Raw genomic sequence first — 144,179 nt, 5'->3', positions numbered from 1 at the left:
ATGTCTCAAATCTAGCCACAAATAGTACGATACAATCAATACGGGCTAAAGGAATCAATTCCACAAGAAAATACGAAGTTATTAATCAAAAGCCAAAAATCTGTCAAAAGACAGTCCCCAGGCCCACGTCTCAAATTTTGACAAAAGTCACTAAACTTGAAATCCCAATCAACCTCGAGTCCAACCATAATCCGACCCCAAAACTACACTCAAATCCCCAAATCAAATTCTCCAAATCCCTAGCATCAAACCCCCAAATTTTACCTTAAAACCAAACAATCTAGGTGAGAAAATTAATGGGGAAACAAGATTATTGATAAAATACGAGCACAACGGACTTAGCTCAAGAATCCCCTCAAAAATCTTCTCAAGGATCACCAAAACCCGAGCTCAAAATGTTAAAATGAAGCCAAAATTGTGAACCCTTGTATTTATCTTTCTTTCAAGCCTTTCCGCTTTTGCGGTGCACCACTGGAGCAGGGCCTCCACTACTGCGGTCCTGGAATTGCATCTGCGCAATTGCAAGTGCAGAATTCACCATCGCACATGCGAGCCTTCCACTTCTACGCCCATAATGCCGCATCTGCGACCATGCAGGTGCGGAAATAACCTCGCACCTGCGACCTCTGCTCACTTCCTCCTTGGCCGCTCTGCGGCTCCCTTCTCGCTTCTGCAAGAACACACATGCGATCCCCACTCCGCAGATGCGCTTGCACCAGAAGCTGGTGAGCTTCAACACTCCCTAAAACTTCAAATCGATCTGATAACCACCGAAATCAACCCGAGGCCCCCGGGACATCAACAAAACATACCATAAAGTCCCAAAACATCATACGAACTTAGTTGAGCCCTCAAATTACCTTAAACAACATAAAAAACACGAATCACACATAGATTCAAGCCTAATGAACTTTGAACTTCCAATATCCACAAACGACGCCGAAACCTATCAAATGACATCCGATTAACCCCAATTTTTGCACATAAGTCGCAAATGGCACCACGGACCTACTCCAACTCCCGAAATCCCAATCCAACCCTGATATAAAAAGTCCACTCCCGGTCAAACTTTCTAATTTCCAACTTTCGCCATTTTAAGCCTAATTCAACTACGGACCTCCAAATCACAATTCAGACACACTCCTAAATCCCTAATAGAACTATCAAAACTCCATTCCAGAATCGATAAGTAAACATCCGATCAACCCATTCAACTTAAGCTTTCAACCTTGAGACTAAGTGTCTCAATTCATTCTGAAATCCATCCGGACCCAAACCGACTAACCCAGCAAGTCATATAACAACTGTAAAGCACAAAATAAGCAGTAAATGGGGGAACGAGGCTACAACTATCAAAACAACCAGTCGGGTTATTACATCCCATCTCCCGCTTAAACCTACGAGACCAACCTCCAATCCCCTAACCCTAATAATTCACTCCAAAGACCCGACCGCCACCTTTCCCTTTCTTCTCTCATCTCTCTCAAACTCACCAGACCCGACAATCACAAAACCTTGCACTAATTAGTGCAAGGTCATGAATCATGACCAGAAATCATTCCTCCTGCCTTTATTACCCACAATTTTCGTTGAGTCTTTGCCCATTTCTCCTCTGAGATTCAAAATCCCTAAATCCGAAAACCCTTAACTAGAGATGAAACTTCAAATCGACTTTGTTTTTCCAAATCCATGGCATGCATGGTCATCCGTCTTGTCTCTGTACTATGAATCCCGCCATTTTTCTTTTTGTTTCCACCGTCTAATTTCAAAAGCCCTGATGTTGAAGTCATAGACCATAGGGTGAAATCTCAGATCGTCTGAGATTTTCTTGTGTTCTTTCAAATCAAAGCGCTTGAGAAGCCTCCTCAGAACCTTATTATGATTATTCGAGGTCCAGAGGTCAAATGTAATGACCTCTGGACATTAGGGATTTACCCAATGGATTTTCCCATCAACGGTCAACCTTCTTCCTTCGCAGGTAAAAATCCTCACTATTTTCCCTTGTTATTTCTGATTTCACCCACTTATGCTCACATCACTACCTCACCATCATCTTCCACTACTGAGTTTGATTTTTGCTGAAACCCTAAGCCATTAATGGTACTATAAATAGAGCTTTGATTGCTTCCACCTAACACACCTAACATCATCGAACAACTTAAAATCACACCAAAAAAAGTCTAAAATTTCATACGAGTCAAGAAATTATTTACTCTCTATTCCTTTTTGTTTATGAGTTTTTCACTACTCAAGAGCTTGTTTGGCTTTCATACGGCTAAGTTAGAAACCCTGTTTGGTCTGTTGCCCTAGAAAAGTTCAGTGCACTTCCACCCTCCCTTTGATTGCTTCATTCGAAAATCATGAACGTACTACTACTTTCCTGTTAATTATTTCTTTTATAATGTTTGCTATTAGTCTATAATTGTCTATTTTAGTTCACTATAACTTTGTTGTTGATATGTGGTTAGCAATTATATTTTATTAGTGTTGATTGAGTTGCCATGTAATCTTAATGACTTTGCCTTCTATTTTGTATCAAGCATGCCTATATACTTAAGCCCTATGTGATTAAGTTACTTAGCATGTCTTAATGACTTTTTACGTCTGCCTAGACTTCAGACTTTCCTCTAAAGTTCTATTATAGTATTCATGGCTATCACACTATATTCATCTACGTTCTATTATTTTGTGCTTGGGATTGTTGTTTGATGATTTTAATTAGAAAGCATATAATGTAACCCTGCATCACTTGGTTGAGGCTTGTGAATTCAAATGTTCAAAGTGCTTCCTTTCTTTACATAAGTGTTTGTTAGCCTTTAAGCAATCTTGAGTCATCACTATGAAAACTTTACGTCTATATCTAAATGATAGTTGTATCCCTAAGTTCTTTTGTATGAAACAGTCTTATCAGAGTGAACTTTTGTGAACAACAGCGATTATTCTGTACATGTTTTGCTATGATCAAGCCAGCTCACATGAATTAGATTGTATTTGCGTCTGTTGTAGTTGAATGCTAACTATTTTTGTAACTTGAATACAACTCCATCATGTATGGATATTAACCTTAGTCTGTATAGCAGAGTTGAGTCTGCTTAATATGAGGTTTCCCCTGTTCTTAAACCCTTAATGATATTGACAATCTGATTTTGTGATGGTTGAGACTCATCATATCTTGTGAGAACATAACTTTGGTTGAAGTCTCCATATGTGTTATTGAATGAAAGTTTGGCATAAATATTTTGTTTATCCCTCATGACTTTATACTTTTGTAAAATGTTTTGAAATTGCACTCAGCGCTGTCCTTCCTGTTAATCTGTATTGAATCCGAACTTGGAAAACCTGTTGTTGTTACTGATTGAATACAATAACTTGCTTATGTCATTGTATCCCTGTAAAGAAGTAATCCTAACTTTAGTTCCAAAATGAAGCGAGACTGATAGTCTGCGATCCTATTAAGCATTCTTAGGAATTTCATTTTTGAATCTACAAACTTGTACTCTGGTGTCCCTAATAATATTTGTGGAAGTTCCTGATTATGACTGTTTTGTCTGAATCTTTGTTGATATATTCTGAAGGTTCCAAGTAGCATTGTTAACCTATGTGTGTACTAATGACAAGATCCGATGTTAAATCAATCTATTATTAGATTATTAGGGCAGAAGCTTCTGTATCCCTAAGTTGAGCTGCTCTAAACTATGTGCTATTTATATATCCTTGAAATGTTTGATTCCAGTTGTTTGGTTCTTTAGCAAAAATAATATGATGTTCCTACCTCTGTGTGTGTTTGGAAACGTGAGCTTCAGGTCTATATAGTATGTTAAGCAATCACTTAGAATTAGAAGTATAGTTATAAGAAATGAAACTGTTTCTGTGATATTGTGTCAAGAAAGGGTATGCTTCTGTGGTAGGGAATATTAAATTTGTTGGCTTGAAATGAAAGAGCCACATTGGCACTCAAGACTATAGGGAAGAATGAGTCATTAGTTGTTAGGGGTGTTTGGTAGTAGTGTTTAACTCTAGGTCGGGCTACTGTCCCCGGAACAAACATTGCCCTGGGCCTCGATGTCACGACCCAAACTGGAGGGCCATGACTAGCACCCGGCCATACTTACCGAGTACCAACATACATTTTATCTAACCTTCTTTATTATCTTTTAGGGCTGACGAGATCAATATAAATGGTAGACATGGGTCATGGACAACTAACAATAAAATATGATGGCATGAACATACATAACATGGGATGACTAGACAATCAAGAAACTATATATAAGGTACGAGCTACCACACTACCATGAAAGACTATACAACAAAAACCAGCCGACAAGGCCTACCAAACTATACATGAGTCGACACCTGTCTATGAGCCTCTAAAGGAACATAAGTGTTGCAACATAGCCGGAACAGGGCCCCGACATACCCATAATATCTATAACAAAAATGCATACCAAGACCAAGGCAAGTCCGAAGAAGGGATCTCGCCAATCACCGCTGAACTGGACAGCCTACTATGGTGGGGGAGCTGCGCCTGCCTGTCTATCAGGACCTGCAGCACGACATGCAGCGTCCACAAATAAAAGGACGTCAGTACGAATAAAGTACTGAGTATGTAAGGCAGGGAACCATAAGTACGAACAGTAATGTAAGCAGGGATAGAGAATAAATAACCTGTAACATCTGGGTACCTCTAAGGCTACTGACATGAAATGCGTAATACATATGTATATATACATAAACTTTTAAAACATACGCCTCTGTGGGCATCATCATCATCATATCATACCCGACCGTAATAGGCTCGGTAAAAACGTATCCGGCCACGTGGAGCTCGGTAAAACCCAACTGATCAGTGGTTGCACAATAGGTGCCATACCCGGCCGACTATAGCGCGGCTCGGTAGAGTAAAATAGATACATATATATAATGCATGCTCGACTCATGAACTCACGTTCTAAACCTTTCGGAGTAACGTAAGGTCGGTATCCTCTGTACACGTTATTAGGACTAACTCTTCACCATGAACCTTATAAGAATCAGGAAGTACCAATAACATTGACAACATAAGAATAAGAGAAGCAACATCAACATCAATCGTTCCATAAGAGGGGAAACAATGTAAGTACTGCTAGCTTCTAAGAGTAGAGTATCTTTGGAAGCTCGTTCATTACATTATGTACAATCGGAGTCGTGCAAAAGAAGGAAAGGGATAGCCTCACATACCTTGTATATACTGCCCCAATCTTAAGCTATGCAATTTTCACGACTCCTTAGTCTACAATAAGAGAAACGGTACTATAGTTACCATTCAAGCGTCATAACTATTATGTATCGACCACAACCTATTTTACGATGAAACGGACAGCACCTCCCCTATATATATGACATCACACAATTCCAAACAATCACCAAACAGCCCAAACAACATCAATCATAATCATATTGAGCATCCCAAAACAGTCCACCAACCGATAACATTACTACCAAGCCTTTCGATATATATTTCACAAGTTCTAGCTTCAATGACTTAGCCGTAACTTGGATAATCTTAAATACATATAGATTAAGAGGTTCCTTACCTTTATACAGAAAGAACAACTCCAATTTGACCTTAATTCTCCACGAAATATCCCTCCAATTCTGCCACAACAACAAGGAAGCGAAACTAGCAATCAATTAGTGTTTCTTTTTGGCACTAGAATCACTTTAGAAGGCTTGAAATCACCTAGGGTTGATATTAAGAACTTGAGGGAGTATTTACAGAACATAAACCCTTTAAAACAACCTCCCACACGAGCTGGAACAACACAAAAATGAGCAACAACAAGAAGAACAAGAGACTTACTAGCGCCACGGGATTCCCGACACTTGATTTGTGTTGTTTGCCCTTTGTTTGGGTATTGAATCTTGAGAGAACCTTGAGAGGGTGTTCCTAGGGTTCTAAGGTCTGAAAATAGTGAAAATAAATGACTTAAAACGGGTTGGAGGCGTCCTATATAGATCCAAATGTCTTAAACCGCCTAAGTGGGTCCCATAGAGAGGTGCTTGGCGCAGTCTCGCAAAAACGCAAATATCTCTCTACTCCAATGTCATATTGATAAAAGGTTTAATGCGTTGGAAACTAGACTCATAGATCTTCAATTTGGTGGGTAGATCACCCCGTAATTCCAAGTATATTGGGAGAAAAGCTTAATAACATTTGACCTAAAGTTTAAGTAAAACTATGAACTTAAGTTGCAACAACTCTTGTCGACTTTTGTTTCATAACTCGTTTGACTTCAAGACTATGATATGAATATTTTATGATTCATATACCTTAAAATACGACCTCTTGAGAGTATTAAGCACCCCTAGGTTTACCCAAAAATACGGCTGACAACATCCTTGATTCGTTTAACTTCTAATACTTGTTAACCACCCTTATACACCTTTGTATCATTTAAGACCAATAGGATTAATCTCTTATCATCTCAAAGATAATCTCTTCATGGATTTACATCGACAACCTTATGGAATGAACTAACGTATGTGAATATGGGTTGTAACACTCGAGACCCTTGGGAACTTTGATGTGTTGGGAAATTCAAAGGGGGCATCAACCTTGGGTGGAATTCTCTCCTTAGCCCCTAATTCACTGACACCTGTTATTATCTTTGTGTTTAGTGTTTAATGACAACGAAAGGTGCTCAATGTGGATCGTTTACTATACATAACCACCGCATTAGCATAAATTTCTTAGTGTTTAAATACTGTTAGGCATCTTTCCTTTATTCTTTGCTTGTAAATTTCATATATGGGCATGTATATAGTATTGTCTCTCTAATGACCTTCTATTTCTTTTTTTGATCATGTACAATAGCTTGGGCCTGTTGAGTTCTTAAGGAACTTAGGACCAAATCCAGCCTTGCTACGTCTCAGAAGGTCCAGAGTTAGTTGTTGCTCGTCCCTGTTATTGCTGGGCCTACATCTTTGAGGCCCAAAAACTAGAGTCCTTTCTTTTCTTTCACTCATTCATTTACTGCCTTCGCTATTTTATAGTTCTACTATGTTGTTGTCCTTTATTGTGTTCTTGTTGTTTCATCTTACATGTATACAACAATTATATATTAGACTGAATGCTTTACTTTATGACTTAAACCATGTGAAACGACTTAGGAAAGCTTTTAAGAACCTATGATTAAAAGAAGCATTAGTTAGTAAGTAACCCTTCACCCGCTAATCATGAGTTGTTATTATTAATTCATCATGCTTTGCTAACCCTTCTAAAAGATTTTGACGCCCAAATACCTAACAAAAGGCAGCAGTCCCTCTTTTAAAAAAAGAAAACCAGAACTGAGTCACGAGCTTAATTTTCTAAAAGGAAATCAACTCCTTTCTAAGATCAAGGTGTTGCCGCCCAAAATAAGGATTTTTAAAACAATTCCTCCAAGCCCAATATTTAAAACCAAGGTATATCTTAGGCTTATTTTCATAATACTTTCACCTCATTAGAGTAATATGAACTTCCATAAGTTAGGAAACAAAGTGCTTTAGCTTAGCTTCTCTTTTACACATTTTCACACAAACATCATACATCTTTTAATGTTCTTTTCAAGCATATATATACTAACATTATTTCCCTAAGATTCATTTATAAACCCATACCTCTTTAAAATATACTCTTCCTTTAATGTATTATGCCCTAATATGTGGTAAGTTACACTCTTTAAGCACTAGTTAAGCATAGTACAAACAATTAGTCCTTAATCTAGTCTATGTCCTATCGAGCTACCTCAGGTAGATTTTAAGGAGTGCCTTACGCCTTCCCCTTAGAAGAACAAGAACCCTTACCCATTATCCCACCCGGTTAACAGACTAATGAGGAATATGACCTTTAGTAATTAAATAGGTACATATACCTTTAAATAGTAGGTGGCGACTCTCTTTTGATCAACAACAGAGCAACCACAAGTTGAATCTTCTTTTGACTAGTGCAAAATAGGGTACAACAACATGGCAACTCTATTGGGAATTTCCACTTAGGTTCTGATCTTAGTAGACTTAGACTAAATTTGGCACTTAGATTTGTTTGTACATTGCTTTAACTGTATTTAATTTGCAATTACATGCTTACCTACTTTATTTTCTCTTTGTGTTTGCTTATTATTGTTACACCCTTTATCAATTACCTCTTTACAAATACTGTCATCACACCTTTCCTATCGAGTCTTGGCCGTTGATAACTAGGGATTCTAGTTCATTTTATACTCCTTTTAACGTGAGTTTTGATTAAAAATGAATACAAATAGTCCCAAAAGGCTTACATGTTGTACTTGTTTGCAGGGTTTGGTCAAGAAAGTGACAAGAGTCAAAAATCAGCTCAAAAAGGAGTGAAACATGCACAAGTACCAAGAACAAGTCAAAGCACAACTGCAATAGACCCACCGCGGCCGCAATCCATTTAGTGTAGTCCGCGTTGAGGAGATTCAGAGAAGTGCAATTTTGGAAGCTTATGCACTGCGACCGCAAGCCACTTTGTGCGGACCGCAGTGGCCTCACCGCGACCGCAATCGATTTATTGCGTTCCGCGGAGCAGAGATTCAGAGAGCTCGAATTTCAACTATTGGAATCCACTGCGGCCGCAAACCATTTCATGCGGACCGTAGAGAAGCCACTGCGGCCGCGGTACATTTTGTGCGGACCGTGGTGGACAGACTCAGAGACCGAAAAAGTTAAGCCAAAAGCCTCACCGCGGCCGCGGTGCATTTCCCGTGGTCCGCGGTACCTCCACAAGGGTATTTTTGTCCAGAAAATTTGGCCTAGTATAAATACTTTTTTTCACTTTTTTAGGGCATCTTTTGTAATCTGACTTTTAGTTGAGCACGTGAATGGCTGTTTTGTTCCATTTTGAGTAATTTGGACCTACTTTAACACTGAATCTTCATTATCTTAGTTTGTAATCAAATTATATGGGTTATTCATCATCTAGTTTCATGTTTTCTTCCATTATTATGAGTAGCTAGACCCATTAGCTAGGGTTGTGGCTGAACCCTAGTGTGGGTATTTGATGGGTCTTGTGTTTTAATGCTTAGATGTTTAAGGGTGGTTGATATTTGGACTGATTTGTGTTGTTTATGTTGGATTAGTAGTTGCAAATACTAATTTGTGCCTATTTGACTTGGGCTCCTCTTGAGAAAGAGAGTTTATGTCTAGGAAATTAGTCCAACAAGGAATTGGGGCGTACTCAAGAGATTGATAGTCCCAATTAAAGGGTTAAATCTAGAGATAGTAATACCCGACTTGAGCCTACATTGCTTGCATAATTTCGATACCCAATTGGTCTTGAGAATGTCAATTTGGGCAAAGTCACTCGAGCTACCGAGAGGTATAGAGTGAGTAGTGTCATGCATTGGCTATATCGCGATCCCAAACATAACAGCTTTGCCTTAGACTTAGAACCCGTCAAGTATTCAGGGGGAAGTCACTTCCCTAGTGCCTCGTTACCTATTAGACAACCTTTTAGCAATTATTCTTTGTTTAATTTAGCATCTCAGTAGTATAAAGGTAGAAGTAATCAAAAGAACAATTATGATTGAAAGCGTAATTAAGAACATTACGCATTGCTAGTTTAGATAGGAATCCAATTCCCAATTCTAGCTCCCTGTGGATTCGATCCCGACCTTTTCGGGTAAAAGCTGCATCAACTGCTCTCGTCATTCCATAGTGGTGCAGGGCTGGCTTCGATCAGCCGTACACTATCACACAATGGCATGCGAGGGTTGTATTTTACACCCCTCCAAACCTTCTTTCCAAAACACTTTAGTTTCAGAGAATGGCTTTGTCAGGTCAACTGACATATCTTCTCGCAGTCTTCAGTCCAATTCAAAAATAGAAAACACTCTACTCTAGCAAAAAAAGGTCATATCGCATAAATCTTAGGTGAGTCGGTCCTTGGTATCACAATTAGGAAAACCACCCTAATGTCAACAGGTCATGTACCCAACGACATGACTTTTGTGGAAAGACGAACAAACCTGACAAGACACCTATAGATCTGAAGCAAACACTTACCAAAACCTTTCTTTACCCACTTCAGAAATGAAAATCAACCAAAACATCCCCGATATCAATATGGTGATGGGAGCGCCACACAAGTTGAAGAATGGTGCAAGAACATCCGCCGAGAACACAGAGATGAGATTCGGATACACCTAGGGTCACTAACCGCTTTGCTAAACATCCGAGCAAATAGGGTGCTCACTCACCTGCTGATAGAGTTCTGGGATCAGTCTAAGGTCGTGTTCAAGTTTGGTGATTGTGAGCTAGTACCAACATTGGGAGAAGTTACTAGTTTCATGGAGCTGCCATTTACAGGGAGGAAACCAATACTACCAGTCACTATGCCCGGTTATAGGTTCCTAGATGCTCTGGGTCTGGCTAACAGCCGAGGTCTGATAAATATTGAGGACGGATGGGTGAGCCTAGATCAGTTGTTCGATAGGTTTAGACGTCGTGAAAACTATGAGAGGTACTCAGGGGAATTTCAATGTGATCAAGCAATGTAAGAGAGTCTCATGCCGATCAATTTCTCATTGGCACTGTTAGGATTATTGGTTTTTCTGCAGAGAAGATGTCGGATTAACATCAACTTGTTAACCGTTAATTTGGCGACCTTCTGTGGCAATCTCCAAGCTACTCTGGTGCCGATGATGCTAGCTAAGATTCTAAAGGCTTTGTCTGCATCTGCGTGAGGGTATGGTTTGTCTAAGGGTTGTAATTTGCTACTTCAGATCTGAGCCACATAACATTTCTTCCAGTGAGAGGTCACCATTGACTACTTTGTGGGCGTCAGCAACGTGACCCGCAACCACAACAATAGGATGAGACATTGGGTCTCCCAATATGGACAAGAAGAGTGGAGAGAAATTTTGACCAATCTAAGTGGAGAATGGGTCAATTGGAAGCTATCATGATTAGGCAGGAGAGCAATCTTAAGGATTCCTCAGAAATACTTCATTGAGCATATAGGACTTGAGGGCATCCTACCATACTCACCCTTGCGGGTTCTCAGACAGCTCAGAATGATCCAAGATGTGCCTCTATGGATGAGGACAACACTATATGAGGATGAGTACAATAGACAAATTCTAAAACCAAGGATAAGAAGGCTCCAAAAAGAGTGGAATGATCATGTCACAATGCCGATGGGTCAAAACTCGTAGTGCACTCCGGAGTATTATGTATGTATCAACTAGGAAGATGAGCTATCCTAATCAAGCAGAGAGGGTATAGCTTGGCTAGAGGACGCAATGGCTTCTTTGCAAATCTACCACGAGATTCTGTAACATTACCTTGTGACTTCCTCGATGCACCGTCAAGTGGTCCCAAGATCCATCGATTACTTGCTGCCACCTGCTGAAGACAACGACCGGGTAGTGGAATGCATCCAGATAGAACTGAGATAGAGCCAGAGATCTAGGAGAACAGTCTGAGTTCAATGATGATGAAGAGGAGTTTGAAGAAGATCCGAAGGAAGAGACAGAAGAAGAAGAAGAAGAAGAGATGGGGAATGATTTCGGGGATGGTTACTAGATGTTGGTTGATTTACCCTTCTTTCCTACTTTGTATATCTATCCCCAGTTTTCTTAATATTCCCTAAGGGCAAATTGTTTAAGCCCATGCAGTTCTATGAGTGCCAGAAGCACTGATGTAGCATCTGTTCCTACTTATCCCAATCCAAACATTTTCAATAAAAACAAAACTTGCTTCGGATATAAATATGTCAAGTCTAATTATTTGTAGCGATTTAGGCCCACCTTTTGCAATGAGAGGTCCCACAAATTCTAGGAAACGCGTTTGCTTGAATACACGAATTAACTGCTCTGTGTGATCTTCTGTTTGTATAAATGAAGAACTGACTTCTGTTTGTTTTTCTTTTTGTTTCTTTTTCATTTCTTACTTTATTATTACTCTCCAAAAGAAAGTTGGTTTGTGTCAACCCGAAACTAGCAGAACCACCGTACAACTTAAGATCAAAGGGGAAGATTTCTGCTACAGAAAACCTGACCGAACATGCTCTGGTCATAGCCGATAGCCCGGGGTGATCAGGAGAGAAGGACGATACAAGGAATGATGAACACGTGGCCAAGATGACCCATTTGATGGAGTCTTTAAGCGAGGAAGTACAACATATCAGGGAACTAGCACATCTGGCTGTGACAACACTCTCTCAACCTCTTTGCTTTCCTTCTTTGGATTCAATCCCTGACCACTTTCCTTCCACATCACGCCAAAATAATAACACCCCGACTTCAGTCCCTATAACTCAAGTCATACCTCCAGTAACCCCCACAAACCCACCAAATCCGCTTATCCACACTCCCTACGTACCACAGTACGTTCAAGCGCCAAAAAACCCGCATATTACCATTTAAACAACCCATACCCTCCTCGTGACGGAATCACTATTACCACTCACCCAAATCAGCATATACTCGTGGAACATACCACCGCCTATGAGCGATATGTTCTTCCTATATATGTCATTTCTGAACCCATCTTTACAGCACATGTCACGGTCAGGGTGCCTTATGAGATTGAGCAATACGATGAGATGGAAAGGGAAGCTAGGCGAAAGGAAGATGAGTCAGTGTCTGAGCAGCTATAAATCTGAGAAAACAAATGAATAACCTCCAAGTCACCCGGGGACGTGAATGTTTGGACTACGTGGATCTACGTATCCATCCGGATATTGATATGCCAGTAGGGTATAAGCTTCCAAAGTTCAATATCTTCGACGGTACGGGTGATCCCCAAACATATTTGAGGGCATATTGTGACAAGTTAGTTGGAGTGGGAAGAAACGCGAAGCTGTGAATGAAGTTGTTCATAAGGAGCCTGACGGGAGAAGCACTTACTTGGTATACTCGACAAGCTCCGCGAAACTGGAGAACATGGCAAGATGTGGTGGAAGATTTCATGGATCGCTTTCGATTTAACATAGAACTCACTATCGATAGGTTTGTACTGGTAAACCTGCAGAAAAATCCATCCAAGTCATTCCAAGAATATGCACATCGATGGAGGTTAGAAGCCACCAGGGCACAACCACTGTTGAACGATAGTGAATTAACCAACTATTTCATCAGGGCCCAAGAAGGGATATACTTTGACAAAATGATGGGAATGATGGGACATAAATTCCCCGAACTGGTCAAGATGGTATATTTCTTAGAAGAAGGTATAAATCTTGCAAAGTACAAGGTATAAATCTTGCAAAGTACAATCCATCGCTGCACTACAAGCGGCCAACAAGGCAATCCAATCTGGGTCAATCAGTAGCAGAAAGAAGAAAAAAGAAGAAGTCTCAGTAGTCGTCCCTTACTATCAACCCAACCCACATCATGGAAACACTTCCTTTTCCTCCAAAGAACTATTCACCAACACCCGCTTACGCTCCGGCCTACAACAGCCAGCTATACTACCACCCCCAACCTCAATATAACCCTCCTCGAGCCCACAACAACCCGAAATCCACAACGACCATATGCTTTGGTACAAACCACTACTCACCATAACCGACCCATTTATGCACCATACCCTCGTCCTAAATTTGAAAAGAGGGGTCCCAGAAATTACATCCAAATTGCTGAGCCTCTGGCCAATTATTCGAAAGATTGAGAAGAGCAGGATTGATACATCTGGTGGAAGGAAGGGTTCCTGCGTTTTCCTAGAAATATTTTTATGCAACTAAATGGTGCGTGCACCATTCAAACGTGCCTGGACATGATACTGAAGATTGTTTCATACTAAAAAATGTAATTGAAACACTGATCAAGAGCAGAGCCATTCAGTGTAGTCCAGCTCCGCCCAATGTGAATCACAATCCACTGCCAAATCACCGGAATCAGGGGGTCAAGATGATCACCTTGGATGAAGAATATGATTTGAAAGGAACTATTGTCACATTAAGAAATGCAGAGGCTGCAAGGATCCCACCTCAAAGGACTCCGATGATCACAGTGCAAGTGAGACCCACAGTGACGGTTCAAACTTATCAACGACAGCCTACCATTGCTACAGGGGACGAAGAGAGTCGAGAATAAAAAACTATCCCATGGATATATCAACAATAGGGGAAGGCCAAGATGACAGACTCTGCAGTAGCCCACGGTATGACAAGGTCAGGGAGATGTTGTGCTCCTGAAGATGCAAATCGAGGGAATTTGGAAAGAGAGCAGATTCAAAGAAAGAACATAACAGACCCAGAAGATGCAGAATTCTGGAAGAGAATGTCGACCAAAGAATACTCCGTGGAGGAGCAACTGAAGAAAACTCTGGTGCAAATATCAATCACGGACTTGCTGATGAGATCCGATAGTCATAAGGATGCCCTGATGAAAGTACTAAGCGGGATAAGTGTGCCAAGCACACCACTAGTGAGGCACTGGCTACAACAATTGGGAAAATGGCCGAAGCAAATGTGGGGACAAAGTTGTATCCTGAGTACTGGTTGATGGAGGGTCAGGAGTCAACATCTGTCCGCTTTCTACTTTGCAGGTGTTAGGAATCCAACTGGGGGAAGTCAAGGAAAGCCATGTGAGGGTAAGGGCTTTTGATTGTTTGCAGAAGGATGTTATTGGAGAAATTTATTTCGCTTTGTAGATCGGACCGGTTGAATTTCCTATATTGTTTCAAGTAATGGATATTTCCTCTGTATACAACTTGCTGTTAGGAAGGCCCTGGATACACATGGAAGGGGTCATCCCATCCACCTTATACCAGTGCATGAAATTTGAACTGGGATGTCAAGAGATCGTGGTCCATGGCGAATGGGGACAATCAGCTTATTTGGAGCATGCAGTCCCATTCATTGATGGGCGGGGTTGCTTTCCATGCATTAGAAATCATGTAGTCTATCGAAATAGAAGGGACTGAGCAAAACTTGGGAATGCAGTCACCATATAGATCCAAGATGGTCATAAGGAAGATGATGAAATATGGATACAGACCAGGAACTGGGCTAGGAGCCAGGTCAGACGGGATTACAGAGCTAATTGAGACGAATGGGAAGAAAGGAAGTGCCGGCATAGGATATCAGCCTCCAATGGGGAAAAGTCATACCGGTAGCTCCGGGAAAATAGCTTTTGTGCTAGAGCGTGTTTTGGGTACGGGCCAGAGTTCAGCACCAGAAGATGATATCATCGATTGAATAGGAAGGTTGTTCGTATGATTGAAGAATGTTGTAAGGGAACTAACATCAAGACACCAACCATTAGGAATGCCGAACTACGAGAAAAACTACGGAATTGGACCGCCAGTCCATTGTTGGTTCAACGGGAGTCTTGGTAGTGTGGAACTGTAAAAGTTTTCTTTTGAAAAGCACACAGTCAATTGAGGCCTGCACCGTGTCTGTACCCGTTTTGTCATTTGCCTCTTTTGAACGCTTAGATGTTCCTCTTTTGGTTAAATAAAAAAGAAATGTTTTATTATAATATTGCAACTTTATTTACTACTTTATTTATACTTAGTTTTTCTTTTCAGTAATCGAAACGATAAAACCCGCTTTCTTGGAAAATGAGTTTAGTTTAGAAATCAAATAAGGTAAAGTAAAATAACATTTTTAAATAAAGTAAAATATCAGATAAGTGTTAATGTAGGATCATTTAAAGTAAAGCGTGATAACAATTTCAATATAGTGAAGCACCTAGTGAGATAACGAGTTTTATCTTAAGAGTCACATAATGTAAAGCATATTAACAATTTCTTTATTAAAAACCGTTATGTTACCAACAGCTCAGCAGAGTATGAGATAATGACTCCATGCAAGTAAATTCATCTCGATAATCAATCCACCAAGTAACAACGTAGGCACAAATTGGCATATTAAAGCAACACAGCAAATCACATAGAATGCATGGCTCACACAAGAAGTCACAGTCGTTCCAACACGAAAATAGTAACAAATAACCAGATACAATCAATATGCAAGTGAAATAATTTAAGGAAAAACAATAACCGTTCAAATCAACAAGCCGTTCTAACATAGAATGTACAATAAGGATCATAACCGAGGTACCACACCTTATTTTCACATTTCAAAAGTCACAGTCACAATCTTCCTTATATCACCGGAGCCTTGCATTTATTTTAAAAATATTTTCCCCGAAATAGATAAATGCGTTTTAGCCCCCTTATCTTACCGCGAGGCTTCAAGTAACCCCCTTACTAGCAACACGCATATATATCCCACCTTATCTCAATGCATGCATTTCAATACCCACCCTTAAACCACTGCACGCTTATCAACACCACAACACAGTAATCAACTTGCACTACACGTGCCCATATCCATAACATTGACAAAATCAATATACCAATGTCATCACAACACATAGCTCACGAATCAACCACAATGTGTACAAGAATCTCAATAACAACAAAATGAACAAGAAATAACTCAACAAGGAAAGTATTCCAATAATCAACAATTTCAACCACAAACGTATCAATAGCTCTCAACAACTACAACTTTCATAACTCAACAATGAAGGTATTTCCATGAAATGACAACTCAAATTCAAACGCATAACATAATCTCAACAATAAGAGTGGTAGCATTAAATAGCAACTACGACTAAATGAATGAGAATAACTCAATAATGGAAAGAATATCATGTAAAAACAACTACTAATAAATGCATATAAGAGTAATTAACCTCAACAATAGAAACTAGAACATGTAATAACAAGTTCAAGTAAAGCATGTAAGAATAAACTTAACAACGAAAGATAGAACAATTAATAATAACTTCAATTGAATACTTATGAGTAACTTAAGATTCTAAACTCATTAATTTTCATATATAAGCCCGTGTATACACTCGTCACCTCATGTACACATCTTCCACATAATTCAAATAGTACAATCAAACCCAATTCTAAGGGGCATTTTTCCCACACAAAGTTAGGCAAGATACTTAACTCAAACAAGCTAAACTAATAAGCCCTTCCAGCGCAAATATTTTCGATAATAAAGATTTGATCTTTAATTAAAATAAAAAAGTCAACCCCGGGCCGTACCTCAGAACCGAACATACTTAAAAATTCTGAATACCTATTCCGATACGAGTAAAACCATACCAAAATCATTCAATTACAACCTCAAATCAGCTTTCAAACCATCAATTCATATTTTAGAAAGGTTTTACTAAAATCCTCAATTTCTCCAATTTAAATCATTAATCAAACACTAAAATCGAGGTCGGGATCATAAAATAATACTAAATCAGAGTAAAAAATACTTATCCCAATACAAATAGTAAAAATCCCCTACAAAATCACCCAAAATCGAGGATCAAAACCTTGTGAGAAAAAGTAACTAAATTCCGAAACAAGAAAAAAATGTAGTTGTTGTCTCAGCTCGAATCAGGTCCTAGATAATCCTGAAACTTACGTTTGATAAGTCCAATATGATCCTTACAAGATTACACCCAAGATAGCCTTTTGAATCACCCTTTGGCCTTTAAATGAGGGAGGTATGATGTTTTGATGTTTTAAAAGAAATCTGAAAAATTCAGGGACATAAATGGCATTTTCGTAATTATTTGCACCAGAAAAAAAACGAGCAATAAAAAAATCTTTGTTTTAATACCCAAAACTCATTTCGTACCTCCTGGACACAAACCATATATGCATTTCAATCACAAATCACGCTACAAACCTGCTTGCGCACTCAAAACACCGAAAAGAGGTCATCTTTACCTGATATTGACCATGGTCAAACTTAACTTAACTAGTTTCTCAATCAATGATTCAAAACACACTCGAGCCCCTCGGGACCCCTTCCAATCATACCAACACGTACAGATACATCATCCAAACTTATCCAAAGCCTCAAAACACCCACGGGAATATCATAACAAAGAATCCAGGCTCAAACCGAATAAAATTTCTCTTAAGTTAATAAACATTCATCCTTTCAAAAGAGTGTCTAAATCACACTTAAACACTTCGGATTACTTTCAAACTTTGAAGACAAGTTCAATTCAACTATATAGACCTATCCAAAGTCTTGGAACACCAATTGGAGTCCAATAACATCAAGGTCAATTCTTGGTCAAACTTATGAACTCTTAAGTTCTTCAAATTGCCAACTTTCAACAAATAGTGTCGAATTCTTCTAGGAACCTCCGAAATCAAATCCGAACATACATATAAGTCCAAAATCATCATATGAACCTATCAAAACAATCAAAACCAGATTCTGAGTTCCTTTACCCAAAAGTCAAACCTTGGTCAACTCTTCCAACTGAAAGCTTCTAAAACGAGAATCATTCTTCCAAATCAATCCGAACCGCTCGAAAATCGAAACCAGCCATACACGTAAGTAATAATACATAAGATGAAGCTACTCGAACTCTCAAACCATCGAATGAAATGCTAAAGCTCAAAACGACCGGTCGGGTCGTTACATAGACTTGGTAGGAGGTGATTTTAAGGAGGGGTTGTAACGACCCGGCCGGTCATTTCGAGAGTTGTAGCCCCATTCTCCCATTTTCTGCTCCTTTTGTGCTCTACAACTGTTATATGACTTACCGGGCTGGTTGGTTTAGGTCCGAAGAGATTTCAAAGTGAATTGAAACACTTAGTCTCTTAATTGAAAGCTTAAGTTGGAAATGTTGATCGGATGCTGACTTATGTGTAAACGACCTCAGATTTGAATTTGGATGGTTCTGTTAGCTCCGTTAGGTGATTTCGGACTTAGGAGCGTGTTCGAATTATGATTTGGAGGTCCGTAGTAGAATAAGGCTTGAAAGGGCGGAAGTTGGAATTTTAGAAAGTTTGATCGGGGTGGACTTTTTGATATCGGGGTTGGATTGGATTTACAGAAGTTGGAGTAGGTTCGTGGTGTCATTTATTACTTGTGTGCAAAATTTGAGGTCAATCAGACGTGATTTGATGGGTTTCAACGTCGTTTGTAGAATTTGGAAATTTCAAAGTACATTTGGCTTGAATCCAAGTGTAATTCGTATTTTTAATGTTGTTTGAGGTGATTTGAAGATTCGAATAAGTTTGTATGATATTTTTAGACATGTTGATATGTTTGGTTGAGGTCCCAGGGTCCTCGGGTTGATTTCGGGTGATTAACGAATCATGTTTTGAAGTTGTAAGCTTGTTGAAGCTTTTCCACTACTGGTGTGATCACACCTGCGGAGTGGGAACCGCAGGTGCGAGCTCGCAGAAGCGGGAAGTAAGCCACATAAGTGGCCAAGGAAGTGAGTCAGCATATGGTCGCAGGTGCGATGTTTTTCCCATAACTGCGTGACCGCAGATGCGGCAGAAGGACCGCAGAAGCGGATCTGGCCTTGTAGCCTGACTCCGCAGAAGCGGAGATTTGTCTCGCAGAAGCGAGTCCGCAGGAGCGGAACTTTGAACGCAAGTGCGGAGTTAGCCACAGAAGCAGGCTCTGAGGCGCACCTGTGAGACCGCAGAAGCAGCTAAGTTGTCGCAGGTGCGGAAAGCCTGGGCAGAAACTATAAATACGAGGGTTGTGAGATTTTTCACCATTTCTATCATTTTGAGCTCAGATTTTGAAGGTTTTGAGAGGAGTTTCAAGGGAGATTCTTGAGGTAGGCTTCTTGTGTTCATTTTTCTTCAATAATTATGTTTCCCCACTGATTTTCCACCTAGTTAGTGTGTTTTTTAAGTGAAATTTGGGGGTTTGAGGCTAGGGATTTGGAGAGTAAATTTTGGGGATTTGAATGACCATTTGGTGTCTTATTTTAGTAAATTAGGTATGGTTAGACTTGTGAGTGAATGGGTATTCGGATTTTGTGACTCTTGTCGTATTTCGAGATGTGGGATCGGGGGCCGGGTTTGAGCCGATCTCGGCTTTTGGTTATAATGTCGTATTTTTCTTGTGGAATTGATTCATTTATCCCGTATTGATTGTAATGAACCGCTTGTGGCTAGATTTAGGACTTTTGGAGGCCAACTTCCGAGGCAAAGGCGTATTGGAGTAGAGTCTTGGCTCGGATTAAGGTAGGTAATAGTTTTAAATCTGGTTCTGAGGATATGGAACCCCAGATTTATGCGTATGTGATTGTTTCGGAGGTGACGCATATGCTAGGTGACGGACGTGTGTGCTTGTACCGTAGGAATTGTGACTTGGTCCATTCCGTGGAACTGTAAAGTTGAATAACTTGTTGCTAGCTATATGCTCTCCATGTGTTATAGAAATTTGACCGTAAATCATGTTAGAAATCATGTTTAGGCTATGTGCTGGTACTGTAGGGACCCACAGAGGTCGTGATACCTGTTGAATTATTTTCTAATTTCTATTTGTACTCAGTCGTAGTCTTACATGCAGATTTTACCTCAGTCTCTATTATTCCCTGTCGATACGTTATATCATTTCTCTTTTGGGCTGATTTTCCATGATTACTGAGAGCCCGTGAGACTAGAGAGGTTGATGACTGAGTGAGGTCGAGGACTTTATGGTTAAATATTGATAGCATAGCACGTGAGTTGTCCGTGCGATCCAGATATTTATACTGTAGGACATGAGTTGTCCGTGCGGATCCTGATATGATATTATAGCACGTGAGTTGTCCGTGCATCACATGAGTTGTCCATGCGGATTATAGCGATTGGGCTGTAGGAGCCCCTCCAGAGTTTGTACATCCCTAGTGAGCGCAGGTACCTTTTTAGTGTGAGTGTTGAGGGCTGAGAGCCGAGTGATGAGCTATTGAGAAAGACTGAGTGATTGTTGCACTGAGAGGCTATATCTGCTTTCCTTGTTGTTGCACATAGCTGCTATATGTCACTGTTTTGAAAACTTCTAAGAGATTTTATATCAGTTTTTTACTTGAACTTGGCATGTATAAACTGATTTGACTTAAATTGCCGGATTCGAAAGCATGCCTACTTTCTTGTTGAGATTACTGAAAAATGAACTATAACTGTGTAGCTCGTCACTATCTTTCAGTTCCTTATTTTTTATTTTTACTTACTGAGTTGGTTCTACTCACGCTACACCCTGCACTTTGTGTGCAGATCCAGGTGTTTCCGAACACGGTGGGTGTTGATATCGTGCACGGTTGATCTTCGGAGATTTACGAGGTAGAAGCCCGGCGTTCGCAGTCCTTGTTTCTCCTTCCTTATCTTTCTTTATTTGTACTTTGATACGGACTCTCGTAGACATTTCTTTCTAGACTGGTTGTATAGATGCTCATGAGCTCAATGACACCCTGATTTGGGAGTTATTTTCCACACCTGTGTTTGGGTTTTAGCTCGTATTTATAGAAATTCCGGTTATTTAAAAAACTTCTTAATTTATTTCTGTTTAATGTTTGAAGTATTTTGTAAATGTCGGCTTGCCTAATACCACGATAGGCGCCATCACAACGGGTTAGGATTTGGGTCGTGATTGGGTTTTCACCTACAACTATTGGCTAAGTGATTTTGATTAATTTTCAATTGTATTACATGATTATCTATGAGATTTAACCTCTAATCTATGAAATTTTGTCTATGCTTTGAAAAATGAAAATTTGAGAGTTGACAGTCGAATTGGAATCGGATTTGAAAACAAAACACATATATGAACTCGTGGGGTTATGGATACTCGAGATCTACCCTTGAACTCAGGATTTGACCAGTCGATCTTGGGGTTGATTTTTATTGACTTTTAAGGAATTTCATAAAGATCTTAGCTTTATTAATCAAAATTGATTTCTTTTGCATTATTTGATGATATTAAGTTGTTTTTGTTAGATTTGAGCCTCAGAGGTGAATTTTAAGGGAAAAGCCATTTTTGAGTGTTGATTTGGCCTAGTTGAGGTAAGTATCTTACCTAACTTTATTTTTGGGGAACCTACCCCATAAGATTTGGTTAAATTGCACTATTTAAATTACGTGAATGACGTGTACACGAGGTGACGAGTGTGTGCACGACTTTATCTGTGGAAATTGGCCAGTTTTAACTCTTAGGTTACTTATATGCATTTAATTAAAGTTGTTATTACTTGTTACATCTTTCGTTGTTGAGTTCATTCTTATATGTCGTAATTGAAGTTGTTAACACATGTTCTACCTTTCACTGTCAAGTTTACTCTTATATGTCTTAATTAAAGTTGTTAACACATGTTCTACCTTTCATTGTCGAGTTTGTTGTTATGTGCATTTAATTTAGGTTGTTGTTACATGTCATATCTTTAATTGTTGAGTTCTTACACATTGAATTAAACTTGTAGTTATTGAGAGCTATTAACATGTTCTAATTGAAGTTGTTGTTTTATGGGATATTTTTCATTGCTGAATTATTTTCCGATTCATTTTGTTGTTATTGTGATTCTTGAGCACATTGTGGTTAAGCCGTGGGCTATGTGTTGGGATGACATTGGTATTGTTAATTTTGGAAATATTGTGGCTTATGGGCACGTGTGGTGCGAGTTGATTATTGTGTTATGATATTGATGCACATGTGGCGGTATTATGGTGGTGTATTGATGTGCATGCGTTGAGATAAGGTGAGATTTATGCGTGTGTTGATAGTAAGGCAAATTACCTGAAGCCACGCAGCGAGATAAGGGGGCTAAAGCGCGTGAAGCTATTTCAGAAAATATATTTTTAAAATAAATACAAGGCTCACCCGGCGATATAAGAAAAATTGTGACTATGACTTGTGAAATGTGATTATGAGGTGTGGTACCTCGGTGTGATTCTTGTTATACATTCTATATTGGAACGGCTTGTTGATTTGAATGGTTATTGTTTCTCCTTAATTCATTTCACTTGCATTTGACTGTATTTGAGCATTTGTTGTTTCTATCTTACGTTCACTCTTTGTTGCCACTTATTGCTTCTATTTTTCGTTGTTAGATTATACTAATATTATGTTTATGTTTCTATGTCTAGTAGATGTCTTGACCTGACTTCGTCACTACTCTACCAATGTAAGGATTGATACTTACTGGGTACCATTGTGGTACACTCATGCTATGCTTCTGCAAATTTCTGTACAGATCCAGGTACTTCTGTCTGTGTCGGACATCAGTGATTTGATTCAGACGTTGCAGAGACTTCAAGGTATACCTGATTGACACTCGCAAGCTTCGGAATCACCTTTTGATATTGTCTTTACTACTGTTTATCTTTATTTCAGATTCATTTCAAAACAGTATTATATTTAGAGATTGCTAGTGTACTTCATTGGAGCTTATGAGTCTGTACCACAGGTTTTTGAGGTATGTTACTGTTGGATTATTTGACGATGCTATGTCACTTATCCGTTTCTGCTGTATAATTATTTGGATTTAATCTGTTATTCTCATCTTGATTCTTGTGTTAGGCTTACTATTAATCTAATTAATTAGTTTCTTCATTTTATCTCACGTAGTCACGTTCTGATCAGATAACAAAATTGTTAGTTCTATTGTTGTGTTTATGTCTATAATTTAAGTGGTTTACAAAATAAATAATAATAGCTAAGAGCTTGTTTGGATGGTTGTTACCAGTTGTATTGTATTGTATTGTTACTTTAAATGTAATACTTGTATTGATTGTTACATAAATTTTATTGTATCGTATCGTTAAATCCGCCGTCACGTAATAGCGAGAAATATCACTTTATGGAACGACCAATTTGGTGTGGCCGCGTTGTTATCTTATTTTTTCTCTCATCTTTCCCTTCCTTATTATTAAATAATCTGATTTTATCCTTTACCCTATCTTTTTATATAATAATTTTACCTTGTACCTTACTTCTTCTTTAGAATATTGCAAGTTTATCCTTCATATTATTGGTGTATGACATCATGAAACGATGACAAATGATACAATATATCCATACATTGTATACATCAAAACGATATAGTACGATACAATACAATACAATACAATACATAATGAAACGATACTTAACAACTATCCAAACAAGCAGTAAGGGGAAAGAATTTCGGTGAAGGGTAAAATGGTCATTAAGATTTTGATGGATATTTCAGTAATTCAAATTTATATATATATATATATATATATATATATATATATATATATATATATATATATATATATATATATATATATATATATAAAATATTTTAAATCTCAGATTAGTAAAAATTGTGTGGGGTAGCCACTTTTTAAAGTGGTATTTACTTTTTATCCAGCATTTTCAATGCTTAGCAATAGTAGCCACTAGTCTATTAAAATTAATATGAAAAGACTGTGTTACCCTTTCTTCTATCTCTTTCATGTTAGGGAAAAGAACTGTGCCGCCGTCTGTGAAAAAATACTATGAAGATCAAGAAAGTACACAGACAAAGACGATGAACTAATTCCTGATGCATTTTTCTGGTCTTGGTGTTTTAGAAAGGAATCAAAGATGTTTTGAAAGGAAAGCAACACCATCACTTTTGTAAAGTTCAGATGTATCAACTGAAACTTTTGCTTACTGACAGTAACTTCTTGGTGCTCCGTCTATTCAGCAAACTATTTCGCTTACATATCAAAACGTCAATATCTAAGATAAAGATGCCATGATCCTTTTTTTTTTGTGAAAAGATACAAATAACGTTTGGTTTTCTGCTACGTTATGAATCCTGAACTTACAGTTGTAAGTTCAAAAGTTAAGAACACTTGGTCCTGAACTTAGACTAACAAGCTCAAAAGTTAAGGACAATAGGTCCTGAACTTACAGTTACAAGTTCAAAAGTTAAGGACAATAGGTCATGAAGTCCTGAACATAGACTAAGAAGCTCAAAAGTTAAGGACAATAGGTCCTGAACTTACAGTTACAAGTTCAAAAGTTAAGGACAATAGGTCATGAACTCCTGAACTTAGACTAACAAGCTCAAAAGTTAAGGACAATAGGTCCTCAACTTAGGCTAAGAAGCCCAAAAGTTAAGGACAATAGATCCTGAACTTAGACTAACAAGCTCAAAAGTTAAGGACAATAGGTCCTGAACTTAGACTAACAAGCTCAAAAGTTAAGGACACTTTGTCCTGAACTTACAGTTACAAGTTCAAAAGTTAAGGACACTTGGTCCTGAACTTAGAATAACAAGCTCAAAAGTTCAGGACAATAGGTCCTGAACTTAGACTTACAAGTTCAAAAGTTAAGGACAAGTAGTCTTTAACTTAGATTTACAAGCACAGAACTTAAGGACAGGTGGTCCTGAACTTCGAGTTCCAAGTTCAAAAGTTAAGGACATGTTGTCCTGAAGTCCTGAACATAGAGTTTCAAGTTCAAAAGTTAAGGACATGTAGTCCTGAAGTCCTGAACTTAGAGTTGCAAGTTCAAAAGTGAAGGATACTTGGTCCTGAACTTTTATGAGCAGAAGGGTGTTTTCGTCCGGGCAGGTAAAGTTTATTAAAGCAGTGGCTAAAGACTAAAGATATTTTAAACAGTGGCTTAAAAGTAAATACATGTGTTATTAGTGGCTAACCGTGCATTTCCCCCTCAGATTACTCTGATAAACAATGATTTTGTAGTATCACTTGCGATTGAAATTCCTGTTGCAGAATATTTTTGAGTTCGTAAAGCTGGTCTTAACATCAAATGGGATCCAATTATGATGGGTTTCTGAGATGGTGCATAGGCATTTTTTCGCTGATGGACCTTTGGGCAGCCTGGGGAGGTAGGAAACTTGGGCTTGATAGTTGGGTCTTTACAAATGTACAGCAACCTAATAATTTCGGTTGATTTACGCAAATGTCCGTTTTTAAGCTAGTATTGTGATTGCACCTTGTGCTTGTATAGGTCCAAATTTGGACGACCACGACCACTACTGAGTACGACGAGGAACGAGGTCCTTACGATGTAGCGTTCTCTGGTCGTTATAAAGGGTGACGACCAATAGTGGTTAGCGAACGCACGACGTCTGGAGTAGTATAAGCGTAGTAGGAGACAGTAGGAATATGCTCTTCGAATATTCTTTACGTTATACCTTTTTAGGGTTTAAAGGGGGATTTTCCCCTATAAATAGGGAGAGAACACTTTGCAAAGGGGAATGAAAAAGTGAATACAAAAAAGACAACTTTGCTTACTGAATACAGATCTGAAATCCATACATCATCTTTTATCTTGGCCAATCGCATTCATTACAATATTTTTCTACATTTGAAGTTATCACATTTATGAATAGTCATTTGGTTCCGACATACTAGGAAGCATCATTCACCTTGTTCTTCTCTTGCATCATTTAATATAGATTTTATTATACTTGGATGAGATTTACCTCTTCATCTTCATTAACTGATTTAATCAAAAAGGTTCCAATATCTTTTGGTCAAACAATTTGGCACCGCCTGTGGAGATTTCTTTAGCCAAGATCTTAGTTTCATCTAGATCATAAAGAGGGATAGTCAGCTCTTCCTAGCTTTGCATAAACCAACAATGGCAGGAAAGGGAGATGCAAGGTTAAAAGCAATAGCAGGTGTCTCAACCAACATCCTGGACTCCATCAATGAAGACCGTAGGGAGGATAACGAAAATGTGACACCGAGCGCTACACCTAGGGGAGACACCTCACCTCCTCCGCATGGAAGCGTGACTGCTTCACGCGAGAAGGAAGCCTCCACATCTACAACAGGAGAAGCACCAGCGGCGTGAAAAGACTATTGGAAGAGTGGCTGACAAACACTCTGAACAACATACTTGATAAACCCGTTCAAAGGGATATTAGAGGCACTACACACTTAGATGCTGCAGTAATCGCCAGCTAACTAGATACCTCACGCACAGGTAATACTCATACTGTTGTTGATGCAGGTAATGACGCACTCGCAGCCATCCTAAGAAAAAAGGAGGAAATGGGTAATGAGAACAAGGCGCTCCGTGATCAGATGAAGGAGCATCAGGAAAGGGTTGATAAAATACCAGGCGCTTTGAAGCTGTTACCAAAACAGGACGTTGGTCGATTCATCGAGCAACCATACAATGAAGAGGCAGCCCCCACGCCATTCCAAAAACCTTCAAAATGCCATCGTACCTGAAGATATACGATGGTACTACAGACCTAGAAGATCACATCATCCACTACGTCACAGCCGTAAAAGGCAAAGATCTGTCAAAAGAACAAGTACCATCGGTGCTACTGAAAAAGTTCGGCGAAACCCTGATAGGGGGCTCTGACTTGGTACTCGTAATTACCAGCAAGGTCAATATCAACATTCGAAGAAATGGCAGACAAGTTTGTCACCGCCCATGCAGGAGCCAAAAAGGTAGAAGCCAGAGTAAACGACATATTTGCCGTTAGGCAGATGCACGGCGAGGGACTCATGGACTTCTTATCTCAGTTCAACAGGGTGAGAATGAACTTGCCAAATATGTCAGAGGGAATGGCGGTAGCAGCCTTCCAGAACGGTCTAAACAGGAACAGGTCGAGAGCGACCAGAAAATTATTAAGCAGGCTCATGAAATACCCTCCAACCACTTGGAAAGAAATCCACAACGCCTACTGCGCCGAAGTAAGAGCCGACGAGGACGACCTCAACGGTACGATCCAATGGTTGACGTCAGTTCAAACTGAAGCAAGGAGAGATCATCGCAACGACGATCGAAGAGATCAGTCGGGACCCCATCTCGGCCGAAAAAGGCATCAGCCCTACATCAGGACATCTATCCCACCTCTTCCGCGGCACACAGATGCACCTTCTCGACATGCAGCGCCATATCGACATGAAAAAGGTATGCCTCCACTCCTATCTGCTCACAATTTTTGTGTCTCTCCTTCAGAAAAAGTGTACGCACTGGAGAAACTCGGTACCAAGATACAATGGCCGCAAAAGATGAAGTCCGACCCAAGCACTCGGAAATCGAACGCTCTCTGCGAATTCCACCGGGAAAGGGGTCACAAAACCGAAGATTGCATAGGACTGCGGCAGGAGGTAGTGAGAATGCTAAATCAGGGACACCTGAAAGAATTGCTAAGTGATCGAGGACGGGCTAACTTTGCCCGCAGACGTGAACAACCCCAGGGACCTCCAAAACCGCCTTCTGCCGCTCGCACTATACAGATGATCATCAGCGAGGGCGACGACACAACAATCAATCATGTAAAGTTCACTACCACACATAAACTCAAACGGTCGATCACTCATGAAAGGTATGATGACCTCGAAGATAGTACCGTCTTTGATAAGTCGGATACCGACGGTTTGTCTTTCCCTCACTGCGATGCTCTTGTTATCACTTTACGTATTGCAGATACTGATGTAAAAAGAATAATGGTAGATAACGGAAGCGGCGCGTGTATTATCCATCCTCGAGTCCTCGTACAGATGAGACTTGAAGATAAAATAATACTGTGTTGTATAACACTAACAGGTTTTAATAATGCAGGCGAGCGGACTTCTGGAGAGATAGTGCTACCCGTCCTAGCCGGAGGAGTCACCCTGGGAACGACGTTTCACGTCATGGACCAAGATACAACCTACAACGCTATCATAGGGCGCCCGTGGATACACGCCATGCGAGTAGTCCCGTCCAGTCTCTATCAAGTAATTAAGTTTCCTACTCCATGGGGGGTATTCAGCATCCGGAGCGAACAACGCACTGCATAGGAATGCTATCGTATTGCCCAGGATTGCGCCCACACCCAACAACTAAAAGGGGCTAGTGCGGAAGCGTAGCAATCAGCGATGTCGGGAACCCAACTTGACGTACAAACTGATGTTATCAAGGATCCCGACATCGTGGAAGCATCCGAGTTGACAACATAAGATCTCGATCCCATCCTACTAGCCGGCAATGACAGCACAAAAAAGGCTTATATTGGGCACAACCTCTTGGAACTAGGTAAGTTTCGTAAGTTCTTAACTGACAATGCCGATCTATTTGCCTTCTCCCATGCAGATATGCCAGGTATCCCGAAAGACATCGCGACGCACAAACTGAATGTTGACCCCCTCTACCCGCCAGTGCGGAAAATAAGAAGGAAGTTCAGCGCCGCAATCAACGAAGCCGTTAGCGAAGAAGTCGATAAGTTGCTCGCAAATGGCTCCATCCGAGAGTCAAAATATCCCTAGTGGGTCGCCAATGTGGTCATGGTAAAGAAGAAAAACGGAAAGTGGCGAATGTGTGTAGATTTCACACACCTAAACAAGGCCTGCCCAAAAGACTCCTTTTCATTGCCATACATCAACCAACTCATCGACGCAACAGCAGGACACGAGTTGCTAAGCTTCTTAGATGCCTACTCGGGTTACAACCAGATCCTCATGGAGGAAGAAGACCAGGAGAAAACTACTTTCATTACTCACCAAGGAACGTACTGCTATAAGGTCATGCCGTTCGGACTAAAGAATGCAGGAGCGACGTATCAGAGATTGGTCACCAAGATGTTCAAAGAACAACTCGGCAAAACAATGGAAGTCTACATCGACGACATGCTGGTTAAGTCTAAAAGGAAAGAAGATCATATCGATCATCTCAAGGAAGCCTTCGACATATTACGGCAGTACGACATGAAACTAAACCCCAAAAAATGTGCCTTCGGCGTAACCTCGGGCAAGTTCCTCGGTTTCCTGGTATCGCAAAGAAGCATCAAGGTTAACCCAGATCAGATTAAGGCCATCAAAGGAATACCAGAAATGTTAACCAGCAAAAAACAGGTACAAAAACTGACAGGTCAGATAGCTGCCCTGTCAAGGTTCATCTCACGGTCATCAGACAGGTGGCATAAATTTTTCAGTGTGCTAAAGAAAGACAACGGGCTCCAGTGGAATTCGGAGTGTGTCGATGCCCTGAGAAAACTGAACCTACTTGTCCTCACCACCGTTACTCGCCAAGGCAGAACCAGGCAAATGCCTCCTTGTCTACCTAGTCGTCTCCGAAGTCGCGGTAAGCGCGGTTTTGGTCCGTGAGAGAAAAGGTACGCAATCTCCGATTTACTATATCACCAAAACTTTAGTTGACGCCGAAACGAGGTATCCCCACCTCGAAAAATTGGCTCTGGCGTTGGTCGTAGCTTCTTGAAAGCTTAGGCCATATATTTAGTGTCACCCCATAAAGGTGGTGATGACTTTTACCCTCAGGAGCATCCTGCATAAACCCGAGCTGTCGGGTAGATTGGCTAAATGGGCCATAGAATTGATCAAACACGATATAACCTATCAACTGCGAACTGCGATAAAAGCACAAGTACTCACCGACTTCATTGCTGACTTCAGTGTAGAAATATTATCGGAGGTCGAACAAGAAGCGCTTCGCGCCTCTCCTGGGCAACCCGACCTTTGGGTCCTCTACATCGACAGCGCATCCAATGCGTCAGGATCTGGATTGGGACTCGTACTCAAAGTCCCAACGGGCGAAGTGATTCGCCAATCCATACGGTGCCCTGAAATGACTAACAATGAGGCCGAGTATGAGGTCGTAATTGCAGGACTGAAATTGGCCCTCAAATATGGTGCACAACGAGTCGTCCTCCACTGTGACTCTCAACTTGTCGTAAACCAAGTTAATGGGAATTTCCAGATCAAGGAGCAGAGGATACAGAAATACCAGACCGAAATCCACAAGCTACTACCAGAATTCGATGAATGCCGACTCGACCAAATACCACAAGCGCAAAATATCGAAGCGGACGGTCTCGCCAACCTGGTAGCAGCAACTAAAAATATCACCAAGGAGAACGTGGTAACCCTCCTCCACTCATCAATAGACCAAGTCGAGGTACATTCTATAAATTTAACTTGGGACTAGCGCAACCGCATCATACCATATTTGCAGGAGGGAACACTCCGACAAGATAAAAAGGAAGCCAAAAAGCTTTGAATACAAGCGGCCGGGTACAGCCTCATAAACCACGACCTTTACAAAAGGACGTTCGGCGGTCCCTTGGCCAAACACCTTGGACCAAATCAAACAAGGCGTGTGCTCGAAGAGGTACACGAGAGCCACTGCGGCGCCCATACATGAAACCGGGCCCTCGTCAGATGTCTTATTTGTACAGGATACTACTGGACCACTATGAAACAAGAGGTCGCAGATTACGTCAAGAAATGTGAGCAATGCCAGAAATTCGCCCCTATGATACACCAGGCAGGCGAACTCCTGCTCTTCGTCACTTCTCCATGGCCATTCATAAAATGGGGGATGGATATTGTCGGACCCCTCCCAGCAGGGCAAGGTAAGATACGCTTCCTTTTGGTTTTAACTGATTACTTTTCCAAATGGGTGGAAGCAGGTGCGTTCGCTCAAATACGTGAACAAGAAGTCATCGCGTTCATCTAGAAAAACATCATAGGCCGATTCGGCATCCCCAAACAAATCAGTTGCGACAATGGACCTCAGTTCATCGAGAAAAAGACGACTGAATTCTTCGAAAAATGACATATCAAGCGGATACTCTCCACGCCATATCACCCCGCCGGAAACAGTTAAACGGAATCCTCCAACAAAACAATATTGAATATATTAAAGAAAAAGCTAGAGGACGCCAAAAGGCTATGGCCAAAAATGCTACCAGAGGTGTTATGGGCCTACCGCACAATGCCAAAAACCAGCACAGGTGAGACGCTGTATTCACTGGTCTACGGTACCGATGCAGTTATACCCGTTGAGGTCGGAGAACCCAACGTGAGGTACTCCAATGAGAGCGGACCAAGCAACGAGGAAAACAGAATACAGGACCTAGACGAGGTAGAAGAACGAAGGGACATGGCTCACATAAGAATGATAGCCCAAAAACAACAAGCAGAAAGGTACTACAACAAGAAGGCCAAAGTACGACCACTCAGAGTTGGGGACTACGTCCTCAAAGCCAAAACACAAGCAGCGAAAGACCCCAATGAAGGGAAATTGGGAACAAATTGGGACGGACCATATAAAATCACAGCAGCAGTAAGCAAAGGAGCGTTCCAATTAGAGACAATGGAAGGAAAACTACTACAAAATAACTGGAATGTCCCCCACCTAAAGTACTTCCACTTCTGAAAAGAGACGCCGCCTAAGTCGTACTCTTTTTCCCTCACCTGGGTTTTGTCCCAATGGGGTTTTCTCAGGGAGGTTTTTAATGAGGCGACGAGGGGGACGTCTCGAGGTTCAAAGTATTGTTCACTGCCCCGCCTACTGATGATATCTCCAGGCCGAGCAATGAAGGGACTAGATATAAAGAATCTCCATTGTATGTACAAAATCGACATGTACCGCCATTGTATGGACGATATCGACATGTACCGCCATTGTACGTACGAAGTCGACATGTATCTCCGACATATGAGTAAAATCACTCCATTATGTATACGAAATCAACACGCGTATCCAATGTATGAATAAAACCGGTATATACGACACTCCAGCAAATAAAATAGAATGCCACCCTCACGATGGGAAACTACTTCGGCACGAGCTCGAAAGTAACATCCCAATGGCTAAGGCCATCGTGAAAGAAAAGAGTTCAACTTCACTCAAACCACGACAGGTTAACATTTTTGACATTAAGTCGAAATGACACCCCATGGCTAAGGACATCGCCACGAAAGAGCAATACTATCCGAGCTACGACGGGTTAACATTTCGACACAGTCAAAATAACACCCCACGACCAAGGCTAATATTAAAGAAAAGAGCTCGACGTCGCCCGAACCACGACGGGTTAAATTTCGACACAGTCGAAATAACATCCATATGGCTAAGGTCAATATTAAAGAGAAGAGTTCGACATCATTCGAACCACGACGGGTTAACATTTCGACATTAAGTCGAAATAACACCCCAGGGCTAAGGCCATCGCCACGAAAGAGTTCGATACCATTCGAACCATGATGGGTTAACATTTCAACATTAAGTCGAAATAACATCCCATGTCTAAGGCCATCGTCACGAAAGAGTTCGATACCATTCGAACCACGACAGGTTAACATTTCGACATTAAAGTAGAAATGACACCCCACAGCTAAGGCCGTAACCAAAGAAAAAGGCTCGACATAAGTGCAATATCGCTCGAAACGCCGCCAAATAAACAAACACGGCAAGAAAACAATTCAGAGGTACACAATAAAAAGTAATTGCTCTATTACAACTATTATATAACAAAAGTTTTTTTTACAAAGGGCTTAAGAACTCCCTCACAAAAATGGCGAAGCAAAAGTAAATACAACCGAATACTACGCCACATCATTCCCTGTGGCATATACCTCCTCATACCAAGAATTAGAGGAAATTTTGTCTGCATCATTAGAATTAATATCATCCCCGCCAGGCGTGATGGGCTCATACCCGCATGCCTCACAAGCTGCACGGGCCTTGGCACGCACATCTCGAAGCTCTGCCTCGGACGCCCTCCCGTCAGCATAAAGAGCCTTATACACATCGAGTCGGGCTTCAGCATGAACCCACAACTCATACAAATGGCGAGGAACGACAGGATCAGCTGAAGCATGGGATGCAGAGGGATGTGACTGACGTCTCACGTCCTCCGTTTTCATAGAAGCCACCTGTTCAATTAACGCGGACAATTTCGCCTCCAAATCTTGAATACGCCCCTCAAGTCCTGCTACCTTAAGCGCAGACGCCTCCACCTCCTTGTCCCGCTCCAATCTACAAACACGGAGGGCGTCTTCTAAAGCCGCTACCTTAGAGACGGCAGTTGCCCTATCCCTTTCGACGTGGGCCAATCCATCAGCATTTGCGCTCAATTCACTCTTAAGGTCAACGACCTCCGCCGCCTTCGTGTCCAGTTCGGCAGTTAAATTGGCCACCTTTGCTTGGAGGTCGGCATTTTCGGCCATCACTCCCTTATTTAGCTCAAGCTCATCTTCCCTGACCTTAAGGGTCGCCTCAAGCTCACTACAACGGTCAATGGCCTTCATAAGGTCCTCGTCTCGCTCTTTCAATTCTTCGACCTTACGTGCCAATTGATCCTCCCTCTGTTTAAGCCCATCACAGAACAACTGAAAGTCGAGATCCTGAGTGAAGATGCCGGCCATCGCACGATGCTTGGTGCAGTATTCTTGATACTTAGAGGACATCTTCCCATAGACGATCGTCCTCCTCCTTTCCCAACGCTCACGCTCGATCTCTATAATGAGGGTCTAATATGAAAAACAAAGTTGAAACAAAAGGATGGGCCAAGAATAGTAAAACAGATCCAACGACGAAAAGAAAAGAGAGCCATTTACCCGTACAGCCATGTTGGAAATGCTGTGTGACAACTCTGCATCACTCATCGCTCTAAGTGCCTCGCTCTCAGGAGCAACACATAAAGGGGAAAAAACGGACGCCACCTGATCACAGTTCGACAGCAAGTCGTAGTCCCCAAGGACGACTATGTGTCGATCAGAACCCTCCGTTCTAACCTCTACGCGAGTGTGACGCTCCAAAAATTCTCGAACATCCCCTGGGTCGATATCTGAACCCGACCGTCTCCCTCGGCACGTAAGCCCCCTCCGACAGCAGATGATGCGCCACCCTCAGTGGAGCGCACAGACCCCCCTCCTTGGTATACTCTTTCTGTCCGGGGAGACCTCCCCGCCAAGATGGCGTCCGCCATAAACATGGGCACAGGTACTGTCTCCGACCGCACCCTTGCTACTCTTACCAGTATCAACGGCCACATCTTTCCTGAGCTCTACCCTCCTCTTTTATCTCAATGGAGCATTTGTCCCCATTATAGACTCATCCACGAGGTGATTGACCGGTAAAGAGGAGATCTCTTCCCTCACAACCATATCCCGAGAGGAGTCTCTTACTTCTACCGGCTGAGCACGACCCTCTCGGACGGACTCCTCCAAAGTAAATTGCATTCCCGCCGAGGCGATGGCCTGGCGAAATGCAGGGACTAAGGCCCTTCGCCTAGAAGCTCCACGACCTGTCATCACAACGAGTCATCTCAATAGATAATGAAAAATAGCTGAAGAGCTGTACAGAAGAAAACACTTACCGGATGAGACTTTCGGCCCAAAACATTTCATAAAAGTGGGCCAGTCTCGAGTCTCCGTTGCGTGAAGCAGTAAACGGGCTACCCAGTCCCTTATACCGACTATGGGACGGGGTGTACGCCCCACAACTGCAAAAGAAAGCCGTAGATAAATGTTGAGTTGAACAAAAAAAAAGAGTAAACAAGTTACGACACCTATGATTATCATTCCACCGCTCCGAAAATCCAGCAGGGTCCGACACAATGTGTTCAATTCTGACAAAGAAATACTTATGCCAAAATTTATGGTTCGCCCGATCGTTAGTTCCGACCACCAGCCCTTAGTCCCACGGTGCCTTAAATGTACCATATTACCCCTGTGAAAACTAGGAGAAAACAAGTGCAAGAGGTGGTGAATGTCAACTTCGCACCCCGCCAACTCCGCGTATTTTGTCAACACCAAAAATATTTTGTACGTGTACGGAGAAAGCTGTGCCAGGCAGACCTGATAAAACCGACAGAATTCTTCTGCTAACGGGAGAAGGGGGAAGGAATGACCAATCATAAAGGGGTATTCATAAAAAGCACAATACCCCGGTCCATAGACCTCCACGAAGTCCCTCCCCGCCAGAACCATCTCGACATGAGGGGGAATGTTGTACTTAGTACGGAGGGTATCTATATGGGCCTGCTCAGTTTCAGATACTACTGGAGCGGGAGTAGGAGCAGGTTCTTTAAGGAAGTCACTTCGAGACATGGGGTGTCTCGGTAGTAACTCATCCACGGTGGGAAAACCATCCCCTTCCTCCACCGTCATGTCCTCACCACCAGAAGGAAGCGCCATGGATAACGGGGTGGCGTCAAAAATCCCCTCACATGACCAATGTGTTCTAGGCATATCTATGGCAGAGGATGTGTTAATAAAATAAAAAAAAACCAAGAACGGCGAACGAAAGAGAGGAAGCAAAGAAATCACAAGAGCAAAGATGAAGATATGAGAAGCAATAACCAAGAAGAAATGGCCAAGAATTTTTTAAATAACAAACCCTTCACCTATTTATAGGGTTGGGTAGCGCCAGAATCGAAGAGGAAGGCTGCCAATGGCATCAAAACCGAAGCGACAAGCCATCAGTCTTTGTCTCGGGAAGACGCGTAATGATGACGCATGTCGAAGTGACGTCATTTCCCAATAGGACACACCACCCAGGATATCGTGAAGCGCACTACTCTTCCGTTGTTGGCCAAACCGTCACGATTTGCAAGCCAAATTTCTCCGCAGGTATAGGCAATGTCCGCTTATCAAGGACGCACCGGGCCGCAACCTCGACAAGCGGAGGGACTAAATGTATAGGTACAAATTTGGATGAACCCGACCACTACTGAGTATGGTGAGGAACGAGGTCCTTACGATGTAGCGTCCTTTGGTCATTATAAAGGGTGACGACCGACAATGGTTAGCGAATGCACGGCGTCTGCAGTAGTGTAAGCATAGTAGGAGACAATAGGAATATACTTCTCGAATATTCTTTATGTTATACCTTTTTAGGGTTTAAAAGGGGATTGTCCCTTATAAATAGGGAGAGAACACTTTGTAAAGGGGGATGAAAAAGTGAATACAAAAAAAAAAGATAACTTTGCTTGCTGAATACAGATCTGAAATCCATACATCATCTTTTATCTTGGCCAATCGCATTCATTACAATATTTTTCTACATTTGAAGTTATCACTTTTATGAATAATCGTTTGGTTCTGACATACTAGGAAGCATCATTCACCTTGTTCTTCTCTTGCATCATTTAATCTAGATTTTATTATATTTGGCTGAGATTTACCTCTTCATCTTCATTAATTTATTTAATAAAAAAGGTTCAAATATCTTTTGGTCAAACAGTGCTTGTGAATGAGTGTGATATATACCTTTTTGCTTAGCACATGACTATGTACCCCGAAAATGGAAGCTCCATGTCTTCGCCCGCTCTCGATTTATGGTGGAATTCATTGAATGTGTTGGTAAAGCACATGATCCCTATTTTAAAAAGTTGTACTGATATAAGACTCTGTTTTAATGGAAAAGTTATTTATTTCATAATATTTAAACTAGGAAGTACAGAGGGAAGTCTGATCATGAGGATCATTAGATGATAATCCATGCATAGCATGCAAATTACCAAACATAGCAAGATTTCTACAACATTTTTCAGAGATTGTTTTAACAAAAGTAAAACCACCCTGCCAGTAACCTGGCCAGAATAAAGGGTGGGGGAAACAACCAAACTTCAATTTTGTTGAAAACTGGCAAGACTCCTGCATGGTTTGCTAGGTTGTGGGCGACTTCATTCCCCTGCTTGAAGTTGTAATGTAGCACCACCTTGTCCATTTGAGCCAGAAGCAACCTGCATGAATGAATAACAGATTCATAAGCTTTGTTTCCTTCGTTGATAAATGAAATTACCTGAGTAGCATCAGTCTCTATCTCCAAAGGAAAAAGCTTCCTCTTATTTGCAATACAAAGTCCCTGGTAGATTGCCATTAGCTCTGCGTGTATTGGAGTTTTAGAAGTAAAATTTGAAGCAAACCCTATCATCGAGTTCCCATTATGGTTCCTAATAACTCCTCCTATACCACCAGCAACTTTTGCCTTATCAAAAGCTCCGTCAATATTCAATTTATACCAGCCAATTGGAGGTTTAGACCAACTAATTGTTATGTCAATTTTTTTGTCGCAGTTGTACTCACGATAAGTTAATAAATTAAATTCAATGGACTGATTGGAAATCCTTTTTAAGGAGATAGGGATAGTTGTGTTATTAATGTTGTTGTTGTTCCTTGTTAGCCAGATGTTCCAAATTAAGAAAGGAAACAAAAAACTCCAGGATAGGCGTTTGTTTGGAAGATGTGGGTTTTTCCCCTTGAGGTACATTAGCCAATTTCGGTTACTCGTGTGGAAATTACTAGTATCAATGCCTAATTCATTCCATAGAGATTGGACCAGCGGGCATGCGATGAAAATGTGAGGGATGGTTTTTGGTTCCTTACTACAAATTATGCATTGCTCGTCTATGTTCATACCTATATGAGATAGATAACTATGGCAGCGTAATTTATTGTGGTTACAAAGCCACAGGAAGAATTTGATTTTTGTGGGGCAGTGCAAAGTCCATATCCAATTGAAATCAAACATCAATGGGGTGGTGCCCTCAACTATTTCATAACACGATTTGGTAGTAAATATCCCATTTTCATTTAGGTCCCAGATTAGAGAGTTTTTATTACAATACAATCACTTGGGATGTTAGTTGATATGATGTTGCTTTTAATCTCCAGTGGAATATCCAAGGATATTTTATTAAAAAGGCAAAATACATACTTTACCCATCGACCTTGTACTCAAATCCCTCTTACACATTGATTAAACACGGGATTAGTATTACACACCAAAACTTTTAAAAGTGGATCAATTACACACCTCTTTTGTCATGTGTCACACGCGTGTATTACACATAAAAAAGGCGCGTGAAAACTAAAAATTCACCTGAAATTAATTTTTTTATTTTATTTTCCCTTTTTTTAACTATTTCCTTTTCAAATTAAAGAAAAAAAAATATAACCCATGTCTTCTTCCCCAACCACAAACCCCAACTTTTCCTCTCCCCCCCCCCCTCCCCCCTCCCCTCCTGTTTCGTCTTCTTCCCCAACCCTCATCCTAGTTTTATCTACTCCACATGTTTCGTCTCTCCAAGCCCCATGACTAAGAGAAAAAAAAAAGAACGTAGGAGCTATTGGGTCTTATAAAAATTACCATTATTGACTTTTTGAAAAAGCTTGAAAATTTAGTCGGGTCTTGTTTATTTCGATGTTCCATGACCTAAAAAATTAGTTTGAATTCGTGTGTAGAGTAAAAATTTACTTATGTAATTAATATTGATAAAATTTAAAAAAACACCATTAACAAGTTTGAAGGTTTGGTTTGAGCTTGAATTTAAAATTTGTATAAGGATTTGTGATGAATGCTGTTAAACTTATTAAAAATCGGCAAAGAATTGAATCTATTGTTAGGGAAGAAGGTTTTTGTGGTGGAAGGGTTGGTGGTAGTATGGTGGTGGTGGAGAAGATGATGGGGTTGGGAAGATGAGGAGGGGGAGGGGGGTCCTCTTTTGTATTTTTTTTCTTTGGGAAGATGAGAATAGGGGGTTTGGGGGGGGGCAGACATTTTTTTTTTTAGTTTTTTCTCTCGATTTGACATGTGTCAGATGTTAATTGGCGCGTGTAAGAGCAATCTTTAAGCAGATGTGGTCAAACACCGAAGTGGTGTGTAATTGACACACCTTTAAAAGTTTTGGTGTGTAATATTATTCCCATATTTAAGAGGTGTGTAAGAGGGATTTGGGGACAAGGTCGATGGGTAAAGTGTGTATTTTGCCTATTAAAAATCCAATTGTTTCATGTTCTTATGTCCCTTATCTTAGGAGAGTCCTCTTCTTTGGTTAGGAGGCCAATCACATAGGTTCTAGGGTTATTAGAGTTGGGGATCCATTTGTTTTTCCACAGGTTTAAGGAAGAGGAGGAGTGAATGGACCAGGACATTCCTTGTAGGAAAATTTTCCAACCTTTAATAATATTCTTCCAAATAAAGGATCCCTTTTCACTAGGCTTTTGAGAATACTTACATAGCATTGTAAGAGCCCATAAGTTTGTGGTGTTATTGGTTAATCTCCATGCTAGGCTAGCTAACAACGATAAATTCTTGGTTCTAGCCTTTCTTAATCCTAATCCTCCTTGAGATTTATTAGTAGTTATCAAATTCCAATTAGCAAGGTGCGGCTTCTTTTTTTGATCAGTCGTACCCCAAAGGAAATTTCTTTGAATTTGGTCAATTTTCTTGAGATTTTTTGGAGGTAACATTGTATATTGCATGTAATACGCTGGTTGACTAGAAAGAGTTGAGGATATTAGAGTAGCCTTACCAGCCAATTTTAGATCATCACGTTTCCACCCGGAAAGTTTATTTCTCATATTGTCAAAAATGAATTGATAGTCTTTGTGTTTGGGGTTACTATCAATAATTGGAAAGCCTAGATATTTTACCAAAAGAGTTGTAAGTTTTTATACCTAGTAATCTGGACTTGGCGTAGTTAATGGATTGCCCAGATAGATCACAGAATTGATTAAGAGAATTTCTAATGGATGAGGCAGTTTTGTTATTAGCATTGCCAATTAGAACTAGATCATCTGCAAAAAAAGGTGGGATAGGGGAGGACAGTTGTGCCCCAGGTAAATGGGATCCCAAGACCTAATATCTACTAGATAGTTTATGAATCTTGACAACATTTCCATGCATAGAATAAAGATATAGGGGGACATTGGATCACATTGCCTGATTCCTCGACTTGGGTGGAAGAAGTTAGTTTTTGTGTCATTTGTCGATGCCCCCTTTTTTCTAAAGGTGAAATCGGGTTTATGACATTTGGGCGGACAACTCTTTTCCTTTTGGGAATTGGGTTTGCAATTTAGAAGAGTCACCACCTAATGATTAAGTGCATTAGGACACTAAGAAATTCAAGAGAGAAGAAGAACCAGAGAATGGGTAAGGGCTTGAAATTATCTCGAGGGGAAGGTGTTAGGCACCCCCAAGATCTACTAGTGTGGTTCCCGGCCATGCTACAATTGTGACTTTGAATGGAAACAACAAGTAAGCAAACAAGACAACTCTCACATAATGACTGCAACAAGGAAAGTATAAAACACTAAAAGCGTGTTGAAGTTTAGAAATAGGCTATTTCATAATTGTATAAAGGATGTATAAGTGCAGAAAGGGGGGTCAAATAATTGGTACAAATAATCAAACGAAGGAGTGAAAGAGGCGGAGGTTTGGAGAAAAACAGTGTTGGAAATTAAATATCTAAAAGAGACTTTTAAAGGATTGAAGTAAAAGAAGGAGTTAAGAACTGAAAATTTATAGCTTTTATAAAAATTCTAAAAAAAAAAGAATAAAAAAAAAAGTAAAGAGGGAGGGGGGTCCTAGGTTTATAAATAACATGTATCACCCCACGCAACACCCGGTAACCATTTATACACGTGGTGTTATCGCGTGGTCATCATATCCATCTCTGCCCTTACCCACCCCGTTAAGGTATTAAATCGCTGAATGGACTCGTTACTTATTGCATGCTATTGCCCGCCCCAATCCTATCAGTCCCGGATGCAGTTGGGACTACTAATCCAAAAGGGAAGGGAGATTGGCTTTTCAGAGTTTTAAAAGGATAAAAAACCTAGTGCGACAAACAAAAACACATAAAGCAGTAAAAGGGGAAGCACATAGCAGTTAAAGGCTCAAATAGGCCTCCTCATTCAAAGCAACAAATTATTTAGCATGACTTATAGGTACTGATTAGGTCTGAATTAAATTTGAAGCGTTACGACAGGCTGATTTATCACATATTTCTCAGATGAGGAATGCGAATTAGCCTTGTCTGGTTGTAGTTTATCAAAACTGACACAGTTAATTAATCAACTAATGGTTTGCCTAGGTTAGACCTATAGACATGATATCTAACAGAGCGTACTGATTTTAAAGAAAAGATTACTGGTTTTATAAACAAAAGATCTGCAGATTTTAAACGACCTTGTGGCTGATTTTAGACTCATGGATGAAATAGACGAAGTTGATTCAGTTGATTACTCCTATAGACATGATTTCTAAGCGTTATTGGTTTTAAACGATTACATAAATGCAAGAGTCTTATAGGCATGGTATCTAGAATGAAGTTGATTATTATTAGACCTATGATGGTTTGCCTAATGACATGTATATACAGAAGTGCAGAAAACCTATGATCATGATTTCTATATGCGGAAATGCAGAAACTTAGAGACAGGATTTCTATAGGCAGAATTTCTAAGATGAGAATGCAGAAGTGCAGAAATTTATAAGTAACCTTATGAACAAGTTATCTACATGAATGCAGGAATTTATAAGCAACCTATAAGTATGCTGTCTATATGAACGCAGGAATCAGAAAATCCTTTAGGCAAGTTATCTACCCTTTGCATGCAGTCATTCCCATCCCTTTCCACTAGCCATCCCCAATAGTTATTACAAATTATTACAGACCCGACTGAATCAAGAAAAGTAAAAAAAATTACATCAGAAACTCAAGCTACAACCAAAAAACCTAATTCAGACTCAAAGTCCAACAATATGAGATAAACCAACTTCCAGGATCAGATTTCCAAAAGCCTTTTCATGTTTGGGATGTATCAAAGTTCCCAAGAGTCTCAAAGGGGCTCCGGGCAATGCTTACACCCCAAATGCATTGCACAATTAGATCATGATGCAGTGTGGAAAGGCCAGTCCTTAAATGTCCAAGTTCAGAGGGAACTCAAGGTCCCAAAGCAGGGCTCATAGGAGGGGGGCAGAACTTAAGAGTCTAAGAGTAAGTGTAAGTGCATAGAGGGGAATTAGGGAAAGCCATGGCAGGCTGGTGGTCATGCCCAGCAATTAAGAGTGCTGGCACACCCCTGACCAGCCTGTTAGCCAAATATGAGGAGTTAGGATCCATTGAGGACCAGGTTCTGACCTGGGCAGTAATTTGGATACTGCCAGGCCAAGAACCTTAACTCAAACACATAACGGGAATAGGGGTAGGGATTCACAATAGAAACAGGTGCAAGGAAAGAACATACATGGTTTAATCACTGAACATGAACAATAAAGTAAACAAGAGTGCTGAAACTATAAAGTAAACACATAGGGGTGAGGCAAAAAATTGAATCAGAACATACCAGTCTCAAGGAAAACAAGTAAAAGCAGTAATCTCGAAAAGGCCAAGTTGCAAGCAAAATAGTTCCCAAAGATTTCAAGCAAAGCAGAGTGTTGAAAGAGTATTGAATTCAAAGCAGTATTGCAAGTGTGTAAGTATTGAATTGGAAGTTAAGGATTGGTAGTGTGTCCGTCCTCTTAAAAGTGCAGAAGTGCAGTCCCTTTTATAATGCAGAAAACAAGTAAGAGAGGCAAGGAAATAACATTGAAATCAATCTCCCTTTGGTTAAGGGATTCTGATTTCAACGGGTAAAACCCAGTTAAGGAAAGGAGTTTTTAATTAAAACCTTTTCAAAGTAGCATAAGAAGGGTAAATACATAGGAGTTATTTAAGGAAAACAATCAGTGGTACATGGTTTGTGCTAAATATGGCAAGGGAATCAATCAAACAGCCAGTGAAACCAAAATTACAAGTTCAATTAGAATGAACCAAGTCAGGAAAGGTAAAGGAAATTCAATCAAAGAAAATCAGTGACAATTTATCAGCCTTATTAAAAGGATTTCAGAATCAATCAATTAGTTGGTAAACCTTTTTGAAAGAGGAGTTTCTCATATATAAAGCACACAAATAAGTGAATCAAGAAGGGATTGTCAAGTTATTTGGAAGAGAAGTTAATCAAAGAGAGGTCCAGAATCATAAGCAAAAGTGGTATAAGTCTAGTTTGTAGACTCAAAACGAGTCTGGGAGTCCAGGGTCCCAAAATAGAACCCTAACTCGCACACAAATCAAAATTACCAAGAAATCCCCAAATCCTAGGGTTTTCGAATTGAATCAGACATAGAGGTGAGAAAGCAAGCCACTTGAGAGAGGCTCAGAAGTCTTTTCCAAAGACTTATGAGAAACAAACATACATGATAGAAAGAAAACTAATTTAAGGTCATGAGAACATGTTTGAGAAAACCCGAAATTTACACAGGTTCAGAAGAAAGAGATGATACGAGCTTAAACAAAAGTAGGTGAAATATGTTTAGTAAGAACACAAACAGAGTTCAGTAAAGTAAACAAAAATCAAAGCACTCGACCGTAAACACATATAGCAAAGAATAAGGAAAACAACACGGATTAACATGTGAGCACAGGAATAACATGTAGAGTAGAAAAAAGAAAATAGAAGAACAGTACATGCGTAGTAAAAGAAGTCAGACAAACACACATAAGGAAAGAACAACAGAGTCAGAACGATGCTTTTGAAAACCTTTCAGCAATCCTAAATCGAAAGAAAAATGATTTTGAAAAAGGAAATTTGGGGAAAATCTTTTAAACGTTCAATAGAACATAGACATGTTCCAGATCTAAGAAAATAAGCAAGTAAAGAACCTCGGACAAGCTTAGGGTTGCAGAGAAAAACCCTAGGAATGAGAAAGGTCTTGAGGAAAGTCAGATTCTGAGTCGAAAAGACTCATATTGCTCGAATATGCCGGAGTAATGGCCGGTGAAGCCATAGATCTACAGATCTGAGAAGGTCTTGGAGAGAACCATCAAAGTCAGGTTTCACAGCCTTGAATAGCTTAGGTCTAATGGTGAGGAAGGGTGAGTACAGACCATCCATGACCTGAGACGCCATGGATTCCGGTGGAAACCCGGTGAAATAAGGTGGGAGACGATTAGGGTTCCAGGAAGGTTCGAGAGAATTTGAGAGACGAAGGGGTTCAAAGGCGGCGTCTCAGACGAAATGAATTAGGTTGGGGGGGTTTGGAGACGAAAAAAGGAAAGGGGAACTTATGGCCGTTGATCAAAACGATCAACGGCCTAGATCAAAGGGGAGCCGGGTGGGTTTTTAATCCGGTCAGGCGTCGGGTAATTTAGGGATTGGGCTGGTTTAATTTGGGTCGGAATTGGGTCAAATTAAGGGCCAAAATTGAAAGGAAATGGGGGCTGTAATTGAAATAGAAATGGGCTAAATATTAAATAGCTAATTTTTCCCTTTTATTTTATAAAAATAGTGAAAATGATTTTAAAAGCAAATTGAAAGTACTAAGCTAATTAATAATACATAAATATTAATATTAAAAATACTGGAGCTAATTTTACAATTATAAAATACTATTAATCGTAAAATAGGCTATAATTGCAATTATATGCAATTTAGCTTTAAAAATACCAAATAAATTTGTAAAAATATACAAAAATCGCCTTAATTATATTTTGGTGTAAATATGAGAATATAAATAAGTTATTCACAAAAAAGGATACTTTTGGGGAATAATTACTGATTTTTGTACTGCTAAAATGGATAATAAATTGATTTTAAAATCTTTAAAAATTAGGAAAAGATACCAAAGCTCTTGGGCATGCTAATGTACATGTTATTCTGAAAGTATTTTGTATATAAAAATACCTATGGAAAAATTGGGTATCAACAGCTGCCCTTCTTTACCCGGGAAGGATGAAAGAGTTGTCGGGTAAAGATATGATGGCCAATTTTGACCGAACGAAACGATTTGAAGAATTTTGACCGAGCTCTGGTTCCTGAGCTTCCTACATATCATTGGTCTTACAAGAATCAGGCCATATGTAGTTCGGGATCCATAGGCGAAATATGCCGATGTAGATTTTCGAAAAGCAGACGAGATGGTCAGAGTCTGATAGGCTGCGGGAACTGGAGCGGGATCGCTCCTGCTGAGACGACCGTTGCTAGCCGATTTACCTGCAAATGAGCAATGCGAATATATATTGTGCATAAATTTAAACGTGATGCAAGTTCCCGTCGGACCATGGATGTTGTCTTTGGACGGTTAGGATGACGTCCTCAGACCATGACGTCCTGGGCCATGAAGCGTGTGATAAAGGATTCGCAGGCTATGAAATGATGTTCTCGGGCTATGAGAACGATGCCTCCGAACTATGATGCCTTTGAATAATGATATGCAAAAGACAAAATGGGGTCCTCAGGCCATGGCATGGCGTTCTCGGGCTATGAAAATGGTGCCTCCGAACAATGACGCCTTTGGAAAATTTGGTGATCTTTCAGCCCATGAAAATGCAGGATTTGGCGATCTTTCAGCCGATGCAAGACATAAATGAAGTGGCGATATTTCAGCCGATGCAAGATTTAAATGAAGGTGGCGATCTTTCAGCCGATGCAAGATTTAAATGAAGGTGGCGATCTTTCAGTAGATGCAAGACATAAATAGAAATGGCGATATTTTAGCCGATGCAAGATTTAATAGAGGTGGCGATATTTCATCCATGCAGATGGAGGTAGAGCTTAACCTCGAAAGGTAGAATAGTAGCCTTATGCAATGCAGAAAATGCGGATGGAGACAGAGCTTAGTCTCGGAAGGCAGAATAGTAGCCTTATGCAATGCAGAAAATGCGGATAGAGGTAGAGCTTAACCTCGGAAGGTAGAATAGTAGCCTTACGCAATGCAGCAAAATGCAGATGGAGACAGAGCTTAGTCTCGGAAGGCAGAATTGTAGCCTTATGCAAATGCAGAAAATGCAGATGGAGACAGAGTTAGTCTCGGAAGGCAGAATAGTAGCCTTATGCAATGCAGAAAAATGCAGATGGAGACAAAGCTTAGTCTCGGAAGGCATAATAGTAGCCTTATGCAAATGCAAAAAATGCAGATGGAGACAGAGCTTAGTCTCGGAAGGCAGAATAGTAGCCTTGTGCAATGCAGAAAATGCAGATGGAGACAGAGCTTAGTTTCGGAAGGCAGAATAGTAGCCTTATGCAAATGTAGAAAATGCAGATGGAGGTAGAGCTTAGTCTCGGAAGGCAGAATAGTAGCCTTATGCAAATGTAGAAAATGCAGATGGAGGTAGAGCTTAACCTCGGAAGGCAGAATAGTAGCCTTATGCAATGCAGAAAATGCAGATGGGGGTAGAATTTCTTAGCTGATGGCTTGATAGCAGATAGCTGATTGGGATATTGTGGCTGCTGGGGATATCATGTACGGATAGCAATAGTGAGGGGTGTGATGGTTCCGAAGGTTGCATTCCTGAAAAGTATGAGTGCATAAATATACTCGATGATTTGCGACTTGGGTGCCTGTATCCAAAGAAAAATCGTGAGTTTTGTAGAGGGGGGAAGGTTAGTTCGTATTCCCCATGGACTTCGCTCGTCCTGCTTGGCTCTGTTTTGGGTGATGTTGTGTATCATTGGGGTAGCGTCGCTAAACAAAGCAATTTGATAATAGCTATGCATGATTTAGTAAAGTATAACATAAATGTATAATGGAGAAATAGTTTTTCTTTAGATGAACCGACGACTGTGACGCGGTCAAAGACGTTGCAACCTTTCTCGCTCCGGAATTTTGAGGGTCCTCCTCAAAATTCTGCCCCAGTTTACTGGGTTGATGCTTCTGACGGCTGCTTACGGTAAATGGCTGAAATCAACTTCGGAATTTTGAGGGTCCTCCTCAAAATTCTGCCCCAGTTTCCAATATCGGGGGAAATGATGATTTTATTGAATTGTGACCGAACCCATAAGGCTGCCAACGTATCCCCTCTTAAATGGGAATCAGGTCAGGCGTAGTTCAAATTACATCATATAAGGAAATCATAAATGTTACACATAGTATCGCTTTACTGCATCCGAATTTATCGGCTTTGGCCAAACTTCTCTGTCCATTTCTGCGAGTATGAGGGCTCCTCCTGTTAGAACCCGGTGAACCATGTATGGACCCTGCCAGTTGGGAGAGAATTTCCCCTTGGCTTCATCTTGATGTGGAAAGATTTTCTTCAATACCAGTTGTCCTGGTGTGAATTGTCTTGGCTTGACTCTTTTGTTGAAGGCTCGGGACATTCTGTTCTGATAAAGTTGACTATGACAAACTGCGTTCATTCTTTCTCCATCTATGAGGGCTAACTGCTCGTAGCGACTCTTTACCCATTCTACGTCGTCGTGCTCAGCTTCTTGTATGATCCTTAACGAGGGAATTTCTACCTCGGCGGGAATGACTGCTTCTGTACCATAAACCAGCATATAGGGAGTTACCCCGGTTGATGTGCGAACTGTGGTGCGGTACCCCAATAAAGCAAATGATAGCTTCTCGTGCCACTGTTTATGTTTTTCTATCATTTATAGTATCTTCTTGATATTCTTATTGGTGGCTTCTACGGCTCCATTCATCTGAGGTCTGTAAGCTGTAGAATTATTGTGTTTGATCCTGAAGGTTTCACACATGGCCTTCATCAAGTCACTATTGAGATTGGAGCCATTATCAGTAATAATCGACTCTGGAATCCCGAACCGACAGACGATACGGTCGCGGACGAAGTCTGCCACGACTTTCTTAGTCACTGCTTTGTGAGAGGCTGCTTCGACCCATTTGGTGAAATAATCAATTGCCACTAGAATGAACCTGTGCCCGTTTGATGCGGCAGGCTCGATAGGCCCGATGACATCCGTTCCCCAAGCGGCGAACGGCCATGGCGAGCTTGTTGCAGTAAGCTCGTTTGGAGGCACCTTTATCATGTCTGCATATATCTGACAACGATGGCACTTTCGGACAAACTGGATGCAGTCCGTTTCCATAGTCATCCAAAAATAACCTGCCCGAAGTATTTTCTTAGCTAAGACAAAACCGTTCATATGTGGACCGCAGGTCCCAGCATGGATTTCTTCTAACCGTTTAGATGCTTCCTTTGCGTCGACACACCTTAGCAATCCCAAATCAGGAGTCCTCCTATACAGGATTCCTCCGCTGTGAAAGAAATTGTTAGATAATCTCCGGAGTGTGCACTTCTGAGTAGGATTTGCAAGCTCTGGATATTCTCATTTGGTTAAATATTCCTTGATGTCATGAAATCAAGGTTTTCCGTCTGCTTCTTCTTCGACATGAGCACAGTAAGCTGGCTGATTGTAGATTTTCACGGGAATAGGATCAATGAAATTCTTATCTGGATGTTTTATCATAGAGGCCAGGGTAGCCAATGCATCGGCGAACTCATTCTGGATCCTGGGAACATGTCGGAATTCTGTCTCTGTGAACCTCTTTCTCAATTCCTATACCTGGTGCCAATACGGGAGTATCTTGGAATTCTTAGTTGCCCATTCTTCTCGCACCTGATGTATGAGCGGGTCTGAATCCCCAATTATTAGCAGCTCTTAAATGTTCATGTCAATGGCCATCTTGAGCCCTAAGATGCAGGCTTCGTACTCGGCCATATTGTTGGTGCATGGGAACCTGAGCTTGGCAATACCGGATAATGCTGACTGGTTTCAGATACTTGGACTGCCCCTATGCCAACTCCTTTAAAATTTGCTGCTCCATCAAAAAACATCCTCCAACTATCATAGGATTCTGCAATGTCTTCTCCTACAAATGATACCTCTTCATCAGGAAAATATATCTTCAGGGGTTCGTATTCTCCGTCCACGGGATTCTCAGCAAGATGGTCTGCTAGTGCCTATCCTTTGATTGCTCTCTGAGTTATGTAGACAATGTCGAATTCACTCAGCAGGATTTGCCACTTGGCTAGCTTGCCAGTAGGCATGGGCTTTTGAAAGATGTACTTCAGCGGATCCATTCTTGAGATGAGGTACGTGGTGTAAGCACAGAAATAGTGCCTCAACTTCTGAGCTACCCAAGTCAAAGCACAACAGGTGCGTTCCAACAAAGAATACCGGGCCTCGTACGGGGTGAACTTCTTGCTGAGATAATAGATGGCCTGCTCTTTTCTCCCCATTTCATCATGATGCCCCAGAACACAACCAAACGCTCCATCTAGTACCGCAAGGTAGAGTAACAGGGGTCTACCTGGCTCGGACGGAACCAGAACTGGCGGTGTTGACAAGTACTCCTTGATTCTATCGAAGGCTTTCTGGCAGTCTTCGGTCCATTTGGTAGCGGCGTCCTTTTTCAACATCTTAAAGATCGGCTCACAAATGACAGTGGACTGACCTATGAACCGGCTGATGTAATTAAGTCTCCCCAAGAAACTCATAACCTCTTTCTTGTTCTTTGGTGGTGGCAATTCCTGGATGGCTTTGACCTTTGACGGATCCAATTCTATTCCTCGGCGACTCACAATAAACCCGAGTAGTTTTCCGGCAGGAACCCCGAATGCACATTTGGCGGGATTCAGTTTCAGGTTGTACCTTCTCAGTCTGTTGAAGAACTTCCTCAAATCTTCCATGTGGTCAGTGGCTTTCTTGGATTTGATGATGACATCATCTACATATACTTCGATCTCCTTGTGTATCATGTCATGAAAGATAGTAGTCATGGCCCTCATATAGGTGGCCCCTGTATTCTTTGACCCAAACGGCATCATCTTGTAGCAATACATCCCCCACGGCGTAATGAAGGCTATTTTCTCAGCATCTTCCTCATCCATCCATATCTGATGGTACCCGGCAAAACAATCAACGAATGACTGCAGCTCATGCTTGGCGCAATTTTCAATCAAGATGTGTATATTTGGCAAGGGGAAGTCGTCTTTGGGACTGGCCCGGTTGAGGTCCCGGTAGTCGACACAGACTCTAACCTTCCCGTCCTTCTTCGGTACTGGCACGATGTTGGCTAACCATCTTGGATACTCTACTACCCTAAGAACCTTGGCTTTGACTTGCTTGGTGACTTCTTCCTTGATTTTTAAACTCATGTCAGGCTTGAACTTCCTGAGCTTCTGTTTCACTGGCGGACATGCAGGATCGGTTGGCAGTCTGTGAGCCGTGATAGATGTACTAAGACCGGTCAAATCATCATACAACCAGGCAAATATGTCCTCATACTCCTTCAGGAATTCCGTGTACTCCTCCTTTTCTGATGGTGAAAATGAACACTGATACGTGTTTCCTTGACATTTTCTGCATCTCCCAAATTAACAACCTCAGTCTCGTCCAAGTTAGACTTAGGTCTATTCTCGAAATCCTCAACCTTTTTAACAACCTCTTCTGGTATATCATCTTCTTCCGAGTCTATATCTGTTTGTTGCGTTGTCTCGTTGCATGTCACAATCGTCGGTTCATCAAGATAAGTAATAGTAATGCTGTTTAAGTAAAGTAATGAGAGGAAATAATAAGAGAGAGATTTGTAAGAAAAATGAAATACTTTAATAAATTCCATAAGTGTTTTGAACATTGGAGCTCTTTCTTGTGAAAAATAAAATGCGAAAGGAAAATAAACTAGTAAAGCAAAATAATGCGTGGTGCTTTGTTCAGCCTTGCTACCCCGAGGCACGCCGGGCTCTGGTGGTTCTGACAGTCCAATTGTTGAGGCGTGCTCCTCTGCTTACAGCCTGTATAGAAGGGCTTCCTCCCCCTCCTCCTCAAAAATGACATAACAGTCCATATCATCCTCTTCTAAGAACAAATTCCTCATCGAAAGCCTTGACATTGATGGCTCCATCCTTGATCTCATGCAGGCTCTTTCCCAATGTTCTGAGAGTCACCAATGGACAAATATTGAGGCTGGACCCTCCGTCAATCATAATTCGGGTGATGAAATAATCCTCGCATTGCACAGTGATGTGCAACGCCTTGTTGTGGCTTAAACCTTCGGTGGCAACTCATCTTCGTGGAAAGTGATTTTTGTGACTCTCCAATACCCGCCCTACCATATTTTCCATTTTTCCTCCCGTGGTGTTGCTCGGTACATATGCTCACTTAGTACTTTTAACAAGGCATTCTTATGTGCATTGGAGCTTTGCAGCATAGCTAGGATAGAGATCTGTGCCGGTGTTTTATTCAATTGGTCAATGACTGAGTATTCCATTGCTTGTATCTTTCTCCAGAGGTCATCGGGCCCAGTTTCGGTGATGGCTTGTCGACCAGAGGTCTTCTTACTCGACTCAACCAAGTGTTCCGGAGAATAAACCCTGCCGGTTCTTGTCATACCTTGTGCCTCAACTGCTTCTCCGGTTTTGGCTTTTCCTTTTCTCCTTGCCTCGGCTGTGTAATCCCAAGGGATGGCCCTCGTACGAAATGGTGCTATGGCCGACATTGCTACCGGAATGGGTACCCTTGCTTTGGAAGGTAACACAGCAACTTCAAATGGCGTAGGTGCCTTCGGGGACCCCAACTCGACCTCAATCGGCCCTGGCGTTTTTGCAGAAGATGGTGTTTCAATATCAAGTGGTATGGACATGTTCACTTCGGCGTCTCCAGAAGGCTGGATCTGGACTACAATCGGATTAAGTGTGACTGTTGGTTTCTTTGGCTCATCACCTTCAGCGATCAATCCGATCGATCCTTTAGGGTCCCAATCATCTTCTATCTCAATCATGTGAACATCGCCACCCTTGTGGTCCGGTAGAGGGTTATTACGGACATTCGGAGCAGGCTCCTTTGCCACGATGATCTTGTTGTCAATCAACGCTTGGATCTTATCCTTCAGAGAGCGACATTCATCAATGGTATGCCCCTTCATGCCGGAATAGTATGCACAGGTTTTGTTTTGGTTGACCTATTGGGAAGGATTTTCTGGTGTTATGGCAGGGATAGGGGTGACGTAACCAGCAGCTTTAAGCCTTTCATACAACTGGTCGATTGGTTCGGCAATGGAGGTGTATTGTTTGGGAGGTCTGCGGTCGAAGTTTGGTCGGGGTCTAGGGAAATTTTAGTGAGGGGGAGGTGATTGATAGTGGGCTTGTTGGGTGTTGTAGGCTTGGTAGACGTGTGCGGGTTGGGAGTATTTGGGTGAAGTAGGCTGATATGCGGGAGGTAGAGATGATTGGTAAGTAGGTGGTGGAGCTTGGTAAGAGGGCAAATGTGCTTGGTAATTTGAGGTAGGTTGATATGTAAGAGGGGGTATTGGGTAGGTTTGGTATTTGATTGGGGATTTTGTTCTCTGTGCAACCATCACGGCACTCACATCCCTTTTCTTGGACGTGCCACCAGACTGTTGAGCCTTGTTGGTAGCCTATAATGCTTCAAAGTTAGTGACCATACCACTTTTAATACCTTCCTCGATCCTCTCCCCTAGCTTGATGATGTCGGAAAATTTCTGGCCTTCAATCAGCATCAACCTTTCGTAGTACTGTGGGTCTTGAGCCCGAACGAAAAACCTGTTCATTTGTTCTTCTCCTAAAGCCGGCCTGACCTTAGCAGCTTCTGATCTCCAAAGAGTAGCATACTCGCGGAATGTCTCCGTGGGTTTCTTTTTCAAGTTTTGGATGTAGAACACATCTGGCGCATTCTCCGTGTTGAATCTGAACCTGTCCATGAAATCAGACGCCATACTTACCCAGTTCGACCACTTCTTCGGGTCTTGGCTAATGTACCAAGATAGAGCATCCCCTTTCAAACTTCTCATAAAGAGCTTCATGCGAACCTTTTCATCCTTTCCTACTCCGACCAACTTGTCGCAGTATGTCCTCAAATGAACTCTGGGATCCCCGGTGCCATCGAACATTTTGAACTTGGGAGGTTTGTACCCCTCGGGCAGTTCGACATCTGGTTGAATGCAAAGGTCTTCGTAATTCAGTCCCTCGATCCCCTTGCTTCCTTCAACACCCTGAACTCGGCTAGTCAGCTTCTTGAGTTCTGCGGCCAGATTCTTGATAAGAGAGTCTTTGTCATCAGACTCAGGTGTGCTCGAGGCGAGCTGAATGGGGTGCGGTATGGTTTCCACATAGATGGGGGTGTTGTGGTGATGATCATTTGTGGAGTTTAGTGGTTCAGGAATGAGCAGTGGGTGTTGCTTGAAGCGTGGCATGTGTTGCAGTGGTGGTGGTGAGCGGGTTGGTTTTGTGGTTTTGGGATGTTTTGTGGTGGTGTGGGATTTTGAGTGTTGGGGAAGTTGACATCTGGGGTAGTGAGGGAAAATGACAAGCTTGCCAAGTTCCGAACTTGGTCCAGTTCTTCCTCAAATTTCAATAACTTCTGCTCGAGCTGGGAGGCACTTTCCTTGGAAACCTGAATACCCTGAGGAACCTCTACCCTTTCGACTGAGTTCTCCTTTCTGATGTTGCTCAAATCTTCCATTTTTCCCCTGTTCTTGTTTCTGACAGGACTCGGAGGAGGAGGAGGAGGTGGAGGGCCTTTGGATCTTGTGGAGTAAGATGACGATGCCAGAGTGCACGAACTAACCTTTGGGGAGGGGAATAAAATAAAAAGTAAGCAAAAAGGTAACAAGTTAGTGAGGATCATAAGGAAAAATGTTGCGATATTTAAACACGTAGTGCAGGAAATATAAAGCGTGTCCTAATTTTGGGGGACCTCGTTGTGCCCGAGGTAGGCCTAGCGACAAGTAAATTTGGAGAACTTGGAATGCTAAATGCCTCATTTTATTGATAAAAAGGTAGACGAATCCCAAAACGACAGGAAATAAAAATGTCACTAGTGGCCATAGGCCTTATTACATTTCTCAAAGCAAAAAGGAAAAGCTCCTATCTATTTGGTCCCAGAAGGACCTTCCCCAGACTCGGCAGTGTTAGCTCCCTCGAACAGCTCTCCCAGTTCGCGCAATCCTAGCAGCAGGTAGGCTTTAGCCAAGTGTCCGCCTTCATTTCCTTCAACAGTCCGGCAAACACAGACTTATCACAATCCCAGAATAGGGTAGAAGCTTCTATGATTTTGTTGTTGGGTTGAATTTCCAATAGAGAGGGTAGGTTCCCCAAATACTTCCGGATGAGAGTCTGATCGCTGGAGTGAAAATCCTTCCACCAGCTTAGCAGTTTGGGGTGGATGTTGGTGACCATGCCGAATCTGGGGACTTCGTGCCTCATTTTCTGCAAAACAAAGTGTTAGACCCTTACCCCCGCCGGACTCGACTATTTAAATATCCAATAATTGGCATAAGCAGCATTTAGTTCTCCAAATAAATGCACAGACATGGTAATGTCCGTTTGGGTTCCAAGGAAACCCAGTGGACTTTGGACAAGGCTATCTTAAAGAGTCATTATGCAGACAACATAACTGACTCAGCTAGGTTTGACAGTGATGCATGCACAATTGAACAGAGTAAGGTTTCTATGGGGTGTTAGACCGGTACCCTTGAGTGGACAACTCAAGAGGGAAAGGCACGGAACCGTCGACTGCACCGCTAATCGACTGGTTTTACCGCAAATACGCCTTTGCCAAATTTAGGGGGTAATAATATCGGAAGGGCGCAACCACTCATTATAAGCGTTGCTATGGTATTTTGTTTGGCACGAGTGGAATATGATGTTGAATATGCAATTACAACAATGAAACAAGTTGTCACGTATTTGCACGTTCATAAGGTAATGATTACAATAATTGCTCATAATTACAACAATATTGAAGGAAAGCAGTAAAAGAAAGCATTAAAGAAAAGAAAACAAAGAGCCAAGTCAGTTTTGCAGTAGAAAAGAGATAAAGACATTAAATAAAGGCAATAAATATGCAATAAAGTCACAAGTAGCATGAAATGGTAAAAGCCTAAAGAATATCCCCAGCAGAGTCGCCATGCTGTCGATGCCCCCTTTTTCTAAAGGCGAAATTGGGTTTATGACATTTGGGCGGACAACTCTTTTCCTTTTGGGAATTGGGTTTGCAATTTAGGAAGAGTCGCCACCTAATGATTAAGTGCATTAGGGACACTAAAGAAATTCAAGAGAGAAGAAGAACCAGAGAATGGGTAAGGGCTTGAAATTATCTCGGGGGGGGGAAGCGGTGTTAGGCCACCACCCCCAAGATCACACTAGTGTGGTTCCCGGTCATGCTATAATTGTGACTTTGAATGGAAACAACAAGTAAGCAAACAAACAACTCTCCAATAATGATTGCAACAAGGAAAGTTAATAAAAATTAAAAGCGTGTTGAAGTTTAAAATAGGCGTTTCATAATTGTTTAAAGGATGTATAAGTGCAGAAAGGGGGGTCAAATAAATTGGGTAAAAAATAATCAAACGAAGGAGTAAAAGAGGCGGAGGTTCGGAGAAAAAACAGTGTGGAAATTAAATATCTAAAAGAGACTTAAAAGGATTGAAGTAAAAGAAGGAGTTTTAAAGAACTGAAAATTTATAGCTTATAAAAAATTCTCTGAAAAAAAAAGAAAATAAACAAGTAAAGAGGGAGGGGGGGGGGGGGGGGGTCCTAGGTTTATAAATAACATGGATCACCCCACGCAACACTCGAGAACCATTTATACACGTGGTGTCTATCGCGTGGTCATCATATCCATGTCTACCCTTACCCACCCCGTTAAGGTATTAAATCGCTGAATGGTCTCGTTACTTATTGCATGCTATTACCCGCCCCAAATCCTATCAGTCCCGGAGGCAGTTGGGACTACTAATCCTAAGGGAAGGGAGATTGGCGTTTTCAGAGTTTTAAAAGGACAAAAAACCTAGTGCGGCAAACAAAAACACATAAAGCAGTAAAAGGGGAAGCACATAGCAGTTAAAGACTCAAATAGGACTCCTCATTCAAAGCAACAAATTATTTAGCATGACTTACAGGTACTGATTAGGTCTGAATTGAATTTAAAGCGTTAGGACAGGCTGATTTATCACATATTTCTCAGATGAGGAATCCGAATTAGCCTTGTCTGGTTGTAGTTTATCAAAACCGACACAGTTAACTAATCAACTTAATGGTTTGCCTAGGTGAGACCTATAGACATGATATCTAACATAGCGTACTGATTTTAAAGAAAAGATTACTGGTTTTATAAACAAAAGATCTGCAGATTTTAAACGACCTTGTGGCTGATTTTAGACTCATGGATGAAATAGACGAAGCTGATTCAGTTGATTACTCCTATAGACATGATTTCTAAGCGTTATTGGTTTTAAACGATTACATAAATGCAAGAGTCCTATAGGCATGGTATCTAGAATGAGGTTGATTATTATTAGACCTATGATGGTTTGCCTAATGACATGTATATGCAGAAGTGCAGAAAACCTATGATCATGATTTCTATATGCGGAAATGCAGAAACTTAGAGACAGGATTTCTATATGCAGAAATGCAAAAAAAATACTTATAGGCAGAATTTCTAAGATGAGAATGCAGAAGCGCAAAAATTTATAAGTAACCTTATGAACAAGTTATCTACATGAATGCAGGAATTTATAAGTAACCTATAAGTATGCTGTCTATATGAACGCAGGAATCAGAAAATCCTATAGGCAAGTTATCTACCCTTTGCATGTATTCATTCCCATCCCTTTCCACTAGCCATCCCCAATAGTTATTACAAATTATTATAGACCCGAGTGAATCAAGAAAAGTAAAAAAAAATTACATCAGAAACTCAAGCTACAACCAAACAGCCTAATTCAGACTCAAAGTCCTCAATATGAGATAAACCAACTTCCAGGATCAGATTTCCAAAAGCCTTTCTCATGTTTGGGATGTATCAAAGTTCTCAAGAGTCTCAAAGGGGCTCCGGGCAATGCTTACACCCCAAATGCATTGCAGAATTAGATCATGGTGCAGTGTGGAAAGGCCAGCCCTCAAATGTCCAAGTTTAGAGGGAACTCAAGGTCCCAAAGCAGGGCTCATAGAATGGGGCAGAACTTAAGAGTCTAAGAGTAAGTGTAAGTGCATAGAGGGGAATTAGGGAAAGCCATGGTAGGCTAGTGGTCATGCCCAGCAATTAAGAGTGCTGGCACACCCCTGACCAGCCTGTTAGCCAAATATGAGGAGTTAGGATCCACTGAGGACCAGGTTCTGACCTGGGCAGTAATTTGGATACTGCTAGGCCAAGAACCTTAACTCAAACACATAAAGGGAATAGGGGGTAGGGATTCACAATAGAAACAGGTGCAAGGAAAGAACATACATGGTTTAATCACTGAACATGAATAGCAAATTAAACAAGAGTGCTGAAACTATAAAGTAAACACATAGGGGGTGAGGCAGAAAACTGAATCAGAACATACCGGTCTCAGGGAAAACAAGTAAAAGCAGTAATCTCGAAAAGGCCAAGTTGCAAGCAAAGTAGTTCCCAAAGATTTCAAGCAAAGCAGAGTGTTGAAAGAGTATTGAATTCAAAACAGTATTGCAAGTGTGTAAGTGTTGAATTGGAAGTTATGGATTAGTAGTGTGTTCGTCCTCTTAAAAGTGCAGAAGGGCAGTCCCTTTTATAGTTCAAAAAATAAGTAAGAGAGGCAAGGAAATAACATTGAAATCAATCTCCCTTTGGTTAAGGGATTCTGATTTCAACGGGTAAAAGCCAGTTAAAGAAAGGAGTTTTAATTAAAACCTTTTCAAAGTAGCATAAGAAGGGTAAATACATGGGAGTTATTTAAGGAAAATAATCAGTGGTACACGGTTTGTGCTAAATATGGCAAGGGAATCAATCAAACAGCCAGTGAAACCAAAATTACAAGTTCAATTAGAATGAACCTAGTCAGGAAAGGTAAAGGAAGTTCAATCAAAGAAAATCAGTGACAATCTGTCAGCCTTATTAAAAGGATTTCAGAATCAATCAATTAGTTGGTAAACCTTTTGAAAGAGGAGTTTCTCATATATAAAGCACACAAATAAGTGAATCAAGAAGGGATTGTCAAGTTATTTGGAAGAGAAGTTAATCAAAGAGAGGTCCAGAATCATAAGCAAAAGTGGTATAAGTCTCGTTTGCAGACTCATAACGAGTCTGGGAGTCCAGGGGTCCCAAAATAGAACCCTAACTCGCAAACAAATCAAAATTGCCAAGAAACCCCCAAATCGTAGGGTTTTCTAATTGAATCAGACATAGAGGTGAGAAAGCAAGCCACTTGAGAGAGGCTCAGAAGTCTTTTCCAAAGACTTATGAGAAACAAACATACATGATAGAAAGAAAACTAATTCAAGATCATGAGAACATGTTTGAGAAAACCCGGAATTTACACAGGTTCAGAAGAAAGAGATGATACGAGCTTAAACAAAAGTAGATGAAATATGCTTAGTAAGAACACAAACAGAATTCAGTAAAGTAAACAAAAATCAAAGAACTCGACCGTAAACACATATAGCAATGAATAAGGAAAACAACACGGATTAACATGTGAGCACAGGAATAACATGTAGAGTAGAAAAAAAGACAATAGAAGAACAGTACATGCGTAGTAAAAGAAGGCAGACAAACACACATAAGGAAAGAACAACAGAGTCAGAAATATGCTTTTGAAAACCTTTCAGAAACCCTAAATCGAAAGAAAAAATGATTTTGAAAAAGGAAATTTGGGGAAAATCTTTTAAAACGTTCAATAGAACATAGACATGTTCCAGATCTAAGAAAATAAGCAAGTAAAGAACCTCGGACAGCTTAGGGTTGCAGAGAAAAACCCTAGGAATGAGAAAGGTCTTGAGGAAAGTCAGATCCTGAGTCGAAAAGACTCATATTGCTCGAATATGCCGGAGTAATGGTCGGTGAAGCCATAGATCTACAGATCTGAGAAGGTCTTCGAGAGAACCATCGAAGTCAGGTTTCACAGCCTTGAATAGCTTAGGTCTAATGGTGAGGAAGGGTGAGTACAGACCATCCGTGGCCTGAGACGCCATGGATTCCGGTGGAAACCCGGTGAAACAAGGTGGGAGACGATTTGGGTTCCAGGAAGGTTCGAGAGAATTTGAGAGACGAATGGGTTCAAAGGCGGCGTCTCAGACGAAATGAATTAGGTTAGGGGGGGTTTGGAGACTAAAAAAGGAAAGGGGAACTAATGGCCGTTGATCAAAACGATCAACGACCTGGATCAAAGGGGAGCCGGGTGGGTTTTTTAATCGGGTCAGGGGTCGGGTAATTTAGGGATTGGGCTAGTTTAATTTGGGGCGGAATTGGGTCAAATTAAGGGCCAAAATTGAAAGGAAATGGGGGCTATAATTGAAATAGAAATGGGCTAAATATTAAATAGCCAATTTTTCCCTTTTATTTTATAAAAATAGTGAAAAATGATTTTAAAAGAAAATTAAAAGTACTGAGCTAATTAATAATACATAAATATTAATTTAAAAAATACTGGAGCTAATTTTACAATTATAAAATACTATTAATCGTAAAATAGGCTATAATTATAATTATATGCAATTTAGCTTTAAAAATACCAAATAAATTTGTAAAAATATACAAAAGTCACCTTAATTATATTTTGGTGTAAATATGAGAATAAAATAAGTTATTCACAAAAAGGATAGTTTTGGGGAATAATTACTGATTTTTGTACTGCTAAAATGGATAATAAATTGATTTTAAAATCTTTAAAAATTAGGAAAAAATACCAAAACTCTTGGGCATGCTTATATATGTATGTACATGCTATTTTGAAAGTATTTTGTATATAAAAATACCTAGGGAAAAATTGGGTATCAACATGTATTTCTTCTAGTAATTTGGTCGCTTCATATGATTGTATCAGAGAGCGTCAGTATGATGACCCCCATTTGCTTCTCCTTAAGGACACAATTTAGCACGGTTATGCCAAGGAGGTTTCTATTGGAGATGATGGGGTGTTGCGGATGCAGGGTTAGATATGTGTTCCCAATGTGGATGGTTTACGTGAGTTGATTCTTGAGGAGGCCCACAATTCGCGGTATTCCATTCATCCGGGTGCGAGAAGATGTACTAGGATTTGAGGAAGCACTATTGGTGGAGGATGATGAAGAAATATATAGTGGAGCTTGTAGCTTGGTGCTTGAATTGGTAGCAATTGAAGTACGAGCATCGAAGGTCGGACGGTTTGCTTCAGAGGCTTGAGATTCCTGAGTGGAAATGGGAGCTATCACAATGGACTTCGTAGTTGGGCTCCCATGGATTTTGAAGAAGTTTTTGATATTTGAGTGATTGTGGATCGCTAAGTCCACGCACTTCATTCCAGTTAGGACTACCTATTCTTCGGAGCGCTTGGCTGAGATCTATATTCGTGAGATTGATCGCTTCACGGTCTGCCGGTGTCCATTATTTCAGATCGAGGCACGTAGTTCACATCGCAGTTTTGGAAAGTAGTGCAGCGAGAGTAGGCACACGGGTTGAATTGAGTATAACACTCTACCTTCAGATGGAAGGATAGTCCAAGCGAACCATTCAGATATTGGATGATATTCTACGCGCTTACGTCATGGATTTCAAAGGTTCTTGGGATCCGTTTCTGCCGCTTGTAGAGTTTGCCTACAACAACAGCAACTAATCGAGTATTCAGATGGCTCTGTATAAGGCCTTTTATGAGAGGCAGTGTCAATCTCTGATTGGTTGGTTTGAGCTGGGTGAGGCTAGGCTATTGGGTACTATCTTGGTTCAGGATGCTTTGGAAAAGGTTAAGTTGATTCAAGATCGGCTTCGCACGGCACGATCTAGAAAGAAGAGTTATGCCGATCTGAAGGTTCTTGATGTTGCTTACATGGTGGGGGAGAAGGTATTGCATAGAGTTCCGCTCATGAAGGTTGTTATGAGGTTCGGGAAGAATGGAGAGTTGAGCCCTCGGTATATTGGCCCTTTTGAGGTGCTTGAGAGGATTGGAGATGTGGCTTACAAGGTTGCATTGCCACCTAGTCTATCGATTGTTCATCAAGTGTTTCATGTTTCCACGCTCCGAAAGTATTTCGGTGATCCGTCTCATGTCTTGGACTTCAGCACGGTTTAGTTAGATGGGGATTTGACTTATGATATGGAGTCGAAGGAAATTTTGGATCGGCAGGTTCGAAAGTTGAGGTCAAAGAACATAGCTTCAGTGAAAGTACATTGGAGAGGTTAGCCGGTTGAAGAGTCTACTTGGGAGACCGAGCAAGAGATACGGGGCAGATATCCACTCCTATTTGAGGCTCCAGGTATGATTCTAGACCCATTCGAGGATGAATGTTTGTTTAAGAGGGGGAGAATATAACGACTTGACTGGTCGTTTTGAGTATTGTAGCCCCGGTCCCCCATTTATTTGCTTATTCTATGTTCGCTTGTTGTTAAGTGACTTGCCGGGGTGGTTAGGTTGGTTTTGGGGATGTTTCGGAATGAATTAGGACACTTAGTCCCAAGGTTGGAATCCTAAGTTGAAAGACTGGACCGAATGTTGATGTCACAACCCAAACCGATTGGCCATGACGAGTGTCCGAGTCCTACCTGCCGAACACCTTAAGCATGCGTCTAAGATATAAACATGAATAACATATGCTGAATTACGAGAATAACATGCGTAAGGGAAACCTTTCTAAAAGACAGATATACATACACGTGCGAAATACGTAGGGCGAGCCGACAAGGCTGCTATAGACAACTATATATCCAAAAACTGGAACCCGACAAGGCCACATACTACCCAACTATACATGACTGTCTACAGACCTCTAACAGAATATACAACTGTACAAGGACGGGATTGGGCCCCGTCATACCCATATATGTATACAAACATATCGTACCAAAATGCAAAGTAGCTCCGGGTCAAATGGAGCACACCAACTCTCGCTGATCCAGGATCCTAAGAAGGGGGACCATCAACTTGTTTACCTGCATCTGTGGGCATGAAAAACAGGCCCTGGGAAATAGGGCGTCAGTACGAATAATGTACTGAGTATGTAAGGCACAAAAATCAGTACATAACAGACATAGAATTCAAGAACACAGGCACCTCTAATACTTCTATGAATAAAGTTATTTATGGAAGTTGTGCATTTGCTCGTTTCATTTGTGTCGTATAGATCATGCCAAAAAGAAATAAGGGATAGCCTTAACATACCTGAACCGATTCTCTTGACAATCCTTCTAACACATGCCAATTGTGACGAAACACATAATAGCGAGATCGAAATACGGAACAATTTATATGAAATGATCGAAACAATAATGTTGCTATTGCAAAATCATCTTTGTTGAAACTTTCTTCTTAAGATGTGAGTAATAACGTTGCTTATGCAAAATAATGTTTGCTGAAACTCTTTCTTAAGAGAGGAGTATTAACGTTGCTATGCAAAGTAAGCTTTTGCTGAAACTCTTTATTAAGAGACTGCAATTGATTTTGAACTAGGAATGATACCTTAGGTGGGCCCCACTTAGGATGACTAATCCTTTGCTAAAGGCTTCTAATTGGCCACCTAAATGTAATGAATCCTATTCATTTCTTGGGGCTGCCATGTTTTTGGGCCTCTTAGGCCTTATCCCAACATCTTAATTATTTACTAATGTCTTATTTAACTAATAAATCTCCCATTAACCAATAATCAAGCAATTATTCACATAATTAAGAATTATCTCAAATTACTTAAAATTTTACTCACTTTTAACAAACTTTATGTACCCTACTATCGTGGTTATGGGGTACCTTGTATGGCACTAGTCCATAAATACCGGGTATTGTAGCTCGGATCGTATTTTATCCCAAATCGACAACCTTCAACGAAATTCACTTTCTTTGACTCGTCTACCCTTTAACCTTCACGGCACTTACTTATCGCTTGTTAGGAATAGCATAAATGCTTATAACCTCAAAATAATCTCGTCCCCGATACGTTGATTAACCGAAGACGAAACTTTAACGTACGAAATCGCGAGATGTGACATCCTCCCCCCCATAGAAACATTCGTCCTTGAATGTTTAACTTCTCGGGATCTATATAAATTTTGGCAGAGTCGCCTTTGTAATAGTACTACTATCAATCCTTCATGTAGAGAACTTAATAATTCAACTCTAGATATTGCCACAATTATCACTCACGACAATGGCCTCACACGACCAATGATAATAACTAATATAAGAATCCATACACGTACCTTAAGGTTGTGATTTCTCATTCGGACCCTTCTCTGGAAGAGGAAATAAGTGAGGATATCTAGACTTCATGTCTTCTTCGGCCTCCCAAGTCATTTCTTCCACATTGTTGTTTCTCCAAAGTAATTTCACCGAAGCTAGGTCTTTAGTCCTCAATCTCCGAACCTGTCTATTTAGTATAGCAATAAGAGTTTCCTCATATGATAGCTGTTTTGTGACCTGAACATCATCAGTTGACACAACTCTGGAAGGATCTCCGATACATTTATGGTGCATAAAAACATGAAAGACTGAATGTACAGATTCCAAGTCAGAAGGTAAGTCTAACTCATACGCTACCCGGCCTACCTTGCGTATGATCTTATATGGTCCAATGTACCGAGGGCTAAGTTTTCCTTTATTTCCGAACCTCATAAAGCCTTTCATCGGTGATACCTTTAGGAATACCCAATCGTTAACCTGAAACTCCAAGTCTCACCATCGATTATCTGCATAAGACTTTTGACGGATTTGAGCTGCTAATAGCCTTTCCTGTATAAGCTTAATTTTTTTGATTGCCTGTTGTACCAATTTTGGTCCTACTAACGTAGTTTCCCCAACATCGAACCATGCTATAGGCGACCTACACTTCCGTCCGTAAAGAGCTTCGTATGGAGCCATTTGAATATTGGAATGATAACTATTATTATACACGAACTCAATAAGTGGTAGATGATTATCCCAGCTACCCTTGAAGTCTATCACACAAGCCCGTAACGTATCCTCAAGTGTCTGAATAGTGCGCTCATCCTGTCCGTCTGTCTGGGGATGAAATATTGTACTAAGACTTACCTAAGTCCCCAATCCTTTTTGGAAGGATCTCCAGAAATTAGCTGTAAACTAAGCTCCTCTATCCGAGATAATAGATATAGGGACACCATGCAGTCATACTATCTCCTTAATGTAAAGCCTTGCATAATCCTCTGCGGAATATGTAGTCCTAACGGGCAGAAAATGGGCTGATTTTGTAAGTCTATCAACAATCACCCATATAGAATCGAACTTACGCTGGGTACGAGGCAAGCCTAAAATGAAATCCATATTGATTGCTTCCCATTTCCAAGTCGGAATCTCCATAGCCTACAATAATCCACCGGGTTTTTGATGCTCAATCTTGACCTGGTGACAGTTAGGGCACTGGCAACAAACTCTGCTATATCTTTTTTCATTCCGTCCCACCAATATATTTCCCTAATATCGTGATACATCTTTGTTGCTCCTGGATGAATAGAATAGCGAGAATAGTGAGTTTCTCCCATGACCCGCCGACGCAACCCTGCAACATTAGGGACACATAATCGTCCTTGATGTCTAGGGACCCCATCTTCTGTAACCTCAAATGGTGTCTTCTCCTTCTGAGGGGTTGTATTCTTATAATGAGCTAACACAAGATCCTCGTATTGGCGTTCCTTCACTTCAGTTACTAAAGAGGATGTTGCCATGTCCTGAATAGTAATTCTGATATCACCTGAATCCAATAATCGAACTCCAAGACTAGCTAGCTGATGAATCTCATGGGCTATTCCCTCTTCTTTGGCTATAAATATGACAGGCTACCCATAGATCTACGGTTGAGGGCGTCAGCTACTATGTTCGCCTTCCTCGGATGGTATAAAATATCAACATCATAGTTTATAAGTAGCTCCAACCATCTCCTTTGGTGCAAATTCAGTTCCTTTTGCTTAAAGATATACTGAAGGTTCTTATAATCCATATAGATATCAACATGAATGCCATACAAGTAGTGCCTCCACATCTTTAGTGCATGAATCACCGCGGCTAACTCCAAATCGTGGGTCGGGTAATTCTTCTCGTGCTTTATTAGTTGTCTAGAAGCATAAGCTACAACCTTATCATGCTGCATCAGTACACAATCCAATCCAATGCCTAAAGCATCATAATGGATAGTGTAACCATCGGTTCCCTCTGGGAGCATTAGAACCGATGCTGAAATTAGTCTATCCTTCAATGCCGGGAAACTTCGTTCGGAAGCATCAGTCCACTGAAACTTAGCTCTCTTCTGAGTCAACTTTGTCAATGGCACCGAAAGAGAAGAAAATCCCTCTACAAATCTCCTGTAATAACCTGCCAAACCGAGAAAGCTACGAACCTCCGTCGGTGTCGTGGGTCTAGGCCAAGTCTTTACTGCCTCAATCTTTTGTGTATCAACCCGGATACCCTCACTTGAAATGACATGCCCAAGGAAAGCTACAGAACTCAACCAGAATTCACACTTAGAGAATTTTGAATACAACTTTCCTTTTTGTCTAACTCTAAGCACAATACGCAAATGATCTGCATGCTCAGTCTCTGAACGAGAATACACCAATATATCATCAATAAATACAATTACGAACAGATCTGGAAAGGGTTTTAAGATACAGTTCATCAAATCCATGAATACTGACGGGGCATTAGTCAAACCGAATGACATGACACAAAACTCAAAGTGCCCGTATCTGGTCCTGAATGCTATTTTCGAAATATCCTTCTCCTTAACCCTTACCCGATGGTACCCGGACCTCAATTCTATTTTTGAGAAACACTAGGCACCTTGCAACTGATCAAATAAATCATCAATCCTCGGGAGCGGGTACTTATTCTTGATCGTCACCTTATTAAACTATCTATAATCTATGCATATCCGCAAGGAACCATCTTCCTTCCTTACAAATAATACAGGTGCTCCCCACGGTGATGTACTAGATCTGATAAAGCCTTTTTCAAGCAAGTCCTTTAGTTGTTCCTTCAACTCTTTCAGCTCTGCGGGGGCCATTCTATAGGGAGGAATAGATATTGGTTGAGTATCTGGTAGTAGGTCAATAGCAAACTCAATTTTTCGCTCTGGTGGAAGACCCGGGAGCTCATCGGAAAAAACATCGGGAAACTCATTAACCACAGAGATAGACTGAATGGTTGGTGACCTTACTTTCACATCCTGAACCCGAACGAAGTGATAAATATAGCCCTTTCTGATCATCTTCCTTGCCTTGATATAAGAAATAAATCTACCTCTTGGCGACGCCATATTACCGTTCCACTCAAAAATAGGCTCCCCTGGAAATTGAAACCGGACTATCTTTGATCTACACTCAACGTTGGCATTAAAGAAGCCAACCAATCCATACCCATTATAACATCAAATTCTACCATATGTAACTTGATTAGGTCCGCTACTGTAGATCTACTATGAACTATTATTATATAATCTCTATATACTCGCCTAGCTAGCACTGGGTCCCCAATAGGTGTGGACACCTCAAAAGGTTTAACCAACTCAGGTTTTATTCTAAACTTACTAGCAACCAACAGAGTAACATATGATAAGGTGGAACCTGGGTCAATTAATGCATATACATCATATGAGGAGACTGATAATATACCTGTAACAACATCAGGTGATGACTCCTAATTCTGTCATCCTGTTAATGCATAAATTCAATTTTGAGGACCACTCGAGCTAGATGCTCTACCTCTGCCTCTACCACGATCGATTGGTGCTTGTGAACCTTGCCCAAGGGGGGCGTACTAATGATGATGAACCAGCTACACATCCCGTTGGCTGAGCTATGCTTCAATCACCTCTCGTCAGACAATCCCTCATAACGTGGCCTAGATAACCAAACAAGTATAAAAAACACCCAACCCCATACGGCACTGCCCGACATACTGCTTACCACACTGAGCACATCGCGGAAAAGGCAGCCTTATTTGACTTGACTCACCCCTATACTGAGAACTTGAGGCCCTGGAATTCTGACCAGGCCCTGAATATGTGGTACGATCAAATCCTTTACCGGCAAATTGAGGGGTGTGCTAGCCGATGGCTGGGTTGGATACCTTGGGTATTGTTGTCTCTGACCATCTCGAAACTCACCAGAAGGACCTAAAGACCTCGCTCTCTTATTCTGGGCCCTATCATGCTCACGATCGACCCTCTACTTCTGCTTACGCTCCTCTATACCCTAAGTGTATGCCTGAATATGAGAAATGTCTATGTCTGCCTGATGTGAGACCGATATACAATCGTTAAGCAGGTGCAGCTCCAACCCCATCACGAATCGGTGAAACTGATCCTCTATCTTAGATACAATAGTGGGAGCATACCTAGCCAACGAGTCAAACTGAACATTGTACTCCTGAACACTCATGTTACCCTACCGAAGGGTCAAGAACCTTCCAACTCTGGCCCGTCTAAGCTCTGGTGGCAGATAATGACGAAGAAAAGCTTCTGTTAACTCCAACCACTGCTGGAGGGGCATCCTCACCTCTAGACAACTCCCAAGACTCGTACCAATTAACTGCAACATCTTGAAGTCTATAGGAAGCTAGCTCAACTGACTCAGTCGTAGTGGCCTTCATTACCCTCAAAGTCCTCTGAATTCTTTCACTAAATACCTGAGGGTCTTCATTTGGATCTGCCTTAGTGAATACCGGAGGGTCCAAATTAGAAATCACGAACCCTCGCACCGATGAACCTATCTGCTTGACCAATACCTACTTCCTGACGCCGAGCCTGTGCGACTACTAATCGGGTTAATAATTGAATATCATCTCTCATCTCCTGACCCGGTGCATCTGGGTGAGGAGCTAGATGTATAGGGGTAGGCGTTAGAGCTGGTGCCCCTCATATCTCCTCTGGAGAGGGCGGGGTATGTAAAGTTTGAGATAGAATCTCACTATGAGACTCTATCCGAGCCCTGGTAACTCGTGGCGCTCGACTAGTAGTCTCACCAGCCACGGACTTGCCCTTCTAGGCGGCTGTAGTCTTCGGAGGCATCACTGAAAACGTAACATATCGTTAGGAACATGAAATCTTATATCGCACGATCTAAGATAAGAAGGACGGATAATATCCTATATGTCATGTAGCCTCCTATCTATAAGTGTGGTACACAACACATCCATAAACAAGGCTCTACTAGACACAGTCTGTAGACAACCCTAGGACAAAATTGCTGTGATACCACTTTTGTCACGACCCAAATCGATGGACCATGACGAGTGCCCGAGTCCTACCTGTCGAACACCTTTAAGCATGTGTCTAAGATATAAACATGAATAACATCTGCTGAATTACGAGAATAACATGGGTGAGGGGAACCTGTCCAAAAGACATATATACATACATGTGCGAAATACGTAGGGCGAGCCGACAAGGCTACTATTGACAACTATATATCCAAAACTGGAAGCCGACAAGGCCACATACTACCCAACTATACATGACTGTCCACAAACTTCTAACAGAATATACAACTGTACAAGGATGGGACTAGGCCCCATCATACCCATATATGTATACAAACATATCGTACCAAAATGCAAAGCAGCTCCGGGTCAAATGGAGCACACCAACTCTCGCTGATCCAGGATCCTAAGAAGGGGGACCATCAACTTGTCTACCTACACCTGCGGGGATGAAACACAGGCCCCGGGAAATAGGGAGTTAGTATGAATAATGTACTGAGTATGTAAGGCATAAAAATCAGTACATAATAGACATAGATGAAACATGGAATAAGGAATTCCGCCTGTAAGTCTAAATCACTTTGTAAATCCCAAAACATTTATAATGTCATGCACGTACGTATAAATGTCGTGTCATGTATGGGTATAGGTGTACATAATATCATCAAGCCTCTAAGGGCATCCCATCATATCATCTTGGCCACTGTCGGCAAAATCATCAACATATACCAGCTGATCAGGTGGTGGTGCGTATATAACGCCATAACCTTTTCCCATATCCCATATACATATATATACATATATACGCGTATATACTACCGTCTGGTCATGGGTTAAAGTAAATGTATAAATGAATGCAATGCATGAGAAGTACGTCAATAAAATCTCTTGGAACATCATAAGACCATTATACCTCTGATTAATATCATGAAATAAACTTTATCAACTTACGTATTTTCTGAGACCCATGAACAGACGATAGAATAATAAGAGCTATGGGAATTCAAGAACATAGGCACCTCTAATACTTCTATGAATAGAGTTATTTATGGAAGTTGTGCATTTTTTCGTTTTGTTTGTGCCATATAGATCATGCCAAAAAGAAAGAAGGGATAGCCTTAACATACCTAAACCGATTCTCTTGACAATCCTTCTAACACACGCCAATCGTGACGAAACACGTAATAGCGAGATCGAAATAGGGAACAATTTGTATGAAATGATCGAAGCAATAACGTTGCTGTTACAAAATCATCTTTGTTGAAACTTTCTTCTTAAGATGTGAGTAATAACGTTGCTTATGCAAAATAATGTTTGCTAAAACTCTTTCTTAAGAGAGGAGTATTAACATTGCTATGCAAAGTAAGCTTTTGCTGAAACTCTTTCTTAAGAGATTGCAATTGATTTTGAACTAGGAATGTTACCTTAGGTGGGCCCCACTTAGGATGACTAATCCTTTGCTAAAGGCTTCTAATTTGGCCACCTAAATGTAATGAATCCTATTCATTTCTTAGGGCTGCCACGTTTTTGGGCCTCTTAGGCCTTATCCCAACATCTTAATTATTTACTAATGTCTTATTTAACTAATTAATCTCCCATTAACCAATAATCAATGAATTATTCACATAATTAAGAATTATCTCAAATTACTTAAAATACTACTCACTTTTAACACACTTTATGTACCCTACTATCGTGGTTATGGGGTACCTTGTATGGCACTAGTCTATAAATACCGGGTATTGTTTCCCGGACCATATTTTATCCCAAATCGACAACCTTCAATGAAACTCACTTTCTTTGATTCGTTTATAATTTAACCTTCACGGCACTTACTTATCGCTTGTTAGGAATAGCATAAATGCTTATAGCCTCAAAATAATCTCATCCCGAGTCTATGTTGATTAGCTGAAGACGAAACTTTAAGGTACGAAATCGCGAGATGTAATAGTTGACTTATGTGTAAATGGCTCCGGAATAGAGTTTTGATAGTTCTGATAGAGCCGTATGGTGATTTTGGACTTAAGAGTGTGTTCGGATATTGATTTGGAGGTCCATAGGTGATTTCAACTTGAATTGGCGAAAGTTGGAAAAATTGAAGTTTGGAGAGTTGAAGAGTTTGAACGAGGGACTTTGTGGTTTCCGGGCTCAGATTTTGGTTCCGGGAGTTATAATAGGTTTGTTGTGTCATTTATGACTTGTGTGCGAAGTTTGAGGTCAATCGAAGTTGGTTTGATAGGTTTCGGTATCGACTGTAGAAGTAGGAATTCTATTAGTTTCATGCGCGATTAGTATTTTTGATGTTGTTTGATGTGATTTGAGGCCTCGACTAACTTCGTATTGTGTTTTAGGACCTGTTGGTATGTTTAGATGGGGTCTCGGGTGCCTCGAGAGTGATTTAGATGTAATCGGATTAAAGTTTTGGACTTGTGAAAATGCTGAAGAGTTTCAGGTCGAGTGCGATCGCACCCGCAAGGAATTGGTCGTAGGTGCGCTACCGCAGAAGCGAGCATGGATTCACAGGAGCGGTCCTGTGTGTGTTGGGCAGTGGTCGCAGGTGCGAGGTGTTTTCCGTATCTGCAAGCATGCAGATGTGATGGGTCTCCCCAGAAGCGGATTTTTGTAGATGGGCCTAGGCTCGCAGAAGCTGATTGGAATCCGTAGGCGCGGATGTGCAAGAGCGAAGAGCGGACCGCACAAGCGGTCTCGCAGGTGAGGGATTTGGGCCGCAGGTGCGGCTGGTCGGGTCCTTTAGTGAATTCCGTAGAAGCGGACCTTCTTCCGCAGAGGCGGAGCCGCAGGTGCGAATATGCATGGGCAGAAGAAAAAATAATTGAGGGTTTTGAGGATTTTTCTCATTTTTGGACTTTTCATGCTCGGGGTAGTGGCGATTTTTGGGAGGGGTTTCACTATATTTCAAGAGGTAAGCCACTTTTGATCATTTTTATTCATTAATATTGAATACATATTGAATTTTCCACCTTGATTATGCATTTTTAAGGTGGAATTTGGGTAGTTTTGGACTAGAGATTGGAGAGTAAGATTTGGGGTTTGAGCGTCGATTTATCGTATGGAATCAATTCCTATAGCTTGTGTTGATTGTATTAAGTTGTTTCTGGCGAGATTTGAGTCGATCGGAGGCCGATTCGTGAGGCAAGGGCTTGTTGGAGTAGGGATTTGCGCGGTTGAGGTAAGTAACAGTTCTAAAGTTGGTTCTGAGGGTATGAATCCCTGAAATACGTGTTATGTGGTTGGTATTGAGGTGAAACACATACTAGGTGACAGGCATGTAGGCATTCAACGTGGTAATTGTGACTCGGTTATGTCCGTGGTACTGTGTAGTTATCAAACCTGGTTGCTATTCATGAAATCCCTACGTGTTAGAGTAATTGAGTTGCAATCCATGTTAGAAATTATGTTTAGGCTATATGCTTATTCTGTTGGGACCCACAGAGGTTATTTCTACTGTTGAGTTATTTTCTTAAATTGCAATTATATACTCAGTCACATCCATCTTTTGCATATCATATTTTAATTTGTATTGTTATTTATTGTTACATCATGTATCATTGTTTGGGCTGACCAGGCATGAGATTTTTGAGACCGGGAGACTGGAGAGATTGATGACTGAGTTGGGGCCTGAGAGCCATGTTGTGAGTGAGGTTGTGGATCCGGATGCATGCTGCAGCAGGCCTTCTTGGCTTTATATATATTATTGTTATGGATCGGGTTGCACGATGCAGCAGGCCTTATAGGCTTTATCTATTATTATGGGATCGGGCTGCACGCTGCAGCAGGCCATATTGGATTTATATTAGCTCTTGGCAGGATTCGCCCCTTCGGAGTCTAACATAGCAGCAGTGAGCGCAGGTACCGTACAGTGATGAGTGATTGAGTGTGATGAGTGAGAGTTGAGGCATTCAGATTGAGTACTCTGAGAGTGTGAGTACATGAGGTTATCATTGTGATGCATTACATGTGACATGCACATTCCATGTAGATATAGAGATGTAACATTCCTCATATCAGTCATGCTTGGCATCTTTTATCAGTGTTGAGCTTAAACTGTTAAACTTGAACGCATGTCTACATTTATGTACAGTGTACCAACTGATTGTGAGATTTCTTTGACTTATTACTGTCATTTTTCCTGTCATATCTATACAGTTATTATATGAATTTCAGCCCAAGGTTAGTTCTGTTACTTATTGAGTACATTGGGTTGGTTTTACTCATACTACACTCTGCACTTTGTGTGCAAATAGGCACGGTGGTCGCTAGACTTGGAGCATTTCCTACTTAGAGACTTTTGAGGTAGCTGCTTTGGCATCGGGAGACCTCGACCGTCCTTCCTCAGTTTATTTAGCACTGTTCTATCTTTTCACACAATTGTATTAGAAGTTTTTACTATGTTGATATTTAGTAGCTCATGTATTCGGTGACACCTGGATTTTGGGAGATTTTGTATTTGAGTCGCAGTTAGTCCTTTCGGTTATTTATGAGATTTCCACCGTTAAACTCAATATCTAGTGCTTTTAAATTAAATTAGTAGTCATTTTGTGATTGTCGGCTTGCATAGTATTGTGATAGGCGCCATCACGACATATTGAGATTTGGGTCGTGATAGCGTCCTCGCAGAGGTTTGCCGCACCACCATTCAAAGTTGCACGCGAAGTGGCTCTAATACCATATATAATACCCCAGCCCACTAGTGATATTGTCCACTTTCAGCCTAGGCTCGCGTGGCTTTAAAATGCATCGCTATAGTCTAAGGTCACTTCTATATAAAATGGTCACTTCTCTCATTTGAGAGGAAAGAGAAGCTAAGGTCTGACAAGAAGACATAAGGGAGCTCGTGGATCAAAGGCTACAGTTCTATACAAACGGCAAGTCTTCAAGCACTTCAACACAAGTTTCAAGTATTCACGATCAAGAACAAAGTCAAATCAATGCCACAACCCAAAATCCCAATCTGTCGTGGTGGCGCCTAACGCACTTGGTTGGCAAGACAAAAATCACATAACAACTAAACATTTGAATAAAACGTGTTTTTAATAAACTCAACAATGGAAAATCTCATAAATATCTGATAAACCATCCCAAAACCTGGTGTAAACGTGTAAATGAGCACTACTAAGTATCAACATAAACCAAAAACTCTAGTACACTGTCTTAATAATAAAAAAAGTACTGAAGAAAATAAAAGGAAAGAGAGTCAAGTTTGTGGACGTCATAGCAGCTACCTTGAAGTCTCCAAGCAAGTACTAGCAACGATCTAGCAACCACAACGTCCAGATGTACCTGGATCTACACACGAAGTGCAGAGTATAGTATGAGTACAACCGACCCAATATACTCAATAAATAACATGACAAATTCCACGCCCCAAAATCGAGGAGCACGACCGGCGCTCAACCGAGTGAACCCGGCCGAGCAAGCCTGTTAGATTTCCTTCTACCCAAACTAATTCATGAATAAAGAGGAGATATACTCCATTTATCTAATTCGGAAAATATTTCATTAACGACTTCCAATTCATTTCCATTAGCAGCTTCATTCAAAATTTCCAACATATTACAAGTTTATAGATTTAATGAAAAACATGTTTGTCAAATACCAACTTTTCTTGTTAAATTCCCCCACATCAAACACCACCCACAATCTATCTATGGAGCCTCTAAGTACACTGAAGAGTAATAAGGAAATACCGGCAACAAGGCTTCGGCTATACCTCAAAACATGATAAGAAAATGAACAAAAGATACATGACATGACCCCGGGATGAAGTGGGGCTCACCAAGTCTGTTGGGAAGGGAATACCGCTATCACTAATCGATGCTGCTGCTGTGGAACCACCTGTATCATTTAAAGTTACAGCACCCCTGGCAAAAGGGACGTTAGTGCCGTCAAATAGCACTAGTATGTATAGCTAAAAGTCCTCTTTCAAAATAGAATAACCATATAAGAAAAGAAACCATAGAAAAAACATGTCACAATCAACAATATCAAAATGTCCACATATGGAAATACAGTAACTTAAATAAGAGGCAAATGAAGTACCTCAAGAAACTATGAAACGTCCCATAGAATCACATTTCAAGTCTTATTGTACTTACTTCATTCTGAACATATTTTGGGATCAAGTGTGCCATATGAACTATGCGTGAGACACAAAATATAATGTAAATGTAACAACATGTGGAAACAAGGGCAATGGAAGTGGCATCTATTGTTCATACTGGATATGCATTTCACAGACTATCCATGGGTTCGCATATTATATTATACACCTACGCGTTTAATAGCCCGTCCATGGGGTTCACATATTATATTATACACCTATGCGTTTCATAGCCCGTCTATAGGGTTCACATATTATATTATACACCTATGCGTTTCATAGCCCGTCCATAGGGTTCACATATTATATTATTCACCTATGCGTTTCATAGCCCGTCCATAGGGTTTATTCATACCATACAACTATGCGTTTCATAGACCGTCCATAGGATCACATACACAATACAGCTATGCGTTTCATAGACAGTCCATAGGATCACATATACAATATTCCATGTGCGTTTCATAGACCGTCCACAATGTCTCACATATTACATACAATAAACCTTTCATATCATACATAGCTTCATTGGTACTTTTAGCTACTCACAACATCATTAATTTATTGGCTATATTGGCCATAGATATGATTCTTCTTTCATGACACAATGGCCGTATTTTGTATTCCACCCTTTCACCTCTTTCAATGTCAAAGATCACCAACCATTATCAACATATCGAATATTCAACAATCATATACCTTAAATTCATTAGTAATAGAAAATTTAAACACAAAAGGTTTCTTCCCAAAGAATGGGGCATACCGACAAATAATAGAAACTCACATCAAAATCATAAACAAACAATACACCATTTATTCTTGCAAACTCCTTCCCAGAAATGACAATGTACAATTTGAACACATGAGTATGTAAGATCTCGAATCACACCGGATATATTTATATAGCAAATCCTTAGTTATAAATAGCCACTATGGGCATGAAAAGAGGCAATTCTATTCTTGAAATCATTTTTAAACAGTTGAGTTGAGGCTCATTTCATATTCTTTAACACATCCTCACATTTCATTGGCAACACTAGCCATAATCATAACTTAAATTCTTGGAACGATGGCCACATTCTATATCCCCAATTCACTTATTTTATTTTCAAGAATCTTTATAGATTATCAACAACAAGACATTTTCAATCAAGAATTTAGGTACACATATGAGTAATTATGAGTCTTAAGCATATCGAGTTTTCTCACTCAATTTGGCATACTTAGCCTTTATTTGAAACATGACTCAAAGCCATAACATTTTAATACCCAACCCATACTTTGAACATGTATCTTTAATCATAAGGCTCATTTCATAATTTTCAAGTTTATAGGTAATGACCCGGAATGTAGGAAATAGGAATTTTGAGCGAACCATACTTGAACTTATGGAATCATTTATGGAATTCGATTCTAAGAGAGAAAGTTTAGCCAGCATACCTTGCTTGAGCTTTTCCTTAAATTACTACAATGTTCCGAAAATCCTAATAATCCCAACTCAAGGATGAAGATCTAGTATGTTTTCCTTGTTAATCTTCAAAGATTTGTGTAAGAATTGAAGGATGATTTGGTGAAGATCACTTTCTCACTCTAGGGCTCCTTCTCTCACTCTAAAGCATCAGGTTTTTTTTTTGCTAAAAAATGACCCATTGCGTGAATTTAACGAAGTTGGGTCAGGTTATAGTGATAGAAGAATGGATACTCCGAAGTTTCGGACTGGGCTACAGACCTGGCCTCGCCAGGCTAAAGCCTGGTCTAGCATGCTACAGGCCAGGTCTCGCCAGGCTAAAGCCTGGTCTTACACCTGGCCTCGCCAGAGCTATAGCCAGGTCTTACACCTGGCCTCGCCAGGGCTATAGCCAGGTCAAAAAATTTCAACTCCCAAATGCACTGTTCAGCCAAAAAATTCCGAAAGTACAATATGTTAGCCTACCTTGGCACCACAAAACGTTAAATTACTTAGTGAAATTTTCCGGGGCCTTACAACTAACCTTGGGTTGAAAGTAGTGACGAGCTCAGAAGGATACAATTAGAACCAATATAATGACAATACAGGTAATATAATGACAGTGACAGTAAATAACTCAGAAAAACTTCTATATTCAGCTCGTTCATGGTACAAAAATTTAGATATGCTTTCAAATTTACAATTAAAGATGAACACTGATAAGAACAGGTCAAGTATAGCTAGCATGAGGAATGGTACATCTCTATGCCTATATGTCAAATATGCATGTCAAAAGTAAGGTATCATAGCGATATTCCCAGGTACTCACATTCTCAGAGTACTCAATTTGTCTATCTCAAATATCCACTCATCACACACATAATCACTCAGCACTGTGCGGGTGCCTGACATCAATGCCCCTCACAAAATCCCCACTTCTGCAAAGATCACTTAAACTCTATCTTGCCGCTTCTACTGCCAAAATCCCGCTTCTGCGGGTCCACTTCTGTGGTTCTCCTCGTGCTTCTTTGCGTCCCCTCCTGCGGAAGTCCTTCCACATCTGTGGTGCAAGCCGAGGCCATGCTTCTCTGCATTGGTGACCTAAAATCTGCATTTGCGGTCTCGCAGATGCAGTCCTTCCCCACACTTGTGAAGCTTCCATAGCCAACCCAATTCCGCTTCTGCATTCATCCAGCCGCACATGCGGCATTGCACCTTCGGCCAAGCCCACACAGGTGCGATTACACCAGCAATCCAAATATCTTTAGCAATGCCCCAAGTCCAATATCGATCTATTAACTATGTGAAACTTGTCCGAGGGCCCCGGGACCTCAACCAAATATACCAACAAGTCCTAAATCACAGCACAAACTTAATCGAAGCCTTAAATCACATCAAATAACATCAAAATCGTGAATCGCATCCCAATTCAAGCCTAATGAAACTAATGGACTTCTAACTTCCAAGACCAAGGTCGAATCATATCATACCAACTCTGATTGACCTTAAATTTTGCGCAGAAGTCATAAATGACACAACGAACCTATTCCAGCTTCCAGAACCAAAATTCGAGCCAGGTATCAACAAAGTCAACTCTCGGTCAAACCTCTCTATCTTCCAAACCTTCAACTTCCAACTTTTGCCAATTCTAACCAAAACGACCTACGAACCTCTCCTGGGTCCAAAATCACCATAAGAAGCTATCAGAACCATCAAAACTCCATTCCGGAGTCATCTACACAAAAGTCAAACTCCGGTCAACTCTTTCAACTTAAGCTTCCAACCTTGAGACTAAGCGTCTTAGTTCACTTCAAAATATCCCCGGAGCTAAACCAATCACCCCTACAAGTAACATAACCATAAATGAACATAGAAGAATCTATAAACGAGGGAATAGAGCTACAATACATAAAATGACTGACCGGGTCGTTACAATCAAATACAAGGCGTTCAAGATCAAGGCTACCTTTTGTGACAAAATTATATGGTAGGTGATTTCATTATCCTATTGGTTGATTTGAGCTTGGTGAGGTTAGATTGTTGGGTACTAATTGGGTTCGTCATGCTTTGGATAAGGTGAAGTTAATTTAGGAGCGACTTCGTAAACTCAGTCCAAGTAGAAGAGTTATGCTGATAAGAAGTTCTTTGATGTGGCTTTTATGGAAGGCGAGAAGGTACTTTGAAGGTTTCACCTATGAAAGACGTGATAATATTTGGGAAGGAGAGAAAGTTTAATATGAGATTCATTAGCCCGTTTGAGGTGTTGGAGAGAGTTGGTGAGGTTGCTTATAGGCAGGTTCGAAAGCTCAGGTCAAAAGAGATCGTATCGGTGAAGGTGATTTGGAGAGGCCAACTAAGCGAGAAGTCTAAATGGGAGACTGAGTCTGATATGTAGAGCCACTATCCATATCTTTTTGGCAGTTCAGTTACATTTCTAAACGTTTTCGATGACGAACTTTTATTTAAGAGATGGAGAGTATAATGATTCGACCAGTAACACTTAGTTTTATTTTTGGAAGTCTTAAGTTGTAAGAGTTGATCAAGGTTTGACTTTTATGTAAACGATCTCGAAATTGAGTTTTATGATTCCAATAGGTTTGTATGGTTATTTTAGAATTGGACATATGTTCGATTTGTATGGTTATTCGAAAGTTGGAAATTTGAAGAATTGAAGAGTTTATATTTTTGACTTATAGTTGTCTTTGATATTTTCAGACTCCGATTGTTTTTCTAGGACTATGGATAGGTTCGTACAGCTGAATGTAACTTGTGTACAAAATTTGGTTGAGATCCGAGGTGTTTAGGCATGAATCAGACGCTTGATTGGAATTTTAGAAGTTTATGAACATAAGAGAGTTCAACATGTGGTTTGACCATCGAATCTTAGATATTTTTTTTTCATACGTGTTTTAGACTTTGGATAGGTCCAAGTAGTATTTACGAACTTGTTAGAAATTAGAATATTTGAACAAGGTCCCGGGATGCTTAGGTGAGTTTCGAACCACCCGGAACACGAATTGAAGTTGTTGATTTCTAGTGCAGCTGCAGTGCTTCATGATCACAGAGTTAGAGGCTCGCAGTCCCATAGCAGTGGAGGGGACTAGGAGTTTGTTAATTGTGATTGTGGAGATTGTCTCGTGATCACATAGTGTAGTTGGGTTAGGTGGAGTTGCTGAATCGCGATCGAGTGGGTGTGTATACCTATCCATTTACTCTTGGCCCGGTGGAGCCGTCCTCGCCTCCAATAGACCCCGTGATCCTCGACTTCTCGAACGATATCGAGTGACTCTCGGCCAAATCCATCCGTTGTTTTGGCGCATTGTTTACATGATTATATATTTTGAGAACATAATTGAGGGGATGCCCTTCACCCTCGACCATTTGATCAGGATGTACAGTCTCCGACTCTTCCACGGGGGCCTGATTAAGCTCCAATGTCGAGCCTCAAAAGCCTTTTTTGCTTGTACTGACGAGGTTGGGAACGGAGGGTGGATGAGCCGTTTTGTTCGAGTTAGGACCTCGGACCTAATTCCGGTGGAGAAGATGCCGTTCCTCGAAAGGTGGAACACGAAACGTAAGTGGATATGCGAATTTAGGTATTTTATTTTCCTTTTGGATCAATCTCCTCATGAACTGACTTCCTCCGCTGATGCAGCTGTCGCGGTGTAGCCTGACGCGGTTAAGGATCTCTCAGGCCGGGTTAGCCGTTTAGATTCGACTTGCCCATATGTTGAGCACATGTGGCACGACCTATCTAGGACTCGATGGGAGGCCAAGAACCATGGTGAGCCTTCACTTCTACTTAACTGAATTTCTCAGAAGAACTATCACCGATTGCGCCCTCATTCCCCGTGTTTATATTTTGTATTTGCGCAGGTCTGGGAGAGGCCTCCTTTATGAGAGAAGCACCGCCTGGGGAAGCGGATACCCCGAAACCTGACAAAGAGAAGAAAAATGAAGGAAGTCGTGGACTGAGCCTTCAAGATCCAAGAAGGCCAAAGTGGGAGAACCTAAGGCTGATTCAGCTTCCTTAACTCCAGAAGTATCGGGGAGTCCCCGAGCTGAAGACTAGGAGAAAAATGATTCCTCGCTAGCATCCGAGGGAGGAGAAAACCCGACCGTCCCACATATTGCTGAGCCGGTGGCTCCTAAACCGGCACTTGGTGCTGTTGTTGCCCTACCTCGGGTTGAAGAGGCCTTCGAGGGTGCATTGGGTAATATCTCCGAGCCGGTTGATGGCCATTATATTCCTCAAGCTCAGGTGCATTCGGTAGGCGGTCCGGAGGAGCCTAGTTCTGAAGCTCTCCCAAAATAAGAGACGGCCCTGATTGATCCAGTCGGGGTTATTGAAGTGAGCGATTCCCCTTCGGGACCGACTTTACCTCCGAGGGAGATGTAGGATGCCCAAAATAAAGGATCTTTCGATGTGGGGGCACCCGCCGGAGATAAAGATGCGTTTGAAAGGCTTTTTGCTGCGTCCGAGAAAAACCCTGAGCTTGATGCCTCACTTATTTTTAGTGAGATTGGTAGGCTTTGTGAGCAGGTAATTTTTTGTAAATTCTGCTCGGCTCCCTTACCTTCGTCTTTCTAACTTGGTTTCTTTCATGGTTTCAGGCCAAGGTGCTTTATAATCAGACCTTAGCCAGGTTTCGAGCCGAGTTGACCCACTATGAGGGTTAGCGCAGGAAGCTTACCTCAGAAGTCGATTAGCTTAGAGCCCTTTCTATCAAGAAGGAGGAGGAATTACGAGGCCTTCAGGATTGTTTGGAGGTAGCATCTCGAGAGAGGACTCATCTCATTGAGCAGGTTATATAGTTTCTGTTTGTTTTTGTCTATATGCTTACCCGACTTCAGTGTTTTGAAACGTTTGGGCTGATCTTTGCAGCTTGACAAGAAAGAAGTCCTAATGAGGGAGGAGCTCCGAGCTAGAGACTCTAAAATTCTCGAACTCAAACGGCACATGAGCAAGGCGGCCTCTGAGAGAGATGCCCTCCAGGGGAAGGTGGTCTCAGTCGGACATCAACTTCATGATGCGAGGGCGGAGAGTAATAAGTATAAAGATCTTCATACTGGGTTGGTTGCCGCTCTATCCGGGGTCAGGGCTGCAGGTGAGGCGCTCGTATCTTCGTACAAAGATGATGCTATTGCTGCAAAAGCTCAGTCCAGGAAGGTGTCCGAGGAGGCTGAGCTGCAATTGACCCGAGCCGTGAAGCATGCCCGGTTAGAATCCCGGAGGCAGGCTCTCGAGGATATACATGCAGGGGTGTCGATTTATCCGTCGAGATCGAGAGGGTGAAGACCCTAGAAGAGGAGGCTGCGACCCTACTTACTTCTGAAGGTGAGTCGGGCAGTGGCTCGGAAGATGATGAAGATGAAGGCGCAATCCCCGAAGGGGAAGAGGCCGTTGAAGACCCGGGGGCCGTGGCCGGAGCTGTTGAAGGCATAACCTCCGAGAGAGCCGTTGAAGACACAGCCCCGGTGGTAGATTAGGGTTTTATTTGCTCATTCCCTTGTAAGGGCTTTAGGCATAGGCCTTGTAAATATACCTTTGCGGACTTTTAATATATATGTAAGAAGCCTTTCGTTTTTCATCATTTCTCGCCTTTCCTTTTTAGGAATAACTGTGATGCTTGTTGACAATTGGTCCAAAATTTTGGACCTCAAATTAAACCTTTAGGTTCCTACTACTGCTGAGCGATTTGTAACGATCGAAAGTTGACCGTTTAGGGCTTAGTCCCCGAGTCAAGTTTCGATTTAAGTTCATCGACCTTTAGGTCTAAAAATCGGCCCTGAGGCTATTCGAGCCGGCCCTTAGGCTCTTACGCGTTGGGTCGGTACGACCTCTAATATAAGCTGGCGCCTTGGCTCTTACGCGTTGGGTCGGTACGACCTCGGATATAGGCTGGCTCTTAGGCTCTTACGCCTTGGGTCGGTACGACCTCGGATATGGGCTGGCGCTTAGGCCCTTACGCCTTGGGTCGGTACGACCTCTAGTATGGGCTGGCTCTTAGGCTCTTACGCGTTGGGTTGGTATGACCTCTAGTATAGGCTGGCACCTGTGATTTTATGGCGATGGTCGGGCGTCCCCGAGTCGCGTTAGTTTGGTCGGAGCCTTATGGCCATAGTCATTGTTTTTGGCCGTAGCTTTTTAGTCCCCGAGTGAGGTAGCCTCGGCGTCTATATCGAGGGTATGCCCTTTTAGGGGTCTTACAAGTTCGAATATATAGCCTTGACTTTAGGATCGGGATTATGCCTTTTGTAAGGTCTTACAAATTTGAACATGCCTCACTTGAGGTCTTACAGATTTTTTGGTTACTTGGCACAAGTATAATTCATGCCTTGCTTGAGGTCTTTCAGATAGGTTACTTGGTACAAGTATAATTCTTGCCTTGCTTGAGGTCTTACACTGTTGGTAATGCCTTATGGAGGTCTTACATTATCTAAAATTGCCACATGGAGGGCTTTCGGGCTTGAGGTTGACCGCTTGGGGTCTTATGACCTCGGGTTTTTGATACCTCGATGGGGCGACAGTCCCCGAGACATCGAAAGCTTTTGGCTCTGGAGCCATTCTTTGTATTCTTGATGTTGCCTCATGGAGGGCTTATGAGCTCTAATTTTCCGGCCCGGAGCTCTTACGACATCAAGTTTTTGATGTCAATTCCTGAGTGTTCGGGAAATTTCTGGCCCTGGGGCCGTTTCTTGTAAAAATAGCAAACTTCTTTGAAACGTGAAGCGTTTTGATGGTAAAAGATATTCCTCTAATTACTTGGTACAAGTATACATGTTTTCGTCCTCGAGGGTTCGATTATTCTATGCAGACACGGTTCATTTGACCGTTTGGCCCGATACATCATTTTTCTATCGAGACCCTCTTTGACTCATCTTGATTTCTCCGGGGAGGTGATCTCCTGGGGGGATGTCCCCCAGTATTCGATGTTGATTGAAGAAAAGCCTTGAATACTTGTTAAGTTCTCCTTAGGTAGCATATAGGTGTAGCCTGTTAAAAACCTTGCCGGTAAAACCCTTTTGGGATAAAATCCGATCGAAGGAAAAGAGTGTACGGCATGCTTTAAAACCCAAGGTCTTTGAGTCGGAGGATGTTCTGGTGTCTTCCATCGGACACCTTAGCAGTAATAGCGTTTGAGCATTGATATGTTCCAATTGCTTGGAAGTTGTTCGCCTTCCATGGTACCGAGCTTGTAGGACCCTTTGCCGATTACTCCAAGGACGCGGTACGGTCCTTCCCAGCTCGGGCCTAGCTTCCTTTCATTAGGGTTTTGAGTGTTCAGGGTGACTTTCCTTAGGACTAAGTCCCCGACTCTGAAATGTCACAGATTTGTTCTCCTGTTATAGTACCTTTCGATTCTTTAGTTTTGGGCGGCCATTCGGACCAATGAAGCTTCCCGCTTTTCATCTAACAGTTCGAGGGCTGCAGTCATGGCCTCATTGTTGGAGCTCTCAGTGGCATGTCAAAATCTAGCATTTGGCTCTCTGACCTCGACCGGTATTAAAGCCTCGGGCCATATACTAGAGAGAAAGGCGTCTCTCCCGTGCTTGATTTTGGAGTTGTTCGATATGCCCATAGTACTTCGGGCAACATTTCTCTCCATTTTCCTTTCGCATTTTCCAACTTCTTTTTCAAGTTTTGAATGATGGTCTTGTTTGTGGACTCGGCCTGACCGTTTGAACATGGGTGGTAGGGTGTTGACAGGATCCTTTTGATTTTATGGTCTTCAAGGAACTTTGTTACTTTGCTTCCGATGAACCGCTTCCCGTTATCACATGTTATCTTGGAGGGAATCACGAATCGACACATGATATGGTCCCATATGAATTTAATGACTTCTTTTTCTCTTATCTTCTCGAAGGCATGCGCTTCCACCCATTTTGAGAAGTAGTCAGTCATAAATAAAATAAATCTAGCTTTACCTGGTGCCGTAGGTAGGGGTCCGACGATGTCCATCCCCCCTTTATGAACGACCATGTTGACAAGACTGTGTGTAGCTGTTCACTGGGTTGGTGAATCATTGGTGCAAATCTCTGGCATTTGTCGCATTTTCGGACGAACTCTTTGGTGTCCTTCTCCATGCTATCCCAATAGTAGCCTGCTCTGATCATATTTCGGACTAAGGAATCGGCGCCGGAGTGATTTCTGCAGGTGCCCTCATGGATTTCTCGGAGCACGTAATCTGTGTCCCCTGTTCCCAGGCATACTGCTAGGGGCCCATCAAAGGTTCTTCTATATAGAGTTCTATTTTCGTCGAGTGAGAATCGGGCTGCTTTGGTTCGCAGGGCCCTCGACTCTTTTGGGTCCGCGGGTAGCTTCCCGTTTTCCATATAATCGATATACTTGTTTCTCCAATCCCATATCAGGCTAGTGGATTTGATCTCGGCATGGCCTTCCTCGATCACTTATTTGGATAGCTGAAAAATAGCCCCGTGGAGTATGTCATCTTCCTCGACGGATGATCCTAGGTTTGCGAGGGCATCGGCCTCGCTATTCTGCTCTCGAGGTATGTGGACCAGAGTCCATTCTTTGAAGCGGTGCAATGTAACTTGAATTTTGTCTAAGTATCTTTGTATCCTGTCTTCTTGAACCTCGAAGTTCCCATTTACCTGGTTTACCACCAGAAGGGAATCACATATCGCTTCAATGACTTTCGCATAAGTCACAACAATAGTTTGGCCGGGAACCACACTAGTGGATCCTGAGGGGTGCCTAACACCTTCCCCTTGGGATAATTTCAAGCCCTTACCNAACAAGGTCCATACCCCCGAAGATGTGCCCGCTTTCAGTAGAAGTTGTTTCTCTACCTCGGGTACGAGGGTGGGCTCAAAGTCGGCCACAAAATCCACCAGAATTTTGGACTTGATAGCCGTTCGGGGTTGGTACTCGATATCGTACCCCCCGAGTACGATGGCCCATTTGGCCAGTCGGCCTGATAACTCGGGCTAATGCAATATGCTTCGAAGAGGATATGTCGTTAAAACACAAACACGATGGCATTGAAAATAAGGCTTTAAATTTTGAGATGCGCTTATCAATGCAAGAGCTAATTTTTCTAGGTGCGGATACCTGGTTTTGGCATCTCCCAGGGTGCGACTTACATAATAAACAGGGAATTGCGTACCTCGTTCTTCTCGAGGTGCGACTTACATAATAAACAGGGAATTGCGTACCTCGTTCTTCTCGAACCAGCACACCACTTACCGCTACCTCAGATACGGCCAGGTACAAGTACAACATTTCATCCTCCTTTGGGGTGTGGAGTAAAGGTGGGTTTGTCAGATATCGCTTCAACTCCTCTAAGGCATGTTGGCATTCCAGAGTCCATTCGAAGCTGTTTTTCTTTTTTTTAAGTAAGGAGAAGAAATGATGACTCCTGTCTGATGACCTCGTATGAATCGGCCCAAGGCTGCTATCCGTCCGGTCAGCCGTTGTACGGCCTTCACATTGTTTACCATCGTGATTTCTTCGATGGCTTTGATTTTATCGGGGTTGATCTCAATCCCCCTGTTTGACACCATGAAGCCTAAGAATTTGCCCGAACCCACTTCGAAGGCACATTTCTCGGGATTGAGTTTCATGTTGTAGCTTCTGAGGATGTTGAATGTCTCCTGCAAATGATTCAAATGGTCCCTTGCACGCAGGGACTTAACTAGCATATCATCAATGTATACTTCCGTGGATTTGCCTATTTGATGTCCGAACATCTTATTAACTAGGTGTTGGTTCGTGGCTCCCGCGTTTTTAGCCCGAAGGGCATCACATTGTAGCAGTACGTACCTTACTTCGTGATGAACTAAGTTTTTTCCCTATCCTCGGGGTTCATCTGAATTTGATTATACCCCGAGTAGGCGTCGAGAAAGGTGAGGACCTCGTGGCCGGCCGTGGCATCGCTCAAGCGGTCGATGTTGGGCAACGAGAAAGAATCTTTGGGGCACGCCCTATCTAAGTCTTTATAATATACGCACATTCTTAACTTATTCCCCTTTTTGGGAACTACCACCACAATAGCCAACCATTCGGGATATTTTACCTCCCTAATAAACCCTATTTTGAGGAGTTTTGTTACCTCGTCCTTGATGAACGCGTGTTTTACTTCGGACTGAGGCCTTGCTGTTCTCCATATACCATTTTTATACCGTCTTTTGTCGGAAACTTTATCTTCTGATGAAGAGTTGACGGTACTGCCCTCATTTTGTGTATCCATGGCCTTCCAAGCAATGCATTGTACCTCATGTCACCTTCGATGACATGAATTTTGGTGTTTCGAACTGTATCAGACACGTTGACTGGGAGGGTGATCTCCCCCTTCATTGCTTCGCCGACCATGTTGAAGCCGTTGAGGACTCGGGAGGTAGGTATGATTTGATCGAGCAATTCGAGCTGTTCTACCACCTTCGACCTGATTACGTTGGCCGAGCTACCTGTATCCAAGAGTACACGTTTAATTTGAATGTTATTCAAGAGAAATGAAATTACCAGCGCATCATTATATGGATGAGACAAGGTCTTGAAGTCCTCTTCACTGAATGCAAGGATGTCCTCGGGCATGCGGCCCCGGAGTTGCCCTTCTGTTGCAGCGGAAACTTTTGCCCGCTTGATCACGGATCCTTGAGGAACGTCGGTCCCCCCAATGATCATATGAACGATGTGCTGAGGGTTTCCCGTTCCGTTCCTCCCGTCTGCCTCTCTTTCCTCCCGGGCGAGAATTTTCCGAGCTTCCTATTGGTTTTCTTGGTGTGAACTTTCGTTAGTGCGGGAGCTTATACCGACGTGTTGGGCATTGCGTGAGCCCACATCCATGGGGATTGGTTATGGTGCGCCCTCAGGGTTTCGCAGTGGCACAACGGCGCCTGAAATAGCTGCACCATTCTCTCCATGGTCCTCAGGACCGTTGTTTTCATATGCATTCACTGAGTTAGACATTTTGACCTGAAATCAAAGATTCTTGGACAAGAAAAAGTGTGAAGAATAACTTGTGTTTTCAAGAAACCAGCACGAACATTGAAAATGGTAATTACAATTAAATTTGATTTTGTGATTCTAAAAATACGTGATTTAAGTGTGAGCTATAAAAGTAAAGTAAGAGTGAGAGGCAGTGTCGTTATTCACACCGAACAACGGTGAATCGGGGCCTCGAGTCGGCCTAGGCTGGACCTCGAGGTCGAGCTAAAGTGTTCGATTGGGGACGATCGATGAAGAACTAACAGTTTTGAGAGCCTTGATGGTGCTCTTTACGATCAGTGAAGAGTAATAAATGAAGAACTATCAATAGAACACAATAAATGTAAGCAATAAAATCAAAGGAAAGACAGTGGAGAATGTTTAAGTTAGGGAGGAGAGAACGTTCTTGTTCTTGTATTCAAAATTATCTGTTTTACAAAACGATAAGGGTCCCCTTTATATAGGAAGGGGAGTCCCAACATGGTACATGTATAATTATTACAAAGAAACGTAGCAGGTACAACTATTTACTAGTATGGTACAGACTAGTACTATTCTTGCAGGAATTGTCAGCTTTGGTCACGTGCCTTGGGAACTTCCCGCTTGTCCATGGTAGCCACCGATTTGTGCTGCCCCGAGGTCGAGCATAGGGAACCCTCGGGGTTGAACCTCGAACTGTGCCTCGAGGCTTCTGGAGGCGGGCTGCGGAATGTCATAACGGTCATAAAATCGGGCTCTCCGATTTTAGCCGTATACAATATTATACTGTTAAATGTTTGGTTTTATTTATTGGTTCTTGTTAAGTATTGTCTTGCCTAGTGAGTAGGGTTAGACGCCATCATGGCTCTTTGATTAGGATTTTGGTCGTAACACTCAATGGAAAATTAAGTGAAGATTTTGTGGAACAATATAAAGGTTTCATCCAAAAGCCACGAATATAGAGTTTGTAAACTTTTATAGTCTTGTTATGACCTCAAACTTTTATAGGTATTTTTAGTGTGGTCACTTCTAATTGCTCCATAATAATTCATAAGGAATCATCGCATTTAAACTAGAAAGATCTGAGAGCAATTTTGTAGTTATGTCATTATATTTTAAGAACATATTGATAGTTGAAAAATAATTTGGTGTATATAAATATGGTGAAAATCTTGTTATTGGCTCACTTGGAGATGAAAGATATAGGTAAATATGCATATATTCTTGAAATAAAGATTTCAAAAAAAATATTTAAAGAAATTGTTCTTTGAATGGTTCAAAATTGTGAGCGTATCAAAACTCCAATCAGTAAAGACAATGCCATGTATGCTATACTATGTCCTATGACTCTAAAATAAAATAAATGAGTAGAGTACTTTAAGCCAGTGTTGTTGGTATCTAATGCAAGACACATTTTCTAGACTTAATATCTGTTTTGCAATTTGCTTGTAAATAAATATAAAATTAACCTCGACCCACCACATTAAAAGAAGTTAAAATAATTATGAGCTACCATAAGTGAACTTCTGATTATATGTTTTTTTTTTCATAAGGGCATGACATAAACTAAGGAGCTACACTAATGCTTATTGTAGAGGAGATATGGACAAGATTAGATCCACCTCCGAATGTGTATTCTACTCTATAATGAGACTGTACCATAGAGTAAATGAAAAGAAATCATGTGTAGCTTTATCCATGATGGAAGCTAAGTTTGTGGCTCTCCCCTCAATTGGGAAATTGATTGTTTGGTTAAAAGATAAATGAAAGGTAATATCATTGGGATGGCGACAGAAGAATGGTTTAGTTACTCAAAGACAAATTTAAGAGTCCAAAACAAGTGCATTTTAGTCAAATAAATTTGGTCCAGAATAAGTGTTGAGATATTAAAAAAAATAATGCATTAATTATTTGTTTTAAAGCTAACCTTGCTCTAATAATTGGTCTAAAAAGTTTGAGGAGAGATCAACAAAAGAGTAATTTCAGATCCAAAGAGTAATTTAATCAAATAATTTTAACAAATGCCACTTATTTTGAACCGGAGGTAGTAATAACTTTACCCCACTTAATTTCATGATAGATTCACTAAACTAATTAATGAAAGAAAAGATAATACATATACATAAAAGCATCCATCCTTTTTTTTTCTTGAGAGGATCCTATAGCTTAACAAAAAAGTCAGTATACGTGGATTCAAAATTTGAAGTTCTGCAGTAATCTTAAGTTAATATATACAATAATAACTAAGTTTACAGTTAGATATTTATAGATATTTAGTGAATTTCTAATAGAAATATAGGATGTATGCAAAAGTTGTTGGATTCTCGAAAACCCATATACAATGCTCTAAATCCGCTACTGCTTCTACACCTATGCTCAAATAAGTACCAAATAGGAGTAACTATTTTGCTAATGATGGATTTCGCATCACGAAAATCGAGAAACTAAGGACGTTTCCAATACTGACAGCAACTCCCGCAGAAGCAATTGTGTACAACTAATTTGATGGCTGTTGCGATAAGTTCACAACTAGTATAAAACTAGTCAATTTAAAATGAATCTTCAAAACATAAAATGGTTTACATTGTGACATGCTTTTCTAGACACCGGTTAACACGTTCAAATGGATCGAAACCTCACACGAACTCTCTCACGAACTGTAGAAACCATAGCTGGTGCATGCCTAGCCAAGTCAGTGAAACGGACAGCATACTCCGAGACAGTCATAGTACCCTGGCGCAAATGCTCAAACTCTGCGCGCCATGCGTCCCTGAGGCTCTGAGGAACATACTCTATCAGGAACAAATCTGAAAACTGAGTCCAAGTCGGGGAAGCAGCCTCACCTGGACTGTCTAACTCATAGGTACGCTACCACTGATAGGCGGCTCCTCAAAGCTGGAAGGTAGTGAAGGAAACCCCGCTCGATCCTGATATACCCATGGTACGGAGGATACGGTAGCACTCCTCTAGAAATCCCAGAGCATCATCTGATGCTAGTCACTGAATGTAGGAGGCTGATACTTCTTGAACCTCTCAAGCCTCCTCTGCTCCTCCTCTGAAGCTACTGCCCTATCCTCGGGCTGAACTGGGGCTACAAGCTGTGCCGGTATAATCTCCGAGATCTGCTCAACATGCTCTCGCTGCTCAGGAGTGCGGGCGGCGGGAGTCTGTGCTCCTCCCCCGGCCTGGGATATGTCTGCAGCAAGGGGAAGCAACCCGGCCTGAGCTAGAGTGGTGTACATACTCATAAACTGTGCAAGAGTCTCCTAGAGAGCTGGAGTAGTAGTAGCAGTAGGCGTATCAGGCGCTTGGGCTCCGGTTGGAGTTGCTGCTGGCTCCTCTGTAGCAGCTCGCGCGGGTGCTCTGGCTGCACCGCTTGCGCGTCCTCAGTCTCTACCCCGGCCCCAACCTCTGACGGCTCTCATAGGGGGCGTGGGTGTCTGGTCACCTCCGGTAGCACGTGTCCTCATCATCTGTGAGAGAATAGATGATAGAAGTTTAGAATTTCGATATCAAAAATCTCGCACGACAGGGAAATCAAATGAAGTGGAATTTTTCTTAATAGTTACATAGCCTCTCGTAGATAAGCACAGACGCCTCCGTACTGATCCACGAGACTCTAATAAACCAACTTGTGATTCATGACTCCTATGAACCTAGAGCTCTGATACCAACTTGTCACGACCCAAGTTCGCCCGCCGTGAACTGTCGTGACGGCACATAGTCTCTACGACTAGGTAAGCCTAACAAATTGCGGAAAAGAAACGAAATACGAAAAACAAGGGTAACCTAAAGATAAAACGAAATAAAACGTTTAAGATGCCGCTCGGCATAAACCAATACATGTTCTCAAAAACTGAATCAACTCCCAAAACCCGGAATCTCATGAAATCACAAGCTGTGAAAAGTTTACATAACGTTCTAACTCCAGAATGTCTAATCAACAGAAAGTACAAGAGATCTAAAGCTAATAAAGGGAATAGAGAGAGAATCCTCGGTCTGCGGACGCGGCAGATATACCTCAAAGTCTCTAGAGATCGCCTCGCTAACGGTATGGCTGAGCCGATGAACCTGGATCTGCACACGAAAAACATGTGCAGGAAAGGGCATGAGTACACCACGGCCGTACCCAGTAAATGCCAAGCCTAACCTCGGTCGAGTAGTGACGAGGAAGGTCAGGGCCCTACCGGTCATATACATATATATCAAGATATAAAACAGTTAGAAGCAACAGAGGATAATAAAGATAAAAACAACTGTAACGGAGAGAAAAATCACGGAAAAGAATGTCACTTAACACAGAGATAACAACCGGAGATCTCCCACGATATCATCCTGTAGTCCCCAAATGTAAATATCCAGTGGATTTCAAGAGTGTCGTCCCGTAGTCCAACTCATAGTGCGCAGGGGATCTACCGGAATACCAATCCGTAGTCCCAAATGTAAATATCCAGTACAGGGGGGAATCTACCGGGTGCTATCCCGTAGTTCCAATGTAAATGTGCAGGGGGATCTACCGGAATACCAATCCGTAGTCCCAAATAAACAGGCAAGGGGGATCTACCGGGATATCGCCCGAAGTCCCAAAGTAAACACACAGCAGCAACGCGAAGAATATTCAATTCAATCCAATTTCATACCAAGGAAAAACAGGTATTTCTAACCTAGCATGCTGCACAGAATTCAAATAAAGCAGTTTGAGCAAGTAAAGCAATTAAGTCACTTAGACATGCTTCCCTAAACTAACAGTAGGTTTTAAATTGCAAGTAGTGTGCAACGAGGGAGAAAACAAGATTATAGTTACTTAATGAAAACAAGATTTTCAACAATTAGCACATGTACGCACTCGTCACCTCACGTACGAGGCATTTCATATATCAACAATACCAAATCTTAAGGGGAGTCCCCCCACACAAGGTTAGGCAAGCCACTTTCCTCGAACCAGCTCAATCAACTCGAAATCACGTTCTTGCCACGAGTACCCAACTCCAAATGGCCAAAATCTATTCAAATTAATTTTATAATGTAAATATAACTTCAAATAGCTAATTCAACTAATAAATTCGGAGCTAACACGCGAAATTAGGAAAATTGCCCAAAAAGTTCCCCGGGCCCACATCTCGGAATCGGATTAAGTTCGCAAAACTAGGATCCTTACACTCTCACGAATTCATACATACCAAATACATCAAAATCGGACCACAAACAACCCCTCAAATCCCTAAATCAAGGTCTCCAATTTCAAACCCCAAAACCCCCAATTTTAACCCTCATTTTCCAGAAATGTCTTGCCAAATCAGTGAAATAACACCATACAAATGAGTTTTGGTTCCAAAAATCTTACCTCCTCGAAGCTCCCTTGAATTATCTCTCAAAAACCTCCCAAAAAGCTCAATTCTCGGGTGAAAATGGTGAAAGAATAGGCTGAAATCGCGACAGAACCTTATATAGGTGCGCATCTGGGAAACCCACTTAATGCACTAGGCCGCACCTGCGCTTCACTTACCGCACCTGCGGTCTCGCAGGTGCATTCCAGCTCTCGCACCTGTGATTTCTAAACTCTAAGCGCCTAGCCACATCTGCGGCTACTCCCTCGCTTCTGCGATCACGCACCTGCGTTCCCCAATCTGCAGGTGCGGTTATGACAAAAGTTCAGCAACTGAAGTTGCTTCAACAATTTCCCAAATCCTTCCGTCAACCTTCCGAAATCATCCCGAGGCCCCCGGGACCTCAACCAAAAATACGAACAAGTCATATACCACTATTCAAACTTGTACCAACCCTCGGAACACTCGAAACAACGCCAGAATAAGAAATCACCCTCGGATTCATGCCTAAGGATTCCAAAACTTCCAATTTCTGCTTTTGATCAAAAAGTCTATCAAACCTCGTCCGAATTACCTGAAATTTTGCACACACGTCCAAAATAACACGGCGGACCTACTTCAACTTCCGAAATTCCATTCCGACCCCGATATCATAATCTCACTATCGAACCGGAAACTTCAAAAATTTGACTTTCGGCATTTCAAGCCTAATTAAGCTACGGACCTCCAAACACAATCCGAACACGCCCCTAAGCCCGAAATCACCCAATGGAGCTATCGGAATCGACAAAATTCAATTCCGAGGCCGTCTTCACATTGCTCTAACTACTGTCCAAATTCTAAAGCTTAAGCTCTCAATTAGGGACTAAGTGTCCCAAAACACTCCGAAACTCAAAACGAATCCTCCCGACAACTCACAATAGCAGAAACAAACACGGGGAATGCAGTTAATAGGGGAACGAGGCGTTAATTCTTAAAACGACCGGCCGAGTCGTTACATCCTCCCCCTCTTAAAACATTCGTTCATCCTCGAACGAGCATAGAGACATACCTGAAGTGGTAAAAAGATGAGGGTAACGGCTGTGCATATCCTGCTCGGTCTCCCAAGTCGCCTCCTCAACCGGCTGACCTCGCCACTGAACCTTTACTGATGCAATGTTCTTTGACCTCAGCTTCCGGACCTGCTTGTCCAATATCGCCACTGGCTCCTCAAGGTAAGATAGATCCTTGTCCAACTAGACTGAACTGAATCCAACACGTGTGACGGATCACCGTGATACTTCCGGAGCATTGAAACATGAAATACCGGATGAACTCTTGCCTAGCTGGGAGGTAAGGCAAGCTCATAAGCAACCTCCCCAACACGTCTCAATATCTCAAAAGGACCAATAAACCTCGGACTCAATTTCCCTTTCTTCCCAAATCTCATAACGCCCTTCATAGGTGAAACCCGAAGCAAGACTCGCTCTCCAACCATATAGGAAACATCACGAACCTTCCGGTCCGCATAACTCTTCTGTCTGGACTGCGCTGTGTGAAGTCTATCCTGAATCACCTTAACCTTCTCTAAGGCGTCCTGAACCAAGTCGGTTCCCAATAATCTAGCCTAACCCGGCTCAAACCAACCCACCGGGGACCTACACCGCATACCATACAAGGCCTCATACGGTGCCATCTGAATGCTGGACTGGTAGCTATTGTTGTAGGCGAACTTAGCCAGTGGCAAGAACTGATCCTAAGAACCTCCTAACTCCATCACACACGCACGAAGCATATCCTCAAGAATCTGAATAGTGCGCTCAGACTGTCCGTCCGTCTGGGGGTGTAATGTTGTGCTCAACTCCACTCGAGTGCCCAACTCATGCTGCACGACCCTCCAAAACCATGATGTGAACTGAGTACCTCTATCTGAAATGATGGAAAATGGAATACCATGCAGAAGGACAATCTCCCGGATATAAATCTCCGCCAACCGCTCCGAAGAATAAGTAGTACACATAGGAATGAAGTGCGCTGACTTGGTCAGCCGATCCACAATCACCTAAATGGCATCGAACTTCCTCAAAGTCCGTGGGAGCCCAACTACGAAGTCCATGGTGATCCGCTCCCACTTCCACTCCGGAATCTCTATCTGCTGAAGCAACCCGCCCGGTCTCTGGTGTACATACTTTACCTGCTGACAATTGAGGCACCGAGCTACAAACCCAACTATATATCTCTTCATCCACCTCCACCAATAATGCTTTCTCAAATCATGGTACATCTTCGCGGCACCAGGATGGAGGGAATACCACGAACTATGGGCCTCCTCTAGAATCAACTCCCGAAGCCCATCAACATTGGGCACACAAACCCGACCCTACATCCTCAATACCCCGTCATCACCAATGGTAACATCTCGAGCATCACCTCGCAGAACCTTGTCCTTGAGAACGAGCAAATGAGGGCCATCAAACTGACGCTCCCGGATACGATCAAACAAGTAAGACCGAGAAACCACACAAGCAAGGACCCAACTAGGCTCCGAAAGATCCAATCTCACAAACTGGCTGGCTAAGGCCTAAACATCCATCGCCATGGGCCTCTCCGCTGCTGGTAGATAAGCCAGACTCCCAAAACTCTTCGCCCGACGACTCAAAGCATCGGCCACCACATTGGCCTTGCCCGGGTGATACAAGATAGTGATATCATAGTCCTTTAGCAGCTCTAACCACCTCCTCTGGCGCAAATTAAGGTCCTTCTGCTTGAACAGATGCTGCCAACTCCGGTGATAAGTATAAATCTCACAGGGCACACCGTACAAATAATGACGCCAGATCTTCAAGGCGTGAACAATAGCAGCTAACTCAAGATCATGGACAGGATAATTCTTTTCATGTACTTTCAACTGTCTGGACGTGTAGGCAATCACCCTACCGTCCTGCATCAATACTGCTCCAAGGCCAATCCTCGAGGCATCACAATAGACAGTATAAGACCCTGGACCGGTAGGCAATATCAAATCTGGAGCTGAAGTCAAAGTTGTCTTGAGCTTCTGGAAGCTCTACTCACACTCTTTCGTCCACTAGAACGGAGCACCCTTCTGGGTCAGCCTGGTCATAGGTTCTGCAATGGATGAAAATCCCTCAACAAATCAACGGTTATAACCCGCCAAGCCAAGAAAACTACGGATCTCTGTAGCTGAGGATGGTCTGGGCCTACTCTGCACTGCTTCCACTTTCTTCGGATCTACCTTTATCCCCTCACTCGATACCACGTGACCCTAGAATGCCACGGAATCCATCCAAAACACACATTTCGAGAACTTGGCATATAACTTCTTTTCTCTCAAAGTCAGAAGCATTGTCCTCAGGTGCTGCTCATGATCTTCCCGACTCCAAGAGTATACCAGAATGTCATCAATAAAGACAATGACGAATAAGTCAAGATATGGCCGGAATACACTGTGCATCAAATGCATGAAGGCTGTTGGGGCATTGGTCAGCCCAAATGACATTACAAGGAACTCGTAACCATACCGAGTCCTGAAGGCAGTCTTTGGGATATCTGGCTCTCGAATCTTCAGCTGATGATAGCGTGAACGCAAGTCAATCTTAGAAAACACACGAGCGCCCTGTAACTGATCAAACAGGTCATCAATACAAGGCAAAGGATAACGGTTCTTCACTATAACCTTGTTCAACTGGCGATAATCAATGCACATACGCATAGATCATCCTTCTTCTTCACAAACAAGACAGGATCACCCCAAGGTGATACACTAGGCCGAATAAAACCCTTATCAAGAAATTCCTATAACTACTCCTTCAACTCCTTCAACTCAGGAGGAGCCATATGGTACGGAGGAACAGAAATGGGCTGAGTGCCGGGCAACAAATCAATACCAAAATCAATATCTCTATCGGGCGGCATGCCCGGAAGATCAGCTGGAAACACATCAGAGAAATCCCATACAACTGGGATTGGATCAACTGTAGGGGTATCAATACTGACATCTCTCACATAAGCTAGATCCGCGTCACACCCCTTCTCAACCATGCGCTGAGCCTTAAGGAATGAAATAACTCTACTAGAAGTATGATCTAAGGTACCCCTCCACTCTACTCGCGGTACACCTGGCATAGCCAACGTCACGGTTTTCGCGTGACAATAAAGAATAGCATAATGGGACGACAACCAGTCCATGCCCAAGATAACATCAAAGTCTACCATGCTGAGCAATAATAAATCGCTCTAGTCTCAAAACAACTAAGAGCAATCAAACACGACCGATAAACGCGATCCACAACAAGAGAATCTCCAACAGGAGTAGAAACATAAACAGGAGGACTCAAGGATCCCGAGATACGCCCAAATGCGGGGCAAAATAAGAGGACACATAAGAATAAGTGGATATTGGATCGAATAAAACCGATGCATCTCTATGACAGACCAGGATAATACATGTGATGAGTACGGGCAGGAAGACATAGCATCTGGTCTGGCCTCCCCCTCTAGGACGACCTCTACCTTCCCGACCTCCACCTCTAGCTGGCGGGGCAGGTGGGTTAGCAACTGGTGCTGTAACCATAGCCTGAGAACTCTGCGGGGCATGCTGTGGCTGAGAAGTCTTAGAGGTGCACCCCTCCTAAGTCTGGGATAATCCCTTACCATGTGGGGTGTGTCGCCACACTCAAAACAACCTCTGGGAGGACGTGACGGGTGTGACTGGCCACTGAAAGCACCTCGTGCAGGAGGCGCACTAGATACAAGAGGTGCGTAATAAGGCTCCTGAGGTCTAGGAGGAGATGGAATACCACTGGCTGCTGAAAGAGCTGAATGAATGGGGCGACTCACATGACCCCTACCATGACGAGCTGCAGCTAGGGCACGGGCACCAGAATAATGGCCTGACTCTCGAGACCTCTTGGCCTCCCTCTCCTCTTTGTCCCGAGCGTGCATACCCTCTACTCTCCTAGCAATGCTCACCATCTGCTGATAAGAAATATCCATCTCCAACTCCCGAGCCATACTAGACCTGATACTGGGAATGAGCCCCTCAATAAACTAGCGAACTCTCTCACGAACTTTAGAAACCAAAGCTGGTGCATTCCTAGCCATGTCAGTAAAACGGACAGCATACTCCGAGACAATCATAGTACCCTGGCGCAAATGCTCAAACTCTGCGCGCCATGCGTCCCTGAGGCTCTGAGGAACATACTCTCTCAAGAACATATCTAAATCTGAGTCCAAGTCAGGGAAGCTGCCTCATCTGGACTGTCTAACTCATAGGTATGCCACCCTTGATAGGCGGCTGGAAGGTAGTGAAGGAAACCCCGCTCGATCCTGATATACCCATGGTACGGAGGATACAGTAGCACTCCTCTAGAAATCCCAGAGCATCATCTGATGCTAGTCCACTGAATGTAGGAGGCTGATACTTCTTGAACCTCTCAAGCCTCCTCTGCTCCTCCTCTTAAGCTACTGCCCTCTCCTCGGGCTGAACTAGGGCTACAGGTTGTGCCGGTATAATCTCTGGAATCTGCTCAACATGCACTCGCTGCTTAGGAGTGTGGGCGGCGGGAGTCTGTGCTCCTCCCCCGGCCTGGGATGTGGCTTCAACAAGGGGAAGCAACCCGGCCTAAGCTATAGTGGTGTACATACTCATAAACTGTGCAAGAGTCTCCTGGAGAGGTGGAGTAGTAGTAGTAGCAGTAGGCGTATCAGGCGCCTGGGCTCCGGCTGGAGCTGCTGGTTAGTCCTCTGTAACAGCTCGCGCGGGTGCTCTGGCTGCACCGCGTGCGCGTCCTCGGCCTCTACCCCAGCCCCGACCTCCGACGGCTGTCGCAGAGGGCGCGAGTGTCTGGTCACCTCCGGTAGCACGTGTCCTCCCCATCTGTTAGAGAATAGAAGATAGAAGTTTAGAATTTCGATATCAAAAATCTCGCACAACAGGGAAATCAAATGATGTGAAATATTTCTTAACAGTTACATAGCCTCTCGTAGATAAGCACTGACGTCTCCGTACCGATCCAGGAGACTCTAATAAACCGGCTTGTGATTCATGACTCCTATGAACCTAGAGCTCTGACACCAACTTGTCACGACACAAGTTCGCCCTCCGTAAACTGTCGTGACGGCAGCTAGTCTCTACGACTAGGTAAGCCTAACAAATTGCGGAAAAGAAACGAAATACGAAAAACAAGAGAAAACTGAATATAAAACGAAATAAAATATTTAAGATGCCGGTCGGGATAAACCAATACATGTTCTCAAAAACTGAATCAACTCCCAAAAGCCGAAATCTCATGAAATCACAAGTTGAGAAAAGTTTACATAAGGTTCTAACTCCAGAATGCCTAATCAACAGAAAGTACAGGAGATCTAAAGCTAATAGAGGGAATAGAGAGAGACTCCTCGGTCTGCGGACACGTCAGATATACCTCAAAGTCGCTATAGAAAAATCACGGAAAAGAATGTAACTTAACACAGAGATAACAGCCGGGGATCTCCCAGGATATCGTCCTGTAGTCCCCAGATGTAAATATCCAGTGGATTTCCCGGGTGTCGTCCCGTAGTCCAACTCATAGTGTGAAGGGGATCTACTGTAACACCAATCCGTAGTCCCAAATGTAAATATCCAGTATAGGGGGGAATCTACCAGGTGTTGTCCCGTAGTTCCAATGTAAATGTGCAGGGGGATCTACCGGAATACCAACTGTAGTCCCAAATAAACAGGTAAGGGGGATCTACAGGGATATCGCCCGTAGTCCCAAAGTAAACACACAGCAACAGTCAATCCAATCTTATACCAAGGAAAAACAGGTATTTCTAACCTAGCATGCCGCACAGAATTCAAATAAAGCAGTTTGAGCAAGTAAAGCAATTAAGTCACTTAGACATGCTTCCCCAAACTAACAGTAGGTTTAAATTGCAAGTAGTGTACAATGAGGGGGAAAACACGATTATAGTTACTTAATGAAAATAGGATTTTCAACAACTAGCACATGTACGCACTCGTCACCTCACGTATAAGGCATTTCATATATCAACAATACCAAATCCTAAGGGGAGTTCCCCCACACAAGGTTAGGCAAGCCACTTACCTCGAACCAGCTCAATCAACTCGAAATCACGTTCTTGCCACGAGTAACCGACTCCAAATGGCCCAAATCTATTCAAGTTAATTGCATAATGTAAATATAAATTCAAGTAGCTAATTTAACTAATAAATTCGAAGCTAACACGCGAAATTAGGAAAATCGCCCAAAAAGTTCCCCGGGCCCACATCTCGGAATCAGATTAAGTTCGCAAAACTACGATGCTTACACTCTCACGAGTTCATACATACCGAATACATCAAAATTGGACCGCAAACAACCCCTGAAATCCCTAAATCAAGGTCTCCAATTTCAAACCCTAGACCCCTAATTTTAACCCTCATTTTCCATAAATTTCTTGCCAAATCAGTGAAATAACACCATATAAACGAGTTTTGGTTCCAAAAATCTTAGCTCCTCGAAGCTCCCTTAAATTCTCTCTCAAAAACCTCCCAAAAAGCTCAATTCTCGGATGAAAATGGTGAAAGAATAGGCTGAAATTGCGATAAAACCTTATATAGGTTCTGGCCCAGGGTTTCCACACCTGCAGCCTTGACCTCGCACCTGCGGACCCGCACCTGCGGTCCTAGGTGCGCATCTGCGAAAACCCACTTAATGCACTGGGCCGCACCCGCGATCTCGCAGGTGCACTCCAGCTCTCGCACCTGTGATTTCTGAACTCCAAGCTGAATCTGCGGCTACTCCCTCGCTTCTGCGATCACGCACCTAAGGTCCCCAATCCACAGGTGCGGTCATGACAGAAGTTCAGCAGCTAAAGTTGCTTCAACAATTTCCCAAATCCTTCCGTCAACCTTCCGAAATCATCCCGAGGCCCCTGGGACCTCAACCAAAAATACGAACAAGTGATATACCACTATTCAAACTTGTAACAACCCTCGAAAAACTCAAAATAACGCCGGAATACCAAATCACCCTCGGATTCAAGCCTAAGGATTCCAAAACTTCCAATTTCCGCTTTTGATCAAAAAGTCTATCAAACCTTTTTGATCAAAAAGTCTATCAAACCTTGTCCGAATTACCTTAAATTTTGCACACACGTCCCAATTAACACGACGGACCTACTCCAACTTCGGAATTCTATTCCGACCCTAATATCAAAATCTCACTATCGAACCGGAAACTTCAAAAATTCGACTTTCGGCATTTCAAGCCTAATTAAGCTATGGACCTGCAAAACACAATCCGAACACGCCCCTAAGCCCGAAATCGCCCAACAGAGCTAACAGAATTGACGGAATTCCATTCCGTGACCGTCTTCACACTGCTCCGACTATGGTCCAAATTCTAATTCTTAAGCTCTCATTTAGACACTAAGTATCCCAAAATACTCCGAAACTCAAAACGAATCCTCCCGACAACTCACAATAGCAGAAACAAACATGGGGAATGCAGTTAATAGGGAAACGGGGCATTAATTCTTAAAACGACCGGCCGAGTCGCTACATAAGTTTTACCTAAGAGACCTTGAGAGGCCATATGCATGTTCACATTTGTTGAGTAGATCAAAGAACTCAATTCAAATGCACATGGTGTCCGGCTATCATCTATACATTATTATCTTATGAGATAAAAACATATAGTCTATTGAGAAGGAGAAAATATTCTAGCACATGTTTTACACCATATGTGCAAATATCGTGTATTAGGGTTAACATAAGTTTTGTCTCAATTTATTATTGTGTGAGACCCCACATTAAGTACCCTCATGACTCCTACCAGTGGCTGAAAGTTTGGCTCGATGTTCACTATCATAATATACTACCAAATGACCATGAGAGATTTGGTTTGGCGATGAATGACTGGAAAAGCAAATTGGATTTAAGTTGACTGACTCATTTGAAGAGGAAGATCATTGATAGAATCTTATCTGATTTGTGTTTCTTTGTACTGGTTATGACTAATAGGTCATAATTTTGAGCATTAAAAACTATGATACATGAGATCTCGAGGATGTATCGATGTGATTCCAATGATTTAGGGTACTAAGCATACTTTTTATGATCTACTAGAAGATTTTCATGACAACAACGAGAGACCATATATTCCTAACAGATGCGTAGCAATGTGCTTTTGTAGTATGTTGGTCGCACTGTCTATTTATCTAGTATGAATGATGTAAGAGAGATGAAGGGAGAATTTGTTCCTTAGCTCTATGGATATTAAGCACTCACTTATGTGTGAGTGAGAGATGTTGAAAAATTGCTATTGGGTTGGGTCCACCCATAAAGGGTGCTAATTAGCCAGTTAACCAATTTGCTAGTCCTCCTCCGAAAACCCTAATACTGGCCTATATAATCACCAATATGGGTGTTGAAAAGGAAGGCTTTTCACAAGATTAGAGGCGTGTAAGGTTAGATATTATCTGCATTCATCGAAGAGATTTTTAGGATGTGGAAATAAGGGATTTCATACGTCTTTTGAGGATTCTCAATGACTAGTAATTCGAGTCATAGTTGCTACAGACAATCTGTTTTCATAAGGAAAAACTCATAAGTCTCCTAACTAGTATTTACAGGTTAAATACTTCACTTTTGAAAAGAGGTTGAAATGGAGGAATGACAGAAAGCAATGATGGAAGAGTTGACAACAATAAAAAAGAATTAGAAATGCTGGACCTACCTGATGTTTGGCTATAATTTTATATTTTATTGCACACTTACTTTATATTTTGGTCTTTTAATAATAAATTACGCGATGTTTGAGCTTAGTTGAGTTATTTTTTTATGTGTATGACCATTTGAATGTAAAGTGGAATGAAAGTTGCACATAAATAATGTTTAAAGTACAAGAATAGATCATGAAAGAAGAATTGGCGCAAGGCACCGAAGAAACCTGACCTTAGACCAGGCCTAGCTAGGTTTGCCACCAGGCCTTAGACCAAGCTATCTAGGTTTGCAATCTCGCCCCATACCAGGCCTAGGGAGGCCAGAGGCGAGGTAAAGCTCGTCCCAGACCAAGCCTAGCGAGGCCACAGGCCACGTCCCTCTGTCCGATAGAAAAGTGTTTTATTATGAAATTTGGACTTGGAGACATCGGCCCTACACCTATAAATAATCCTTTAACTCATTTTTGAAGGGGAATTTTAACTTTGGAAAGCAAAGAGTTGTCGTGGAGGCCAGAGTTCACCGCATTTCATCTTTATTCAACCAAACTTATTAACTTTTTATGTTTATTTGGATGATTTGTTGTTTGGTTACCATGTCTATGTGGAGCTACACTTCACGTTTTAGGGTTGTAGTTTTTTTATGACTATCTTTATTTGGATATTAATTTTGATTTCTTGATTTATCGTATTGGTTTATTTATTCAATCATACGATTAATTATTGATTTCTTGATCACCAATTGAATATTATTAATGAATCTAGAATTGAACCCGAAAGTGAAAAATCTAGATTGCATATAGGATTGAGTAGAGCAAGTTCTTGAACCTAGGCATCGGAGAATGAGTTCGTGGTTAGGATAGACATATGTTAATTGCCTTGATTGGTTATTATACGGGAATTATAAATGTATTCTTGTTGATTCTGACTCTATAGATATATAGTCGTTATGTTAGCTTGAATAGGTGAGTAAGAACTCGATAGATTCTTATGAGAAATAACAAACTTGTCAACCAATAAATCAAGTAAATTAATTCAATTCAAGTGAAGTTGTTTTCATCGCATTGATAACATAAAAATCTGCTCGTCCTCTCTTCGATGTTCATTAGTTATTTTATTTTTTATTTTTTTAGTTTAGAATAATATACTTCTAGGTTTAATTCGTGTTCAGATAATTAGGATAGTGTAATTTAGTCAATAGTTGAAAACAAGCCCTCGTGGGTTCGACACTGACTTTTAGTCACTTTATTACTTGATCACCGCATATACTTGAGTGTGCATTTGGGACAATATTACCCGAAAGTAAAAATGAAATTGGTTTGAAGTGGGTATTTAAGACAAGTCGGTGAATATGGAACCTTATAGAGGCACAAAGCTTGGCTTAGGTCAAAGAATATGCTTAACAATATGGTTTTGACTTTTGACTTCAAAGAAACCTTTCTCCAATAGCTCGCTTTGAAACTGTGGGGACAATTTTGGCTTTAGCTGCACAATTATCAGTTTGATGTCATGTAAACATTCCTGAATGGGAGTTGCAATAAGATGTGTAAGTAACTCAATCAAAAGGTTTCTTGGTGATAGGCAAAGAGACAAAGTTGTATAAGTTCCTTGTACGGTTGAAGAAGACTCCTTGGGCAAAGTATAATAAAATTTAAAGGTACTTTCAACAATAAGTACTCGAAGAGTAAAATGAGCGTACAATTTACGTGAGGAAGAAACTAAAATGATATAATCATTATTTGCCTTTATGTTGGTGATGTCATCCATGCAAACTCCTGTAGTGCTCTTGTGCATGTTTAAGAAACGTATGATATGAGTATAAAATGTTAGATATATGGATTTGCTGCATTATTTTGTTGTCTTGGAGGTTTGTAACGACCCAAATCCCACCATAGGAGTTGTGATGATACCTAATCTCTAACACTAGGTAAGCCTATCACCTAATAATATAAAATTAATAAAATATGATATACTAAGTGTAACGACTTTCTCCATTTTCTCCTCTTTTTATACTCTACAGCTGTTATATGACTTACCGGGTTGGTTGGTTCGGGTCCGGAGAGATTTCAGAGTGAATTGAGGCACTTAGTCTCATAATTGAAAGCTTAAGTTGGAAAAATTGATCGGATATTGACTTATGTGTAAATAATCCCAGAATTGATTTTTGATGGTTCTGTTAGCTCCGTTGGGTGATTTTAGTCTTAGGAGCGTGTCCGGATTGGAGGTCCCTATGGAGTTAGGCTTGAAATGGCGAAAGTTGAAATTTTGAGAAGTTTGACCGGGAGTGGACTTTTTGATATCGGGGTCGGATTTCGATTCCGGAAGTTGGGGTAGGTTCGTGGTGTCATTTGTGACTTGTGTGCAAAATTTTAGGTCAATCGGACGTGATTTGATTGGTTTCGACGTCGTTTGTAGAATTCGGAAATTTCAAAGTTCATTAGGCTTGAATCTATGTGTGATTCGTGTTTTTGATGTTGTTTGAGGTGGTTTGAGGATTCGACTATGTTCGTATGATGTTTTGGGACTTGATGATACGTTTGGTTGAGGTCCCGGGGGCCTCGGGTCGATTTCGGGTGGTTAACGGACTTGGAAGTTAAGTTGAGAAACAACTGAAGTTTTTGTTCCTGCTGGTGTAACCTCACCTGCATAGTGGGCACCGCAGGTGTGAACCCGCAGAATCGGGAAGGAAGCCGCAGAAGCGGCCAAGGAAGAGAGGAGCAGGGGTCGTAGGTGGAAAGGTTCTCCCGCACCTGCGAGGCCGCAGATGCGGGTCAGGTGTCGCAGAAGCGGAAGTAACTGGGTTAAGCGATTTCCACAGAAGCGGACTTTCCACCGCAAAAGCGGGACCGAGAATCGGATTTTTGGATCGTAGGTGTGGTTTAACTAGGCAGAACATATATATACGTGGGTTCCGAGATTCTTCACCATTTTAAACATTTTGACCTCGGAATCTGGTAATTTTTTAGAGGGCTTTCAAGGGGATTCTTGAGGTAAGTTCCTTGTGTTCATTTTTCTTCAATAATTATGTTTCCCCACTGATATTCCCACCTAGTTTGTGTGTTTTTGAGGTGTAATTTGGGGATTTGAGGCTAGGAATTTAGAGAGTTGATTTTGGGGATTTGAATGGACATTTGGTGTCATATTTTGATGAATTTGGTATGACCGGACTCGTGAGTGAATGTGCTTTTGGGTTTTGTGACTTTGGTTGGATTTTCAAACGTGGGCTCGGGGGTCGGCTTTTGGCCAATTTCGGATTTTGGCTTATAATTTTATATTTTCTTGTGAAATTGATTCCTTTAGCCCGTATTGATTGTATTGTACTGCTTGTCGCTAGATTCGGGATATTTGGAGGATGATTCGCGAGGCAAAGGCATTTTGGAGTAGAGTTTTGCTCGGATTGAGGTAAGTAACAGTTCTAAATCTGGTTCTGAGGGTATGAAACCCCGAATTATGAGTTATGTGATTGGTTGTAGGTGACGCACATGTTAGGTGACGGGCGTGTGGGCGTGCACCGTAGGAATTGTGACTTGGTCCATTCGATAGAACTGTAAAGTTGAATAACTTGTTGTCAGCTAAATGCTCTCCCCGTGGTATTGAAATTTGACTGCAAATCATGTTAGAAATCATGTTTAGGCTATGTTTCAACAATGTTGGGACCCGTAGAGGTCGTGTATTGGTTGAACTATTTGCTAATTATTGTCTTGTACTCAGTCACGGCTTTACTTGCATATCATATCTCAGTCTCTTCTTGTTTCTTGTGGATATATTATATTATCTCTATTTGTGCTGATTTTTTATGATTTCTGAGAGCCCGAGAGACTGGAGAGGTTGGTGACTGAGTTAGGGCCTGAGTGTCGAGCTGTGAGCTATATGTATATATATGGATCGGGTTGTATGCCGCAACGAGCCTTAGGGCAGTATGTATATGGATCGGGTTGCACGCCCCAACGAGCCTTAGGGTTGTATAATATGGATCAGGTTGCACACCGCAACGGGCCTTATGGCTATATATAAATATATATATACACATATTATGGGATCGGGCTGCATGCCGCAGCGATATAGCGCTTAGGCTGAAGGAGCTCCTCTGGAGTCTAAACACCCAGTGAGCGCAGGTACCTATTGAGTGCGAGTGTTGAAGTCTGAGTGCCGAGTGATGAGCTATTGAGAAAGACTAAATCACTGTTGCCCCGAGAGGCTGTATTTGCTTTCATTGTTGTTGCACATAGTTGCCATATACAACTGTTTTGAAATCTTCCGAGAGATATTTTATCCGATTTTACTTGAACTTGGCATGTATAAACTGATTTAACTTAAATTGATAGATATGAAAGCATGCCTATTTTACTTGTTGAGACTACTGAAATTGAATTATAACTGTGTAGCTCGTCACTATCTTTCAGTTCTTCATTTAGTATTGTCACTTACTGAGTTGGTTGTACTTACGCTACACCTTGCACTTCGTGCGTAGATCCAGGTGTTTCCGGACACGGTGGGCGTTGATTTCCTGCGCGGTTGATCTTTGGAGATTACGAGGTAGTTGCCCGACGTTTCGCAATCCTTGTTTCTCCTTCCTTATCTTTTCTTTATTTGTATTTTGATCAAGACTTTCGTAGCCATTTCTTTTCTAGACTGGTGATGTATAAATGCTCATGAGCTCAGTGACACCCCGATTTCAGAGTTGTTTTCCGCATTTTTGTTTTGGGTTTTTACCCCGTTTTAAGAAAACTTTGGTTATTTAAAATTAATTGATTCATTTTCAGTTGAATGTTGGAAGTATTTTGGAAATGTCGGCTTGCCTAGTACCATGTAGGCGTCATCACGACAGGTTAGGATTTGGGTTGTAACAAGTTAGTATCACAGCCTAGGTTACATAGGTCTCACGAGTCATGAGCAGGTTTAGTAGAATCTTGCGTATCGGTACGGAGACTTCTGTACTTATCTTCGAGAGGCTGCCGAACCCTTAGGAAACTTCACATTCTTGAATTCTTGTCGTGCAAATTTGTTGATTCTAGTAACTAAACATCTGTTACTCTATTCTCTCACAAATGTTGAGTACATGTACTACTGGATAGGATGGACAACCACCAGCTAGGGCCACGAGTGGTTGAGGTCGCGGTATAGGCTGCGGGCAGAGGCGCAACTGGTATGCCTGCAGACCCAGCAGTCGCTCCATCTCAAGAGCAGGTACCAGATACAGTTGAGCCAGTGGGGCCAGCTCAGGCACCAGCTGTGCCCATCATGATTCAAGGCCTTTAGGAGGCCTTAGCTCAGATTCTGATCATGTGCACCAGTCTTCCTCAAGTGGTCTCTGGTCTGGCTGCAGCAGCCACTTCTTAGGCTGGGAGAGGTACTCAGACTCCCACCGCCTGTGCACAAGAGCAGGTTATGCAGGGACTCAAGACACTGGGGGCACTACCAGCCCAGCCGGTTGTAGCTGCTCAGGCCCATGTGGTTCCTGTTATGTCTAATGATGAGCAGCAGAGATTGGAGAGGTTTGGGAGACTCCAGCCTCCATCTTTCAGTGGTACAGAGGCGGAGGATGCCCATGGCTTCTTGGACAAGTGTTAGAGGATTCTCCGTACAACAGGTGTTTTGGAGATCGATGGGGTCTCATTTACTACTTTTCAGTTCTCTGGGGATGTCTTTAGTTGGTGGGAGGCTTATGAAAGGCGTAAGCCGGTTGGTGCATCATCACTTACATGGCAGGAGTTCTCCGTTCTCTTTTTGGAGAATTTCGTGCCTTAGTCCTGCAGAGAGGAGCTGCGTAGGAAGTTTGAGCAGCTTCGTTAGGATGACATGTCCGTGATGCAGTAGGATATAAGGTTTTCTGAGTTGGCCCGTCATGCAGTTTGGATGGTTCCCACAGACAGGGAGAGGATCAGGAGGTTCATTGATGGCCTCACATATCAACTGCGGTTGCTTATGACTAGGGAGAGGGTTTCTGGTGCTACTTTTGATGAGGTTATCGATATTGCTCGGCAGATAGAGATGGTCCGCAGCTAGGAGCGGGTTGAGAGGGAGGCCAAGAGGCCTCGTGGATCAGGTGGTTTTAGTGGTGTTCTTTCTGGAGGTCAGTTCTACCACTACAGGGGTCATCCTTAGAGGCATGCTCAGACGGCTCATCCAGTTCACCGTGGTGCATTATCAAGCCATGGTTCACACAGTTCCCATCAGGGCCAGTCATCTCTCAGTGCCCTACCAGCACAGAGTTCGTCCCATGCTCCATCGGTTCAGGGGTCATCTATGCCAAGCCCTTCTACTAGTTATCTTGGTTCTCGGGGCTCTATTCAGTACCTTCCACTAGAATCGGGGAGTTGCTACGAGTGTGGAGAGTATGTCCATATCAAGAGGCAGTGTCCCCGCCTATTGGGAGGTCCAGCTTAGCAGAGGAGCCAGCCTACCACTTCAGCACCAGATACTTCACCACCTGCTCAGCCAGATCGGGGTGGAGCTCAGTCAGCTAGGGGTCTCCCTAGAGGGGAAGGCCGATCAAGTGGCGGCCAGGCCCATTTCTATGCATTCTCTGCCAGAACAGATGCTATTGCTTCAGACACAATGATCATAGGTATTTTCTCAGTATGTCACAAAATGCTTTTGTAATATTTGACCCTGGTTCCACCTATTCATATGTATCATCGTATTTTTTCTCATTATCTGGATATGCCTCGTGAGTCATTAGCTTCATCTGTTCATGTATCTATGCCGGTGGGCGACTATTATTATGGACCGTGTGTAGTAGTCGTGTGTAGTGACTATATGGCAATTGGATACCAGAATTGATCTCTTGTTGCTTAGTATGGTTGATTTCAATGTGATCTTGGGTATGGACTGGTTGTCTCCATATCATGCTGTTCTGGATTGTCGTGCTAAGACCGTGACGTTGGCGATGCCTGGGTTGCCACCGATTAAGTGGCAAGGTTCTCTAGATTATGATCCTAGTAGAGTGATTTCATACTTGAAGGCCTAGTGGATGGTTGGGAAGGGTTGTCTATCTTATTTGGCCTTTGTGAGGGATGTTAGTGTAGAGACCCCTACTATTGATTATGTTCCAATGGTACGAGATTTTCCAGATGTGTTTCCTGCAAACCTGCCGGGCATGGTGCCCGACAAGCATATTGACTTTGGTATTGACTTGGTGCCGGGCACTCAGCCCATTTCTGTTCCTGTGTACTGTAAGACACCAGCTGAGTTGAAGGAGCAGCTTCAGGAACTCATTGATAAGGGGTTTATTAGGCCTAGTGTGTCACCTTGGGGTGCACTTGTTGTGTTAGTGAAGAAGAAGGATGGTACTATGAGAATGTGCATTGATATAAGCTGTTGAACAAAGTCACTATCAAGAACAAGTATCATTTGCCGCGTATTGATGATCTATTTGACCAGCTTCAGGGAGCGAGGGTGTTCTCCAAGATTGATTTAAGTTCTGGGTATCAGCAGCTGAAGATTCGGGACTCGGATATTCTTAAGACAGCTTTCAGGACCCGTTGTGGTCATTAAGAGTTCCTTGTGATGTCTTTTGGGCTGACCAACACCCCAGCAACGTTCATGCATCTGATGAACAGTGTATTTCAGCCTTATCTCGACTCATTTATCATTGTATTCATTGATGATATCATAGTGTACTCTCGTAGCCAGGAGGAGCATGCCCGACATTTGAGGATTGTGTTGCAGCGGTTGAGGGAGAAGAAACTTTATGCTAATTTCTCCAAGTGTGAGTTTTGGATCTGTTCAGTAGCATTCTTGGGGCATGTGGTGTCCAGTGAGGGGATTTAGGTGGATCCGAAGAAGATAGAGGCGGTTTAAAGTTGGGCTAGACCGTCCTCGGCTACAGAGATTCAAAGCTTTCTAGGGTTGGCTGGTTATTATCGTCGCTTCGTGCAGGGTTTCTCGTCTATTGCATCACCCTTGACAAAATTGACCCAAAAGGGTGCTCCTTTCAGGTGGTCGGATGAGTGTGAGGAGAGCTTTCAAAAGCTCAAGACTAGTTTGACAACAGCTCCAGTTCTAGGATTGGTATCGGGTGTGTTTTGATGCAGGAGGGTAGAGTGATTTCTTATGCTTCGCGCCATTTGAAGCCTCATGAGAAGAACTACCCTGTCCATGATTTGGAGTTGGCTGCCATTGTTCATGCATTGAAGATTTGGAGGCACTATCTCTATGGTATGTCTTGTGAGGTATTTATAGATCATCGGACCTCCAGCACTTGTTCAAATAGAAGGATCTAAATTTGAGGCAGCGGAGATGGTTGGAGTTTCTAAAGGACTGTGATATTACTATCCTATATCATCCGGGGAAGGTCAATGTGGTGGCCGATGCCTTGAGTAGGAAAGCAGTGAGTATGGGTAGTCTTGCATTCATTCCTGTTGGTGAGAGACCTCTTGCAGTTGATGTTCAGGACTTGGCCAACCATATCGTGAGATTAGATGTTTCTGAACCCAGTAGGTTTCTAGCCTGTGTGGTTTCTCGATCTGTATGTGATCGCACCAGAGAGCGCTAGTATGATGATCCTCATTTGCTTATCCTCAAGGACAAGGTTCGGCACAGTGATGCCAGAGATGTGATTATTGGAGATGATGGGGTGTTGAAGATGCAGGGCCAGATATGTGTCCAATGTGGATGGGCTGTGTGAGTTGATTCTTGAGGAGGCCCACAGTTCACGGTATTCCATTCATCCGGGTGCCACGAAGATTTACCAGAACCTGAGGCACCATTACTGGTGGAGGAGAATGAAGAAGGACATAGTTAGGTTTGTATCTCGGTATCTTAACTGTCAGCAGGTAAAGTATGAGCATTAGAGACCGGGTGGATTGCTTCAGAGGATAGAGATCCCAGAGTGGAAGTGGTAGCGCATCACCATGAATTTCGTAGTTGGGCTCCCACGGACTTCGAGGAAGTTCAATGCTATTTTGGTGATTGTGGATCGCCTGACCAAGTCCGCGCACTTTATTCCAGTTGGTACTACTAATTCTTCAGAGTGGTTGGCTGAGATTTACATCCTAGAGATTTTTCGCCTTCACGGTGTGTCAGTTTCCTTCATTTCAGATAGAGGCACATAGTTTACATCGCAGTTTTGGATAGCCGTGCAGCGAGAGTTAGGCACTCAGGTTGAGTTGAGTACAACATTTCACCCTCAAATAGACAGACAGTGCGAGCGCATTATTTAGATATTGGAGGACATGTTACGCGCTTGTGTCATTGATTTCAGGGGTTTATGGGACCAGTTTTTGCCGCTCGCGGAGTTTTTTTACAATAACAACAATCAGTCAAGCATTCAGATGGCTCCGTATGAGGCCTTATATGAAAGGCGATTTATATCTTCGGTGGGTTGGTGTGAGTAGGGCGAGGCTAGGCTATTTGGTACTGATTTGGTTCAGGATGCTTTGGACAAGGTTAAATTGATTCAGGAGCGGCTTCGCACGATACTGTCTAGATAGAAGAGTTATACCGACAGGAAGGTATGTGATGTTCCATACATGGTTAGGGAGAAGGTATTGCTGAAGGTTTCACCCATGAAAGGTGTTATGAGGTCTGTAAAGAAGGGCAAATTGAGCCCTCGGTTTATTAGTCTGTTTGAGGTACTTCAGAGGATTGGGGAGGTGGCTTACAAGCTTGCCTTGCCACCTAGTTTGTCGAGTTGTGCATCTAGTATTTCATGTTTCTATGCTCCGGAAGTATATCGGCGATCCGTCTCATGTTTTGGATTTCAACACAGTTCAGTTGGATGGTGATTTGAGTTATGATGTGGAGCCGGTGGCCATTTTGGATCGGCATGTTTGAAAGTTGAGGCCAAAGGATATAGCTTTAGTGAAGGTATAGTGGAGACTGCAGCCTGTGGAGGAGGCTACTTGGGAGACCGAGAAGGAGATACAGAGCAGATATCCACACCTATTTGTGACTCCAGATATTTTCTGGACCCGTTCGAGGACGAACGTTTGTTTAAGAGGGGGAGGAAGTAATGACCCGGCCGGTCGTTTCGAAAGTTATAGCCTCGTTCCCCCATTTTCTGCTCTTTTTGTACTCTGCAGCTATTATATGAATTATCGGGTTGGTTGGTTCGGGTCCGGAGAGATTTCAGAGTGAATTAAGACAATTAGTCTCATAATTGAAAGCTTTAGTTGGAAAAGTTGACCGGATGTTGGCTTATGTGTAAACGACCCCGGGATTGATTTTTGATGGTTCCGTTAGCTCCGTTGGGTGATTTTTGACCTAGGATCGTGTTTGGATTGTGATTTGGAGGTCCGTAGTGGAATTAGGCTTGAATAGCGAAAGTTGAAATTTTGAGAAGTTTGACCGGGAGTGGACTTTTTGATATCGGGGTTGGATTCTGATTCTGGAAGTTGGGGTAGGTTCGCGGTGTCATTTGTGACTTGTGTGCAAAATTTCAAATAAATCGGACGTGATTTGATATGTTTCGACGTCATTTGTAGAATTTGGAAATATCAAAGTTCATTAGGCTTGAATCTATGTGCGATTCGTATTTTTGATGTTGTTTGAGGTGGTTTGAGGATTCGACTAATTTCGTATGATGTTTTGGGACTTGATGGTACGTTTGGTTGAGGTCCCGGGGGCCTCTGGTCGATTTCGGGTGGTTAACGGACTTGGAAGTTAAGATTAAAAGCAGCTGAAGTTTTTGTTCCTGCTGGTGCAATCGCACCTGCGCAGTGGGCACCGCAGGTGAGAGCTCGCAGAAGCGGGAAGCAAGTTGTAGAAGCGGCCAAGGAAAAGAGGAGCAGGGGTCACAGGTGCGAAGGTTCTCCTGCACCTGCGAGGCCTCAGATGCGGGTCAGGTGTCGTAGAAGCGGAGGTAGCTGGGTTAAGTGATTTCCACAGAAGCGGACTTTCCATTGCAAAAGGGGGACCGCAGAAGCGGATTTTTGGACCGAGGTGTGGCTTACTGGGCAGAACATATATATACGAGGGTTCCGGGATTCTTCACAATTTCTAACATTTTGAGTTCGGATTTTGGGGATTTTTGAGGGGGTTTTCAAGGGGATTCTTGAGATAAGTTCCTTGTGTTCATTTTTCTTCAATAATTATGTTTCCCCAACGATTTTCCCAACTAGTTGGTGTTTTCTGAGGTGTAATTTGGGGGTTTGAGGCTAGGGATTTAGAGAGTTGATTTTGGGTATTTGAATGGCCATTTGGTATCGGATTTTGATGAATTTGGCATGACTAGACTCTTGAGTGAATGGGTTTTCGGGTTTTGTGACTTTTGTTGGATTTCGAGACGTAGGCACAGGGGCCGGCTTTTGGCCAATTTCGGATATTGTCTTATAATTTCGTATTTTCTTGTGGAATTGATTCCTTTAGCCCGTATTGATTATATTGTACTGCTTGTGGCTACATTTGGGACATTTGGAGGCCGATTTGCGAGGCAAATGCGTGTGGAGTAGAGTTTTGCTCGGACTGAGGTAACTAACAGTTCTAAATCAGGTTCTGAGGGTATGAAACCTCGGATTATGAGTTATGTGATTGGTTTGGAGGTGATGCACATGCTAGGTGACGGGTGTAGCAATTGTGACTTGGTCCATTCCATGGAACCGTAAAGTTGAATAACTTGTTGTCAGCTAAATGCTATCCCTGTGTTATAGAAATTTGACTGCAAATCATGTTTTGGCTATGTATTGACACTGTTGGGACCCGCAGAGGTTGTGTACTGGTTGAATTACTTGCTAATTGTTGTCTTGTACTTAGTCATGGTTTTACTTGCGTATCATATCTCAGTCTCTTCTTATCTCTTGTTGATACATTATATTATCTCTGTTTGGGCTGATTTTTTATGATTTCTGAGCTCTAACTGAATACATAAGGATGTCCCAAAATACAATCTGTTCGGTTATGAAAAATGACAGTATCAATGTAAGGATGTGATTCCAAGGGACTGCGACGGTCATGCAGCTCTACCTTGAATCCCCTCGACCAGTGTAAGCACTCATTCCCTAGATCCGCTGCCTCCAACACCTGGAACTACATAAAAATATACAGAAGTGAAGCACTAACCTAGATGAAGTAGTGACGAGGTTCAAGTCATAAGATACTCACTAGTTAAATAACCTATATAATATATCAATAACTAGTAACAGAATATATAACGAAAAATAATATCAACAGTCTCGTTTGAATATGTGATAACAATATGATAGCATATCAAATTCAACTAATAACTCATTAAATGCATGACGGAGTTTTAAGAAAATATGTATATGATCAAAACATAATCGTTGTTTCGACACATAACATCATCAAGAGAATTACCCTCAAATCATTACATAATATCATTAATAAGGTCACCCTTAGTTCGCCGCATATGCAAATAATAATAAATGCCATCCTTATTTTGCCACATGTGCATATCACTATCCTTATTTTGCCACATGAGCAACCTGAGAAAATGCCACCTTTATTTTGCCCCATGCGCACAACAATAATCACAATCGCACGACAACAACCTCGTGCCAACACCTAATCAATTCGTCCAACAAGTCCAAATGTGCCATAATTATCAGAAAATAATAATGCCAAATTTTCATCAAAGATATAAGCTCACAATTTATCAACAAGGCGTACAGGACATGATAATAATAAAAATACGGATGGGTGTTCAACATATAAAGCATGACTACAACTAATTAAATTTTAGCGATCATGTTCATGTAGTTACAAAGTGATTAAGCATGCTCCATATAAAGCACATTCTCAAATTAATTGATATTAATACCCTAAAGTCTAATCTGGTCATAAGCCACACATAGTATCCATGTACACGCTCGTCACCTCGTATACATGTCGCTTTTTACATAACACGAATAAATAATTAACGCCAAATCCTAAGGGGTATTTCTCTCACACAAGGTTAGGCAAGATACTTACTTCAAACAAGCCAAATAAATACTCTATAATGCCTTCCTACGTGAATGGGCCCCTGAACGGCTCGAATACAACAAAGAATAGCTCAATAACATCAAACAAAGTTATAGGAGTTGATTCCAAGTAATAAAGCTCAAATCTTTATCAATTAGCAAAAAGTCAAACGGGGCTCGCTTTTTGAAATCTGACAAAAATAACAAAACCCGACTATCCGTTGGAATGCGAGTCAAAATATACAAGTTTTATCCAAAATCATCTCTAAATTGGGGTTCAAATCTCCATTTTTACTTTAGAAATTTTTTTCTAAAACCCCCAATTTCTCTATTAGATTCACCAATCAAATGCTAAAATCAAAGATAGAATCACAAATAATAATCAAATCTGAGTCAAGAACACTCACACAATCCAAGTGGTGAAAATCGCCTCAAAATAGCCTCAATCCGAGCTCCCAATCTCAAAATATAATAAAATGAGCTCAAAGTCCAAAAAATGATAACTTATAACTCTGCCCAGTTATACCCTTCGCGAATGCGGTTCAAGCCTTGTGCTCACGAAGTACAAACTTACATTGCCCCAAAAGAATACACTATGCGAATGCGGTCCTCATCCTGCGAATGCGATGCACAGACTCCCCCAGAACCACAAGAATGCGATAAGCCACCCTGGACGTGAAGGCTTAGATTTAGCGTGCCCTCAACATTCCATCCTCCTACACGAACGCGATGCCCATGTCGCGAACGCGAAGGACAATGTCACGACCCGGAATTCCTACCCTCGTGACCGTGATGGCGCCTAACATTTCACTTGCTAGGCAAGCCAACGTTGGATATAGTCATTAGCCATTTTTAACAATTCTATTTAAATGAAAGCCAACAAACTGAATAAACTGTATAAACTAAAAAATGATGATATCCAGATACAATCCTAGAACTGGTGTCACAAGTACAAGAGTGACTAGAGTATTACAAATAAAAGTCTGAATGAAGCATAATTGCATGAAATGAAATAAATAGCTAGAGTAATTTAGAATGGGACTTCAGGGCTGCAAACGTCGTGTAGTTGTACCTCAAGTCTCCGTTAAGCACCGGATCCAAGCAATCTACTGACCGCCACTAGGACCGACTCTAAAATCTACACAAGAACTGCAGAGTGTAGTATGATTACAACTAACTCCATGTACTCTGTAAGTGCCGAGCCTAACCTCGACAAAGTAGTGATGAAGCTAAGGCGAGTGACTTCCAATAACTTGTACAGAGTATAATAATAATAATAGAAAAGGAAAAACAGGAAAAGTAAGGCAGTTAACTTATGAAAACGAACTCAATTCTTGTAATTAGAGAACCCGGATAACCAATCTCATACTTTCATGTAACAACAATGGAAATCAACTCAACAACAACAATGAATATAACACACACAATCTGTTGCGGTGCGCAACCCGATCCAACATACAAGCACAATCCTCCCTTATTTCACCACATCAATATCAAAATCACATATAAAATTCATTGTGGCGTGCAACCGGATCCCACCGTATCAATATCAAAATCCTCCCTTATTTCATCATATCAATATCATAATCATATATAAAATCCGTTGCGGCGCGCAACCCGATCCCACCGTATCAGTATCAAAGTCCTCCCTTATTCCACCATATCACAACCATTGCGGCATGCAGCCCAATTCATAAATAATTTCAATAAATGTAATCAATCCAACAACTCAATTCACAAGAATCTCTACGATTTAAAGAATATGAAAGTAAAGCAATAAAGGAACCCCGTACAAAATCAAGGAATGCTACAATTATTACAAAAGCAACAAGATAAGCCAAATATATGACAGTTAATGTGTACAAGTAAGAAAAGTAAGGCAAGTAGATATTAATCATGGAGTCATGAAAGAAACGAACATTTCAATACAAGAATAATTAATGACAAGTAACAAGTTTTGGCATAGAAAGAAATTAAAGCATGTAACAGTTAAGACATGGAATAAGAAAATTCATGAAATACGAGAAATCATAGAAACAATTATTTTGACGTTGTATATACACTCGTCACCTTGCATACACATTATAACACACATAATTCACATAACATATAGTTCAAGGGTTCCTAATTCCCTCAAATCAAGGTTAGACGCAACACTTACCTCGCTCCGCAATCAAATCAAAGCTCAACCAGGGCCTTTCCTCTAAAATCCGCCTCCAAACCAATCGCTAACCAAAATCAACTTAATATCATCAAACAATGCTAGGGAAATCAATTTCAATAGATAAAGCGAATATCTTTACACTTTTTCCAAAAAGTCGACAAAAGTCAACCTCGGGTCTGCTTGGTCAAAACTCGAGATTCGTACTAAAACTCAATTACCGATTCACCCCCGAGCCCGGTTATATGATTAGTTTTAAAATCTGACATCAATTTGAGGTCTAAATCTCAATTTAAAAAAACCCTGAATTCTACCCAAATCCCTAATTTTCTACCGTGAAAGAGCATAAATTAAGATAAGAAATCAATGGGTGTTGATGGAAATGGAAGAAAAGGAGTTAGGATATCTAACATACGAAGTGGTGATGAAATTTCTCTTCAAAATTGCCTCTAGGACAAGCTCTAATATGAATATGGTGAAAATGAAGAAAATCCCGTCCTTGGGACATTTAGGTCATTGGCTGTCAGGCCTTTTCGAGTTCGCGAAAGGCCTGACGCAATCGCGATATGCAGCGGCCCAAGTGGCCTTTGAGTTCACGAAGCAACGCTACGCGTTTGCGATGGCATGTTCCCCAGGCCTTCGCGTTCGCGAGCCTGTGCTCACGTTCACATAGAGTTACTGGCCGACTCCCCCAAGAATCCCATAACCCTCTGCGTTCGCGAGAGGGTGGTCGCGTTCACGAAAGGCAAGCCCCCAAATGCTTCGCGTTCGCGACCGTTTACCTCCGTTCATGTAGAAGAAAACCACCCCAGCCCCAAGTTCTCCTTCGCGATCGCGAGAGTGGCTTCGCAATCGGGAGGCACAATGCACCAGATATCAGAAACATCAGAAACCAGCAATTGCCTAAGTCAAAAAATCACCCGTAGCCTATTTCAAACTCACCCTAGCCCCTCGGGCTCCAAACCAAACATGTACACAATCATAATAACATCATACAAACTCGCTCGCGCGACTAAAACACCAAAATAACACCTAGAACTACGAATGGGACATCAAAAGAATGATATTTTCAAAGAAAATCAATAACATGCAAATTTACAACCGGACGTCCGAATCACGACAAATACTCTCCGTTTTGCACCAAATTTTGCAGACAAGTCAAAAATAGTTAAATGAACCTATACCAAGTTCCGAAACCGAAATCCAAACCCGGTATCAACAAAGTCAACCTACAGTCAAACTTAGGAATTCCTTAAACCTTCAAATTACTAGTTTTTAACCAATCATGTTAAATCAAGTTAGGGACTTCCGAATTCGATTCTGGGCAAATGCCCAAGTCCCAAATCACGATACGGACCCACCAGGACCGTCAAAACACTGATCTGGGTCCATTTACACTAAATGTTGACTATATTCAATTCAAATCATTTTTAAGGCTAAGTTTCACATTGTCTTCAAATTTTTCAGAAAAAGGCACGGACTGCATATGCGAATCGAGGAAGGCTAAGCGGAGCTAGACGAGGTCTCGGAGCATAAACATGAAGGATAAACTATAAACGACCTATCAGGTCATCACATTCTCCACCTCCAAAACAAACGTTCGTCCTCGAACGGATATAGAAAGTTACCTGAACTAGTGAAAAGGTGTGGATATCTACTCCGCATGTCCAAATCAAACTTCCACGTGGCTGCCTCAATCGGATGACCTATCCACTGCACTTGAACTGAAGGATAACTCTTAGACCTCAACTTCTGGACCTGCCGGGCTAAAATGACCCACGGCTCCATGTAACGACCCGGCCGGTCGTTTTAAGAATTAACGCCCCGATCCCCTATTAACTATTTTTCCCCGTGTTGGTTTTTGCTATTGTGAGTTGCCGAGAGGAATTATTTGAAGTTTCGGAGGGTTTTGGGACACTTAGTCCCTAAATGAGGGCTTAAGTTTTGAAAATTTGACCGTAGTCGGAACAGAGTGAAGACGGCCTCGGAATGAAATTCCGATGGTTCTGTTAGCTCCGTTGGGTGATTTCGGGTTTAGGAGTATATTCGGATTGTGTTTTGGAGGTCTGTAGCTAATTTAGGCTTGAAATGCCAAAAGTTGAATTTTTGAAGGTTCCGGTTCGATAGTGAGATTTTGATCCGAGGGTCGGAATGAAATTCCGGAAGTTGGAGTAGCTCCATAATGTTGAATGTAACGTGTGTGCAAAATTTTAGGTCATTCGGACGAGGTTTGATAGACTTTCTTATCGAAAGCGTGATTTGAGAACTTTTGGAATTCTTAGGCTTGAATCCGAGAAAAATTGGTGTTTTGATGTTGTTTTGGGTGTTCTGAAGGTTGGAACAAGTTTGAATGATGTTTTAGGATTGGTTTTCATGTTTGGTTGAGGTCCCGGGGGCCTCGGGTGTGTTTCGGGTTGTTAACGGAGGGTGTTTGGCCTTAAAAGAACTATTGTTGCTGCTGTATTTCTTAAGTCCGGTTTCCTTATATGAAATCTCAATAGTGGGGCTGCGATCGCATAGGTTTGTTGGTAAGGCGGCAGAATTTTTGCTATGAGATCGCCAGGATTGGTCCGCGATCGCGAAGTAAGAGGAGTCAAAGCAATGCGGTCGCCTGAGGTTGTACGCAAACGCACAGTGTGGGCGCGTGTGGCAGGGGGTGATTGGCTACTCTGTGCAAACGCGGTTGGGTGTACGCGATCGCATAGAGGGAGGAGAGCCAGTGCTATGCGAACGCGTGTGATGGATCGCGAACCGCACTGAAGAATTTTGTAAAAAGCTGGGCAGCATTTAAATAGCCAATCCGCGACCCTTCTTCATTTTTCCTCCATTTTTGAACGGCATTGAAGCTTTGAGGGAGATTTTTGAGGAAACCGGAGAGGAATCACCTGGAGGTAATATTCTTGACTTCATAACTCGTTTATATGTGATTAAAGGTCGAATTAGTAGTGAAACATTAGGGAAAAATCAGTACAAAATGGGTAATTAGGGCTTTAGATTAAGAGACCTTAAAATGGGTATTTGAGGGGCCAATTGAACTCCGATTTCAGTGTTCTTGATATTTATAGACTCGTGAGAGTATGAGGATTCTAAAAATGTAAATTTTACCTGATTCCGAGACGTGGGCAAGAGGGGCATTTTGGTCATTTTACCTAATTTCGCGTATTAGCTTAGAATATAATTGTAGAATCAGTTACTTGAAGTGTTATTTACATTATGCAATTGAATTGAATAGATGTGGGCCATTTGGAGTCAAGTACTCGTGGCAAGGACGTGGCTTCGGGTTGATTTTTGAGCCGGTTCGAGGTAAATATCTTCCCTAACCTTGTGTGGGGGACTTCCCCTTAGGATTTGAGTCTTCCATGCTAATTGTAGTCAGTGCACGCGAGGTGACGAGTGTGTGCTCGGACTTATTTGTGGGAAAATTGCCTTTAGGGTTCTCAGGTCCTTATGTTCATCATATGGGAAGTATTCTGTTATGGTTGAGTTATCTAATTGCATAATTACCTCTATATGCTCCATACGATGTTGTTAGCCTTCCTCTAACTCTTACCTGTTACTTGGCCTTAATTTCCTTAATTGAATTAGCTGTTCTTTTTACTTTTTGCTAAGGTTATTGTGCTTCATAGTTTCTCCGTGATCCTCTCGATGCTATGCAATCATACTCTTGGTGGTGGAAACTTCCTTGTGATTGGATTGTTGTTGATTCCCTTGCCGGGATGTATTGTTTATATTGTTGATTTCCTTGCCGGGATGTTGTTGTTCATACTGTTGATTCCCTTGTCGGGATGTATTTTATTAATATTGTTGATTCCCTTACCGGTATGTTATTGTTCATATTGTTAATTCCCTTGTCGGAATGTTATTGTTCATATTGTTGGGTCGGGATACCAAGAGATCCCCAACACATATATTGAGGATACCAAGATCCTCGGGATACCAAGAGATCCCCAGCACATACATTGAGGATACCAAGAGATCCTCGGGATACCAAGAGATCCCCAGCACATATATTGGGTATACCAAGAGATCCCCAGTACATATATTGAGGATACAAAGAGATCCTCGGGATACCAAATGATCCCTAGCACATATATTGAGGATACCCAGAGAACCTCGGGATACCAAGAGATCCCCTCGGGATACCAAGAGATCCCTAGCTCATATACTGAGGATACTGAGAAATCCCCCAAGTACTTACGTTTGGGACTTCGGGACGGGATCCCGGGAGATCCCTGTCGATATTCTATGAGTGTAAAAGCACGAAGGGTGATGCCGTGCACTTTCTGTTTGCTGTGTTTATTTGTTGTTATCAATTTAATTGTTTTAACGGGTTAGATTCCCTTACTGCGGTGATTCTTGGTGTTAGAACCCATAGTGTTGTCAATACCTCGCCGTATATATATATATATATACTTGAAACTTCAATAATTTCTACATTTTTGACTCAATTAGTTTCTCAACTAAATTTCTCCTTAAAACGTCTGAGGTTGTATTCTACTTAAAAGGAACTTCTACTAAGTTATAAATTATTAAATCCCCATGGTAAAGGTAATAATTCATTCGACGTTGCATTCTAATTGAAAATGGAACTTTCTTTATTCGAATGATTTCTAAAAATAACTTCATCTTTTCTCGCGGGCTTTCCTAATTAGTTTAGAATTTCTAATTTACTTATATTAGGTAAATAAGACTTCTTGAACATCTTGAGTGCATTTGTACTGACATTATGTATTGTATAGCATGTGGATTTCTTTTGTTAAGAGTGAGATGGAAAATATGGGAGCATAAGGTGCCATGTGTGCTGAAGGTTCGGAAGTTGAGATTATGATATGAGTAACCGATGATTGAGATGGTCGGGATTGTGTATTAGACATGATGTGAGTGATTGAGTTGGCATTGCCTTCTTTGTTTGAATACATTCTTACTTGTCTCTGTTCCTGTTATGTCAGTGTTGATTTACTTAGTTATCTGATGTACTCCGTTACCTGATTTACTTGGTATCGTTCATTACTACCCGTGTTCTCCCTTTATTGTTCCTACTGTTTGCATTTTGATTTCTCTCCGTTGTTGATATACCTCGTTATCTTTATCTCGATATTTTGTTATCATATCCTGTTCATTTCATTTGACCAATAGGTGTCTTGACTGTTCCTCGTCACTACTCCACCGAGGTTAGTCTTGATACTTACTGGGCACCGCTGTGGTGTGCTTATACTACACTTCTACACATTTTTTTGTGTAGATCCAGGTATTGTTCTCTAGTAGCTGTGCGGATTCTTGCTGAGGAGACTCAAGGTAGCCCTGCTGGTGCGTTCGCAGGCTTCGGAGTCACCTTCCTATTTTACATTCTCACTGCTGTACTTATTTCCATACGGTTGTGTTTAGAAATGGTAGCGAAACTCTGTAAGCTTATGACTTGTACCACCGGGTTTTTGGGAAGATGTTCATTGTATAAGGGATTTATTTCAGAAGAATTTTAGATGTTATTATTTATTGTTGTTATTCCGCAATTATTAGGCTTACCTAGTCCTTAAGACTAGGTGCCATCACGAAACCCAACGGAGGGGAAATTGGGTCGTGACACTCCACCTCATAAGTCAAATCTTTGTCCTATTGGAATGAGCTGAAATCTAACACATGGAATGGATCACCGCGATACTTCCAGAGCATGGACACTTGGACCACCAGATGGACTGCTGATAAACTAGGTGGCAATGCTAGTCTATAGACCACCTCACCCACTTTCTCGAGAATCTCAAAGGGTCTGATATACCTAGGGCTCAACTTAACCTTATTTCGAACCTCATCACACCCTTCATGGGTGAAACCTGGAGCAATACCCTCTCCTAAACCATGAATGCAAGATCACGAACTCTCTGATTGGCATAACTCTTCTGCCTAGACTGAGTTGTGCGAAGTCAATCCTGAATCATCTTGACCATTTCCAAGGTATCCTAAACCAAATCGATACCCAACAACCGAGCCTCTCCCGGCTCAAACCAACCAACTGGAGAATGGCAACGCCTCCCGTATAATGCCTCATAGGGAGCTATCTGAATACTTGACTAGTAGTTGTTGTTATAGGCAAACTCCGCAAGTGGCAAGAACTGAACCCAAGAACCCCCAAAATCCATAACGCAAGCGAGAAGCATATCCTCCAATATCTGAATGGTGTGCTCGGACTATCCATCCGTTTGGGGGTGAAATGTTGTGCTCAACTCAACTCGTGTGCCTAACTAACATTGTACGTCCCTCCGAAAGTGCAAGGTGAACTGCGTACCTCGATCAAAAATGATGGACACGGGCACAACGTAAAGACGAACGATCTCCCGAATGTAGATCTCAGCTAACCGCTCCGAAGAATAGTTATCTGCTACTGGAATGAAATGTGCCGACTTGGTCAACCTGTCCACAATGACCCATATTGCGTCGAACTAATTTTTAGTGCGTTGGATCCCAACAACAAAATCCATGGTAATACGCTCCCACTTCCACTCAGGAATCTCCAGTCTCTAAAGCAAACCACCACGCCTCTGATGCTCGTACTTTACTTGCTGACAATTTAGACACCGAGCTACATATAAGACTATATCCTTCTCCATTCTCCTCCGCCTGTAATGACAAGTCTTGATACATCTTCGCGACACGCGGATGAATGGAATTCCGGGAACTATGGGCCTCTTCAAGAATCAACTCACGAAGACCATCCAGATTGGGCACACAAATCCGACCCTGTATCCGCGAAAACCCATCAACTCCACTAGTAACCTGCTTGGCACCACCGTGCCGCACTGCATCCTCGCGGACAAGTAAATAAGGGTCATCATACTGACACTCTATGATGCGCTCATACAAAGAAGACCAAGAGACCGTGCAAGATAGAACACGACTGAGCTCCGAAACATTTAACCTTAAGGAATGATTGGCCAAAGCCTGAACATCTGATGCTAGCAGCCTCTCCCCAACTGGAATATACTCAAGGCTACCCATACACACATCCTTTATACTCAAGTCATCAGCCAACAATTGGCCTTCCCGGATGATACAAAATTGTGATATCATAGTCTTTCAACAGCTCCAACCACCTCCTCTGCCTCAAGTTGAGATCCTATTTCTTGAACAAACACTATAGACTCTGATGATCCATGAACACCTCACACGACACATCGTAGAGATAGTGCCTCCAAATCTTCAACACATGAACAATGGCTGCCAACTCTAGGTCATGAACATGGTAATTCTTCTCGTGAACCTTCAACTGCCACGATGTGTATTCAATCACCCTGCCATCCTGTATCAATACTGCACCGAGCCCAATACGAGATACATCAAAATACACTGTGTAAGATCTTGAATCTGTAGGCAACACCAACATTGGATCCGTAGTCAAAGTAGTCTTGAGCTTCTAAAAGCTCAGCTCATACTCATCGAATCACCTGAACGGAGCACCCTTCTGGGTCAATCTTGTCACTGGGGTTGCTATGGATGAAACCCCTTCCACGAACCGGCGATAATAACCCGCCAAACCTAGGAAACTCTGAATCTCTGTAGCTGAAGTAGGTCTAGGCCAATTCTAAGCTGCCTCAATTTTCTTAGGATCCACTTTTATGCCCCCTGCCAATACAACATGCCCCAAAAGGTGACTAAGTCTAACCAAAACTCACACTTTGAAGACTTATCATATAACTGACTATCTCTCAGAGTCTGAAGTACAATCTAAAGATGCTGCTCATGCTTCTCTCGAATGCGAGAGTAGATCAAAATATCATCAATGAATACGATCACAAAAGAATCCAAATAGGGATTGAATACCCGGTTCATCAAATCCATAATTGCTGCTGAGGCATTTGTCAACTCAAATGACATCACTAGGAATTCATAATGCCTGTACCGAGTCCCAAAAGCTGTCTTAGGGACATCGGATGCCCTAATCTTCAAGTGATAGTTGCCACCTCAAATCAATCTTCGAAAACAACTTGGCACCCTGAAGCTGATCAAATAAGTCATTAATCCTAAACAACGGATATTTGTTCTTGATAGTGACTTTGTTCAACTGTTGATAGTGTCACGACCCAAACCGATGGGTCACGACGGGCACCCGGTGCCTTAACCACTCGAGTACCAACATAACATATCTTTCTTATCATACAATCATGGGTAAATGAGCTGGAAAGGACGTCATGATATAACCGGAATAAAACATAAGGGAATACTCAGCATAGGATGACCCAACATGTAATACAAACTTATACATGTGACATACGGGCCTGTAAGACCAAAATTATCACTCGTACATTGAACATAGGCCGACAAGGCCATACAATCTTTCATATACATGACATTTATCTACAAGCCTCTAAGAGTACATAAATATTGTAAAGGACGGGACAAGGCCCCACATACTAATAAATACATGTCCAAAGCATACTAACTAGATAAGTAACTCCGGAGCAAGTGGAATGTACCAATAACTTCCGCTGCGTTGATAACCTATAGGAGGATTGTCAACCTATCTACCGAGACCTACGGGCATAAAATGGCACGTCCCCAGGCAAAAGGGACGTCAGTACAAATAAAGTACCGAGTATGTAAGGCATGAAAAGAGGTATATAAAATATATGAAAGAAACATGGAGTAAAGGACTTAACTTGTAAGTCTGAATAGCTCTGTGAATCATGAGACACTTATAATGTCATGCATGTGCATATAAATGTCATATCATGCGTATGTATATGTATACACACGTCATCAAGCCTCTAAGGCATCCCATCATATCATCTCGGTCTCTGTGGGAAAAATCATCAACGTATACCAACTGATCAGGTGGTGGTGCGTATATAGGGAATCCAGAACATAGGCAACCCTAGTACTTCTAAGAATAGAATCATTTATGAATGTTGTGCGCTTGCTCGTTTCGTTGTATCTTATGGATCATGCCAAAAGGAAAGAAGGGATAGCCTTAACATACCTTAATTCCGTTGAGTCTTTAATACCTTCCAAGAAATTGTTAAAACAACTCAACTCAATCTACCATAGCATAAGGAGATTGAAAATCAGTGCTGAGTAAAGGCTATGTCCGCAACTTAAACTAGTAGCCTGTTTGTGTAAATTTGGGCAGAATCTCCCCTGTAACAAGGTCCTCATCCAATACCAGATACCAACAACAACAACCAGAGCAATACAATAAGAACAACATCAACAACAAGCTCATGAAAACTAGCGCGCCAACCCTATAACAAAGGAATACATGTACAACTTAGATGGCGCTAGTATATCACGTATCTCAAACGATAACTCGATTCTAAAATAAAACGGGCAGCATTTCCCTTAATTTTACTGCTCCCTCAAGCCTACTACAAGTGAGATACAAACACAATACAATCAGCAACTCAAAAACAACCCAACTACAATTCGGGACCTTCAATAAAACAAAAACCCCAAATATACCATAACACACCCCAATCAACAAGTTATCAATTAGCATGAAATTGCAACAACGAGCGACCAGCCTACTACCCTACCACATGTGGCATTTCTCCACACCCTTTTATCCTTCCAAACTCCATAAATCATCAGCACAATAGGCCATTACGAATGGACTACAAAACAGTCCACTAAAAGTGAATAAATTGAGCTCACGGCTTCCGATCAGCGTCTCGTGAGTTCTAACTATTAGGAAATGAATTTACCAACCTTCCTTGATAAGTAATGCTTAAATACAGAAAATAGAAGTTTTCTTAACTATGAAGTACCTTCAAAAACTCAAACTACAAAGAGAAAGAGAGGCGATATGGCGATACTTACATTGTAGGGATCGTTCTAATGTTATCGCTACTTGATTTCGTACCCAGGATGTTAATATTCTTTGAAACCCTAGAAGAGAGCTTATGGATATGTTTAGGGATGTTCTCTGGTCGTGTTATATGGAAAAATGAGATAAAGACGGCCTAAGACCTATATATATCAACTTTGGAAAAGTCAAAGAGGTGCTAGCTTGGCACCCTAGCATTGGCCCATCTTTCGACGCTTATATCTTTTTATCCGGATATCATATGAATGAATGGTTAAGAGTGTTGGAAGCTCCAAGACATTAAATTTGGTATATAATATGCCCCAGAAAGACCTCATATAACACACGAAATATATTGTTCAAACAGCAATAGTGACACACCTACTTGTCACTTACAATCTGCGCAGTCTCGCAAAACTGCAGATATCTCTCTACTCCGATGTCATATCGACGAACGGTTGAATGAGTTAGAAACTAGACTCCTAGATATTCAATTTCATATTTTTTGTCATCTCGTAAATCCAAGTATATTGGGAGAAATGCTTCGCTACATTTGGCCTAATTTTCAGCACATTTATGAATGTAACTTGTGATGACCTTTGCCAACTTTTGTTCCACAACTCACTTGACTTCAGAATGTGATAAATGACTATCGTAAGCCTAAAATGAATCATAACATAACCTCATTATCACGTTAATAGCCCTAGTTTCACCCCAAAGTGCATGTTATAACATTCCAAACTTATCGACTTTCGACGTAGCTTATTATCTGTTCAGCTTCTAAGCTTTCCAACCCTATTGGTACTTGTTATTCATGATCTTAAAGATTTGTAACCTCCAAGGTAACATGATTAACTCAATTTATGTACTTTCAAAGACGATCTCATTTCTGAGCTTACATCAATTGACTTATGAATATTCTCACGTACGAAAATATGGGGTGTAATAGATATTCTATACACATCCTCATCAAACCATCTTTCTTCTTCACAAACAACACAGGCGCACACCAGGTCGAGACACTAGGTCTAATAAATCCCTTGTCAAGCAAATCTTGTAGCTGCTCCTTCAATTCTGGCGGGGCCATACGATATGGTGGAATAGAAATGGGCTGAGTGCCCGGAGCCAATCACACACAAGAGAATATCTCTGTTGGGTGGCATCCCCGACAGATTTGCAGGAAACACCTCTAGAAACTCACGCATAACTGGTACCGAATCCATGGAAGGAACCTTCGCACTAGAATTCCAAATGTAGGCCAAATAATCTAGACATCCCTTCTTTACCATACGTCGAGCCTTGACATAAGAAATAACCCTACCGGTAGAATGGCCAGGAGTCCCTCTCACTCTAATCGAGGCAACCCCGTCTTGGCTAAGGTCATCGTCTTGGCATGACAATCCAATATAGCATGATAAGGTGACAGCCAATCCATGCCCAAAATAACATCAAAGTCTACCATACCAAGAAGTAGGAGATCTACACTAATCGTAAGACTCACAATAGTAATGACACATGAGAGATCGACATGATATACTATAGTAGAATCTCCCACAGGCATGGACATATACACAGGAGCAATCAAAGAATCACGAGACACAACTAGATATGAAGCACAATAGGATGACACGTCGGAATAAGTAGAGTCCGGATCAAATAAAACTGAGGCATCTTTATGGAAAACTGGAACAATACCTATGATAATGGCGTCAGATAACTTGGCCTCAGGTCTAGCTGGGAAAGCATAAAATCGGGGTTAGGCCCCACCACTCTAACCTATGTCTCTAGGACGACCTCTAGCTGGCTGGCCTCCACCTGTAACAGCCTGACCTCCACCTCAAACGGCCTGACATCCACCTTTGGCTGCCTGACAGCTGCCTCTAGCTGGATAAGCTGGCGGTGAAACAACCGGTGCCGGGACCATGGCACGAGAACTCTGTTGTGGCATGCCACTCAACAATCTCAAACAGAACCTCCTAATATGACCAATACCTCCACACTCAAAATAGCCATCCTGCTGATATGGCTGCTGAAGTTGAAGCTGACCCGAACGGGTCGGATAACCAGGGTGATAGCTCTAGATCGGAGGCGCACTAATGGGAGCTGATGGTGCACTATAGGCTTGCTTTCTAAAATGAGATACATAAGGACCATGACTCCCTGAAGCACTGTGAGATGCGTGAAGCGCTGATTGAAACGGCGTGGGAGAATGGCCTCCACCAAAAGTACCCTTGCCTCCAGATGAGGCACCACTAAAACTACCTGATAGGTTACAAGTTCTTTGGTCATAAGTACTTTACTTTATGTTTTGATGATCTAACAAACTTACTATCCAGAACCAGATAAGGAATCTATTACACATTTACAAGACCTTAATATCACAAGGTTCCAGGTTGGGATCCAGCGTGGGATATGATTTTACTCTTCAGAGTGGAAGGAACAGCTGAGGGAACAGGTCCCTACCAGTTCCCGAGGAGACTGTACGAAGTCAACTCTCCAGTTAGAAAGTTGTTGCCTACACACGCTACAGTACAGGAATAGTGTAGCAGTCAACTTTCTGTGGAAGACTTTTTACCTACCTTGCTTACATCATTGTAAGTGATGTCGCACATGTATATATACAATCAAGGGAGGTAAAACTCATTGACTTGAACACTTAGAGATTTCACTCAAGCTCACTCGCGTGACTATCCAGCAGGAAATTTTCAAGTGCTTCAAGAACAAAGAACAAAACAACTACGGACCAGTTCCCATATCAAGTCATTATATGTCCTTAGTTGAGTTGTAATTTTGTAATAGCTCTTCACTTGTATTTCCTACTTAGCTTTTTTAGAAGCATTCTATAGGAACCCTTTTGTAAACCTTAAACCTGTGTGTTTGATTCTTGGCTAGAGTTAGTCATGTTGTAAAATCTTTGTAATAGAGTTATTACAAAGTGGCTTGTAATAGAGTATTACAAGTTAGTGAGGGATTAAGAGGTTAATTCCTAGGTTGCATAGGTTGTAATCTAAAAGTTGCTCAGTAGTGAAGTTGAAATCCTACAAGGGTAGGTCGTGGTTTTTAATCCTGTTGAGATGGGAATTTTCCACGTAAATTCCTCTTGTCATTTATTTACTGTAGTGCACGTGTGTACTGTTGAACTTGATAGAGAACCTGGTCTTTATAGAGTTTTGTGGACCCTTATATTCTATCAATTGGTATCAGAGCAGGTTCTTTCTATCAGGTTAACACCTAGAAAGGATCCTCATGGCTGCTCCTCCAAACTTCGAAGAAGGCCAGTCTACTTACAGATCACCTAGGCTCAATGGACAGTACTATGGATGGTGGAATACAAGGATGCATGACTTCATCATGGTTGAAGATTTTGAGCTATGGGATGTCATATGTGATGGACCCTTTATTCCTACCAAAAACCTTGGCGACCGAGCTATTGCCATTCCCAAGACAAGGAAAGAATTCAATGATGTTGATAGAAATGCCATAGAGAAGAACTTTCGTGCAAAGAAAATTCTGGTGTGTGGCATTGGTCCTAATGAATACAACAGGATATCGGCATGTCAGTCAGCCAAAGAAATCTGGGAAGCCCTTCCAAAAGCTCACGAAGGAACAACACAGGTTAAGCAATCCAAAATCGACATGCTTACAACTGAATATGAGCTGTTCAGGATAAAAGACGATGAATCCGTTCAAGATATGCATACCCGGTTCACCTCCATCATTAATGAGCTTCACTCCCTCGGTGAAACTATTCCAAGAAACAAGCTGGTTAGAAAAATCCTCAGTGTGCTGCCCAGTTCTTGTGAAAGCAAAGTGAACGCCATTACAGAAGCAAAGGACTTGCAGGAGCTCACTATTGATGAGCTTGTTGGCAATCTAAAAACATATGAAATGAAGAAGAAGAAGGACAGCGAAAGAAGAGAGCCCAAGAGGGAGAAGAACCCCGTCCTCAAGATAGAAAGTAATGATTCAAGTGGTGAGGATGGTGATTTGGCATACCTGACAAGAAAATTCCAGAAGATGGTTCGCAGGAATGGACGCATTCCAAAAAGGGGAAGTTCTAGCAAGCCAAAGAATTATGACCTCTGTTATAAATGTGACAAGCCAGGACATTTCATCAAGGATTTCCCTCTTCTAAAGCAGGATCAGTACAAGAACAACTCTGACAAAGTAGCCAAAAGGAACTCGGTTCCTGATAGAAGCTTCAATAGAAAAAACGTCGTTGACAATGTCGTGAGACAAGCTCTTGCTGCATGGGGAGATTCATCAGCGAATCTGGAGAAGATGATGAACTAGGTAGCAGCTCTATGATGGCAGTAGAAAGTTAAGCAACCGAGTATGATTCAATTTTTGCTTTGATGGCGCAGTCAGATGACAAAGATGACGATGATGATGAGGTAAATTTTCTGGATGTTCAGAGAAATCTAATATCTTATTCTCCTAAGAAACTCATGTCTTTGGAAAATGTGTTAATAGACGCTTATCATAGTCTTATAAATGACAAAGATGCCTTAACAGTTTAACTAGGAGAAGCAGAACAGTCTAGAGATGACCTAGTAGTAGATGTAGTTGATTTAAGGGAGACAACTGAGAACCTGAAGAAAGAAAGAGATGTCTTAGATAAAAAAATTGCATATGTAGAACAAGAAAGAGATGATCTTATGGTTGTTGTGGTGGACCTAAAAGAGACCATTGAGAGTGTAAATATGGAAAAAGATGCCTTAATTGAGAAAGTTGTTAGTATTAAGCATGAGAGAGATGACCTCCTAGTGGTGGTAATGTATTTGAAGAAAACAATTGGGGAACATGAAATGGAGAGTAGGCCTGAAAGTTCTCAAAAAGGAAAGGAAGTTGCAAGCAAGGCACACATTAAGCTTGAAAGTGAGTTAAATTCAGTGAAGTCTAGTCTGTGTGCTGAGCTTGAGAGAAGCAAACAACTTCAGGAAGAAGTAGATAGAGTGAAGAGTGATCTTGAAAAATCACTCAAGTGGACCTGGTCCTCTGATGCTATCACTGCCATATATACCAACAATGGGGAAACAGGCAGGATATTGAGTTTCAAAAGGAAAAGATTCCCTACAACCCTCTTAGCAAGTACGTTACTGTACCTGACAATTGGCTTTGCACTCACTGTGGTAACAATGGGCACCTTAAAGAAAATTATAAGGCTAGATTTCAGTCACAACATGCAAATAAATCTTTTGCTGTAAAAGTAACTACTGGTTGAGAACTTGGTTCCTCATATAAAAAATGCATAATGCCTGCATTGGCCAAAATATCCCTTAGTCACCCCTTTCCTCATTACAAGGGACCCAAATTAGTTTGGGTTCCTAAATCTAACTCCTAATTTTCTTATGCAGGGAACAGTGAAAGGAAGCAGCCTACAATGGTACATGGACAGTGGTTGCTCAAAGCATATGGCTGGAAGTACAAATGAGTTCCTTTCACTTAAGGCCCTAAAGGAGGGAGTGTATCCTTTGGAAATGGCAAGAAGGGATACATTCTAGGAGTCGGAAGGATTGGGAAGTCTCTCTCTCACTCAATTGAAAATGTGTACTACGTGAACGAATTGAAGTACAGCCTGTTGAGTGTTTCCCAAATCTGTGACAAAGGAAACAAGGTGGAATTTTTGTCAAAAATCTGTATAGTTACAGACCTGGTAACTGGTGAGGTGGTGCTAGTGCCAAAAAGATACAAGAATATCTATGTAGCTGATTTTGAGTCTCTGAAGAATGGTGATCTAATCTGTCTAAGTGTTGTTGATGATGATGCGGTTCGGGCTGACTAGGTCCAGTTGGGTCATTCCACTCGCACATGCAAGTTTCACGTTTTTGAACAAATTAGTCAAGAAGGATCTGGTTCGCGGTCTGCCCAAGTCAAGCTTCAAGGATTACAAAGTATGTGATGCATGCGTAAAAGGGAAGCAAGTCAGATCCTCATTCAAGCCCAAAAAGGAACAGCACCGTAAGGCCACTTGATCTCCTTCACATAGATCTATGTAGACCTATGAGGGTGCCAAGCAGAGGAGGAAAGAAGTACATCTTTGTGATAGTTGATGACTATTCCAGATTCACCTGGACTTTGTTCCTCAGGACCAAGGATGAAGCCTTTGAAGTGTTTGTTGATTTTGTCAAGAAGATCCAAGTGAAGATGGATAATAAAGTAGCCTGCATTAGGTCTGATCATGGGACGGAGTTTGACAATGTCAAATTCGATGATCAGTTCACTTCTTAACAAAACTCCATATGAACTGCTGAATGGAAGGAAGCCCAAGCTGACACATCTAAGAACTTTTGGATGTAAATGCTTTGTTCACAACAATGGAAAGGAAGCTCTTGGAAAGTTCGATGCAAAAGCGATGAAGGAATTTTTTTGGGATACTCATCTCAAAGCAAAGCTTACAAGGTATACAAAAAAAGACTCAATCTGTCGAAGAAAGCATACATGTGATCTTTGATGAAGCTCACCTCTCCTGTGAGAAGGATAGATATATTGATCAAGATGGAGAGCCCTTATCTGTTCCAGGTGAAGTAATTGACATGGCAAATGGAAAGGCAGACATGATGAGCCATGTCAAGGAATCCAACGAAGATGATGCAAATACATCTCCGTCCATTGGACAGGAACCTAGTCCCCCAATTACAACAACTAAAGCTGAAAACAGAGTTGTTGATGCGGTCCAAGGAACTCCACTTTGTGAAGTAAGAAGTGCCCAAGAACCCCAGTCAGACATACCCGGTTCCTCTACCAATGAGACTCAGGCACCAAATTGGAGGTTCAAAAGTTCACATCCTCTTGACAACATAACCACTTCTCTTGACTCAGGAGTTCAAAACCAGATCAAAGCAAGAAACTCACTTACCTTCTCAGCCTTTCTTTACCAAATAGAGCCCAAAAATATAAAAGAAGCATTGCAAGATACAGACTGGATCACAACAATGCAAGAGGAGTTGCATCGATTTGAAAGGAAAAAGGTATGGCACCTGGTTCCTCGACCTGCAGATCGAACCATCATAGGAACTGGATGGGTATTCAGGAACAAACTTGATAAGTTTGGAAATACAACAAGAAATAAGGCAAGGCTTGTAGTTCAAGGCTACAATCAGGAAGAAGGGATTGATTATGATGAAACATTTGCTCCAGTAGCTCGAATGGAAGCCATTAGAATTCTAATTGCCTTTGCATCTCATATAGAGTTCACACTGTTCCAAATGGACGTTAAAGGTGCATTCCAAAATGGCTATCTGAAAGAAGAAGTCTATGTCAAGCAGCATTTGAGTGTCACGAGCATCCTAAGCATGTGTTCAAACTGGACAAGGCATTGTACGGGTTAAAGCAGGCTCCTAGGGCCTGGTATGGAAGGTTGTCAAAATTCCTTCTAGAAAATGGGTTTACAAGAGGAAAAATTGACAACACTCTTTTTCTAAAGAAACGAGGGAGGAACCTGCTCATTGTGCAGGTGTATGTTGATGATATCATCTTTGGAGCCACTGATGGGGAGTAAATTCAAGGTGAGTATGATGGGAGAACTGCATTTTTTCCTAGGACTTCAAGTGAAACAATCTCAGAAGGGAATAAGTCAATAGAAGTACATCAAGGAGCTGCTGAAAAGGTTTGATATGGAAGCATCAAAAGTCATCGACACTCCCATAGCCACAGCCACCCGTCTAGACATGGATGAACCTGGTTCCCTGTAAATCAGACCGTGTATAAAGGGATCATAGGGTCACTCCTGTATCTCACTGCAAGAAGAGCAGACATTGTTTTCAGCATGGGTCTCTGTGGAAGATTTCAATCCAATCCAAAGGAATCTCATCTGAAGGCTGCCAAGAGAATACTGAGATATATCAAAGGAACGCAGGACCTGGTCCTTTATTATCACTCAGGTGACTTCTTTGATCTTATTGGATATGCTGACACTGATTATATAATATCTGGTGGATAGGAAAAGCACTTCTGGAATGGCACATTTCCTTGGCTCCTACTTAATTTCATGGGGTACAAGGAAGCAGAACTCTGTGGCACTCTCAACTGCAGAAGCTAAATATGTAGCAGTTGCCTCTTGCTATGCTCAACTTCTGTGGATCAAGCAACAGTTGGAAGACTTTGGAGTGTTCTCGGACTGTGCGCCTCTCTTATGTGACAATACAAGTTCACTCAACATGTCAAAAAATCCAGTTCAACATAAGAGGACCAAGCACATTGATGTACGTCATCACTTCCTCAATGACAATGTTGAAAAAGGGCTTATATGTACGAAATTCCGCAACACTGAAGATCAAATTGCAGATATATTTACCAAAGCCCTGAGCAGAGAACACTTTGAGCAAAATCATCTGGCATTGGGGTTGATAAAATCCAATTGAGGACCTGGTCCCTCAATGATTGGCTATGAAAGAAATGTTCAGGTAAACTTAGCTAAAAGGTGTTTTCTGGCAAAGTCTAACTCATCTCTATACCGATACAGGTAGACAGACTTGATGATTATAGAGAAAATAAGCAGTTGAGGCTATATACACCGGTAAAAAGGGCAAAGCTTACAGATCAGAAATCAGTCAGGGAACCTAGTTCTCCTGACACAGGTTTGTAGTTTCTCTGTTCTCTCATGCATAATTCTGAGCAATTAAAAAAGTGCCACATCATCAGCATGTCAGTTTTAGTTTTGTGTCTTTTGAACCCAAACGTCTCACCGGTTATTAATCAACCCAACTCCCTAAAACATGTCGCCCTTTCTAACCTATCCCTCTTTTATCATAAATATATCTATCTCTATCATAACACTCCACACATCAACACTTCAAAATCTGTTACCTATTCTTTCTCTCTTCAGTTCACCAAATCTTCTCTCTTCTTCTCACCATGGCTGAAAATCAAATAATTTCTAGTATCACCGAGTCCTCACTAGTTGAAACACCAATGCCAGACTCCCCTCCTCACACTACTAATAACAAAAACCCTAGAACAGGGTCACCTCCACACTCTGTCTCCTCTCCTACCCATTCGTGTTCCAGTTCTCAAAAGTGTCACAAAGCATTAACTCCCACAAGAGGTGTTGCCTAGAGCTCTTCTCTTACCTCGCTATAAAAGAGGGACGAAATGAGTATTGCTGAGAATGAAGAAAATCGGGACATTTCAAGTTCTCCTATAGAAGAAGGGTCAAAGGTAGACCAGATTAAGGGAAATGAAATCGTTGACTTAACAAAATTGCTCTTGATCCTTTGTCCACGGGTACCGCTCCTACTTCTCTTGAGTTTCTCATGGATCTATTAGAAAAGGAAGCCATAGAAAATATGATGTCCATCGCCAATGAAGGGGTTTTTGTTGGAGGAAGCGAGGATGGTCTTAAGTCTCAGGGGGAAGCATCTGAGCCTGTTGAAGAGGATAATGAACTTGTGCCTGTTGAACCTTCTACACAGGAAGGTGCTACTGGGAACCTGCTGGATGACTTGATCCGCCTTCGGAGGATCCAACTCCGGGTCTCTCTCAGGAACCCCAGGTCAGTACTGACCCCGCTCCCTCTCCTCATTTAGATGTTGAGCCTCTAAGTGTGATTATGCCTAAGACAAGCCGTGTGTCGGAAGAGCAAAAGGAGGATAGTGAAGAATATTCTGATGATTTACCAATTGCTAGTCTGCCTAGGCATAGAGTAACTATTGGTGAAGAGCCAACTCCTAAGCGACCCACAACAAGGTTGCAAAGAAGGAGGCTCTTGAGTCTGTTCTTAAGAACAATCAAGTTAAGTCAAGGAGAAGAAAATTAGTCAAAGATGGCAAAGTTGTAAATGAGAAGATAATGCCTGTTGTGAATGTGGATGAAGAAGAAACTGAGGAACCTAGTACGTTGACTAGGAAGTTATCACAAAATCATGGTCTTCTCAAGCCAAAAGGGGGATCTTATGTGTCTGCTAAAAGTTTGACTAAGTTTGATGATGGTGTTGCTACTAAGAATTTGGTGAAAGGATTAGGTGAAGAATCTATAAAGTCTGATAAAAAGGAGAAGAGTGTTCGCAAGACTGCTAAGAGAAAGGTTAATACTGATGAGGAACATGGTTCCTCAAAGAAGGCCAAAGTTGGTGATCTGGGGAGTGCTGGGAAAGAGAGATTGAGAAGTCAAAAGGTACTATAGGGACGCACATTTGCCTCTGATGTCTTGGAGGAAGCTGGTATGAGACAGTTGGTTGAGATTTGTGATTTCCAACAATGGACACACTTGTTCACAAGTGATACTGCTAGGGTATATGAAGAAGAAGTTCAAAGTTTTTATGCCGACTTGTTCAAAGTTGAGGATGGTCACATTTGTGCCTTGGTGAATGGATTTGATATGGTAATGGACTCTGCCTTGTTGGGATCTATTCTTGGTGTGCCTATTGAAGGGTTGTCTAGTGTTCAGGGAGCTTGTAATCAGAACTTCAGATACGCAATCTTGAAGGACAGAGCAATTCAGTAGGGGGAACGGGTTGAGAAAAAGGCCCTCCTTCCTGTTTACCAACTGCTATTTGAGATGGTAAACAAAGTCTTGCTTCCTCGAGTTGAGCGAAGATCCATCACCTCTCGTGCAGACCTATTCCTCATGGAAGCACTGGACAACTTCACGACTATCAATCTGGCTGGGATCATGATAGAGCAGATGAATAAAGTGGCAGACTTTAAAGATGGTAATCATGGGTTGTCGTATGGGTTCCTTCTTACAAAGGTCTTTGAGCACTTCAAGGTTCCTCTCGGACCAGTTAAAGTGGCCGCCAAGAAGCAAACTTTTTCAAAAAGCACTCTTGAAGAATGTGAGTGTATAGAGAAATTTGGAGGGGTTGCAAGCACTTCTACCATATCTCAGTTAATAAATGCTCAAAACAGTGCTACTAATGAGATAAGGCAATTGAAAGCAAGGAATGTTATCCTTAAGACTCAGATAAGTCAGCTGCAAGAGGCACCTGGTTCCAGTCGCTCTCAAAGCGAATAGGTTGCTCGCCTGACAAAGGAGAATGCTTACCTAAATGCTCGAATGGATTTAGTCCTCCAAACAACTTCCTCTGCCTCCAAACCTTCTCCTCCCAGTGCTTCTTAAATTTTGTCCCCTCAGTGTCCAGTATATAAACCAACTTGTGATCCTGTCTCTCAGTGTCAGTTCTTATGATGATAACTTGTGGTATTTTTGTTAATTGTTTGTGTTTGTGGATGTGGTAGTAACATTGACTCTGCTCCTGCTGTAAAATCCAAATTAGGTTAATGCAAGCTTTTCCCTTGTTGCTGTTTATACCCTGCTTTTATGCTCTGTTTTTAATCATGACTGTGTGCACATAAGTGGCATGAGTTAACTTAAAACTAGACTTCCTTCTTGCTTAATTGCTTGTTACTGATCTTTTATGATGCCTAAAAGGGGGAAAATAATTGCACTGATTAAGGGGGAATGCACAGATTCAGAGGGAAACTTAAGGTCTTTCTGGTTCGCAGTCTTGTTCTATGTGGCTCTTTCTGGGATTTTCAATTATGAGTTTGTCATTTTCAAAAAGGGGGAAATTGATAGGTTATAAGTACTTTGGTCATAAGTACTTTACTTTATGTTTTGATGATCTAACAAACTTAATACCCAAAACCAGATAAGGAACCTATTACACATTTACAAGACCTCAAGATTACAAGGTTCTAGGTTAGGATCCAGCGTGGGATATGATTCAACTCTTTAGAGTGGAAGGAACAGGTGAGTGAACAGGTCCTTACCAGTTCCCGAGGAGACTGTACGAAGTCAACTCTCCAGCCAGAAAGTTGCTGCCTGCACACGCTACAGTACGGGAACAGTGCAGCAGTCAACTTCTGTGGAAGACTTTTTTCCTACCTTGCTTACATTATTGTAAGTGATGTCACACATGAATATATACAATCAAGGGAGGTAAAACTCATTGACTTGATCACTTAAAGATTTCGCTCAAGCTCACTCATGTGACTATCCAGCAAGAAAGTTTCAAGTGCTTCAAGAACAAAAAACAAAACAACTACGGACCAGTTCCCATATCAACTCATTATATGTCCTTAGTTGAGTTGTAACTTTGTAATAGCTCTTCACTTGTATTTCCTACTTAGCTTGTCTAGAAGCATTCTGTAGGAACCTTTTTGTAAACCTTAAACCTGTGTGTTTGAGTCTTGGCTAGAGTTAGCCATGTTGTAAAGTCTTTGTAATAGAGTTATTACAAAGTGGCTTGTAATAGAGTATTACAAGTTAGTGAGGGATTAAGAGGTTAATTCCTAGGTTGCATAGGTTGTAATCTAAAAGTTGCTTAGTAGTGAAGTTGAAATCCTACAAGGGTAGGTCGTGGTTTTTAATTGAGCTAGAAATTTTCCATGTAAAATTCCTCTTGTCATTTATTTACTGCAGTGTGCGTGTGTACTGTTGAACCTGATAGAGAACCTGATTCTCAATAGAGTTTGGTGGACCCTTATTCTATCACTACCTGAATGACGAGGCCTCTTATCAGACACCGGGCCCACTCTCCTTGACCACGAACCATCTCGATCCGTCTAGCAATGTCTACGGCCCTCTGGAAAGAGATGTCATCTCCAGTCTCCTTCGCCATCTGTAGCCTGATAGTGAAAGTGAGCCCATCAATGAATCTCCTCACTCTCTCCCTCTCAGTAGGGAGCAAGCTAATGGCATGGCGAGCTAGGTCCAAAAATTGAGTCTCGTATTGGGTAACAGTCATACTACCCTGCTTAAGACGCTTAAACTACATGCAGTAATCCTGTCTCAGAGTGACAGGGATGAACTTCTTTAGAAATAGCTGTGAAAACTGATCCCAGGTAAGTGCAGGCGAACCAGCTGGTCTAGTCAACATATAATCTCTCCACCATCTCTTGGTGAAACCAGTCATTTGAAATACTGCAAAGTTGACCCTATTGGTCACAACTATACCCATGTTGCGCAACACCTCATGGAAACGGTCCAAGTAATCCTGTGGGTCCTCAGAAGGTGCACCACTGAAATGAATAGGGAAGAGCTTGGTAAACTTATCCAACCTCAACAAAGCCTCAAAATAGTGTGCATATCACCGGCCTGTGCCGCAATAACTGGCTGAACCACCCCAACTAGCTGGGCTACTGGAGTCTGATACAAGGGAGCCGCCTGCTCCGAGGTGTGAGTAGCGGGAGTCTGTGCTCCTCCCCTAGCCCGAGAGATAATTGGTGCCACCGAGAATGCACCGCTCTGGGCCACACTCTCCATAAGTCCCACCAAGTGGACTAGAGTGTCCTGAAGTACTGGAGTGGCTATGAACCCCTCCAGGACCTGAGCTGGTCCGATGGGTACAGTCTGAGTTAGAACCTCCTCCTCATGATAAATCTGAGACTTCACTGCTGGTGTTGCTGCTCGAGCTCTAGGCTGAGCTCTACCTCTGCCTCGACATCTGCCCCTGATAGTAGCTATCATAGGGGGCTCTAGCTCCTGTCCGGCTGTAGATATTGTGCGTGTTCTCTTCATCTGCGAGAGAACAAGAATAAAATGGTTCAATCATCAATGATAGAATAAAATCGCACGATAGAGAAGGAAAGAAGTGAATTTTTTTCTAAACTACATAGCCTCTAGAAGATAAGTACAGACGTCTCCATACCGATCCTCTAGACTCTACTAAGCTTGCTCGTGACTCGTGAGACCTAGGCAACCTAGTGCTCTGATACCAATTTGTCACGACCCAAAATTTCCAACCTCGGGACCGTGATGGCGCCTAATATATTACTTGCTAGGCAAGCCAACGTTAGACACAGTCATTAGCTATTTTTAACATTCAATTTAAATGAAAGCCAATAAGCTGAATAAACTGAAATAAAGTGTATAAACTAAAATAACAGCAATATCCAGATAGAATCCTAGAACAGGTATCACAAGTACACCAGCGACTAGAGTACTACAAATAAAAGTCTGAATGAAGCATAATTATCTGAAATGAAATAAACAGCTAGAGTAATATAGAAGGGGACTTCAGGATTGCGAACGTCGTGCACCTGTACCTCAAGTCTCCGTCAAGCACCTGATATCTACTGACCGCCGCTAGGACCGACTCCAAAATCTGCACAAGAAGTGTAGACTGTAGTATGATTACAACCAACCCCATGTACTCTGTAAGTGTCGAGCCTAACCTCGACAAAGTAGTGACGAGGCTAAGACTGGTCACTTACAGTAACATGTACGCAGTATAATAATAATAATAATAATAATAATAATAATAATAATAATAATAATAATAATAATAATAATAATAATAATAATAATAATAACAGGAAAAGTAAGGCAGTTAACTAATGAAAAAGAACTCAATTCTTGTAATCAGAGAACCTAGAATAACCGATCTCATACTTTCATGTAACAACACTGGAAATCAACTCAACAACAATTATAATACAACACACACAATCTGAGCAACCCGATCCCGATGTACAAGCACAATCCTCCCCATTTCACCACATCAATATCAAAATCACATATAAAACTCGTTGCAGCATGTAACCCGATCCCACTGTATCAATATCAAAATCCTCCCTTATTCCACCATATTAATATCATAATCATACATAAAATTTGTTGTGGCGACCTAATATCACCGTATCAGTATCAACATTCTCCCTTATTCCACCATATCACAAACGTTGCGGTGTGCAACCCGATCCATAAATAATTTCAATAAATGTAGTCAATCCATCAACTCAATTCACAAGAATCTCTACGATTTAAAGAATATGAAAGCAAAGCAATAAAGGAACTCCGTAAAAAATCAAGAGATGCTACAATTAATATAAAAGGAACAAGACAAGACAAATATATGATAGTTAAGGTGTACAAGTAAGACAAGTAAGGCAAATAGCAACTAATCATGGAGTCATGGAAGAAACAAACATTTCAATACAAGAATAATTAATAATAAGTAACAAGTTACGACATAGAAAGCAATTAAAGCATGTAACAGTTAAGACATAGAATAAGATAATTCATGAAATACGAGAAAGCATGGAAACAATTATTTTTATGGCGTATATACACTCGTCACCTTACATATACGCCGTTACACACGTAATTCACATAACATATAGTTTAAAGGTTCCTAGTTCCCTCAAATCAAGGTTAGACCCAACACTTACCTTGCTCCGTAATCAAATCAAAGCTCAACCGGGGCCATTCCTCTAAAATCTTCCTCCAAACTAATCGAATCTAACCAAAACCGACTAAATATCATCAAATAATGCTAGGAAAATCAATTACGATAAATAAAACAAATATCTTTACACTTCTCCCAAAAAGTCAACAAAAGTCAATCCCAGCCCCGCTTGATCAAAATCCGAGATTCAGACCAAAACTCAATTACTCCTTCACCCCCGACCTCGATTATGTAATTAGTTTCGAAATCCGACCTCAATTTGAGGTCTAAATCTCAATTCTATAAAAATCCCCAATTTTACCCAAATCCCTAATTTTCTACCATGAAAGAGCGTAGATTAAAGTTAAAAATCAATGGGCTTCGATGGAAATAAAAGAAAAAGAGTTATAATATAATAACCTACGAAGTGGGGATGAAATTTCTCTTCAAAATCGTCTCTAGGCCGAGCTCTCATATGAAGATGGTGAAAAATGAAGAAAATCTTGTCTTTGGGACATTTAATCACTCAGCATTTGTCCTTCTTCGCGTTCGCGAAGGGCCTGACGCGACCGCAATGTGCAGCGGCCCAAGTGGCCTTCACATTCGTGAGAAACGCTACGCGTTCACAATGTCCTGTCCCCCCGGACTTCACGTTCGCATAGAGTTACTGGCTGACTCCGCCTTGAATCCCATAACCCTTCGCATTCGTGAAGGGTAAGCCCACAAATGCTTCACGTTCGCCACCGTTTACCCGCCTTCGCATAGAAGAAAACCACCCCAGCCCTAAGTTCCCCTTCGTGATCACGAGAATGGCTTCGCGATCGCGAAGCACAATGCACTAGATATTAGAAACCTCATAAACCAGTAATTTCCTAAGTCCAAAAATCACCCGTAGCCTATCTGAAACTCACCCGAGCCCCTCGGGCTCCAAACCAACTCAAGAACAAGCAAATTTATAGCCGGACGTCCGAATCACGTCAAATCAACTCTGTTTTGTACCAAATTTTGCAGACAAGTAATAAATAGTAAAACGAACCTATACCAAGTTTTGGAACTGAAATCCAATCCCGGTAGCAACAAAATCAACCTACGGTCAAACATAAGAATTCTTTAAACCTTCAAATCACTAGTTTTCAACAAATCAAGTTAGGGACTTCCGAATTCGATTCCGGGTATACGACCAAGTCCCAAATCGCAATACGGACCCACCGGGACCATCAAAACACTGATCCATATTCGTTTACACAAAATGTTAACCTTAGTCAACTCAAATCATTTTTAAGTCTAAGTTTCACATTTTCTTTAATTTTTCACATAAAATTTTTTCAGAGAAAGACACGGACTGCGTATGCAAATCGAGGAAGGCTAAACGGAGCTAGTCGAGGTCTCGGAGCACAGAAATGAAGGTTAAAACTATAAATGACCTATCGGGTCATCACAGCCAAGTTGCCACAACTATCGCGAACGCAACCCCTGTGTTGCGAACACGAAAATGAAGTATCTTTCCCAGTTCAAATGTACTTCGCGATCGCGATACAACCTGCGCGATCGCAAAGATAAACTTGAGACCAAAAGAAAATATGTAACTCAACCAAACTCAGGGTGGTCCGAAACTCACTGAGCCACCCAGGACGCCATAAAATCAAAAAGTCAGTAAATACTACCCCGGACCTATCCAAAGTCTCCAAACATATGTAAAACCATTACACCTACAAATTGACGACCAAACCATCAATTAAACTTCTCTTAAGTTCATAAGAATATAAGCTTCCAACCAAGGGTCTGATTCCTATCAAACCAACTTGGAATGCAACCAAAGTTTGCACACAAGTCGCGAATTACATATGAACCTATTCTAAATTTTCGAACAACAATTCGAACCCGATAGCCTCAAAATCAACTTCCGGTCAAACCTATGATTCTTTCAAGCCTCTAACTTTTCAACTTTCGCTAAATAGAGCAAAATCAACCTAGGAACCTTCAAATTCAAATCTCGACATACGCCTAAGTCCAAAATCACCATATAAACCTACTAGAACCTTATAAACATCATTCCGATGTCGTTTACACAAAGGTCAAACCTCGAGTCAGCTCTTATAACTTAAGCTTCCAACCTTGGAACTAAGTATTCCAATTCACTCCTAAACCTTCCCGAAACTAAACCAACCATACCCACAAGTCACATAACAATAAATACACATACTGGAAGCATCAAGTAAGAAAATGGTGGCTCAAATACACAAAACAGCCGGCTGGATAGTTATAAGGTTCAACAAGCATATGATGGGATTTTGACTTCAAAGAAAATATGCCAAGGAACTTCTTAAAAATCATTGAATGTCTAAAAGGTTTTTCTTAAAAACATGGCATGCTTAACTGCAAAACCTCTTCCCACACCCATGAATGTTAGTGAAAAATTGCAGCTTCATGATGGAGGATAGAAGTCTGGTTGGGGGTTTAATTTATCTTATAACCCATACTTGCCCCAATATATCATTCAACATCGGTGTTATTCGAGGTTACGCA

The sequence above is a fragment of the Nicotiana attenuata genome, unplaced genomic scaffold, assembly GCF_001879085.1.
Source record: "Nicotiana attenuata strain UT unplaced genomic scaffold, NIATTr2, whole genome shotgun sequence".
NCBI lineage: Eukaryota > Viridiplantae > Streptophyta > Magnoliopsida > Solanales > Solanaceae > Nicotiana > Nicotiana attenuata.
Note: the sequence above shows the minus strand (reverse complement) of the source record.